The sequence below is a fragment of the Lissotriton vulgaris genome, chromosome 4_1 (genome assembly GCF_964263255.1).
Source record: "Lissotriton vulgaris chromosome 4_1, aLisVul1.2, whole genome shotgun sequence".
In the NCBI taxonomy this organism is placed as follows: Eukaryota; Metazoa; Chordata; class Amphibia; order Caudata; family Salamandridae; genus Lissotriton; species Lissotriton vulgaris.
Genome location: NC_141691.1, coordinates 2068027581 through 2068171759, shown reverse-complemented (window position 1 = coordinate 2068171759; position 144179 = coordinate 2068027581). Strand labels below are relative to the sequence as shown.

At 48.4% G+C, this 144179-nt stretch overlaps 1 pseudogene across 1 annotated transcript; it reads right to left on the bottom strand.

Annotated features, from left to right (window-relative positions):
• Positions 1-50360: 50360 nt before the first annotated feature.
• On the bottom strand, positions 50361-138714 carry LOC147725019 (uncharacterized; annotated as a pseudogene). Its single transcript, XR_015309952.1, has 3 exons — positions 138544-138714; positions 59751-61555; positions 50361-53464 (listed from the first exon to the last, which is right to left on the bottom strand). The product of XR_015309952.1 is annotated as an uncharacterized LOC147725019 (transcript).
• Between the last annotated feature and the right edge of the window lie 5465 nt (positions 138715-144179).

Genomic DNA, 144179 nt, shown 5'->3' with positions numbered 1-144179 from the left:
AACCAGTTCCAGGGGCACACCAGCCCCTGACCTGGGGAAAGTCCGGCATGGGAGAGGGGTGTAACTACCCCCCTTCCTGGTCCCACCCCTAGGGCAGGACCTAGTCGCGTACCCACCCCTTTCTTTAGGATAAAGGCAGGAGCGGGGACCCTTCCAAATTAGATCATCTTTGAATCAAGAACTACTTTCTACGAAAGGAACTCTCGACTTCTTCTCAAGATTTCTCCCTTGTGGCTAAGGAGTAGTCACCCTGCATCCGCAGGCACCATCTAAGAACTCTGCGGTTTGCTGCACGTCCTTCCTCAGGAATCTGACTGCCCAGCCCGACAAGAACCGGCTTCCCTGGCACCTCTGACCTCTACCCACATCATCAGCTCAGCTGAGATCTGTGGGTGCGACGAGACCTTGAGGGACCGGCCATCTTCAAAACCTGCACGATTTCTTAAACCAGCACGACCACCGAGGGATCCTCTGGTGAGTGCTCTGGGGTCCGAGAAACCCCGACCTTGAGCAGCTCCAGCACCAAAGTACAGCCTCCCAGCATCTTCACGATCTGCGTGGGGCCCTTCTGCTTTCCGCTGCTCATCACGTTGTTTGGTTACTAGCCGCTGGCTTGTGGCCTTCTCGACGACGTCCGACAAACAACGCTGCTGGTCTGGTTGCTCCAGACTGGCCTTTGCTCCCTTCTGAGAGAGGAGCACCCCGGACCCTCCTGGTCCACTCAAGACGCCATTTTAGGTCCACCACGTGGCCCTGAATTTGCCAAGGCTTGTTGCCCCAATCCTGGGCCCAGCGACGCCGACAGCATCAACCTTCGTGGGACAGCTCGCACCTCCATCCTGGTCGCTGACAACGCCTCCTGGTCCGTGAGACTGCAGAGCCTAGCGTCGCCCACTCACCTAGTCGAGGTGACGATCATCCGGTGCCCTCCTGGTGCCCTCTGACTACTGGCTAGTATTTACGAACTTGGTCCCCTCTGCTTTCAGGTGTCATCCATCTCTGATCCAGGCTTGGATCTCTACGAACTATCTCCACTGGTCGCCGGCCAGCAACTCCTTCCTTCCGGCTCCTGGTTTGTCAGCGAGGACTCCCGACGTCTGTAAAGACTTGTGCAGCCGCAGCCCCCCGGGCTAGGTAACTTCGGCATTTCGGTGCCCGCATAGCCTCAGTATCTAAGGGTCCCGAGTCCCTATCGCTTCCGACTTACCTTATCGGGTTCACCCGAGACCGCTAACTTTCCGTGCCCTCAGGCACTTGTATAGATTGTGCACTTGAAGTATTTTCCTAAGAGTTTTGTTGTGTGCTTAGTACCCTGGCCTCATAAAGAGTACAGGGCTGTTGTGACTTTAAATAAATACACTGTTTATTTTCATAACACTTGTGTGGTGTCCTTTCACTTGGTGTTCAAGGGGTATGTGATGGTATAACAGCTGGCTTAACACGCCCTCTAGAGTTTAGCCCGAAGACTGCTCGTATCCACGCTACTAGGATAGCTGGTCTAAGGTTGACTTACAACCAATCACCATAAGGGTCGTTTGGACCGATGCATAGTGATCACTAGAATAGTGAGCACTGCATATCGGGCCAACTTCTCACATTGGTGAGCAGCGGTTGGGATTCGAGCTTGCTGTTGTTCTACCATGCGTATCCTAAGAATATCTTGTGAAAGATCGCATAAGTACTCCAGGTACATATAACTTAGCTTAGAATACTCTGAGTTCTACTGAACCAGCTGTTGTAGCTCCTCAAGGCTTAGCACACCTTGGCTACAACTCTTAGCAAGGGATCAGTAGGTAAACATATAGTGTAGGTAGGTGCATCACTTACACCACACTAGAAGCAGCATGTCAGACAAAGGAGGAAACTCTGAGTCTCCCCCTGTGTCAGTCGACCATCCACAGGTCATGTCCAGATATGCTGCACAAGTTAGGTCTCTGTCTAGAGGCTCTAATAGATCCGTTTGAACCAATGGCTCTCGAGGCTCTTCTCAAAGAGGGATGACATCCCCTCAGAGGAGAGTGTACGAAGCTAAAGTGCGGGAAGTCAATCTGAGGATTGAAAGGGAAGAGCTTGCCCTGGCCAAAGAGAGACTAACCTTTGCTAGAGAGCAAGAAATGAGTGGGACAAACCCCACTGGTGGCAGCATTCCCCCAAGGGAAAACGGGAGTTTAGACACTAGGCACATGAGTAAGATAGTGCCCCCCTTTAAGCAAGGGGACGATATCCACAAATGGATTACTACTTTGGAGAGGGCCTGCACTGTACAGTGCGTCCCCCAGAGTCAGTGGGCAGCTATCTTGTGGCTCTCCTTTGAAGGTAAAGGTAGAGATAAGCTCCTCACTACTAGAGTGGAGGATGCTAACAATTACCAGGTCCTGAAGAATACACTGATTAATGGGTTCGGCCTAACCACTGAGCAGTACAGGTTGCTGTTCAGGGATACCCAGAAAACTCAGTCTCAGGACTGGTCTGATTTTGTTGATTGTGCCACTAAGGCTTTGGAGGGCTGGTTGCTGGGCAGTAAGGTTACTAATTACACAGGATTGTATAATTTGATCATGCGAGAACAGATTTTAAACAATTGTCAGAACCAGTTGTTGCATCAGCACCTTGTCGACTCGGATCTGACCTCTCCCCAAGAATTGGGAAAGAAGGCAGACAGATGGGTCAGAACAAGGGTTAAGCAAAACCAGGGCCAGAACCAGGGTGGTCAGAAGAAAGCAGACCAGAAGGGTAAAGATTCTAAGGGTGAACAAAATGACCAGAAGTCTTCGACAGGTCCCCAACAACCCAAAGAGGGTGGGGGTCAGGCTTCCCAGAAAAAGAAGAATCAAGAAGGCCAATCGAAAAGGTGGTGCCAATACTGTAAAAGTAAAACTCACTGGTTTAGTGAGTGCACCAAGAAAGGAGGGCAGACTCCTGCTACTGCAGCCCCTAAGGGACCTGTGCCCCCTAGTACAGCCAGCAGTAGCAGTGCACCTCCCAAGGGATTAGTTGGGTTGACCTTGGGTTCTGAGGGATGTGACAACTTAGTTGGCACACTCACTCAGGCTGTCCTTGTCTGTACGGGGGATATGGATATGTCCCCCGATGTCAGTCCCAATACTTTGGGCAAATACCAACAGACGCCTTTAATAAATGGAAAAATGGCTCAGGCCTATAGGGACACTGTGCCAGTGTCACCATGGTGACGCCTAACTTTGTGGACCCTGGACAGATCATGCCAGGTACAGAATTCCTGGTGACCAATGCCAGCAACGTCACTACCAGTCATAGTATGGCGATTGTTGCTTTCTCCTGGGGAGGGGTAAATGGCCAGAAAAAGGTTGTTGTTAGTTCAGACCTCCCAGTGGATTGTTTGTTGGGCAATGATTTTTGGAGTCATCGCAATGGTCAGAAGTGGAGCACAGGACTCACATGGAGATGTTAGGCTTGCCAACACACGTGCTTGCTGTGACTAGGTCACAGGTCAGAAAATGCCCCACTGAACCGGTGCTGGATCCTGGAACAACGGACCAGACACCTCCCAAGAAGAAGAGCATTCGGGTTAAGGCATCGCCTTCCCCCTTGCCCCAGGTCGAGGATCAGGTCTCAGAGGAGGCTGACCTCCAGGAATTGCGGGAAACTGAACCTAAAGAACTCGAACTTGATCAGGTTGAGTTTCTGGGCTCAGGGGGACCCACACAAGAAGACCTGGGGAAGGACCAGTTAGACTGCCCTTCCCTTGAACCCCTCAGACAGCAGGCTGCTGCTGAGGCTGCTGGGAACGCCACAGGTACCCACAAGGTATACTGGGAGGATGGACTCCTGTACACTGAGGCAAGAGACCCCAAGACTGGCATGACCAGGAGGCTGGTTATCCCCTTGTCTCAGCGTGGTTTCCTTCTTACCTTGGCCCACGAGATTCCCTTAGCAGGACACTTAGGCCAGACAAAGACGTGGGACAGGGTTGTCTCGCACTTTCACTGGCCTCACATGAACGAAGATACCAAGGAGTTTTGTCGCTCCTGTGTCACTTGCCAAGCCAGTGGTAAGTCAGGTGGCACAACAAAGGCCCCCCTTATACCAATGCCTGTGGTGGGGGTGCCCTTTGAAAGAGTGGGGATTGACATTGTCGGTCCAATGGAACCCCAAACAGCATCAGGGCACAAGTTTATATTGGTGGTAGTGGATCATGCCACCAGGTATCCTGAAGCTATTCCCCTTAGGACCACGACAGCACCTGTTGTGGCAAGAGCCCTAGTTGGAGTGTTCTCCAGAGTGGGCTTCCCTAAGGAGGTTGTCTCTGACAGAGGTGCAAACTTCATGTCGAGTTACTTGACTGCTATGTGGAAGGAATGTGGTGTCAACTACAAGTTCACTACACCCTATCACCCACAATGCAATGGGCTTGTTGAAAGGTTCAACAGGACCCTGAAAGGGATGATTCACGGACTACCTGAAAAGCTCCGGCGTAGATGGGACGTCCTGATTCCCTGCCTTTTATCCGCTTATAGAGAAGTCCCACAGAAGGGGGTTGGCTACAGCCCTTTTGAACTTTTGTACGGACATCCTGTAAGAGGACCCCTGTGTTTGGTGAAGGAAGGATGGGAGAGACCACTCAAAAAGCCTGCAACCAGCATAGTGGACTATGTGCTTGGCCTCCTCTCCCGGATGGCTGAGTACATGGAGAAGGCATTTGAAAACCTTAAGGCCAGCCAAGAACTCCAAAAAGCTTGGCATGACCAAAAGGCTGTCCTGACTGTTTATCAGCCTGGACAGAAGGTGTGGGTGTTGGAGCCAGTGGCCCCAGCAGCACTCAAAGACAAATGGTCTGGGCCCTACACCATCCTGGAGAAAAAGGGAGAGGTCACCTACCTGGTGGACCTCGGAACTCCCACGAGCCCCCACCGGGTGCTCCATGTCAACAGGCTCAAGGCATATGTCGACAGGAAGGAAATGAGCTTGCTCATGGCCATAGATGAGGGACAGGAGGAAGAGAGTGACCCTCTCCCAGACCTGCTCACTCAGAATCCTGATGATGGATCAGTAGATGGTGTTGTCTTTTGTGGCAGCCTCTCTGAACATCAACAGAAGGATTGTAAACAGGTTCTTCAATCCTTCCGGCATATGTTCTCTCTAACACCCAGTCAGACCAATTGGTGTACCCATGAGGTTGACACTGGTGACAGCTTGCCCGTCAAGAGTAAAATCTACAGGCAGCCCGATCACGTTAGAGACTGCATCAAAACTGAAGTGCAGAAAATGTTGGAGTTGGGAGTCATTGAACCCTCGGATAGCCCTTATTTATGTATTTATTTATTTATGTGCTTCTATAGCGCCTGACTAGATCCCCGAAAGGATATCTCTGCGCTTATGATGGAACAAGTACATTTGACCCATGCCTGATCATAAACAGAAATAGTAAATCATAAACTGATTAGTTGGAAGAGAAAAGGTGAGTCTTAAGGTTTTTGCGAAAGGATAAATGGTTGGTAATGAGTTTCAGTTGAATGGGAAGGGAGTTCCGAAGGACAGGTCCTGTATGTGCCAAAGCACGACCTCCCTGGCGAGATTTTTTTATTTTTGGGACCTGTAATAGGTGAAGATTACTCGATCGAAGTGATCGGCCTGGTACATAGGGTAGAAAAGCTTTAGTCAAATATTTGGGACCCTTTCCTATCAGACACCTATGAATGGTACACAGAATTTTAAACTTCGTGCGTTGCCGCACTGGTAACCAGTGAAGTTTGGCTAGTAGGGGGCGGGAAGGAGTTCTAGATGGTACATTGAGAACTAACCTCGCCGCCGTATTTTGGACTACTTGTAGTTTGTTTAATTGGCCTTCATTAGTTGACAGAAGAAGGCCATTACAGTAGTCCAATCTACTGATCACTAGTGCCTGGACTAAAGTTTTCCTGTGACCATGGGGTATATAGGGAAACACCCTTTTCAAAAGTCCGATGGCTCTGAAGCAGGTGCCCGCAACTTGGTTGACATGATGTTTAAAAGTCAAGGCTTGATCGAATAGCACCCCCAAGTTTTTGACAGTCTGCTTTGGGACAGGAACTGGTCCTAATTCTGTGGGCCACCACTCCCCAGACCATAATGTTGCTGCCTCTCCGAACAATAAAACCTCTGTTTTGCCCACATTGCATTGTAGGCAATTCTCAGCCATCCAACATGACACAGCCCTCATGCCTTCTGCAAAAGATTTTTGCAGAGCAGGTGAGAAGGTTTTAAAGGGGAACAGCAGCTGGGTGTCATCAGCGTAGGATATCGGGGTAAACCCAAATGGCCTCACTAAGTCAGCCAGGGGGGTCACATACACATTAAATAATGTGGGGCTAAGGCATGAGCCTTGTGGCACACCCCTGGTGAGCTCCCTAGAGATGGATTTATGGGAGCCCAGCCTGACTTCTTGAGAGCGGCAGGAAAGGAAGCTTTCTACCCAAGACAGGGCCGTTCCTCCCAGCCCTACACCCCTCAGACGACCGAGAAGCACTTCATGAGACACCGTATCGAAAGCAGCAGACAGATCCAACAGCACCAGAATCATAGACCCCCCACTATCAAGTGCCAACCTGATGTTATTGGTCACTTCTAGTGGGGCCGATTCGGTGCTGTGGTTTGGCCTGAACCCAGATTGAGAGGGGTCCAGGCCTTCTGCTGCTTCAAGGTGATTCCATAGGTGGGTGTTAACGTGCTTCTCCGTCATCTTACCGATGTAGGGTAGGAGGGAAATGGGCCGAAGGTTGGACAAATCTGTCCAGGGGAGAGCCGCCTTCTTCCTAATAGGGTTTACCACCGCTATCTTCCATTCTCTCGGGACTTGTCCTTTCGTCAGAGAGATGTTCATAAATGACTGGATGGAGGGCCCCAAGATGGAAATTAACGGGGCCACCATTTTTGCAGGAAGGTGATCGCTCGGGGAGCCAGTTTTCATATGGTTGATGAGGAGTGGGAGATCTAAATCACTAACTGGTGGAATGGTAAGAAAGGTGTTTTTAATCTGTGCAGGGAGTGCACACGGAGAGGGGGCCCTGTTACTGCGCCTTGTGAAGCCAAGATTTTATTATAAATCAGATTTATTTTGTCCTCAAAGAACATGGAGATTTTGTCACACAGTGTCTGTGAGGCATCGTCAGGGCTCTCACTAGCTGATGGCTTGACAAAACTTAGCAAGATTTTAAATAATTCCCTCTGACAGTTTCCCGCCTCTTCTAGTTGTAGGGATAAATCATTTTTCCTTGCGAGTTTTATGTTTTTATAATATTTTGACTGAGCTTCTAAAAACATTTTCCTTTCTTGCTCCTTTTTTGATTTCCTCCATGCTTTTTCTAATCTCCTGCATTTCTGTTTTTCCTTCCTAAGATCCAAAGTGTACCACTTCTCTTGTTTAGTAGGAGGGTACTGTTTATGAAGTTTTAATGGGGCAAGAGAATCAATAGCTGATTTAAGAGATTTATTGTATTTTTCCAGTGCCTCTTCAGCTGAGTCTTCTTCGGTGAATTGGGGTTGTTGCCAGTGCTCACTCAGATTCTCAACAGATATTTTGTGCCATTGGCGACGGAAAATAGGAGGCGATGGTGTTCTGGGTAATTGGTTGGTGGGTCCTGCCAAATAGAATTCAATCAAAAAATGATCGGTCCAATGGATTTCTGTAGCAGGAAGGCACCTTATTTTAGTACAGTTAGTGAAAATAGAGTCAAGGGTATGACCAGCTGTGTGAGTTGCCCCGCTGTTTCTTATCTCTAATCCAAGATTGGACAGATCTGCTGTTAATTGTATAGATTCATGATCTTCGGGGTTATCCATATGTATATTAAAATCCCCAAGGAGAATAAAATCCTCCTTAGCTCTGACATGGGGGGCCAGTAGTTCCAGAAGAGATAAAGCAAAATCTGGATTCTGTCCCGGTGGGCGATATGTTAGTGCGCCCTTCCATGAGATATTGCTAGTCAGGTTAATTTTTAAAATCATGATTTCCAGAAGGGGGTAATACTCTGTTCTATCATTACTATTTTAAAGGAGTCTTTAAAAATGATAGCTAATCCTCCTCCAGTTTTGATAGGCCTATCCACATGTATGATTTTATAACCCACTGGGACCCCTAGTGTAATAGCAGTAGTAGTATGGGCTAGTCCCGTAGTTCTAGTGCCGAAACCTCACACCCCGGGTGGTAAGAAAGAGATGAGGTTCTGCGTAGACTACAGGGGTCTCAATGCAGTCACTAAGACTGATGCCCACCCAATACCAAGGGCAGATGAGCTTATAGATAGATTGGCTTCTGCCAACTACTTAAGTACGTTTGACCTGACAGCTGGGTATTGGCAAATCAGGTTAGCTGAGGACGCCAAGCCTAAAACAGCATTTTCTACCCCTGGTGGGCATTATCAATCTGTGGTAATGCCCTTTGGTTTGAAAAATGCACCTGCCACCTTCCAAAGGCTGGTGAATCACGTTCTCACTGGGCTGGATGACTTCTGTGCGGCGTATCTTGACGATATTGCTGTCTTTAGCTCCACCTGGGAGGATCACCTGGTCCACCTGAGGAAAGTGTTAGAGGCTCTGCAAGCAGCAGGTCTCACTATCAAGGCCACCAAGTGCCATATAGGGCAGACACAGGTTGTATACTTGGGCCACCTTGTAGGTGGAGGCCAAGTTCAACCACTGGAGAGCAAGATACAGTCAATCAGGGACTGGGCTCCTCCAACCACCCAGACTCAGGTTCGAGCTTTCTTGGGCCTGACTGGTTACTACCGAAAGTTTGTCAGAAATTATGGATCGATTGTGACTCCACTTAATGAACTGACAAGTAAGAAAATGCCAAAAAAGGTTCAGTGGACAGCGAGCTGTCAAAAAGCATTCGATGACCTAAAACAGGCCATGTGCACGGCACCTATCCTCAAGAGTCCAGACTACTCCAAACCATTCATTGTCCAGATGCTTCTGAGTTGGGTGTGGGAGCTGTTCTATCTCAACTGAATTTTGATAATAATGACCAGCCCATTGCTTTTATAAGCAGACGGCTGACCCCCAGAGAGAAAAATTGGTCAGCTATTAAGAGGGAGGCCTTTGCTGTGGTTTGGGCCCTGAAAAAACTGAGGCCATACTTGTTTGGCACTCATTTCAAGATTCAGACCGACCATAAGCCCCTCTTATGGCTAAATCAGATGAAGGGTGAAAACCCCAAACTGCTTAGGTGGTCCATTTCCCTACAGGGGATGGACTTCACAGTGGAGCATAGACCTGGCACTGATCATGGCAATGCAGATGGGCTCTCCAGGTATTTCCACTTAGAACAAGAAGACTCACCTGGTCAAGGTTAGTTTATTGTCCCAACGTTTGGGGGGGGGGGAGGTCATGTAGGAGAGTAGGGTCTGCAATCCTATGATCACCCAGATTTTTTGCTTTTGTTTCACTGGTTTACGACTTTCTCGGGCTGTGGGCCTGCCAATCAGACCCACAGCCTAGCTGTTCTCTCGCTAAATTGATATGTGTACCTTAGGTGCACTACCCAATTGGAACATGCGCCACCTTGTCAGACCCTGTAAATCAGGGCATCGGTGTACCCAGGGCCTACCAGGGGCTGAAGCATGTATTATGCCACCCCCGGATGGCCATCTAAATCTGACACAACTGGCTGCGCGACAGCTGGGGCAACGTGGCGTACTCGCCCGTTGCTTTAGATATAGTATACCTATATCTAACCCTCAAATGGACACCCGAATTCCTATCAGCCACTCCTATGGCAGGCCTTGACAATCCTGAAGGCAGAGTGCGTGGAATCGTGTGAATTGGGCTCTGGCACGAGCCGAGCCCGGTTGCAGCTTGCGGAACCAAGACCCAATGGCTGTTCCATGATAACGCGTACCATATTGGTAACTTCGGTATCGCGTTATCAAGACATGTCGAGTAAGGTGTCATACGAATCGGGATACTGACCCCTCACCAATGCTGGTGACGGGGTTAGCATTCCACCCTTCTAGAGGGATACGACATGTACGTAACTGTGAACCCCAGTTAAAGTTAACTGAAGCCTCAGCTCCACAAAATGGATGCTGCCACCACAGACACAAGTCTGACCCCCTGCTGCTGGGAGTCCTTCCAGCGAGGAGAGCTCGGACAAAGGGTTTCCTGTCCGGGGCGGTGCTCGCACCATCCCAGACAGGGTTTTGTGTATCCTGGGTAGGCAGGGCTTTACAGGAAGGTGACTGCGGAGTGGTACCCCGGTGCTCACTACGCATCTGCCGGCTAGAACCAGTTCCAGGGGCACACCAGCCCCTGACCTGGGGAAAGTCCGGCATGGGAGAGGGGTGTAACTACCCCCCTTCCTGGTCCCACCCCTAGGGCAGGACCTAGTCGCGTACCCACCCCTTTCTTTAGGATAAAGGCAGGAGCGGGGACCCTTCCAAATTAGATCATCTTTGAATCAAGAACTACTTTCTACGAAAGGAACTCTCGACTTCTTCTCAAGATTTCTCCCTTGTGGCTAAGGAGTAGTCACCCTGCATCCGCAGGCACCATCTAAGAACTCTGCGGTTTGCTGCACGTCCTTCCTCAGGAATCCGACTGCCCAGCTCGACGAGAACCGGCTTCCCTGGCACCTCTGACCTCTACCCACATCGTCAGCTCAGCTGAGATCTGTGGGTGCGACGAGACCTTGAGGGACCGGCCATCTTCAAAACCTGCACGATTTCTTAAACCAGCACGACCACCGAGGGATCCTCTGGTGAGTGCTCTGGGGTCCGAGAAACCCCGACCTTGAGCAGCTCCAGCACCAAAGTACAACCACCCAGCATCTCCACGATCTGCGTGGGGCCCTTCTGCTTTCCGCTGCTCATCACGTTGTTTGGTTACTAGCCGCTGGCTTGTGGCCTTCTCGACGACGTCCGACAAACAACGCTGCTGGTCTGGTTGCTCCAGACTGGCCTTTGCTCCCTTCTGAGAGAGGAGCACCCCGGACCCTCCTGGTCCACTAAAGACGCCATTTTAGGTCCACCACATGGCCCTGAATTTGCCAAGGCTTGTTGCCCCAATCCTGGGCCCAGCGCCGCCGACAGCATCAACCTTCGTGGGACAGCTCGCACCTCCATCCTGGTCGCCGACAACGCCTCCTGGTCCGTGAGACTGCAGAGCCTAGCGTCGCCCACTCACCTAGTCGAGGTGATGATCATCCAGTGCCCTCCTGGTGCCCTCTGACTACTGGCTAGTAGTTAAGAACTTGGTCCCCTCTGCTTTCAGGTGTCTTCCATCTCTGAACCAGGCTTGGATCTCTACGAACTATCTCCACTGGTCGCCGGCCAGCAACTCCTTCCTTCCGGCTCCTGGTTCGTCAGCGAGGACTCCCGACGTCTGTAAAGACTTGTGCAGCCGCAGCCCCCCGGGCTAGGTAACTTCGGCATTTCGGTGCCCGCATAGCCTCAGTATCTAAGGGTCTCGAGTCCCTATCGCTTCCGACTTACCTTATCGGGTTCGCCCGAGACCGCTAACTTTCCGTGCCCTCAGGCACTTGTATAGATTGTGCACTTGAAGTATTTTCCTAAGAGTTTTGTTGTGTGCTTAGTACCCTGGCCTTATAAAGAGTACAGGGCTGTTGTGACTTTAAATAAATGCACTGTTTATTTTCATAACACTTGTGTGGTGTCCTTGGTGTTCAAGGGGTATGTGATGGTATAACAGCTGGCTTAACACGCCCTCTAGAGTTTAGCCCGAAGACTGCTCGTATCCACGCTACTAGGATAGCTGGTCTAAGGTTGACTTACAACCAATCACCATAAGGGTCGTTTGGACCGATGCATAGTGATCACTAGAATAGTGAGCACTGCATATCGGGCCAACTTCTCACACCGTGGATGTCGCTCTAAAATGAACTTGGACCACTGAACAAAACATTGTCTGGTTTCCTAGTACGCTATCTGTTACAAGATGATAATATCATTCTATCCTATCTACATCTATAAACTAGGGATAAACCTTAGACATCATAATGATACAGATACATGGGTATTAGGCATTACATAGAGTATATAAACAGAGCATAGTTTGGGTGACCGTTGCAAAAGACAAATTACAAACAAGATCAGAGATATTCTAAGCACTTGACATCAGCTGAATGGTTAATTGTGCCTCCCTATGACAATATACTAGAGACTTGGATATCATGATCAATGCCACAGTAAACTTAATAATCCATATATGTTATATATATTCATCCCTTTGAGATTTGGTAGTGCTTCAGTTTAAATGTAGACAGATATGGGGGAAATAGACTCTTTGTACACTATTAACATTAATAGTATAACAGGAATCATACATTGCGGTAAATGGATATAGATATGGGGACAATAGACCCTTTATACATAATCAACATGAATAATGTAATAGGAATCACACATTGCGGTAAATCTCCGCAACTCATGTGACGAGTGTGTCGGTATTAACATCTTAGGGAGAAAATTACAAAAAACAATTTGATGGACAGAATGTAGATCAATGTCTTACATTCACCCCAGTACAAGGATCTGGGCCTAAATCCATCGTTTTTTGCACTCCACACCACCCTGGGTTAGATAATGGCTTTATGCAAATCAGCTCTGACCCTGTGCCCCATGGGAACAGTCCAGTCCGAACTACACAGCCATATCTTTCCCAGACCGGAATCAAGCATCCGAGGACCGGACCGGTTTGGAGGTAACACCTCTCATCAGCCCGGCTAGCTTGACTCCAGTGGCATGGAGGCTCTGGGACCCACGTCTGGGCTACCCCAGTACACTCAGGGAGAAAATTACAAAAAACAATTTGATGGACAGAATGTAGATCAATGTCTTACATTCACCCCAGTACAAGGATCTGGGCCTAAATCCATCGTTTTTTGCACACCACACCACCCTGGGTTAGATAATGGCTTTATGCAAATCAGCTCTGACCCTGTGCCCCATGGGAACAGTCCAGTCCGAACTACACAGCCATATCTTTCCCAGACCGGAATCAAGCATCCGAGGACCGGACCGGTTTCGAGGTAACACCTCTCATCAGCCCGGTATTAACATCTTAAGCATAGAGCCCCCATACTCCGTATCTACAGAACTACGAAAACGGGAAAAGAACTACAAATCCCGATAGGGACGTGGATTGCGTGACCTACGTTGTGACGCTCACGTCGATCACGTGATTGAACTTACTTACAATGGCATAAACATGGCGCGGTCTCTGCGTTCGGTGCCCCCCCAGACAGTTCGGACGACTGCCGGGAGACACCGACGGAGAGGTGAGTGAAACTGCAGCGATTTAACGCTTGTGCCTACCTAGACGTGTTAACAAGCTGAGATGCGGCTATTCAAAACCAAACGCTGGCAGACTCCTTCTATTGCCGAGAGGTCATTAATTATATTGCCACGTATGGGCTATTGTGCGCATGAACGTTTTGCTCTTTTGGGATATTGATCGTAGCTGAGAGCCTCATATTTGGTCAAATCCTTGAGTCTACCCAGATGCGCCATAACGCTTGTCTATCCCTGAGTATTCACCAACTAGATATGCTTTGAACAGCGGGGATGGGCGATTGAGTGTGGTTTTCACTCCTCAAGTTAGGCGCCTGATTGCCTCAGCGAGACTACCTGCTTTGACAATTGTGGTTCGATTTAATCTTGATATTGCTGCTAGTGTTGATGCTGGTCATGAACACATATATTTATAAATGCGAATGTGAAAAATGTAAATGACATCTGTTGTGATGCGGTTAGGACTCCTTTTGAGGCACTATACCAACAGAGCTCTTGATGTTATAGGCTAACTCAGTCATTTTTCAGAAGTGAAAGTGTTGGGAACTGCTAATAAACCTCAGAACATAACCCAAGCAGCACTAACATGAAATTGTATATACGGTACCAGTTGCTGCGTGGTGATTGACATCCAAGCCATGATTGTCTTCCTCATATTTTAACTTTTCTGATTTAGAGCGGTGCTCCTTATACCTGAGCCGCAGCCAGGTGGGGTGAAGCGCCTCAACCACCACAATTGGGTGAGTGGTTTGGATTAAACTGAATCCTCAGACTGTGCGATTGCGACGCTAAGAATGAAAGGTTATATTTAAATAAAAAGGACTAAACCTTAGAAATATGGCATAATTTTGTCTTTCTGTTGTTTGTTTTATATGTTGTTCCTGTGGATATCGTCTCCTTGGTATGGTGCGGTAACAGTACGTGGTTGAGCACATAACCTGGACCTTTCAGGTGATATTTTATCAATTCTTTCACAAAAAGCAGTAGTTTATTAACAACGGGTCCTGATGAATGCATGAAACTCTTTTCCAATATATGCAGAAACATGTTGACCACTACTGACCGTGGATATTATTTCAAATCTGCGTTTGCACCTGTCTTTTAGATTTGGAGGACTGGGAGATATTAACAAATTATTTTCTTCTACCCAGCTCATCCAATTTTAATACCCTTCACTATTCACTTTTCACTGCTTTTTTCATTTGCCATATAAACACTGGTAATTCCTATCATACTTCCCTCTAACAACACGTTCTTTCTTTCATTTACAAACGGTCACAGTAACATCTGACCGGCCGTTTTGTTTAGTCTCCTGGGCAAGGAGAACCCAAATGATGCGAAAGAGGGCAGTACAGTGTGGCTCCTGATGGGAATTTTTCCCTATGCCCTTGAGTCTTAACTCGGCTATTATCACACTACGGTCTGTACTGTGTGTTCCCACTTTTGTTATTTGTATGGTATCAAGTTGTTGTCCATGGTGAATGACCCATTTGTTTTTTGACTTCTAGGTACTCTTTGGTGCATTGTGATATACGTTTTTGGGGAGTGTACCTAACTAGTCGTTAAACATGCCCTTGGACCCTTCTCTCAAATTGTTTGGTCTATGAGACTTTATGGGGCCAACTCCTGGGCCAGCCAGGTCGGTGCGCATTTTGCGCACTTCTGATCAGGGCAGAAAAATCAAATGGGCCAAGGTGATCCCGGAGAACTTCTATGCGGAAGTTCTTCCGAAAATTGAGGCACAGGTGGCAGTGTGTTTAGATATACATGCCCAGGATTGTGAAATCATAGGGGCCTTTGAGTCAATATGCGGGCAGGTGTCACAGGATCTTTTGGTCAAACCTAAGAAGGGAGCACCAATTAAGTATCGTTGGTTCGATGCTGCCTGCTCAAATGCACACAGGTCGCTGATGTCTGCCCTGAAGAAAACACCTAGGATTAGGGATGAAATAGTCAGATTGAGGAAAGATTACAAATTAGCTATAAAAACCAGAAAAGACAACATTAAACGGGAAGCATGGGAGAGCCTTCTTTCCGTGGCCGTCCTGAAGGATAGCCGGAAATTCTGGGAAATTGTTAAACAACCACTCTTCTCTGACCAAAACAATGAGGTCATGGACTGCGTCATCCCAGACGATAAATGGCTGGACCACTTTAAAAATGTGTATGGGGACAACGATGATGCAGGCCCCGTAGTACCCTTGTTGACCCTGGACGCTACCCCTATCTTTTTTCATAGCTCAGAGGTGGAGAAAGCTATTTGTGCTACAACCAAGCACAAGGCCCCGGGCCCTGATGGGGTGCCGGCTGATTTTTTCATACATTCCCCCAAGCTATGGGTGGGGGTTTTGGCCAATGTTTTCTCTGCCGCTAATGGCAATCCCACACCCTCCTCTTGGGCCATCTCTAACATCGTCCCCATTGTTAAGAAGGGCCAGCGGGACGACCCTGGGTGCTATGGGCCCATATCCCTTTTGGACTCTACAGTAAAGATCCTAGGTAGAGTCCTTTTGTCTAAACTAAGGGATAATATAGAGAGTTGCGGAGGGCTGGCGGAGATCCAGTATGGGTTCAGACAGAAAAAGGGAACGATCGAGCAGTGCTCTAACTTACACCTGTTGATTGCTAAATATACGGTGGCCAAGGAGGGGTCCTTGTTTTTGGCATTTATGGACCTCTCCTCGGCCTTCAACCTGGTCAACAGGTCTAAGTTATGGCTGACTCTGCTAAGGATGGGGATAGATGAAGCATTGGTCAAATTTATGGCGTCTTTGCACCAAGAGCTTTTTGCTGCGGTGCGGGTAACCAACGAAGGAAGGTGTACATCCATCTTCAAGTCCATGCGGGGGGTTAGGCAGGGCTGTATATTAGCCACCCTGCTTTTTACCATTTACATTAATGGACTGGGTGCTTATCTGGAGGAGGTTGAGGGAGACGTCCCGCGTGCAGGAGCTGTTAAGATCCCTGCGCTCCTGTACGCGGACGACGCCGTGCTGATAGCATGCACTGGCGTCTGCCTTCAACGTTTGCTAAACGCTTTTTGCACATTTATGGACCAGTTAGATCTAAAAATCAATACTAATAAGTCACATACCATGGTCGTGGGTCGACAAAGCAGTAAGAGAAAAACCAACACATTTAAGTGCAAGGGCGAGGCTGTTTCTAGAGTCTCCACTTTTCCCTACCTGGGGGTTATTTTTGATCAAAAGGGATCCTGGGGCCCCCAAGTGAGGGCAAAGAGGTTGGTGGTGACTAGGTCATCGGCAGCCCTTATGGGTTTTGCTGGCAGGTTAGGCGCTAGGCCCATGGAAGCGCTTCTGAAAATCTATAAAAGTAAACCAGTTGCCCTGGCCTCATATGGTTCACCTCTTTGGGGTTATGTAAATTTGGAGCCAATCCAGAAAGCTGAGAACAGATTCATACGGACACTACTGTCTGTTCCTCAGTCTACACCAACTTATTCCATTCATATGGAGGTGGGTTTACACTTCCTCACTGATGGGCTGAACATGGCACCGCTGATCTTCTGGTTGAAGACCTGGCTTAATGAAGATCTGCCACTCAACCATAAGATCATGGCTGATGTTTTGGCCCTAGATCACTTTAAAAGGATTCCATGGCTGGCCTATCTGATGAAGGCATTCGCAGATATAGGACGACCAGAGCTCTTTACCTCCCCCAAAGACATTAAGATCCAGGATATCGATATTGTTAAAAAGCAATTCATGGGGAGTGCAAGAGCACGTCGTGAGGAAAGGGAACTAGCGAAACCAGCGGTGAGGAGACACTATCTACTTGTTAATTCATTTGCTTTAGCACCTTACCTTGGTTTCGTCACTATTCCATTTCACAGGTTCCTTCTAATTAAGTTCAGGTTCAATTTGTTACATTTTTATTTGGGGAATTTTAAAACATGGGAAAAACCTGAACTTGCCCCTCCCTGCAATTGTGATCATTTCTCCACCCAAGACACCATGCACTTTGTTATGTTTTGTGGTTTTTATTTAGAGCCAAGAAAAAAATACCTGGTACCGGAATTGAAGGAGGCTGGTTTCACCCAAGTGAGACCAGCCCTGCTCTACTTACTATTATTGACTAACCCACGTACTACTTTTTGTATGGCTAACTTCTTGGTGGCTGCAACTAGAATTAAAAAACATATTCATTAGAATAATGACCCTTGTAAAAATGTGTAAACTAAGATGTGAGACCCTGGTGTTTTATTAAATGAATTACTTGATTTGCCTGTTGTAAATGATTTGTAAATAATTGCACTGTACATATTTTTTAATGTATGAAACGTTTCTTTATTTCTTTGTATGATTTTTAACTAAATCGAATAAAGATATTTTGACTGACTGGTACTTGTCCTAACAGGGTTGAGAAGTCCTCATCTGAGAATCCAAATGTCTTTAGATCCTCCATGTTTGAAATTTAGTAAGAAATGTTTCTGCAAGCCTGACTGAAACAGATAGGAATAGAAATCAGAGACGGCTTCTAAGCTTGGTAAACAATCAAAAAGACCTGTAGAGATGATTCTTCTGGTATAAAACAATAACTGATGGGCTCTGAACATATATTTATCTTTCTATGCTAGAAGAGAACTGCGGTACTTGTGAATCTATGTGTTTATCCTTGCTAGGTAGTCTCTACTTGCAGAAGTAACTCATCACAAAAGACCTTTAATCTGAACATTACAGTGTAAGAAAGTAACTTAGTGAATTTTTAGAAGAGCTACGTTTTTTCTTACCCCTCTCTTTAGAATCACGCTTGTTGTATTTACTTCCACAGAGCTTATGGGTTCAACCAATAAATTACTCTATGAGTTAATCAACCAAAAACAATCCCACGGTTAAAAATCCACGAACACTCCTAAAGAAGGGAACCCCCTCTGATTATTCAATTATAGGTCTGGGAGAAAAGGGAGACAACCAAACCAAACAACGTATCAAAACCTCCCAGTTGACCTCTATTTCTTTTCTTTTAGGGCTATAGCTGCCCCAAAGGGTTATCAATATACACCCTGGGACATGATTTATACAAAGGTGTTACTTCCAGAGCATTGCAGCAGGCCAGCCGAGAATGACCAGGGTAATAATGATTGACTGATGCAGCTCGGATGGAAAAAAAGGCATAACCTTTTTCATAATCCTCAGGATGTAGAAAGCTTTTCTGACTGTGGGACTGACCTGGGCATCAAAACTCAGAGCATCCTCAAAGAAGACCAGGTTTTTAGCTGTCCTAACAGGAAGTGGACCACAGACCGCCGGCCAGCAAGAGTTTGACCAGATGCAGTTCTGCGAGCCAAACACCAGCATTTCAGTCTTATCTGTATTGATCTTCAGTGAGTTGTCCTTCATCCAGTAAATGCTGGTCATACACTGATTGAACCTCTGAGATATCCATTGCAGGTCATTGGAGATGGAGACGTTAATTTGTGTATCATCAGCATATGATAGCACTTGAAAGCCAGAAAAACGCACCAGATAAGCCAAGGGAGTCACACAGAGATTGAAAAGGATGGGACTTAAAGATGAGCCCTGAGGCACTCCACAAGGAAGACTGAAGGCCTTGGCTTTAAAGACTCCACAGCTGACAATATGGGCCCTATTTAACATAAATAAATGGAAAAGCTGTAAGGCTTTCCCAGTGATTCCCACTTCCCACAGACACTGAACCATACGTGCCGGGGTGACTGTGTCAAATGCCGCCGACAGATTGAGCATTGTCAGAACCGCAGCCCCACCCTGATCTACCTGAGCACGGATGCAGTCGATAGCCGCAATAAGGGCAGACTCAGTACTGTGACCGGAACAAAACTCGTTTTGAGAAGGTTCTAACTTCTCCTGGGAACCAACATATTTCATCAGTTCTTTGTTGATGAATTTCTCCAAGATCTTAGCAGGAGCGGGGAGAAGAGAAATTGGGCAAAGATTCATCAGATCTAGGGGGATCAGCTTTAGGTTTCTAAAGGAGCAGTGTGACAATGGCTTCCTTCCAAATATCCGATAACTACGGGATTGAAGCAGGTCGTTGAATGCTTTGCATAAAAATGTGGCCACTGGATCTGGAGCCAGATTAAGTATAGAGTGTGTACTTGGGTCCGAGGGGGCTCCTGATTTTAAAGAACAGTAGCTCTTTTGTTTGCTGAATCGAGATCTGTGGAACGGTGAATAAAAGGTTCTACCTAGGACCCTGAGCAGCGTCAACAAAAAAGTTTCCTACCCTCCAGAAGGGACAAGAGCGTAAATAATATTGAGGACCTTTTCTTGAAAATAAACTGCAACCTTATCACAGAACTCTTGGAAAGAGTTCCACATCTGTAACCTCTGTGGCTCAGATATCTCCTTTATAACTTTAAACAGCATACTAGAGGAATTTTCAACCTGATCTTTTCTGTGAAGAAGCATGATTTGGCCTGGAAGATTGCCTGTTTATAGTTTCCAAGAGGTATTTTCTGGTTTTCTTTTTCACTGCGACATGGATTGGCAAGCAATTTCCCCTCATGTCTTCGGCATTACCCCCTAAGGGACACGAGTTCTGCCGAGATCCAAGGGGCCGAGGGTTTTATTCTTTTAACAACACAATTTTTATGAGGAGCAGCAATATACAAGGGGCCATTGATCCATTCACAGAAACCCTCTGCTGTAGAGGGGTGTAAACTATCCCTAGCTTTAGATACCCTTGCCAGGGCTGCTTCCAAGTTTTCAGCTGTGAATTTATTCAGGCTCCTACAGCGTAAGTGCCGAGCAGAGGGACCCTTTGCACCCGTAATGGAGCGTGGCAAAAATACTTTGAACCCATTTAACGACTGATCAACCCAACTAAGGGGCTGAATTGCCTCAATAACCAGATTATGGTTAGTGAAAATCCCATCAAGTGTGTGACCAGGTGTGTGTGTAGGAGAGTGAACCAGCTGATCATAACCACGGTTTGCCATAAGATCCAGAAAGAGAGCGGAGTCATTGTCCTGGCTATTATCAAAATGAAAGTTAAAATCCTTTTTAAGATAGTATACTGGGCAGCGGTCACATACGGTTCCAAGGTTTTAATCTAATTTATGGGTACTGCTAGTTGTTATAACCAAGGGGCCTAAAACAAAGTCTGCATTCTCCACCCAAGGAAGCCACTTCTGATTCAGAATGATGACCTTTGTGTTAAAGAATGCCCCTGATATCTTTCAGAGGTTGGTCAACAGGGTGCTGGCTGGGATGGAGGCATTCGGTGTCACCTACCTGGATGACATATCGGTCTTCAGCTCCAGTTGGAAAATCACCTGCTCCACCTACAGGAGGTGCTTCAGACTCTAAGACAGGCAGGCCAGACCATCAAGGCCAGTAAGTGCTAGATAGGGCAGGGATCTATGGGTGGTGTATCTGGGGCACCTGGTGCGCAGGGGAAAGATGCAGCCCATCCAAGACAAGATTGAGACTATACTGGCCTGGGAACCACCTAGGACTCAGGCTGAGGTGCAGGCATCCTTGGTCTCACTGGATACTATAGGTTTATTAAGGGCTTTGGCACAACTGTTGCCCATTAACTGAGCTGACTGCTAGGAAGAAGCCCAAGAAGGTGATCTGGACTGAAGCCCACCACAAAGCCGTTGATACCCTCAAGGAAGCTATGTGTACATCTAGTGTACTCAAGGCCCCTGACTTCTCCAAAGAATTTGTTGTGCAGACAGATGCTTCAGAACAAGGCATATTATGGGCTGTGATCACACAGATAAATGAGGAGGGACTAGACCAACCTGTATCCTTCATAAATAGGTGCTTATGCTCCAGGAGGCAGAGTGCTACTGAGAGAGAAGTCTTTGCTGTGGTCTTTGTACTGAAGAAGCTGAGACCATACCTCTTTGTGCTCGCTTACGAGTTTAGACAGACCACAGGACCCTTAGATGGTTCAGGCAGATGAGGGTTGAGAATCCAAAACTGTTGAGGTGGTCCATCACCCTACAGAGAATGGACTTCGCAGTGGAACACAGCCCTAACTTTGACCACTCTAATGCTAATAGTTGATTCAGGTTCTTCTGCCTTAATAATGAGAACTACCAGGAGGGAGAGTAGCTATCACAGCTTTCAGCTGCGGAGAATGCGTTAGACTGTAGTGTGGCCTAAGGCCTCCTTTGAATGCATATTATGTGAGCATGGCTTATTAGAAGTTTAAACGCAATTTTACCTTTTGCTGCTTTTGCACAAGACACTGCACATAACTGTTTTTGTAAGTTAGGCTTCGTGAAGGTCTACACATGAGAAAAGATTTGTTTTCGACATCTCTAGACTTACATCATGCCCCTAGTCTGCACAGTGAGTGCTGAAGCCATCAAGGTTATCATAAAAGGGTAGATGTCTTTCAACATGATCGAGTAACGCTTTTAGACACAACAATTTGGCAGCTGTGAGCCAACTGAGATTCTGGTGCCTTTATTATTCAACAGTTGTCATGATTTCACACACTTGGAAGAGTTTCCATTTCCAGGGACGCAGAGCTTTTGCTGACCTAGATGTGATTTACTATTACTGAGCGGAAAGGTAATGGGGTTCCCCAAACAAGCCTAAGAGACCTTCTTTAGTTTATAAACATAGTTCCTATATAGGGAGGGTGTTATAACTAGGTGCTATACTACCTGTTTTTACCAGCATTAGAATACGCTTTCTCCTTTTGTGTTTTATGGAATTGTAACAATGCTGACGATATTATTTCTAATCATATGTCTGCTTATGTTGGCTAAGATACTGCACCTGAGATCATGTCATTAAAATAAATATTTTAACCTTACTGTGTCTCTTCGTTACTCTGGTTGTGAACTGGTATGAGAGTATAACGAAAGAGTATTCTCACTTCCCACCATTCCCGAGTTTGTGCTAAGTCGTATGTTCTAGGTTGTCTAATCATTGGTTGCTTTGCTATAGGATCAAGAGCTGATGGGACACTGATGCTAGCTGGTTGCGGTTTTTCTAGGTACTGAGGTGAGTTTCTGGTACACCACAATTCACCGATGTCCTAGGTCTCTGTGCAGAGTTCTGTGTATGAGCAGGATCCTTGCAACACGGCGCCACCAACAAGTGTGGTCTTAATTTGAGATTCTCGAGCAGTGCTTATACCAGCCCACGACCCCCTCACTATTGTTTCCGGATGACAGTGGTGTAGGAATAATTCTACCTATAGTTGCATAGGTCTCTTCAAGCTTGATAATATAAAAAGTTTTTTGTTGAATTACTACCCAGTTGTGCTTTTGTATTGCATGGTACTTATCTTTCACTGTGTCAATATGCCTGCGGTTGATATCCTAGTACACAGCTGTTTGGCTGTGCGCAATCATTTGCAGGATTTGGGAGGCGGAGCTTGCTGGCGCCGATAATGGCTGCCTGAGCGAGGTGCTCTGCATTCCACATCAACTATCCTACTATTATCCTGCAATGGCCCGGGGCCACTAACCTGCAAACCGGGTGCCTACACACACTGGTGACGCCGCTCCTCGATGGAATTATCCGGCTGGAAGGAGACACGGTGTTCGAGGAAAGCAGAGTGATCTCGAGCGGCACGCGCACCAGGCCTCTGATCCCCGGATTGCATTTCGGATACAGGCGGCCCTGGAATGCTACTGAGCCTGTCCGACCCGGCCGGAGACCCTTAAATGTTGATAGCTCACCTGATGTTCCTGCTGCAAGAGGAGGGACACCTGCGGTGCGCGACGCTCAGCCCCGGCTCGCTGTGAGCAGCGTCGGGCTGCTGGAGCGCCCGTTTGGTGGGACGGTGCTGAGGAGCTTTGCTCTGCAGCGGGGGCATGTGGAGGAGGTCAATCTAGTGCAGAGAGACTGGCAGTGAGGCGGATCTGCCCCTGGGTGCTCCCCGGGTATAGCTGCCTCAGTGAATTTTGGTTGCTGTATCTTAGGTGGAGCAGCTCCTAGGGGGGACGCCTCATCTTTATTATCTCCCTCCATCTTGTACATTGGGTTACAACCTGCACAGTGCAGCCTGGGATTGACACCACCTGCTGAGGCCTGCTGATTGCGCTGGCCACGTGGTCCTGCTGCCATATGGGAGTCCCTCCTGCCTCCCCTCCCCTCCCCCTACTGCTGTGGATGCCACCAGCATTCATTTTGGATGTACATGTTAATTTGTTTTTGGATTGGTAACTTCTATCCTTGCTGACTGGGAGCCCCCCCCCCCCTTTTCCTTTTCTTCTTTTGATCTACAGGAGGTGCGCTGCGTTTTTCGTGCCCATCTGTGGTGTGAGTGGTGGGACCTGGAGCTGCAGAGGCGCCTGAACTGGCCAGTTGAGTGCCCTTTCCTCCACTTGGTGTGCCAGACTGCTGGCACGTTGTTACGGAACTGCTCCTTCCGGACCTGGAGGTCCTTCTGTGGAGAGCGGCTATGGGCAGAACTGACAAAATGCAACAGAAGCTGTCTTTTGAGCAACACAAACCTAGAGACCGCTCTCGGACGACCGAAGGCGAAGAGTAGGATTAAGAACGTGAATGTAAGTCACGTGAGGGAGATCTTAAGACCATGCTGACCTCCATGGAAAAGGGGCTGCAGAATTTGTTGACGGTATTGGGTACGAAGATTGACTCACTTTCCTACCACATGCACCAGATGTCTGAAAGGATGGACAAGCAGGCTGAGCGCCTGCACATGGCAGAACGGCGCATTACAGAGGTGGAGGAAGCACAGAGGGATATGGGTGCCGGTCACAAACGTATGGATTGAGCGCTCCAAGTGTTGCTGGATAGGACAGAGGACTTGGAAGCGAGGTCTCGGAGAAGTAACCTGCAAATTCTTGGACTGCCAGGGCTATCGATTGTTGCCCCTTTGGACAACGGGACGCTGCTGGCAACCTACGCTTGTTACACACACTTGGGGTTTTGTGAATGTTGTTTTTTGGCGGGTGGAACTGTTCCTTTGTTGGTTCACTGCATTGCAATGTATGTTTTGATTTATGAGGAACTCGGGGCATGGTTTCGTCAGGTCCTGGTTGAGGGGATCTTGATGTGGGAGGGGGGTTGTTGAGACTCAGACGCTGCTGTAAGAAGGATATTAGACAACCTTATTTGTTGCATAGTATCATTGCATCACACATTACTGAAGTATGGCAACGGTGATTGACCCTAGTACACACGTGGAGGTGGGTGGTCGAGATCTCACAGTGGATCCGCTTAGAGCGCTCACATGGAACGTTCGGGGGTTGAAGGATCATAGAAAGGTCCGCAAAGTCCTCTCGTATTTATCGCGACACCATATTGATGTGACACTCCTACAAGAAACTTATTTCCCGCTTAATTCCCCTATGCTGCGGTGCAGAGGCCTGTTGGGTAACATTCATGCTGCTGGCTTCACCACACATGCCCAAGGGGTAATTACTTGGATTAGCCCTAAGTCTGCTCTCACCATCAGTCCCTTGTTTACTGACACAGATGGTAGATACGTGCTATCTGGATGTTGTGGGAAAGATATGGATTTACTTGTTAATATATATGGCCCAAATTTTGATAACCCAAAATTTTTAACGACCCTAGCGGATAGGGTAGGCCGCTATGGTGAGGGTCACCAACTGTGGGGGGGTGACTTCAATCTAGTTCGGAATCCTGTATCGGACAGGTCAGGGAGGCCGGAGAGGAATATTACTGCTGCTGCCAAAGAGATTGAATGTGTACTGCTTAGATTTGGCTTGATTGACGTATGGCGTTCGAAATTCCTGAACGTGGGTGGCTACACGCACTATTTGGCTTATCACGACTTGTATACCCGAATTGACTATTGGCTCACGGCTAGATTACTTTATGACAGGGTCCATTCTTGTCAGGTACTTCCACGAACACTCTTTGACCACTCGCCGATCTCACTGGATCTGAATGCACCAAGCAGACGCATAACCCCTTTCACTTGGGGGTTTCCTCCATATTCTTTACTGGACTCATTTTTTAGGGAGGACCTAGCTGTGGCTATAGAGACCTTTGAAAAGAATGTGAGCTCTGTGTGTGATTACCAAGTCATCTGGGGGCATTTAAAGTTCATATTAGGGGTAACTATTTCCAAACACTTGGGGGTCCTTTGCTCCATGCGTAAACATCTTACTGACTTGGAGGGGAAAATTAAGATCATTGAACGACGGTTGCAGACGGATGTAGATGACGCGGACGGGGAGGGGCTTGCTAAGTTATTAGGCGATTACAATACGGCTACTGATGATGAGATTAAACATCTGGGCAAGTATGCCACTGCCAGGGTGTATGGCGAGAGCGAGTGGCCTGGGTCAGTTTTAGTGCAACTACTTAGGAAAAGTAGAGAAATGTTGAATACAGTGTGTGTTCGTAAGGGTCTGAGAAAAGGGTTTTTAATTAGGTTTAAGAAAAGGGCGCACAGCTAAGTGATAGCGCAAAAATATTAAGAGATTTCAGGTAAAATGTGAGGTGCAAACAAGGAAGATGGGATGAGCCCTATAACTCCCCAATGTGGTGTCAGCCCAGGCTAACACTACGTATGGTACAAGACTGTCCCTTACGTGACGAAACACGTGTCGGCTGGTTCTCTTGAACATTAAAGACACCTTTTCCAACGACTGTTTCTAAGAATACCAATTATTTGTCTCCAAGTGAAAGGCTTTGTCTAAATTTTCTCGAATGTCTACATTGACACTACTGTGTAACAATTAGATTGTGCATAGGTGTTTGTCTTGTACAGTGTGTGTTCGGTCCATCGAGGGTGAGCTTTTAACTGAAGTCACTGATGTGGCTGATAGATTCCTGCAATATTATTCAGTTATATGCCGCTAGAAACACCGCGACAGACGATGAGAATATTGAGTACTTGTCATATATACGACTCCCATGGCTCAAATAACACATACACTGAATTTCTCATGAGGCCCATTGAGAGGGATGAAATTCTTCTCGCTTTATCTAACATGAGGGCGGATAGTGCTCCGGGATCTGATGGCCTCACGGTCGCATTCTACAGGGCTTTTATAGACTTACTGCTCCCGCAGCTGACCACGCTCTTTGATGATATGTGCGTCACGGGACACATGCCACCGTCTATGTCTGAGGCAGTGATAATTGCACTCCTCAAGCCCAGAAATTCCTCGGAGGATTGTGCATCATATCGCCCTCTGTCCCTGCTCAATGTGGACACGAAGTTATTTGCAAAGATCCTCGCTAACAGGCTGGTCCCTCTGGTTCCAATCTTAGTGGCACCGGAGAAAGCGGGTTTGTCCCTGGCAGAAATTTAACGTACAATCTACGCAAAGTATTTGGTGCCTTGCAACATATCAAGCCTGATACGCCCGCTGTGGCGGTCTTTTTAGGTATAGAGAAGGCATTTGATTCGGTGGAGTGGCCGTTTACGAAGCATGTTTTAACTAGGATGGGTGTGAGCCCAGTCTTTTTACAATTGGGTGGTACACTTAACAGTAATCCTACTGCCCTTATAAAAATAGGTAATATAGTTACGGACTACATTCGTATAACCCGAGGGACGAGGCAGGGCTGCCCATTATCCCCATTGCTTTATGCTTTAGTGGCAGAACCCTTAGCCTGTGCATTGCGAGATTACCATCAAAATCTGACACTCTCCTATACATCAGGCACCCAGAATCTAACTTTTCAGCGGTGCTCCGGGAGGTGGTGCGATTTGGTGGGCTTTCAGGATTGCATGTCAATTGGTCAAAGTCTATTATCTTTCTGCTCACGCCGAATACCCCTTGCTTTGAGCTTGATTACCCTCTGCAATGGACCACAGATGCGGTCAGATATTTGGGAATTAAAATACACACGGATTCTGAAACGGTATTTAAAGAAAATTATGGGAAGACCTTTAGTAAGCTGGAAGACGAAGTTGATAAATTTGCTGCTATCCCTCCTTGGCAGAATATCCATCATGAATTCTTATGTTCTTATTTACTGATAGTCCCATGGTTCTGCCACGGGCCCTTTTTGATCGACTCACCTCACTGAGGTCCGATTAGCTTGGGCAGATAAGCAGCCGCGTGTGAAATGGAAGAATTTAGTACTTCCCTATTCCATGGGGGGGAATTGGCACGCCAGATTATGATTTATTTTACAGGGCTGCACAGTGTTCGCATGCATACTATTGGATGCATGGACTCCCAGATATACCACACCTTCGCATAGAATCGGAGGTGGCAGCTCCGCTTCCACTCCCCGATCTGTTGTTCCAGGATGCAGATCGTAAAACTTGTATATTAGACTCTGTAAATGCCACGATGCATGCCTGGCACCATTTATTACATGCATAGGCTAGCTCGCTATTATATTCTCCATCAGCTTTATTGGACTGGTGTATATGGTTGCCAAACTGCAAAGAGAAAAGGGTTACACAGGCTCTTCAGGCGTTGGGTGTTCGTGTGGCAGGGGAGTTTTTTGATGGCGGAGTTGCTAAAAAGTGGGAGGACTTAGACACTGATAAACCGGAACTTACCATGTTGACGAGATTCCAATTTCACAGAAAACGACACGAACTTTTAGGGGACGACTATTTAGAACCGCCTGAACTGGTAGCCCTGACGCTCATTGTAAAGGCGAAATCCCCGAAGCGCATAGTGGCGCCAATTTATAACTCATCCATGTCATATAGAGCTAATTATTACACCAAAGCACACTTAGAATGGCAAAGGGACTTAAACATGGAAATATAGGATAGTATGTAGTCCTATTGTTGTTCAAGCACAAAGCGGATCACACTTAATGGCCGACACTGCCTGGTACATTTCAAATACCTAAATAGGGTATACTACACACCGGAAAGGTTGCACAGGTACGGTCTACGGGAGAGTCCGACTTGTGATCATTGCAGGGCAGGGCTGGCTGATTTCATCTATTTTGCTTGGATGTGTCCTGGAATCGCAGCCTTCTGGGTATTGGTTTTCAGGGAAGTGGGACTGATCACGAAGCTGACCCTTGATCTGGACCCGGCACTGGCTCTGTTGGGTTACTCCAAGCACATTTCAAAAGGGGTCAGTAGGCTAATAGACATGGGAATGCTGATGACCAAGCGCAGGGTTGCTATTAACTGATTTCGGGGCCCCCTGCCTACGCTCGCACAATGGAAGAACGATGTGACATACTGCTCCATGCAGAGATCTTTAGCGAGCTTCTCACTCCACGCATTAGGTCCAAAAACTTCTGGGAATTGTATAACGCTTACCAGTACACATCTGCTAGCGACACTAATGGTTCACCCTCACACACATAAGGTCAGAATGTACATGTTAGAAGGACACCCTCCCATTTTCCCTTGCATAGACTGCCCTTGTGATTTCTACTCTGTAGACGCTCCTTACACCATGAGGAGTCAACGTCCACTCACCTAAACCTATTACGCCAACTAAAGTGACCTACATGTTGTAAGTCATTCATTGGGTCTTTGTACTTTTACTTTAAGATTCTGATGGTTATATGCTGAATGTGAGAGTAATGCATAATGTGCTTACGCAGTGCGGAGTCTTGTTGTTGTAAATCTTTTTGAAACTCAATAAGATAAATTTGAAAAAAAAATCATTTGCAGGATTTCCAAGTCTCTTTAGAAGGCATGACAGTGGTTTTTGTAGTATCTGCTGACACAGCTTACCCATTTGAGTTGTTTTACTCATGGGTCACGTTTCCACGTTTCCTGCGGTTGATGCTAATACTAGTGTTTTTCACACGTAAACTCCAGCTGTCGTGCCTGCAGATAACGCTCCGTATTGGACACAGGAAGTTCCAATTTCAGTTTGGCAGCATGCCGTTTGGTTTAATGGCACCCTTCCCCACAGTATGACGGCGGTCAGACAAGGACCATTGTCAATTGCAGGCGCTTTTTGGCCTGCTTTAGCTGGTTATGCTCCGTACCCTAATGTGGCGCGGTGTACAGCTGCAGAATTAAGGACCCTTTATGCATCTGCGGTGTCAGTGATAAGGGGTCTGGTTATCTTCTGATAAAGATGATTGCCAGAAAGTTCCAAAACAAAATTGGAGTAAGAATAAAAAACAGGGGAAACAGCTTCACTTACACCTGTCTCTACTGAGCGTACCTATGAGTTGCGCGACCGCACTACTATTAAGTCACCTGATAGATTTCAGGTTCCTGAACAATGTTCTCCTCGCTCTTTGCAGGAGACACCAGTTTCGCCCACCGGTGGAGGAGGCGGCGGCAGAGGTCAAGGTGCCTAACAGAGCTGTGAGCAGCCTCGTAAAGGCTGACGGTAAAGGCAAGAAGGACGACTCACCACGTCAAAGGCCTCAGTTTCAAAAGAAGAAAGTTGCAGCTTTAACAGCGAGATATGCCACAGATAGTGAGAACGCATCTTCGGAATCCGACATGGGCACTGAAGCTACTGGCCAGCGTGGCGGAAATTACCATAGTGCGAGAGACACTGACACTAGAGTGGCTCCCCCGATAGGCTTTTTGAAATTGACCTTTTAATTGAAGGTGACATACAGCGTACTATAAAAGGTTTTTTTGGGGAAAATCTGACTATGACATATGACATTTTACTGGCAGAGGTCGATTGGCCCCCACCTTTTGTCTTTGCCGCTCCTAAGGGGAGGAGGTGATCCTCCCTAGTTTCACGCACTCTGTCCTGAAGGAGCAGGCTCTGCATTTTGCAAAAGATTGGGCTAAGGCGCTTGCGCCGGCTTTGTACCGTACACATTGTGGCTGGGATAAATTCTCACCCAGTCATGAGATTCCCTTACGGTCTATGCCACAGCCTCAACCCCAATACCCCATCTGATGAATAACCCTCTTTTTACTGTGACTAAGCCGGACGGCTCATACCGTGTTAAGCCTTTTGCCAAGACAGCACAAAAGCAAACGCAGGTGGTGAAGCCTGACAAAGAAGATCGCCCCCAAGGTCCTAATCAGACTTGGACCAAAAATAAGAAACAGGGGAAAAAGCAACAGAAACAGGGGTCCTGGTACTCCTCGCCAGTACCTGTGTCTACTGAGTGCACTTAGGAATTGTGCGACCGCGGTACGATTAAGTCTCCTGATCGTTTTCAGGTTCCTGATCAACGTTCTCCTCGCTCTTTGCAGGATTCATCGGACTCACCCACAGGTGGAGGAGACGGCGGCTGGGTGCGAAGCCCCCACAAGACTGACGGTAATGGCAAGCAGGACGACTCTTTACATCTGAGACCCCAGTTTCAGAAGAAGAAAGTTGCTGTTGTAACAGCGAGATATGCCACGGATAGTGAGAACGCAGTTTCAGAATCAGACATGGGCGCTGATGCTGTTGGACAGCGCGGCGGAGATTACCATTATGCGAGAGGCCCTGCGTCCACTACTGAAGATGACAGTGACTGACAAATGTGTAGAAGTTGAGACGGCTGACGCTAGAGCAGCTCCGCCTGAAAGACTATTTGAAATTGTCTTTTTAACTGAAGGTGACATACAAGGTACATAAAAGGAGTATTTTGGGAAAATCTAACTACTACCTATGACATTTTGTTGGCGGAGGTCGACTGGCCCCCACCATTTGTATTAGCAGCTCCGCAAGGGGAGGAGGTAATCCTCCCTGCTTTTGCGCACACAGTGCCGAAGGAGCAGGCCATGCATTTTGCAGAAGATTGGGCTAAAGCGCTTGCGCCTGCTTTGTAACGTACTCATTGTGGTTGGGACAAATTCCACCCAGACAGGAGATACCCTTACGGTCAATGCCACAGCCTCAACCCCAATACCCCACGCGACGTGAAGCAAAGGCTCCCGTGGCTGAGATCCTTGAGCAAATGGAATATCAAGGTGTGATTGAAACATGTGTGTCTTCGATGAATGACCCTCTTTTTACTGTGACCAAACCAGATGGCTCGTACCTTTGGTATTGGATTACTGCAACTTAAATTCTCATTGTCGTACATGTGCAATCCAAAATACTCACAGTTCCGCTCTTGTGGATAGTCTCTTGCGTAAAAGGTTTAAGACCACACTTGACATATCCAACGGGTTTTTTGCCCACAACCTGTCCTCTATTAGTAGTCAATGGACAGCTTTTACCTGTGGTGGTAAACAACACCACTTTTGTCGTTTGGCGATGGGCTATCAGAACAGTCCTGGTGTCTTTGCTGCCGGCATAGTCTCTCTCTTGGAGAAACTAGACCCAGATGCATGTTCGTATGGGGATGACATCGATCTCACGGACGACGAATTATGGCCGCATCTGTGTTGCGGAGACAGCATAATTTGTCACTTTGCGGACTCTGGTTACAAATTTAACTTTGCAAAGTCACACATTGCAGAGTACACAGTGTTGTTCCTGGGCTAAGAGCTCAACAATGAGGGACAAGGATTAGCTCCTCACTTCCTGGAGAAATGCACAGTTGCGCGCTCCCACAACACTGAAAAAACTACAATCATTACTGGGCGTTTTGAATTTCAGGCGTACCTACATTCCTGATTATGTCCAGCGTATCAAGCCACTTTACGCCTTGATACAACCTACTTTCTCCAAATCGTGGTGGCTGCCTGAACATTCAGCCATCTTGCAATCTTTGCAGGCTGATCTTCTAGAATCTAAATTCTTGTTGACTTGTGATAACCACACCAACCTGGCGATAAGAACCGTACAAGGGGCGGTGGGTTTCATGTACCTCACTTTTTTGTAAAATTTTTACGTACCTCACTTTTAACGAGGGTGGCACAGTCCCTATCGCTTACTAATCCCACTTGTACATCGGCTAAGTTGCGGTTTTCTAGTGTGGAAAAAGTTTTGACAGCAGTGCAAATGGCAATTCTTAAGGAGCATGCACTGTCGCAGGGAAAATGCATTTTGGTTGTAACTCCGTATCCTGCCTTGGAGGCACTGACGAAAGGCAGTGTACCAAATTCCAAAGCTTTGCACCTGAGGTGGATACAATGGGCAACATCCTTGATATCCCCGGATGTCCCGTTCATTTTTGATTTCTCCCTGCAGACTCGAGTTCTTGCAGTACTAATTCGTTCATCCTGCTCCTCTGACCATGCACCCACTTGAGGATTTCCGTTGTATCATTTACACCGACGGAAGCGCGCAAGCGGCTATGGGCTCAAAGCACGCATATTCTTTGCCCTGCGCAATTGTGGTAGGTACTATGGTGGGTGGTGAATTAACGTTCGATGTCGTGCATACATAGACATTAGGGGGACTGTACTGCTCAAATGGCAGAGCTTCGTGCTCTGATGCTTGCATTGGAGTACGCAGATCCCAGTGTGACTACTCTTATTGTAAGTGACTCTTACTACTGTGTTCAATCAATCAATGACAATCTACCCTTTTGGACTCAAAATGATTATCGTGACTCCAAGGTACGCACAATAATACATAAAATGATCTGGGTTTGAGTGGCTGAACTTAAAAAACGGCTGCCACTCGTGTTTGTAAATCATACTCTGGGTCACCAGCGTATCAGCATTCACGCTGTTGGCAATTGTCCCGCGGATGAAGCCGCGAAGACAGCAGCTGCACCATATGCGGTAGCAGCAGGTACACAATCCAAAAGTAAGATTAATGATCACATCTTGATAGCTATTGCCGTAACAGAGAAGGGAGGTAATTACCCTAGAGGTTTCCCTTCTAAGTACTCTTATCATTTAAGTCCTGATAAAGTTCCTTATGTGAGAATTAAAGACGTTGGTGACAGGTTAATACCCAACCTGGACCGCAGGCAGACTTTGATTACATCAGCCCACGCTGGGATGGCCTCATCGCATGCCGGCGTGTCAGCTACTGTATCTCTTCTCCAGCAACATTATTGGTGGCGGGGTTTGTACAAATAGACGCATGATTGTATCCTTCAATGTGGCATTTTTCAGCATATTAAACTTTCTACTGCTGCACGCCCGCCCTAAACTCAGTTGTACATCTAATAAATCACTTCTGTGTGTTTATTTAGATCACTGCGGTCCTTTCTCATCTGATAGTGCGTATAAGTACATCTTAGTAGCAGTTAAATTGTGCACACGTTTTGTGTGGTTGTGGCCTCAACGCAGTGCTGATTCCAGAACTGTCCTAAGGGATTTGCGTGTCTTTGTGGGAATTTTTGCTTGTGGTACCTTCCATTCAGACCAGGGTCCAGCGTTTGCCTCTAAGTCATACAAGGATGTCATGAGTTCATTGGGGGTCCAGGTCAAATTTTCGTCTCCATAAAGTCCTGGGGGTAATAGTGTTGGAGACAGAATGAACCGTGACTTAAAGCAATCCTTGACAGCTAAGGTATTAGGTACTGGCCAAGACTGGCTAAACCACCTCAATAGCGCACAACGTGCACTAAATAATCTCCCTAGAAGGTCTCTGGGTGGGCGGACCCCAAACAAAATTCTCTTTGGCATCAAAATGTTGGTTCCGGACCTTGAGGGTCTAGACATGGCGGCGGCTGCCGCATCCTTTGAAGTAGATGAACATTCTCATGTTTTACAGAACCTACAAAAGACCAGAGACAGTCTTGCAAAGGAACATTTGCCATCCACATCTGATGCTGCATTGCAGATTTCAGTAGTCGGCTGGCTAGCCCAAGTTGGTGAACCTGTCCGAGAGAAGATCGAAAACAAGAAAGAATTCGGTCCCTCCTATCAAGCTCCAGTTCCTGTGCTTGGCGTGCAGGGTACAAGAACAGTAATTTTACCTCCTCTTCCTGGATGAAAAGGGAACAGGTACATTTCCATTGACAATGTCAAACTACACAGGGTGGCCGATTCTTCATAGTATGACACCTGCGGTCTCGTGTCCAGCAATGGTGCGACACTCTGTTTCGGCCTCGGATCCTGCCATCGGGCCTGATGTTGCCATTGTAATGAATACAGTTGTGAATCCTTTATTAAATCCAACTGCTGGTGATCCTCTTAATGATACTGAATATACTTACCACCCTAACTTATTTGGAGACCCGTGGGGCTAATTAATCACGTTTTTCATTTGACACTGGCTCGACCCAATCAAAGTCCCCTTCAAAAGTTTCGATTTTTGTTACCTGGTTTAATAAACATTTTTTGATTCCCCCTTGGACTTACATTTGGCTGGTGTTATTTTCAATATTTTTTAAATCGGATTTGTGGTGTATTTGTTTAGTTTGGTGAATGGGCACTACGTTCAAGAAAGAACTACAATTAGACTACTTGATGGAACTTTGGCTCCCCACTCCTCTTCACACATCATGAAGAGGGACCAGACATTTGTGAATATAACTGCTTGACCCGTTTTAGATGGGATGGTGTAAAGTTTCAGATACATGGGCCCACAGAGGTTATTAATGTTCCCGATGTACTCTGTGTTTCTACGGGGGATGTGGTTAAACAAAATATCCGCTCTGATGATTGGGACGTCCAAGCCGTAGAGGCTTTGTTTTCGGATTTGAAATATTATGCTGCTTTTGATGCTGAAGATTTATACCTAGAGTCTGCGAACTATGGTGACTTATTTTGTTACCAACATTTTGGAAATCACTTTCTGCATAAGACAAATACATTTAGAAATGTGGTTAACTACACACAGTGGGAACATTGTCCCGCACCTGTTAAAGGCAGCTCCAAAACTCTTTTGAAAAAGTTTTCTTATTTTACTGGTTTTATTTTAAAGACCTTTATTGTACAATTTTGAAGAGACACAGCATAGAGCCTACAACCCCAAGGGCCTGCCGCGATATGTATAATGTCTTATTATCACTTTCGGAGTAACAGCCCTTCAGCCAACAACCCTGGGGTCCGGCGGCATGGTGAAATATGGTGTACACAGATCAATCAGTTCGTGCTTCGGATAATTTCTAGGTCTATGGGTTTTGTTTTTTAAACTCCAAAACAATTTAAAGTCTTTTGATAATTAACAAACATACACAGTGATCCACTCCACAGCAATCGCATTAGTATGGTATACATAGACAGGCATCTATATTCTAAAGTGTCTTAGACTCCATCATGTGCGTTGTTCTGATAGATGGCGATCTACCGCCCACATCATGGAATAAAGCTTCTATCACGCTTATTCTGAAACCAGGGAAGGCATCCACCGCCTGCGGCTCGTATCGCCCTATCTCAGTTCTTAACGCAGACTACAAGATCTTTGCGTCACTTCTAGCCAAGAGATTGGGGCAGGTTGCCCCCTCAGTCCTTCACTCCAACCAAAAGGGCTTTGTGAAAGGTCGACTGCTTTATGAGCTGATTTACGACCTAATAGGAGCGATTGACATGGCAACTAGCTCATCGCTACCCCTGGCTATTCTTACATTGGACGCAGCCAAGGCCTTCGACAGGGTCAATTGGGTATACTTGTCGGGGTCCTTGGAAAAATTCGGCGTGGGCCAGGCCTTTCGCAGGGCGGTGGAACTACTGTACCATAATCCTTCGGCCTCGGTCTTGGTTAATTGCGGACTGTCGGAACCATTTACTATCACAAGGGGCACTCAGCAGGGATGCCCGCTTTCGCCCCTGCTCTTCGATCTCTATATCGAGCCATTTGCTCAAATAATTCGCGAAGACATTAACATCATACCATTCAGATATAGAGATTGGGAAAAAAAGTATCCTTGTATGCTGATGATCTTATGATCATAACTTCAGAAATCAGCACAGCGTTTCCGACAGTGATAAATCTAGCACAACAATTTGGTAACATCTCTGGCTACGAAGTTAATTAATCTGATCGGCCCTACAAATTTCACTCTGGTGGCTAAAGAATGTAGGAAACTAATGAGTTCTTGGAGACCTATTCCATTAACGCTCCTAGGTCGTTCAAATTTAGTCAAGATGTCTATCTTACCTAGGCTGACCTATATTTTTAACAGCTTACCACATTATTTTGATAAAACACTGATAGCAAAGATGCAGAGTTACATTACCTCATTTGTTTGGAGGAATAAGACTGCAAGAATTTCTTGGAGCAAATTAGGCGCTGTAGGGAGAAGGGTGGTTTGGCCGGTGCGGACCTTCAGATTTATGCTTGGGCCTTTCAGTTGACACACGCCCGAATGTTACTCAAAACTCCACTAGATCAGGGCATTGGATTAATGTTTTCAACACTACTACAGTGTGAAGGTCTAAGTCAGCTGGGTTTTCTATTTAAGTTTGGAGACCCCAAATGTTTTTAAAAAATCAAGCTGAAGGTATTGCAGGGCCTAGCAAGAACTTGGTATAACCTTAGGACCACTACCAAAATAGGCTACCATTCTAATGGATCTCCTATATGGGATCTTCCTGCTCCTCCATGCTGGACTAAAGATGCATTGATAAGCCCACTAAAAGATGCTGGAATTTTAACATGGGGAGACCTGTTCTTTGAAGGGGAAATGCTGTCTTGGGAACATCTAGTAAGTAAGGTAGGGCCCAATCTCTCTAGATTAAAATTCTTACAAATCACAAGCTGGGCACAAGCACAAAGAACAGGCCCCTCGCGTCGTCAACAACGACCTTTAGGAGGAAGTAGTCAACTGGAATCTTGCTAACTTGACAACGCACCAATGTCTAAGGAGGTCTCCCCTTTTACAATCTAATCTTAGAGGAGATTGACAGAGAATTCCATCTTCCAGACCGGGGCTCCTCACTGCCCGCAATAAATGTGAATTAACTTTGGTCAACATCCTGCAACGTTCTCTGGGATATTGTCAAACCTGCATGGCTTCGCAGAAACCATCTCTTTACCCTTCATAGGGCTTACTATTCTCCCCAGAGGTTGTCCAAATTTTCAACAGGTGTACCAGTGACTTGTCCCCGGTGTGGTCAAGTGGCAGCCTCAGATGCGCATATGTTTAATGATTGCCTGCATTTAACATCGTACTGGCAATTAATAGGCAATAAATTAACTTCTTCAATAGGCTCTAATGTGAATATAGATCTCCGCCTAGTAATTTTTGGAGTCATGGACAAAAAGCGAAGTGCTAATAACCTTTTGTTCTACTCAATTCTGTTGGCTCGACGTGAGATCTGCAGGAGGTGGAAAGAGGCCTCCCCTCCGACCTTGCATGACTGGAGCTCTTCCATGCTTCATATATCTAAAATGGATCTTTCCAGGGTTGGAAAACCTGACAAAAGAGCTTTTTGGTTGAAACTTGATTGGTCTCAATAACTAGAGCTGGTTTTTTTTCTTTCTCCCCCAGTTCCAATGATTATGAAGCCATGATGCACTCTCTTCGCTCTTTCACTCTAGCCTTTTCTCTAAGGCGAATTTGTGGTAACAGCAATGGTGGAATCTGGCTAATGGCAATTACCGTCCTGACCGTGCACACGGGTCTGTGATTAACTGGTAACTGACATGGCTGTAGGGTCTTGGTGGTTCCTTATTACGATCGACCCCTACCAGTCTTGCACTGAGACAGCATGTCTATTTCCCATATCACATTTTCCCAGTCCACTGTGTTGATGGGCCAGCCATGGTTGAGATGAGGAACAAAAAAAAAAAAAAAAAAAAAAAAGAACAGTAATTTGACCTCCTTTTCCTGGACGACAGGGGAACAGGTACATTTCCATTGACAATGTCAAACTACACAGGGTGGCCGATTCCTAATAGTATGACACCTGTGGTCTCGTGTCCAGCAATGGTGCGACACTCTGTTTTAGCCTCGGATCCTGCCACTGGGCCTGATGTTGCCATTGTAATGAATACAGTTGTGAATCCTTTATTAAATCCAACTGCTGGTGATCCTCTTAATGATACTGAATATTCGTACCCCGCTAACTTATCTATGACTGATTTCGAGACCCGTGTGGCTAATTAATCACTTTTATCATTTGACACTGGCTCGACCCAATCAAAGTCCCCTTCAAAAGTTTCGATTTTTGTTACCTGGTTTAAAAAAACATTTTTTGATTCCCCCTTGGACTTACATTTGCCTGGTGTTATTTTAAATTTTTTTTAAATCGGATTTGTGGTGTATTTGTTTAGTTTGGTGAATGGACATTACGCTCAAGAAAGAACTAGAATTAGACTACTTGGTGGAACTTTGGCTCCCCACTCCTCTTCACACATCATGAAGAGGGACCAGACATTTGTGAATATAACTGCTTGACCCGTTTTAGATGGGATTGTATGGGATGGTGTAAAGTGTCAGATACATGGGCCCACAGAGGTTTTTAATGTTCCCAATGTTATGTTATGTTATGTACCATCTCTTCTATAACGCACGGCTACCCCAAAGGGTGTCCCGGCGCTTTGGCAAAGAGGCCTGAAACCGAACAAACACCACACGGCAGCTCGCAGTGGTCCGCAAAATCAAGCAGTAAAGAGCCAGGTCTTCAGCTCCCTTCTGAAGGAGAGGAGACTATTGGCTTTCCGAAGGGTAACAGGGAGCTCATTCCAGTGACGAGCCGCCAGATATTGGAAGGACCATCCTCCCATCCGGGCACGTCTAAAAGGCGGAACAGCGACCATGGCCAGTACGGCCGACCGCAGCTTCCTCCTTGGCGCATAGAAAGCCACGCGCTTCCTAATGTAGTTCGGGCCGACAAAGTGAAGGGCCTTGAACGCCAGAGTAAGAATCTTAAATACGATTCTTTTCGAGATGGGCAGCCAGTGCAACTTTTTGAGCAGATCAGAGGCTCTTGCTCTACGTGGAAGGCCAAAGATGGCTCTTGCCGCCGAGTTCTGCACTATTTGCAGCCTGGCAAGCAATTATTTAGGCAATCCCAGATAGAGGGCATTAGCGTAATCGAGCCGTGATCCGATTAACGCCTGAACAATAATTTTTTTGTATTGTAAGGATAACAGCGGGAGAAATTTTCTAAGCATCTTCAGGATGCCGTAGCATTTCCCCGACAGCCCAATAATCTGGGATCTGAAAAAGAGGTCATCATCGCATACCACACCAAGGTTCTTGGCTTGCGTCGACACCTTCTCCGGAGGGAACATGTCCTGGGGCCACCACGATTTCCAGCACGGGTCAGGTGCACACCCAAAGAAAAGCAGCTCAGACTTGTCTGAGTTGCATTTTAGGCTGTTTCGTTGAAACCAAGCTAAGACCGCACTCAGGCAGTCTTTGATTCTGGCGCCATCAAAAGCCTCTCCCTTCCTGCAAGTGAACAGGAGCTGGGTGTCATCAGCGTAGGATATGATCTGGGCACCAAAAGCCTCCGCTACCGCCGCCAGAGAGCCATGTAATTTTTAAAAAGGGTGGGGCTCAGAATAGACCCTTGAGGAACCCCCACCTCTAGCGGCGGCATTTCAGCGGAGAACGGAGGTGCCCAGATCACCTGTCGACGACTCGATAGAAAGGATTTAAACCAATCCAACACCGTCCCACGAAACCCGATCTCCCAGAGTCTTAAAAGGAGACCGTCATGTGGGACGGTGTCGAAGGCCGCAGACAGATTCAGCATGACTAAAATAGCCTTTCCCCCTAGATCGAGAGTTTCCCTGATAGCTTCGGTGACCTCAAGAAGGGCTGTCTCCGTGCTATAATTAGCATGGAAACCAGACTGTGAATCATGGAGGATGTTGTTGCTCTCAAAGAAGTTGGTGATCGAGAGCTGCACATGTTTTTCAACCACCTTCGCTAGAGCAGGAAGCAGGGAGATCAGCCTATAATTAGCATGCACCAGGGGATCTAAAGTAGGCTTTTTTAATAGCGGCAGAATCAGCGCGTATTTCCATGCCGGGGGAACCACTCCCGTAGTCAGGGAGAGATTCAGCAGAGGGTTTAGCAAGATGTTAACAGCTAAGACCACTCGACCCAGACATTTCGCTCTGTGTTTCTATGGGGGACGTGGTTAAACAAAATATCCGCTCTGATGGTTGGGTCTTACCAGCCGTAGAGGCTTTGTTTTCAGATTTGAAATATTATGCTGCTTTTGATGCTAAAGATTTATACTTAAGAGTCTACGAACTATGGTGACTTATTTTGTTACCAACATTTTGGAAATCACTTTCTGCATAAGACAAATACATTTAGAAATGTGGTTAACTACACACAGTGGCAACATTGTCCAGCACCTGTTGAAGGCAGCTCCAAAACTCTTGAAAAAGTTTTCTTATTTTACTGATTTTAATCCATCAAACCCTGATGCATTTTACTTTAAGATGACGGAGAAGTCCTCCTCCAAGGTTAGGCTTACCCACACAAAATTGCTGTATTGAAAGTCCTTTATTGATCAATTGGCTATTGGGGGATATGAACTGTGGAGAGATACAATTGATCTTAAATCTGTTTGGGGTTCTAAAAGTTGGCAAGGCACCGAGGCTTTGCATCATGCATGTCTCATCTCAAACCATATGTTGTTTCTGAATTTGTCTATTTCACAAACACCTGCTTTGGATTGGCTACGTCTAAAAAATGAAATGCCCCTTCATTTCCTGATCTGGGTGAATAACCCCATTGTAATAATTACACCAGTGCTTCTCTTACTGATTTACAGTCCCTGTTGAAGAACACGTCCTTTAACATTTCTGGGTTGGATCCTGAAAGTTGGCTATTGTGGCAAAAAAGTGCAAATTCCTGCCAGTACCGTTTTCTAGGTCTGACCACTGGCTATACAGAGGTTAGAGTAGATCCCCGTTTTGATAGTGGCCCTTCTGTCACTGCCTATTCTGTTGGCAAGCTGTGCCAAAGTTGGCTTAGGCACTCCACTTTAGCGTCAGTGAAATTACATTTATCCAAATTAACTGACACTGTTGACCTGAATGACTTCGTGAAAGGTCTTGCAGCAGGCAGATCTAAAAGATGGATATATGCTGTTTATAACGAGGTTTGGAAACTGTCCCAAATTGAAGCTGCTTCTAGGCTCAGAGCTATTGACCAAGCTAATTTAGAAAAAGTACTTGCTGTTGTAGATAATAGCATGAACACCCTTTCTTCTGTATTTAAACATTAGATAATATGGTTTCTTCTGTTGTTGATATTGTACAAGAAGACGTTGCAGTTCTGTACCATGGACAAAATCAATTGCGTTCTATTATGCAGTTTGCATGGACTCTTCAAACATTGAAATCTGGGATGGTGCCTTTGGATTACATGAACACGACATCGTTATTTTTACCTTTTAATCTGACTGTTAAACAACAGTTCATGTCAATGAAAGATGCCACGTTTTAACTGCTGCATATTGAAAAACTGGAACCGTTACCATTTTCAGTGGCCGAGTCGAATTCGGCAGTTTGGCTCATCCATGGGTTAATAACTCTACCTTTCCCTCAGTTTAAATTTGAGTCATGCATGAAACATTTTGCAATAGGTAGATTTGAACCTTTAGGTGGTGCTTATCTTCATGAAGTCTGGAATCTCCCGTTTACATATAGGTGTTTGAGGGAAGGAAAGGAAGTTTATTTGAAAGGTGAAAACTGCATATCCACACTAGACCACTCATTAGTCTGTAGAAATCTGCAATTGCATGGTCTTGTAATGTACTGGCACCAAATCTTGCGTGTATTTTGAAAGGCAGTCCCACCCCGACTAGTACACCGACTTTCATGTTGCTTGCAAACAGTAGTTATTTGTTATTAAATAATGAAGATTGCTGTGGTATGCTTGCGGGAATTCCGTACATCGTTACTGTTTCCCAACGTGTTGTTTGCTATAAGAAAGTTCTGTTTCCTCCTCCACATGGGAGGCTCGATGTATCCATATGGCTTTCTATTCCAACCTTGAAAGCAGAGTTCAACAAGATGAGTAGAATAAGGGCTCTTTTTTCACAGAAAGTCGCCCTTACATCTGCGCGTGAAACATTCGTCATTCACGTTGCTAACACTCGAACTGAGGTGCATGCCTTGTTAATTACAGACCTAACCCTGTATTTCGGTGCTTTGATTCACACGATTTTTAATGCCTCTTCCACCACGGGTTTGGCACAATTTTTTAAAGTAGTAAGTTCTGGCCTTGTGACCTAATTCCAAACTATATTTGGTGTGATACCGGTGTTTTTTCATTCTACTTTTTCCAGCCTGTTTGGCGTTTTCCCGTTAGTTCTTCCTTTGGGAGCCGGCATACTACTGTTGGTTTTCTTGCTGAAAAATGGTTGCACTTAGTGTGCCCCTCGACAACCAGCCCCAGCTGCTCAAGCTTCATAACCGGATGCTTGAATGCTATGATCGCTACCTCTGGCTACTTTGAGTGTGGCGTATAGTCTATCCTCCCGGTTTTCGTACTTTACATGCATGCAGCATGTTTTCCACTGCCTGGATTGCAGTTTTCAATGGGCCCTGGATTTGTGTCTCTGCAATACGGTGTCTCCTAACCCGGATTATGATCTACTAATGAGTCCCTTAGTTGCTCATGAACTAGACTGTTCTGGTATCAGGATTATGGCCTGCGCAGCGGCTCATAATCCTAGGCATTTGGAATATATGGTCTGCGGCACTTGACTTCTTGGAAAGTAGTTATCTGGAAAAATACCAGAGTTGTCATCTGATGGTACTAGAGGCTCCGGCTGTTGAAGAACATGTGTGTTCCTTTCCATTGCTAAATTGGATGGCTGAAATGTTCATGGATGGTAACAACGACTTCCTATTGAAGGCGGTTCCGACATACTGTACATATACGCTATTGGACTGAAGTGCCATTTTGTTTTCCTACTTCATAGACACGTACTGAAATCGTGCAAAAAAAAAAAGAAATTCTCATTTTTCCACTACTGATTAAATGTTTTTAGCATTCCATTTTTTGAGGTTTTATTCATAACATGGCCATCCATGGATGTTTTTCACTTACTTGGTTACTTTTTAATTCGGATTATTACACCCAGTTATCAAGATTGGCAAAAGTTCTGAACTTGGTTCTGTCTCATTCAAACTTGAACTCTGCATTCTATGAAATTTGCCCCCTTTAATGTACGTTCTCCGATCAAGGGAGAGTGTAGTGTGACCTAAGGCCTCCTTTAAATGCATGTTATGTTAGCATGGCTTATTAGAAGTTTAAACGCCATTTTACCTTTTGCCGCTTTTGCACACAACACTGCACATAACGGTTTTGGTAAGTTAGGCTTCGTGAAGGTCTACACATCAGAAAAGGTTTGTTTTCGACATCTCTAGACTTACATTGTGCCCTAGTATGCCCAGTGAGTGCTGAAGCCGTCAAGATTATCATAACAGGGTAGATGCTGTTCGACATGATCGAGTAAAGCTTTTAGACACAACAATTTGGCAGCTGTGAGCCAACTGAGATTCTGGTGCCTTTATTATTCCACAGTTGCAATGATTTCACACACTTGGAAGATTTTCCGTTTCCAGGGATGCAGAGAGCTTTTGCTGATCCAGATGTGATTTACTCTTACTGAGCTTAAAGGTAATGGCGTCCCCCAAACAAGCCTAAGAGGCCTTCTTTAGTTTATAAACATAGTTCCTATTTTGGGAGGGTGTTATAACTAGGCACTATACTACCTGTTTTCACCAGCATTATAATATGCTTTTTCCTTTTGTGTTTTATGGAATTGTAACAATGTTGACCATATTATTTCTAATCTTATGTCTGCTTATGTTGGCTAAGATACTGCACCTGAGATCACGTCGTTAAAATAAATATTTTAACCTTACTGTTGTGAACTGGTATGAGAGTATAAGGAAAGAGTGTTCTCACTTCCCACCATTCCTGAATTTGCTTCAAGTCGCATGTTCTTGGTTGTCAAATCATTGGTTGCTTTGCTATAGGACGAAGAGCTAATGGGACACTTATGCTCGCTGGCTGGGGTTTTTCTAGGTACGGAGGTAAGTTTCTGGTACACCACAATTCACTGATGTCCTAGGTCTCTGTGCACAGTTCTGTGTATGAGCAGGATCCTTGCAACAAGGCCAGACACCCTTTAGTGTGCTCTTCCACCAAATGTTTTGCCTGCTCCCCTCCAGTTTCCTAAAAATTCATTTTTGTTGGACTTAAGACACTGTGCACTTTATCGCTACTAACCAATGCCCAAGTGCTAACAACTTAAAACATGGTAAAACTGGTTTGCACCAATTGGCACATTTAATTTACTCATACGTCCCTCTTAAAGTGATACTACATGTACCCAGGGCCTATAAATGAAATGCTACTACTGGGCCTGTAGCACTTATTGTGCGACTCACTTACATAACCCTCTAAAACATGTCTCAGTCCTGCCATTGCAGCATGTGTGCAGTTTTAAACTGCAAATTCGCTTGCCCAAATGAGCCTTTTCCCAAGACTAAACCTTCCATTTGAAAACATATCTCACCCTTAAGGCAAGCCCTAAAGATGCAATATGGTAAGGGGCAATGTATTTAAAAAGTGGGACATGTACTCAAAAGTTTTACATGTCCTGGTAGATAAACATTGTAAGATAGTTTTTTCACTAATGCGATACCTATGTTTCCCATAGGATAACGGTCTACCTTATTACATCAAATAGGTGATACCTTTTGTTTAGGAATAGGTAGATATGTCAGGTTTGGTCTATAACAAATCGTAATTCATAGTCCGGAGCGTACCACTTTTAGAAAGTTGGCATTTTCATTTTCTATCCATTTGGTGCCTGCAGCCTGCGTCCTGGGTAACATGACTGTCAACAGAGAGGCATTTTTGTATTTCTCCCAGACAGTGAGACAAAGAGGGTGCTAGAAGGATTGATGTGGCAGAGCTGTTCCCTGGCTGACTTACATTTCAATGGGCTACCTCAAGTACACTCACACAGAACTTGATACCAGCACCAGCTTTTTGTCACCCTAGACCTCTTGGAGCCTGGGCAGGGGAATGGGAGAAATTTCCTGAGCCAGATGTAGAAAGACTTACTAGTCTCTCCCACTTCAAATGCCGGACCCAGGTATACATATTGGACCCTCAGACCCACTATTCAGTTCACTGCCTTGCTGCTTGATCATAGGATGACCAGAGAGACTCCAAGGGCTAGTTGGGTGACCTCCTATTCTGACCTACAGAAACACAACAACCTTGAACCAGCACCTGAACCCTGCCTGGAGTGAGTACTGGCCCTTAAGAGGTCTCCAACCAATCCTGGATCCTTGGAAGTGGTTATAAAGGTGCTGTACTAACCTAACCCTAAAACAAGTGACTTATAACATTTTCCACCAAAAAGTGGCCTGTGAACTAACTGGAGACCGGCACCTACCTGCTTGTCGAAACGTCCAAGGTGCATCATGGGTCGGCCTGATAGTGCGATAGCTTCAGCTCCTTATTTTTTGCAGCAGCAAATCCTGTTCAGCTGGCCCTCTGAGAAGGGGTATCCGGCCTTCTGAAGCCCTGGTCAGCTGCAACCTGCAGCTTTATTAATATAGAGATTTTCGACTAATGAAAAATTGACAAGTCAGAACGTAGAAATCTTCACTGCGACTTTGTCAAGCTGCTCCATTGCGACAATGTGGGGCAGGGCACCTTGGAGTACAACACCTGCCTTACCCCACTGAACTTTGCAGTCTCAGCAACTTTTTCTTTAAATATCTTCTAGATCTGAAGGTAACCCGGGACGGGCCCAATCCAGTCCATGTAGCCGAACCGTGCTCCACCCCCCTGATCTGGTGCGTCTAGACACCAGTTGGGGGCACTTAGTTCTTTTTGGTGCTATTTTCCACTTTAAACGTTGAAAATACATAATTACGGTTCTACTGCTTCAATTTACTTTGGGTCACTTTATTTATTAAATGTTATTCTATTTATTGTGTGGGATTTTTTGTGTAGTGTGTTCACTCTATTACTGTTTGTGTGCTGCATAAATATCCAACACAGTGCCTCTAAGTTAAGCCTGACAGCTTTTCTACCATGCTACCAGAGGTTTAGGCACAGGTAAGTCGGTGGCCTTTTGTGGTTCACCTGACAAGGATTGTGGTTGTTGTTTGAGAAGGGTTAACACCCCACTCACCCCAAAAAACAAATCTTACATGTGGCATTTAGATATCCCACAGTACACAATTCTGCCCACTCCCAACATGGCTGGACCTTTCTGTGTGTTCCATTTTGTGTTGCCTTTACACAGGCTGCTCGATGAACGAAGTGTCTCTGCCCTTTAGGACTGCAACGTGTCGAAAACCCCCTCAATCCTTGTCTTTAAACCAATCTCAGACACCAGCCGGCCTAACTAATCCTTGTCTGGACTACCTAATCCCTGTATCAACTATCTGTTAGCTTTTAGTATTCTTCTCTCGCCTTATCTTATCTTCTGGCCTTCGCTATTCTCTCCCTGTGTTTTCCTATTTCGCAACCTTTCTTTTGAAGCATACAGACATGTCCTGCCATTGCAAACACTGAACCATGGGTATCAGTATTGATTAACTTTGAGGGCTGGATAACACACATGTAAGCAGAGAGCATTCTGGCTGCGCAACACCTTGTTTTCAAACTCTCCTTGTTGGACTTGGCCCTTCTGGCAGGTTCACCCCTAAACTTTTTGCTTTTAATGGTGACCTGGTGATGGTGATTTTAGGGTTCTGCACACTTTCACTGTGTCCCAGTGGAAAGTGAGTGCGCACTCTGAGTGCATGTGGTGAGATAGGCCTGCCCTCCCATAGGAATGCATGGGGAATGTATGTGTCCCTGGTAGTTCCTGATGCGTGGGGTGTACAGGCTCGAGTCTGGTATGTGCGGACTCACGTGATTGAATGCTGCGAGATGATGTATGCGGCGTGTATGTGTCTAGTGTGGAAGTGCCACTTCTAGACATGGCTGTACGTGTGCTGTGAGGGTGCTGGAGTGTGATTGGCTGGAGATGGCTGGCAAGCCTGGCTCCAGGGAGTCTGTGTGAGTCTGCCCCGGTGGTGAATGGAGAGATTAGCATGCTGATGTGAGGGAGGGGCTGCACCTGTGTCCTGAATAGGGCTGGGCTTTCCCCACACATTGCTGGTTCCGCCCCCAGTGGTGCGTCTAATGACCCTAGCCTCCCTAGTGAACAGAAAGGGTGGTTGAGCACATCAAGGGTGCTCCAAAACCAGCTGCGACTGGTTTCTCCCCCACCCTGCACCTCAGACAAAGGAATATTTGTGGATAAAAAGGGTCTGTGTCCCCACACAAACTGTTCTTTTCCTGATCTTACTGAGGGGAGCTGCTGCTGGCGCCAGGAGGAACCACCACTTGGGACTGCCTTCCTGCCTGGAGGGCCCAGTGAGCTGGCCCCTGGCCCAGCCTTGCCCCCCCCCCCCCCCTGCCTTACTGCATTCCTGAAGGACCTGGGGCTGACCTTTGTCCTAGACTTTTGCTTTTGCTCCAAGCACCTGGAAGCGCTTTATTTCTCCCCCTACGTGCCTGGGGGCGCTTTATTGGTATTTCTAGCGCTGAGAGCGCTTTATTGCTTATAGCGCTTGGGAGCGCTGTAATTTCCCCTCTAGCGCCGGAAGCGCTTGGTGTTCCTCAAAGCGCAGGGAGCGCTTTATTTTTTACTAGCGCTTTGGGAGCGCTTTATTTATCTTTACCGCCGGTGCCCACCCGGCATTGCCCATCGAAATTGTCCCCGTTGCCGCCCGGCCGCGACCAGGACTGTTCACATGAGGCACAGGGTCAGGCTGATTTGCATATAGCCATGTCTGAACTGGGGTGGCAGAGTGGGCTCAAGAACGGTGATGGATTAAACCCAGATCTTTTGACTGGGTGTGAGTGTTTGATTGATTCAGATGCTCCGTCCATCACCACCCCTTTTTGTACCGCTTTTGGCTGCCATAAGTGTGGCAGGGTATGCTCAGACGTGAGTCCCTTGCTCACTTTGCCACTGGATTCAAGCAAGCCGGGCTGAAGACGGCTGGAATGCCAGAAACCGGTCCTCGGAAGCTTGTTTCCGGTCCAGGGAAGACATGGCTTGGCAGTTCGGGCGGGACTGTTCCCATGAGGCACAGGGTCAGACTGATTTGTATATAGCCATGTCTGAACTGGGGTGGCAGAGTGGGCTCAAGAACGGTGATGGATTAAACCCAGATTTTTTGACTGGGTGTGAGTGTTTGATTCAGATGCTTCGTCCATCACCACCCCCTTTTGTACCGCAGGAAGTCAGGCAGGCTGGGGGCGGGACTGTGGGACACCCCGTGACATCATTCCCCGGGCCGCGCTCTGATTGGCTGCCGGCCCGGGACAAGAAAGAGGAAGCCGGAAGATGCCGGGAGCCGACCCAGGGATCCGGTGCGTGAAGAGGGAGAGCGGTGCCTGCCTTCTCAGGGCTCCCGGGACCAAGGGTGAGCCCCCGAGCCCAAGAGCCGCCGTAGCACGACCGGGAGCAGAGTGGAGCTCCCCAGCGTGGAGGCTCAGCCCGAGAGAGGAGACGTCCCTGCGCGAGCCACTGGTGAGTGGGGCCCGGTGTGGGTGACAGAGGGGGGCCGTCGGGGTCATTGCCTGTGCCCGCCCCCCCACCCCCCCAGTGTTCTCTCCGTGTGGGCGCAGTGTGATATTGAGCCCAAGAGGCTCTGGGGGCCATTCTGGTTGTTTGAGGGCCACAAGAGGCCCTTGGGGGCATATTGTTATTTTAGAGTCCCCCGAGCGGGACTCCGACGTCTGGCCCACATTGCTTCCGAGCCCACGAGAGGCTCCACCCGCCTACCTGAGTTACGAGCCTGAGAGGCTCCCCAGTGCCCCAATTGTTCTTGAGTCCCTGAGCGGGACTCCAACGACCCAGGGGGCAGTTTGCTCACTTCGAGTCCCCAGTGAAGGGGACTCCAACGGGGGGCATATTCTTAATTGGAGCCAGAGAGGCTCTTAGCGGCATCACATTGTTTTCGAGCCTAAGAGAGGCTCGTGGGGGCAGATTGGTTTCATTTGAGCCCTGAGAGGCTCAGGGGGACATTTTATTTCTACAGAGCCTGCGAGGCTCCCACGTTGGCCCCATCATTTTCCCTAGCTGCCCAGCACTTCGTGGGCAGATGCCACGTTTAGGCCCCTGACATTGGGACACAGGGCGTCCTAGCCCTAGAGAGGCCAGTTGGCCCAGGGACAGTCACAGGTGGTGACTAATGTGATTTTTGCACAGTTGTGTTCTTGATACACCTCTGAATGTTTTTAGGCATCATGTGTTTTCCTTCCCTGCACCTCTGAATGTGTTGTTAATGCTCATGTGCCTTGTTCCTTACACCGCTGAATGTATGTTATGCATCATGTGTTATGTGCTTATACCCCTACTTAGGTGATTTTTTTTCTCCTAGTGCAGGTGGTGCTAGTGAGGTCCTGGTTCCCTGCGTGACATTTTCCTAAGGTGGTTAGGATTGCCTAGGTGGTACTTAACATTTACCAGTAGTAACTGGTTGTGTGCTATTTTGTGCTACAGTGATTTTATATTCTATGTGCTATTTCTAAAATTGTTACTTCTAAAAGTGCTGATTCCTGATAGTGGTCCAGGTGGCCCTGTCTTGTACATATCCCCTGTAAATTCTGCCCGTGCCTGTTGGCACATTGTAAAGTGTGTGTTTTTATCTAATGTGTTTTGGTGAAATACAAAGGCTATTTTTATATATAACCTTGTGTGGAGTTTCCTTTGTGGTGGGCCTTGGGTGTTGTTGCTGGGGGTGCGTGCGCAAACACTTGACTCACATTGCCTCCGAGTTTAGCCTTACTGCTCGTGCTACGTTACCAAGGGGGTGAGCAGGGGATTATCTTGGCATGTAACTCCCTTGCCCTGACGTGGAAGTGGTGGTCTCTGACTGACTTTGGCGCAAGCCCTGGCAAGCCAGGCATCCCATTTCTAACACTTCAGATTGGCTAAAACTTTGTGCATTGGGTGTATGTTTGTACAGATGTATTTTGACAATAAAAGCTTGTGAGCCACGGAGTAAAGTGGCAGTCTCCTGAGAACCTACTTGGTGTACTTCTGGGACAACTGTGCTTAGCTGCAGCTAATAAACTTGGTTTTCTACGCCAACAGAGTATTCTGTGTCTCTGTGCAACAAGGTAGGTGAACTCGAAGATTTCAGGCGTGCCCTGCGCCGCCAGGCCCAAAGGCCCGGTTCTTCAGTGTGGAGGGCTCTAGCCCATCCAATAGGTGTGGTTACCTGGGGGCTACACTCCCCTTGAAAAAACAGTTTGACAGCAGCTTTTCCCCTCTGTGCCCGAGAAACTAGCTTGTCTGTCTAAACAAAAGAGCAAACGCTTCCTAAAGTGACTACCAATTGCCTTTCAAAGGTGGAGCAAACAGAGAAACAAGTTAGTTGGCACTCCAGAACACAACACACTCAACCCTGTCAGGGATAGTGGTAACAGGACACACCCTTTTGCTCTCATTCGTACTGTCAACAATAAGATAAACAAGAGACACAAAGGTAGTTTATAATATTTATTTAAGCTGTCATGCTCTAAGATGCAATATGTGTGCATGGTTAACAAACATACCATCAAAAGGCCTCTCCTGTTATAAGACAGTTTATCCTACCCCCCTCTTTCTACTGAAGCTAAATGATTATATATTATAGATCTTCGGAATTAGTGGCGGACCGCGTATCGTAGTATACATTGGTGGTTGTTCTACATCTCAGCTGACGCAGCACTCTTTCTTCAGGACCTTCCCTCAGTGTGTGTCTTTACAGAACCCCGTCCTCGTGTGTTCAGACTAAATCACAGGAAAATGAATAAAATATGAAAACATGTGCAGGTTCTGTGTGAAAACACAATGTGACACAAAGGCAAGCATGTTATGTAGTAACGTGTGCAAAAGAAAAGTGGCCTACAACGTGCACAGTTAGGCTAACAGGGAAAGCGACAATGGGCCAAGCAAGAAACACACAACAGTGGCTTCATCTTTCAAGCTCGCCTCCGGTGTTCACACCCCCTCTGGCCGTCCTGCCAGAAGATCAAACCTCTTACGCTGGGCAGGTCCTTAGTTCCCCTTCCTGAGAGTTGTATTCACCTCTCCCTAGGAGGGTAGCAGGCTGTCTCGAGGACAGCAGTTGTGTGCAACCTAACTGGAAAGTTTTGGGTAACAAAGTGACAACTTTCTAAAAATTGCCATTTATAAAATAGTTACATTAAACTCAACTTGCGCATTAAGTTAGATTTATTGCAATGAATCTTTTGATACCTAAAAGCTTCAACTTTAGTTGTCCCATTTGAAAGTTAGCAATATTGAGTTGTAAGTGTGTAACTCCATACTAACCAATGGGGCTACAATTCTTAATACAGTGAAAACGACAATGCAGGGTTTTTGCTGTCAGGACATGTAAACTAAATTCAATATCCTTCTCTTTAATATAATGGAACCTGCCTATAAGGCTTGTTAGACCTACCTTAGATGTGAATTACAAATGTTAAAAAGGAAGGTTTTGGCTTTACCACAGGTTAAAATGGCAGTCAAGTTAGCAGTTTTAAAACTGCTCTGCAAGCCTGCATTGGCATGTGTGAGAGAGATGTTACACTTGGTCACACTTGTGGTTACACAATAAGTGTTGCGGTGCATGAGGAACACTTAACTCATGGACCCCGGTACATCGGGTGTCATACATTAGGGACCAATGTATCAGTAAACGTATACCAATTGGAGATAATCCAATTAAACATATAATTTTAAGGGTCAGAGTACATGCACCGAGGCCTGGAATGCAACATTAGAGCAAAAAGTATGGGGAGCCTGCAAAAAGACTCTCTCGCACACTTAACTACATAAATAAGCATTGTTTTTGTTCTTTTACTACAAATAACAGAATAGTATAGCATTTCACCTATTCATAAAATGAAAATAAATCTTTAAAAAAAACAATGATAATAAACAGCATATTGCATGTTACAGATCTTCTAACATGGATTTTAGTCACAGTAAGGAATGTTTGAATCTTGCTTTGTTGTTGCAAATAACGTGTTATTGCACATTTATTTTCACAGTGTGTGTCTACATGTGTGCATATAAATTTATGATACAAGTAGTATTTTAAAAAAGAAAACCAGTTGTCATGGCAAGGGAATCTTAGAAAGGGAGTGAATGGGGTAAAACGGACTTTAAAAAAGCTCTTGATCTGACACCATGGCGAAGATGATCTTTACCTTGAAGCTTTTTCTAGATTCAGAACAATGAAGAGGTTTCTCATCAGTATGGGTTCTCTGACAGGGATTTCTTATCAGTAAAGCTTTCCCCACATTCTGTGCATGGATATGGTTTCTCATCAGTGTGGGTTATTTGATGTCTTATGACAGCTTGCTTCTTAGTGAAGCCTCTCCCACATTCAGAACACCAATGCGGTTTCTCACCAGTATGGATTCACTGATGCTTCGACAGAGTAGCCTTCTCAGTAAAGCTTTTTCCACATTCTTTACACGGATAGGGTTTCTCACCAGTGCGAATTCTCGGATGTATTAACAAATTACTTTTCAGAGTAAAGCTTTTCCCGCATTCTGTGCAATGATACGGTTTCTCACCAGTATGGATTCTCTGATGGTTCAACAGCGTACTCGTTTAACTAAAGCTTTTCCCGCTTTCTGTACACTGACAGGGTTTCTCACCACAGTGGATTCTCTCTGATGTATTAACAAACTGCTATTCAGAGTAAAGCTTTTCCCGCTTTCTGAGCAATGATAGGGTTTCTCACCATTGTGTATTCTCTGATGAATCAACAAATTGCTTTTCACAGTAAAGCTTTTCTTGCCTTCTGTGCAATGATAGGGTTTCTCACCAATAGGGATTCTCTGATGCATTACCAAACTGCTATTCAAAGTAAAGCATTTCCCGCATTCTGTGCAATGATAGGGTTTCTCACCAGTATGGATTTTCTGATGGGTCAACAGAGCCCCCTTATTAGTAAAGCTATTCCCGCATTCAGTACACTGATAGGGTTTCTCACCAGTGTGGATTCTATGATGCATTACCAAACTGCTTTTCTGAGTAAAGCTTTTCCCGCATTCTGTACATTGATAGCGTTTCTCACCAGTGTGGATTCTCTGATGCATTACCAAACTGCTTTTCTGAGTAAAGCTTTTCCCGCATTCTGTACATTGATAGCGTTTCTCACCAGTGTGGATTCTCTGATGCATTACCAAACTGCTTTTCTTGGTAAAGCTTTTCCAGCATTCTGTACACTGATAGGGTGTCTCACCAGTGTGAATTCTCTGATGGTTCAACAGAGCCCCCTTCTTAGTAAAGCTTTTCCAGCATTCTGTACACCGATAGGGTTTCTCACCAGTGTGGATTCTCTGATGTTTTAAATTGTGTGTTCAGAGTAAAGCTTTTCCTGCATTCTGTGCAATGATAGGGTTTCTCACCAGTATGGATTCTCTGATGGTTCAACAGTGTACTCGTGTAACTACACCTTTTCCCGCATTCTGTGCAATGATAGGGTTTCTCACCAGTGTGGATTCTCTGATGCCTCAACAAATTGCTTTTCACAGTAAAGCTTTTCTCGCATTCTGTGCAATGATAGGGTTTCTCACCAATATGGATTCTCTGATGTGTCAACAGAGCCCCCTTCTTAGTAAAACTTCGCGCATGTGAAGAGCAGAGAGAGGCTCCTGTGAGCGCTGGGCCTGCGCCGAGATCAGCACTTAGAGGCTCCCCAAGGACGCCACGCACAGAACTCACGTCCAAGGCTCAACCCCAGCTCGCGCAGGCAGGAACTGATGAGGGCAACCAGAGTCTACTTTAATGTTGACCACGGGTCCCATGGACTTGGGAACACCTTGGGGAGGTCAGAACTTGGTCTTCCAGCATGCACTTCAGCATCCAGCGGCAGGAGGCTGCTGAGCGATTTCCTGCAGACAGTCCAGCTGGTTGAAGAGGCCGACCAGCCGTGAGGGAAACGGCCGCACCGGGGGAGTCCACAGCGCCGTGAGGGGAACGGCAGGCAGGACCACAGCCCCCAGGTGCCCCGGCGGCGCACACCTGACGCCACCAACACCGCGCCCGGAGGCGCTTGAAAACGAAGGAGCGCCGAGCGCTCAGGGGGCAACTTGCATCTTTTTGAACTTGTGCAGAGGCCGACCAGCCGTGAGGGAAACGGCCGCACCGGGGGAGTCCACAGCGCCGTGAGGGGAACGGCAGGCAGGACCACAGCCCCCAGGTGCCCCGGCGGCGCACACCTGACGCCACCAACACCGCGCCCGGAGGCGCTTGAAAACGAAGGAACGCCTCCCGCAGCCGCGGGACGCGCGCGGGACGGGCCGGGCGGAGCCCGGGCAGAGGGCGGGCCGTCTGTGGCCGTCCGGGGCAGGAGGCGGCAGGGCTGGGCCACCCCCCCTTACAACCACCGTACAGATCTTAGTTCGTGGTGCCTCATTGTGGGGCCGGAACACAGTATGTCTACACGCTCCGGTAAGGCCTTGAGGGGTGGCGGTGATAGTACCCCTGGGCGCACTATGTTTGGCTCTATGGACAAGTTCCTCACTAGGGTGGCGGCTGTCATCGACAATGAACTCGCCATATCAGAAAGGCGCCTCTCTCTTGACTTTCCTTCCTCCAAAAGCACATCTCCAGCAACAGTGTTGTCCTCACAAAACTCTACTTCCTTTGCACGCTTGTCTGGGGACCTACCTGGGGATTCTTACATTGCACCAATAGAGGGTGAGGTAGAGGGCGGTACAGACGGGGCAGAGAGCTCGCAGACTGGTAATCACCCCACCAGCCCTTGTGCCGTGCTTAAGGAGCCCTGCACCGAGTCTTCCATGGCATGTTCACCTGGCAACCAGCCCCAACCCTGCCCTGATGCTCTTGCTCTCGACCCACAACCTCCCCTTAAGACTCGTTCTACCCAGGGCCACAACAAAAGGAAGGGGAAAAGGGCAATTAACATTCAAAAGGGCTGTCCTCCTTTGTTTATTAAGCACGCCAGGTGCCCGCCCAAGAGGGGTTTTTCTCCCTTGGGCGCCGTAGGTCCTGTAGCCTCAGGGATTCCCATTACCGCTCCAGTTGTAGCTGACACAGTGCTGCCTTCCTTGCTGGTCCCATCAGCGCCTGACCTAGCCAACGTGGGTCCCCCTTTAGAGTCGATCGAGAAGTTGGTCAGGTCTCTTTTGGTACCACTTACTGACCAAGTTAAGAGGTTGGGGGATAGGCTCGACTGCTTTGAACAGGCAACCAGGGATAATTTCTTTTCCCTCAAAACCCTGTTCAAACTTCAGCCAAAGCCCAGTGAGGATAAGACAGACAGGATAGATAAGAACACTAGGATAGAGGTCCCAGAGACACCCCCTTCAGGAGAGCAGCCGTCGCGGCCACCCAAGCGACCAGTCCCCGGGAATACTGTCTCGGTTGCCCCTCAGGATGGCCCTAGGCAGACAAGGCCGAATGTCTCCACCCATGCTGCCCAAGTGCATGCTATCCCTCCCCCAGTAGTAACAACCCTGGCGCCTACTCAAGGCCTAAGGCAACACCAGAAGGGAGGAGCGGGCCCAACTTCGCAAACTGGGGCCGCTTCCCTTGTTACAACTGGTGGCAAAGCATCGACCCCTAAGGCTATACCCATTCCTGTCCCACCTATAAACTCCCTTCCCCCAGGCTCTCCTCAGAATACCAGACGAAAGTGTCCCCCAGTTAACCTCCCCCCTGAGTGCCACCCGTATGTTGTTATCCTCACCAAAGTCCGCCCTATCGGGAGTACCCAGCAGGAAAACCATCAGGCACTTAAGAATAAAGTCATCCACTGGCTGAGAGCATACAGGCCCTTGCCTTCGGGAGTGGATGGTATAATTCTTGGTGTACGCAGGGTGGGATGGATTGGAAACGGGAAAAAATCTCTCGAAGGGGATTGTGTGGTGATAAACTTCCAAGATGTTAGGGTTGCCCATCTGATATGCTCCCAAGGACAATCCACGGTGGGAACGGGTATCGACGTAGTCGACTTAACATTCTTTTACCCCCGGCCCATTACGATCTCTTCTTCCATTCACCTTGGGCAACCAACCCACATCAGCAGTTTTGGGGGCCAATTTCCTGTGGAGAATACCGTTCACGGCCACTCTCCCCCGGGAGTTTTCCCACAGCGGCCATTTCAGGCTCCACTGATACCGAACTGGGGATCCTGGGGTTGCTGACTCTGGGATGTTTCCGGGGAGGTACCTGTGGCTCCGAGCCCTGCTGTTGAGCCAATACCCTACCCTAAAACAAATAGCCCCTGGCCCTCATCGCAAATCCAGGCTACAGCCGAGTTTGTAGAAGAGCAAGGGGAGATCGGGCACCATTTAACCTGCTGGCTAGCCTCCCTGGTGTGGGTGTTTTGGACACACCGCTCCCTGTTGAAGATTGTCGCATTACGGCTGTGACGGACCCCCCGGTTAGGGTTTTCAGCTGGAATGTGGCGGGCCTCGAGAGGAAGCTAGCAATGCCGGACTGGAACGAGCTTGTGGAGCAATACTCCATTTGCCTGTTCCAGGAAACCTGGAGTCGGGTGCCCCTACACAAGGCGGGATATTCCACCCACTTTCTGCCGGCAGTACATAGTGCAACTGGTAGGGGCCGCCCTTCGGGTGGCCTACTTATCTGGGTGGCTTCAAATCTTAATTGCAGGGTGGTGGAGCGGGACACTAATTGCCCGGATCTCCTTAATATATTGCTGAGAAATTCCCAGGGCCGAGTCATTTTAAATATTTTTAACATCTACGCCAGAGGCACAAAGGGGGGTAGAGAATCCTCAGTAATAGCTTGTCTGGAGGCTCAGCTCCGCTTATCTTCCCACAGGTCCTGTACCTTGTTGGCGGGTGACCTGAACTGCACTTTCGAGCCTCTGGATCTAGAAATCCTAACAGACCAAGAGGAACATGATAGTGGGTGGGGGATTCCGCCCCTCGAGCTTAGTCCTATTAAAAAGTGGACAGAAGTGGCCCTCCAGATCAACTCACTAGCTATGGAGTTCGGTCTCAGGGCTGCTAATGGAAGGACAAGGTCCGACAAAGCAGGGGCCCACACCTATAACAGGCCAGGGCACATGTCACGGATCGACTATTTTCTCCTTGACAGACACCTGTGGAGCATGGTGGAGGACATGGTGATTGTACCATCGGTAGAGAGTGACCACAATCTCCTGTCCCTCACCTTATCCTACAGGTGTCTTAACATCACCGCGAGTAGATTTCCTAGTAACCCCGCCCCGGACCTGTCAGTGGTCACAAACTGCGGACGACGGCTAAAGTGGGCGAAGCTGGCACTTTCAGAGGAGAAAACTTCTGCCATTAGGCAGCTCCTTGCCTCAGCCCTAGTCAATCTCGACCACCAAGACGAAGGGCTGATGGAGGTGGAACCTAGGTTCTGTGTCATAACTAAGGCTATTAGTGACCTCTTTGTAATTCCAGCTAATTCGAGCAGAGGGAAACAAGGTTCACGATCGGGACAGGGCTGGTACAATCAGAAGTGTAGGGAGGCGAAGTCACTTCTTATTGAGGCAGTCAAGTCCAAACTACCGTCCAAGGCTAGGGAGGCAAGAAGATACTATGCACTCTGCCAAAAAAATGCGAGGAGGGAGTGGGAGGAAAATTTCTGGCAGGACCTCCTGGCTGCCAGTCGTGGGAAAGATGCCAAAGGTTTCTGGGACTTGGTGGGCAAAAGGAACCGTCCTGACGACACCCGGAGGACCTGTACCATTAATGCCCAGACCTGGTTCTCTCACTTCCAAAAACTTTACTCTGCTGTTGAAGGCCCATTAAACGATTCTTTTAACCTCCCACCCTTTACCCTAGATCGTGACCTGGAACTTTTTTCTGTTTTGGACGTAACAAAGCAGATTAAAACCCTGGTTCCATTGAAAGCAGCTGGTCCGGATGGCCTACCAGGCGATATCCTCCGCGCTTATCCGGAAGAATGGGGGGTACTAATCACTGCACTCCTGAACGCAATCATTGGGGGAGGCCCTGTGCCAGACTCCTGGAGAGGTGCGGAGGTGGTCCCCATCTATAAAAAGGGCAGTCGGGATTCACCCGGGAACTATAGGCCTATAAGCCTAATAGACTCTAGCCAGAAATTGGCGGGGAAAGCCATTTTGGGGAGGATCTCCCAATGGGTGGACGATAATCATATCCTGTCCGATATGCAAGCCGGGTTCCGTTCAGGTACAGGAACCATCGAACAGGTCTTCAGGCTCTTGCTAGTATACTGGAAGGTGGTGGTGCTGGGCAAAGGCAGTCTTTATTTGGCCTTTATTGACCTCAAGACTGCCTTTGACCTGGTACCTAGGGAGGAACTCTGGAGGGTCCTTTATGGTTTAGGGATGCCCCCGTACATATTAAACCTCCTTATTAACCTGCACACCAACACCTATGCTCAGGTCAGATGGGGGTTGAATGGGGAAAAGACCGACAAGATCAGGGTCGAGAGGGGAGTAAGGCAGGGTTGCGTTCTGGCCCCTACCTTATTCTCCCTCTACATTAACGGGGTGGTAGATCACCTATTGGACGAACCAGCAGACGCTCCCACCCTGGGAGGTGTAAAAATCCCAACCCTGCTGTTCGCCGACGACACCCTCCTCATCTCTAAAACCCCCCAAGGTCTCCAGACACTGCTGAACCGCTTTCAGGACTTTTGTACCACTAAGGGCCTTGTTATCAATGTAGATAAGACTAAGTACCTAGTTATACATCCACCTCGCAAACTTGGCCGCCCTCCCATCCTGAACTCTATACCCCTAGAAAGAGTGGCAGAATTTGATTATCTGGGAATCAGACTGAACGATGTGATGAGCTGGACCGCCCACATTGACAAAATGACATTGGCCCACAAAAGGGTGGGTGGCGCCATTCTTAAGGAGTTTAACAACTCTTCAAAACATTGTGTTGCCCCTCTACTTGAGATATACAAAGCACGTGCGGTCCCTGCGTCACTCTATGGAGCGGAACTGTGGGGTTTGGGTAAAGTCGACTCACTGAGCAAGGCTGAAAATAAATTCATCAAGGATCTCCTTGCCATTCCATCGAGTAGCCCGACCATCCCAGTGCTCATGGACACTGGCTGCAAAGCCATAAGGGACCAGGCTCGGCTTCGACCCCTTTTGCTTTGGGCACGTCTGTGGAGGGTCCCGGAGCTAAAATCCTATGCCAATGGTCTGGCAGAGGTGATGCATTCTGACAGTTGGCGTAGCATTAAATGGCTGAAGGATATAAAACAACTTTTAGGGGACCTAGGCCTGGACTCATGCTGGCATAGCCACTCCGCTCCTCCGAAGGAGACCTTAAAAAAACTTTTCTGGGAGTGGGTCTGTACGAAGCGCTTGAGAAGCCAGCAGCATTGCAAAACCACCGCAGCTTTTCTGCTGTTAAAAGACGATGTCATGTATGAGCCGTACATGGACATTATATCAGTGGCTATGGATAGGTCCCTGTACATTAAATTTCGGTTAGGAACCCTACCCTTGGCCGACTTCTGCTCGAGGTGGAATAAATCCCAGTCTACAGCAGGCTACTGTGCTCTTTGTCAAGACAAGCCAGAGACGGTGCCACATTTTCTTTTTGAATGCCCGGACTACGGTCGCCCCAGATCACGTTGGCTCGGTCCCATCTGTAGAGAACTGGGTACTCGTCAGCACTCCGTTGCACTCCGGATCCTCTTAACTAACACAGCCCCTCCCATTGTTTGTGCTGTCGCTAAGTTTTTAAAATGGGCTTGGTTGATTAGAATTAGAAGACTGTCCATATCAATTTAATTCTCTTTTTATCTAATTTATGCTGACCTAATGTGTTTTATCTTTTTACTAAATGTACAGTCTTACTTTTTTCGACATGCTGTTTTTATCTTTTGTACTGCTTTTATGATATGTGCATATCGAAATAAAGCATCAATCAGTAAAACTTTTCCCGCATTCTGTACACTGATAGGGTTTCTCACCAGTGTGGATTCTCTGATGCATTACCAAACTGCTTTTCAGAGTAAAGCTTTTCCCGCATTCTGTACACGGATAGGGTTTCTCACCAGTGTGGATTCTCTGATGCATTACCAAACTGCTTTTCAGAGTAAAGCTTTTCTCGCATTCTGTGCAATGATAGGGTTTCTCACCAGTGTGAATTCTCTGATGGTTCAACAGAGTCCCCTTCTCAGTAAAGCTTTTCCCGCATTCAGGACACTGATAGGGTTTCTCACCAGTGTGGATTCTCTGATGATTCAACAAATTGCCTTTCTGAGTAAAGCTCTTCCTGCATTCTGTACACTGATTGGGTTTCTCACCAGTGTGGATTCTCTGATGATTCAACAAATCGCCTTTCTGAGTAAAGCTTTTCTCGCATTCTGTACATTGATAGGGTTTCTCACCAGTGTGCATTCTCTGATGATTCAACAAACTGCTTTTCACAGTAAAGCTTTTATCGCATTCTGTACACTGATAGGGTTTATCACCAGTGTGGATTTGCTGCTGTATTAACAATTTGCTTTTCATAGTAAAGCTTTTCCCGCTTCAGTGCAATTATAGGGTTTCTCACTAGTATGGATTCTCTGATGATCGAAGAGTGTGATCTTCCGAGTGAATCTTTTTTCACATTCTGTGCAGTGGAAGTGTTTCTCTCCAGTATGGACTCTCTGGCGTTTCAACAAACTACGTCTTAATGAAGCTTTTCCCACATTCTGTATACTGATATGGTTTATCGGCGGAATGGATTGTCTGATGCATCAGCAGTTTGCCGGTCTCACTGAAGCATTTCCTACATTCTGTACAGTGATAGGGCTTCTGACCAGTATGGGTACTTTGATGAATGTACTATATGCTATTCCAAGTGAAGATTTTCTCACATTCAGTACACTGATAGGGTTCCTCGCCAGTTTACAATATGTTATGCTTCTTCAGTGTGCCCTTTTTAATTAATCTTTTTGCACTTTCGGTACAGCCGCATGGTTTCTAACCAGTATGGGCTATATGGTAACAGTGATTTCTTCTAAGCGAAGTGTTTCTAACATTCATTACAGTTATAGGGTTTCTCACCAGCATGGATTATCTGTTGTTTCACCAGTGTGCCTTTCTCAGTGAAGCTTTTCCCACGTTCCGTACAATTATAGCGCTCATCCCCTTTATGGACTATCTAGTCTCTCAACAGCTTCTTTGGTTCAGCGGAGCTTTGAACACAATCCGTATACTGGTACGACCTATCTTTAGAATGAACTATTTGATGCCTGTGAAGAGAAGTGCCCTCACTGCAGGTTTATCCACATTCCATATACAGCTAGATTTTCTCCCCTGTAAGCGTTAGCTGATATTTCAACAGAAATGTTCTGGGGGTCACGCGTTTTTCACACTCCTTACACTGGTATGACCCATCCTCTGGATATTCAGATTAACTGCTCCAATTTCGCTTTAGAATTACAATTGTGGGAGTCCTGAGTGAACCGAAGGTTTTCACGTTCTGTATACTCAAAGAGATGATCTCTGTGTGCTACTTTTTAAACTGTTCTTAAAGATGAGCTCTGCATGAGCTTTTTCCACACACTACGCCTGTGTTTCTCCTCTGAACGTATATCGTAGGGTGTGTATCCAGGTCCAACCTCCGGATGAGGGTTTTTCTCAGACTCTACACACTGATACGGTTGATCATCTGGTGATGCTGCGAAGGGATTCTCTGATGGTTGGGGTGCGGCAGGTCTATTCATCAGGTTCTTTGATTCTGTGAATGAGAAACAAATCTCTGTGAGGGTGGGAAGGAAATCAGGTATCTGCTTTCATCAAAGGGACCAAAAAAGACAGAGAAACTGGATGAAGAAGTAGGTATCATGAAGGGGAAAGACAGAGAAGGAGGGAGGAGAAAGCAACAGGGTCTGCACTCAAGATATCTAGGTTTAATGACACAGTTAGAGGATAAATGTAAAGTACACATTTCTGAATGAAACTGGTGAGCTAGTCGATCCAGTTGGTGCCTCTGCCAAGCAGATCAGTACTGATCAGACTGTTCAGTTTTGAAAACATGTGTGCCCCTTAACATGACACTTATCTGGTTGCTAGCCAAGCTACAGCACTAGTACACCCAAGATAGACAAGTAACTTCTAGGACTAGTTTTGTGTGTGTGTGTGTGTGTGTGTGTGTGAACGGTCCCTCCACTGACTCCGACTCCAAATACCAGATCCCTGGAAGCACCACTGGAACCGCCCTAGAATCTTATTAGCTTTGTGAAGTAAAAATTCATAATGCAAGTAATATTGGATTACTTCTCTGAGCGAATCAGCAGTATTTCAAGTCTAAGGAGCTGTTTCATAACATTGCAGACCTACAATGTCCTAACACAAGTTTTTTTACTCTCATAAAGCAGCAATGTGAGGGTGCGTCATGCCATTTCAAAAGTCCATACAGAGATTTTGCAGTAGAATCTTTCTCTTCTTGTACTCATTGACTCTAACTGGGTAAGGAAACACAAATCAACCAACAGACAACTGGTCTCTGGAGGAATATATTCTATATTAAGTAACCCACTACTAGTAAAAGACACTGCAGCGAATCATAATTCACACAAGCATACATGGGAGTACAAAGCCAAGAATTATTTATGATCTCAAAACAGACAGCCCTACCTCGCAGAGAACATGTGGGATCCAAAACAACCAAGGTCTGGTACTGTGAGGAAGGGTAGACAACATCCTTCTATCGCCAGAAACGAATCCAGGACCATGAGATCCTCCCCAGCCTTGAAAAGTAAGTTATACCCCACAAGAGGCCCACTCACACCAACCAGCAATCTTTTCCTGAAGGTGTTCCCTACCATAACACCATGTTGGTCCAAGGGAATAGGGATGGGTTAAGAGGTGTGATAAAGGTTCAGGGGTATATGGGAGGGTGATACTCACCTCTGCCAGGGACCATTGAGCATGGTCACTATAGAACTGACTGCTGGGCAAAGAGTTACCTTCCCAAGACAGAGCACGAATGGGAGTGCCTGACCACCTCCCTCCTGCCTGGTCAAATTTTATTTAGAGAGGGGATTTTTGAGACACAAAATAGATACCTGGTCCTGAACACACAAAAAACTGCCCCAGACTAACCCCAGATAACCTTTCATTTATACATTTTCTACACAACCATTTTGCCACAAAGTCCCCTCACTCTTTATGCAAACCTTCTTAAAATACCAATAATTCTTTCCCAGCTCTCTATGCATTCCACAGGGAAACACAATGTGCCCAGTAATCAGCCCTGGTAGACGTGCAGAGCACAGCGAGGATGACCTCTGCCACAACTGCAAATCAAGAGTGCTCACATATCCCTGCTCAGTCTCAAACAACAAATGTTTTTCCAGGTGGTATTTCTTTAACCCACATCAGTCCTAGTCTTAAGTTGAGGCGCTTTATGATTCAATACAATTTAAAGTGAACACTAGATGTGCAAGTGATTTCAAAAGTAACTTCCAGTGTGAGGTGATTAGAAAAAAAACACTGAATGCATATAGTGATTGCATAGGTACATTACAGGATTAATACAATGTATGCACTTGTCTGTCAAACTAACACTTTTGTATATGTGAGACGTTCTGCAATGACTAACCGCATTCACAATCAGAGTCCTCGCCCCATTCTCAGTTATGCCTCATCTTTCTCTTCAGTAATATCCAGCCACAATTCCCCATGGAGTTGGTGCCCCATCTATCAGGGATGTCTCTTCTCTCCCATGACTTATGGAAATACGCCAAAGTCATCCCTCTTTTGAAAACTTACCGCACGTGATGCTGTTTGGCCAGGAAACTATCAACCAATTTCTCTCCTAGCATTTCCATTGTTCAGTGCTCCTCTGATGCTGCAGAGAGCTCAGAGGAGCTCTGGGGCTGCAGGGAGCTCAGAGGAACACTGATGCTGGGGGAGATCAGATGAGCACTGAGGGGAGCTCAGAGGCCGAGGGTGCAGGGAGATCAGAGGACCACTGCAGCTGCAATGAGGTTAGATGAGCATTGAGGCTGCAGAGAGGTCAAGAGTGATTCCAAGAGGTCGTTTTCCTTGAGCAGCGCATTCGCGCTGCGCTATGCTCGACCTAACAAAAAAAATGGTGGTGGGGGGGGCTAACCACTTTATATAGAATGCAAGTGACATCATGGCACAGAATATCAGTGTGTGACATCGTAAGTGGCATCACAGGAAGGAGCATTACAACCCATAACCTCACAGGAAGTGACTTCACAGGAAGTGACATCAGAGCTTAAGACCTAACACATGTGTTTAGCAGGTATATATGGAGTACATTTGAGCAAATTACCTGATTTAACTAATGAGAATTTGCCTCGGGTTGTGCCAAATAACTTACACAACCCAATGCAAAATATGGGCCTTAATTTCTACATTTATTTTTCAAAATCTATACCACAGACAAATTGACACAAGGAGAAACTTGGCAAATAATCTGTTCTGCTTAATTGGTTGCAAAGTCTAAATTATAAAATGTTATGGGGTTAGGGGCGCCTGTTGCAGAGAGCTTTATGTGCCCATAAATCTCAGGAAACAATAATTATGGTAAGATCATTTTAGAGGTTTACATATTTGCTGGAGAGATTTGTGATTTACATAGTCACAGTTTAGAATCAAAGTTAATGTGTCTACTGCAAAATCACATCATGTTACATGCAGGAGGCAGATTTTTACTATTTGTAGAAGACTGGGGCTTGCTGGGTCAGCCAGTGGATAGACTGTCCGGGGGAGACTCTTACTTTAACCCTCGCTGGAGCAGGCCTTGTTCAGCCATGTAGTAATCGGGGCTCCAGATCTTTCCTCCTATGGCTTTTTTCCTTCGCCGTTTCAAATTATATAGAGGAGTTTCTATGTTACAGATGTCTAATATCCGAGCCCTCCAACTACTAAATGTGGGAGGGTTGACGCTTAGCCATTGCAAGGTGATACAGAGTGGAGCAATAGCCATCGTAAAAAATCAAAAAACTGTCTCTGCCATCATCACCTCGCTTGTAATGGTACTTTCTAAAAACCCAAGATCATTAGGGCAGGATTAGTAGAAACCAATGCACCTTGATATCCATGTTTTCATTTAGATTCTTTTATGGTCATTTTAAGAAAGTATACAACCAAAGTGCATTTGTCAAAACAATTCATCACCCCCCCCCTCAGCCCACGCGCCACACAAACAATGAAATTTCAACGTAGTACATTAAAAAAATGTTTAAACCATGATGTCTTACATTCAAATATAAAACACACTAGTTTTAAATATAAATTTATACAATCGTGGCAGCATTCCTTTAGTAAACAAAGACAAACAAGATGAGCTCATAAATGGCAAGTGCAAAGTGCAAATATGCTTTTTTATCCTGAATTGCCCCAAGGGTACCATTCGTACTTATGTTTTCTCTCTTTTTACAGGGATTGTATATGTCCAATCCCTTTTTCCTGCCTCGGTTTCCTTTCTTAGTGTAAATCGCTCTTTCCAGATTGTGAATCGATAACAATCAAGCCAGCCATTGGTGAGAAGAAGGGGGGTTAGCATCCAACCATGTCGAGGCACTACAAAGCCTAAGGTTGGTCATAGCAAAACAAATTAAGGCACCCCCTCCTTTCTTCTAAAGGAGTCCTCTGCCCTAATAATGTCACTGAGGACAGCTGAACGCACCGGACAAGGTCATTGAGGAGGAAATTAAGAAACTGGTGTCGGAATTTAATGAGGAGGCAGATAGGGAGGTCCAGCACATGGGGAAATATGCGACAGCTCGCACATATGGTGAGGGAGAGAGGCCTAGCTCGCTATTGGCTAGACTGTTCAAGGGCGACAGGGGGAAGCCGCTGGTCACTGTGTTGAGAAACGATGATAGGCACGAGCTAAGTGATGTGACAGATTTAGCAGGGAGGTTTTGAGCCTTCTACACTGACCTATACTCTGCCAAGTGTGGCGACCTTGCTGATGCGGCAGGAGACTACCTAGACCATATAGATCTGCCGATGCTCACAAACACGCACCGAGAATTTTTTGCGCTTCCGATTGAGAAGGATGAGATACTGGAAGCGTTCGGTAGCATGAGATCCGGAAGTGCCCCGGGCATAAACGGCCTAACCGTGGGGTTTTACAAGACCTTCCAGGAGCTGCTTATTCCTTATCTGGCCACTTTATTTGATGGTATATGCATAGATGGTGCTATGCTGCCCTCCTTGAGGGAAGCCCTCATTGTCACTATACTCAAACCGGGCAAACCGGCAGACAGCTGCGGCTCATACAGGCCGCTGTCTCTCTTGAATGTTGATGCCAAAATATATGCGAAGATACTGGCCACACGCTTGGCGCTCCTAGCGCCAACGTTGGTGGCGCCGGAGCAGGCGGGAATTATGCCCAGCAAAAACTTAACATACAACATTCGCACTGTGCTAGGCACTATTCAACATATCCGACCGGAATCATGCAATAGCGGTCTTCCTCGATATGGAGAAGGCCTTCGATTCTGTGGAATGGCCCTTTATGGCGCTGGTGTTGAGGAGACTGGGACTCAGTGAACCATTTCTGCAGATGATAGGGGCGCTATACCACAAACCGGTGGCTAGAGTTAGAGTAGGGGACCTAGTGACTGACCCCTTCCTGATTGGCAGAGGTACGCGTCAGGGATGCCCCTTGTCCCCACTGCTATACGCACTGGTGGCTGAACCCCTTACATGTGTCCTGCGCGAATATCATGGTCACGAGGGTGTTAGCTTTCCGAATTACAAGATTGTGGTCTCAGCATATGCTGACGACACACTATTGTATGTCCGAGACCCTGGACGGAATCTGCCATCTATATTAAGAGAGGTGGTCAGATTTGGGGCGCTGTCGGGTCTCAAGGTCAACTGGGACAAATTGGTTGCGTTCCCACTCACTCCGACTACTGAGCGCTTTGATATGGAGTACCTGGGAATCAGGATTCACGCCGACTCAGAAATACTACTCAGAGAGAATTACGGTGTAGTGTTTCCAAACTCGAAGACGATGTGGAAGCCTGGAACAAACTCCCACTTACTCTTATGGGGCGTATCGCCATAATGAAAATGGTCGTATTACCTAGATTCCTGTTCCTGTTTAGCGCCATACCTATGGTGCTGTCGAAGGTCTTCTTCCTAACCCTGACACAATTGATGATCAAATTGGCGTGGGCCGGCAAACAGCCTAGGGGCGCTGGACGCTCCTAACTCTGCCATACCAGATGGGGGGACTGAATGCCCCTGATCTGGAACTGTACTATAGAGTGGAGCAGGCAGCACACCTGCATACGTGGATACACGGGGATCCACTCATACCACATGTACGAATGGAACGTCTCTTTGCGGAACCATTGTCGCCATCCAGTGGATCGCAGAACGGGACTCCTTGACTCAATCACTGCTACGAACCATGCATGGCAATCACTGCTGCAGATGCGAGGTGGCGTTCTACTGTATTCCCTCATAATGAACTTAGACTGGGCGCATTGGCTTCCACCGCTGAGAGAGAAAGGGGTTGTGAGAATTCTACACCAATTGGGCGTAAAGGCAATGGGTGACCGGTTTGCTAATGACACAGCTAAGACCTGGGAGCAGTTAGTGGCAGACAAAGAGACCACCTCGATGTTGGCTAGATTCCAATTTCATAGACTCAGAAGTTCCCTACTGGAATTGCTGGGTCCAGACCTAGCTGAACCGCCTGAGGTCCCGGAACTCACTTATGTAATTAAAACAGAATCTCCACGGAAGCTAATAACGAACCTGTACAAGATAGCGATGACAGGTAGGGAACAGCAACTGATGAAAGCGAGAATAGCCTGGCAAAGAGACTTACAGATCACTATAGATGATGCGATGTGGAGCTACTGTTGCGCGAGCACCAAGCAAATCTCACTTAACGGAAAACACAGGCTTATACACTTCAAGTTCTTGCAGAGAGTGTACTACACGCCAGAGAGGCTGCATAGATATGGGCTGCGAGCTAGCGCAGAATGTGAAAGGTGCCGCGAGCAGATGGCGGACTTCATGCACATGGCATGAAGTCCGCCATCTGCCCCGGGATACAAAGATTTTGGGTTGACATTTTTGAAGCTATTAACGACATACTGGGACTGACGCTCACATCTGACCCAGCGCTGACGCTGCTTGGCTACTCCAAAAAAATTGCCTGTGGCGCACAGACGACTGGTGGACATAGGAATGTTAATGGCCAGACGAGTTATCGCACACTGCTGGATGAGGGGCCCTCTACCCACAAAAAAACGATGGGAGCACGACATGGTGTATTCGTGTACTCAGTCTGAACACTATAGTGAATTATTACCACCCACCAGTAGACCGAAGAACTTCTGGAGCCTTTACAACACGCACCTGTAACCTAGCGCGCTAGGACATGCGAGAGAGGGCGAAGGGGAGGCAGGTGAAACTGACCGGACGAATGCCACCACTGCACAAGTGGAACACGCCATAACCTAATAGGGACATAGGAACATCACTAGATAGAGTGGTGCAGAGTATGAGATTAAGCATAACGGGGAAGTACCCCCCCCCCACACTTAACCCATAGGACTACCGCAAGAGGGGAACGGTGGATATACTCTCCGCATTATTAAGGGAACACTTCACTTACCATAGATAGGACATCAGACTGATGAGCGTGCCAGGGTCATGGGACACTTAGAGGAGGACACCTGGGGATTAGAGGTAAGCACAGGGAGTTGGGGATAGAAGGAGGGGGGAGTTTAAAATTTATTTTAGTTAACTATAGGATTGGTTTAGACACTGTTTGAAGTAGCACCACAGAAATTGCATTCTGACTATTGGAAGATTGGGCGTGGAGCGCCGCCAGACCCCCGGGTTGTCGGCCTAAAGGCTGTGTACAAAAGTGACAGGAATAATTCAAAGATGCTAACCCGCCGCAGCCAGCCCCAGGGTTGTAGGCTAGGCGATATGTACTGGTCCTGATCTGATTGTATTATAACCTTTAATAAAAAAGATTTAAAAAAAAATAATAATAATGTCACTGAGGGGTTTCAGGTTAAATTCAGGGACAAAGTAGCTCGAAAACAGCCACACATTTCCTCCAGCAATGGTGAAAGAACACAGATGGCAAACATATGCACTAAGTCTTCTCCGTATTCAGAGCAAAGGGGTCACCAATTGCTTTTGCCTTCCCTCCATTTGGCAATTTTATTTGGAGTATGATATAAAAATAAACAGGTTTGAAAAAAACTGGGCCTAAAGATTCATGTAAAGTAAATCAGATTGTGTGTTTTGATCCTATTTTCACTTATCATTTCCAAGATTATTTGCCCAGATCATCTGCCATCTGGCTATTGAGGATATTTTAAATAGTCCCTATTTGAGGAGGGTTCCTGTAGATCAATTCCTCCATGAGTTCACTTTTACAAAAACCGGAGGGCCCTCCCCCTGTTAAAAAGTCCTAATATGTAAATATTTAATAAACTCTCTGTGGCTAAGGCTAAAATTACTTCTTAAATTACTAAATGATATAGGGCTAGATGTAGGTAATTCTAATTTACCGACTCATAAATACCGAATGTTACCGATTCGGTATTTATGAATCGGTAAATTAGAAGGAGGCAGATGTAGGTAAATTTTAATTTAAAATTACTGAATCTGTAAGATTCGGTATTTACTGATTCAGTAAATACCGAATCTGTGTTGCCCATTGATTCCTATGGGTCTTGAAGCCCATAGCAATCAATCGGAAATACCGATTCGGTATTTACCGAATAGGTAAATACCGAATTCTGCAAGGGTGCAGGGGGTGTCACTTTGACACCCTCTAGCACCCCAAGTACAGGCTTGTGTGACATGTGGCACACATACATGCCCTAAGGGCATGTCTGTGTGTCACATGGCACAGGTGTGCATGCACAGATGTGCATGCACACCTAAATTCGGTATTTTACCACACAATAGGATTGTGTGCTAAAATACCGACTCTTAAGGGCCTGTGGCACTCTTTGGAGTGCCACCTACATCTTATTTACAGAATCGGTAAATTTACCGATTCGGTATTTTACCGATTCTGTATACTTACCGAATCAGTAAATATACCGATTCTGTAAATAAGATGCCCCCTTACATGCCAAATCCAAAATACCGGTCGGTAACGGCCGAATTCGGCCGTTACCGACCGGTATTAGGGCTCCTACATCTGCCCCATAATTCCAACAGGGAAGAAGAAGATTCCGAGTTTATTTATCCCAGTCTTGATCCAAGTTGCCAAATAACGGTTGCTAAAAATCTTAGGTAGATTCTCATTATTTCTCGTTGGGGTATAAAAACTCAATCTACCAATACCTAAGAGTTTACGAACAGAGGTAAAAACCTTCTGAACTGCCATATGAGTCTTGAATCTCACCCTTTTGTAAAACCCTAGCTCAAGCTTCCGCCCAGACAGCCCCAAGCTTCGGGTCCAGTTAAGAGTACTGTAATGAGGCCTGAGCCTAGTTTGTGTTCCCTGTTATGTTAGCATGAGCTTATTAGAAGTTTAAACACAATTTTACCTTTATACCGCTTTTTGCACACAAGACTACATATAATTGTTGTAAGTTAGGCTGCATGAAATGCTTTACATGAGAAAAGCTTCAACATCCCTAGACTTACATCGTGACCCTAGTCTGCACAGCGAGTGCTGAAGCCGTCAAGGTTATCATAACATAGTAACTATTGTTCGTACTGATCAGCTAACGGTCTTAGACACAACAAATTGCAGCTGCAGGCCCGCCGAGATCTTGGCGTCTTTATTATTACACTGCAGCCATGATTTCACACACTTGGAAGATTTTCTGTTCCCAGTGATTGTGGAGAGCCTTTGCTGATCCTGATGTGATTCACTCTGGCTGAGCTGAGAGGTAATGGGTCTCCCAAACAAGACTAAGAGACCTTCTTTAGTTTATAAAACATAGTTCCTAGCTATGGAGGGTAATTTACTAGGCGCTACAGTATCTATTTTCACCATCATTGTAATGTGATTTCTCCTTTTGTGTTTTCTGGAATTGTAACAATGCTGATCACATTATTTCTAATAACATGTCTTCTTATGTTAGCACAGATACTGCATCTAAGGGCACGTCCTTAAAATAAACATTTTAACCTTTCCATGTCTCCTTTTTAGGTCTCGCTACGAATGCAGCGGAGCGCTTCGCTAGCGAAGACTCTATTGCTGTGGCTTTGGTGCTGGAAGGGAGACAATAGGTGGCACACGCGGACAGGAGATGTGCACATCTCCTGTCCCCGGAGGCTGCCAGCGCGCGCATCCAGTTTCCCTCTCCTCGCTGGGGAGAGCTGTTCGCATTGCATTGGAAGCCCTGTGAAAACACAGACATGTCTCCTGGAGACAACCAGGAGGCAAGTTTATAGGCCTGGTTAATGTGAGGTGAGGCAGTGTGATGGACGGCTCGTGTGGTCTGGAACACCGTGGCAAAGTCGAATCCGCCTGGCACAAAGAGAAGGCTGAAACTGCCAGGGTATTGTTAGAGCTGAGCTCGCCTTTGCATCAGAGAGCCTCCTTTTCAGAGTGCTGGTGACGTTCTCAGCAAGATAAAGGTCCTGACGAGTAACCCTTTCATCACCGTGCAGCTGCAGTTATGCTCCCACCAATGCTGCAAGCATAACCCCTTAAGTGCTGCTGACGGCCAATGGTCGTCAGCAGCGCTACCTCCCCAGTGCTGCGCACGACCATTGAACGTCCATTCAGCACTAGTTCTAATGGACAGCGCAGCACTGGGGAGGAATGTGTAATAGCAGCTATGAGGATAAAGGTTAACCTCAAGAGTAAAGACCTTCCTGGGGGGGAAGAGCAGCAGTTTTAAAAAAAGATGTTTTTTTAACAACTGGGTGTCTTAGGCTTCAATGATTTTCCCACCCACCCTGTCCCCTGGTGAATTTGGATAGGTTTATAGCCAGGAGGAAAGTTGAGAACAAATTAAAATGGGGAAGTTTAACCATGCCCCGTGTGATCTTCGAACTGGGTCGGTTTTAGCTTTGATGTGGGTAGGGGGCTGGCTGGAGAGTTACCTCACCTGAAGGCGGTCTGGTTCCTTAGCCCTACCCGGAGTTGGTCGCATATGAGTATTTTCTGTACAAATTCATATATTGCACTGAAGGATATGTGTACTATTTACATTTGTGCATAACTGTTTCTGATCCCTTTAATTTATTTAAGTGTTCCTGAGTTGGCAAGTGATTTCATGTTGTGTACAACCTTCGTCTGAGATTTTTATGTGACTGATGACGTTTGTTGTATCACTCAATTTGCTTCCTATAAAACGTTAATTTTGTGTCAACTGCAGTGTCTTTACTCACTAATATCTTTGGATTTTAGCATTTAAAATAGAAATAATAAAAAGCTACGGCCTCTTGAAGATCAAAAGTTGCTGTCTTTAATTTCGGTTTGCCCGGTGCAGGAGTGCGCAAGGCTGGCTTCGACTCCTGTTAGCAGTTACGTGCAATTTAATTTCTCCTCTGTTTGATCAGGTACTGCAGAGTTCCCAGGGGGTCGAGTTGCTCATTCAGTTCAGGTTTTTGGTTTCCATTCTGGGCCTATCGCCATATTTATCCCATTATAACATCATGACTACAAATCCCAGAAAACATAACAAAAACAAGCATTGGCAGCGCCAGTAGGTTTCGCTTTTGAGACCTATTGGCTCTGCCAATGCCCCATCACGTTACACAACCTTAGGGTACCACACCATACCCCATCTTGTCTTGTCCACCACTCTCTACTATCACAAGGCCTCAAAGAGCAGGGCTATTCCACAAGATACATAGACCCATAGACTAGCAGGCTTTGGAGGGAGAGTACTGTACTCCAAGGGAATCAGACATTACAGACTCATTTAGCCTTTGTGACGGTTGCTTATTCATCCTGGACCGCTTTTGTCATCTCTTTTCTAAGATGGTGTGTCTTTCTTCCAGCGCTGTATATACTCCCGCCTTTTTAAAGCATACATTTCTAATGGATACTGCTATCTCAATAGCAACAGCAGAGCGTTAGTGTCATGTCTATTTTCTGGTCCCCTGACACTTTCTGTCCTACTCCTCCCGACTGTCTGCCTACTAACTCTTGTCACCTTGTGTCTCTTCCTTGTCTATTTCACCTGTCTCATAACCTGTGTCTGTGCTGACTCATCTTCCTGTATCTTCAACACCTATCTCTCTCTCTCTCTAAAGTAGGTCTCCCGATTACATCTCTTCATGTGTATCATCTGACACTCTGTATTGTCCTGTTACACTATTTCGCTGGTCAAGTTTCCGCTCTTGCTAACCTGTCACTCTTTTGCCTCATTTGTATCTCTCTCTTGTTCATGTGCTCTCTCACACACAATTAGTGTTTCCTTTGTTACTTCCCTCCGTATCACACACACATTGTTTTGTCTTTGTTGTCCTCTCAGTATCTTAAGGTCACATATCCACTGTTCATCTTTCCCCTTTCTCTGACTGCTCTTTTTCTTACCTGTCTCTTTTCAATCTCTCTCTTTCACCCCCTTTCTCTCTTTTCTCCTTACTTTCTCATTTGTGTTTTTTACTCACCCACCTTTTCATTGCCTGCTTGTCTTTTTCTCTCTCCCTCTCCTCTTCCTAGGACCCTATTGCATATAGGGCTCACTTTCCCTATTTGCGCGATGGCACACCTTCAAACAGGTGCACAGGGCGCAAAAGGGAAAGTGCACCCTATGAGGTTGAATGCACCGCCCTTAGGGTAACTGCAAACTCTTGCTTTCCTGGGGGCTTTAAAGCCGCTTCATGTTTCACAGTGGAGGCGGCAGCCGCCTGCACCTTCAGGCAGCACCCGCCTGCACCTTAAAGACAGGAGAGAGATCCCCTTGCAGATGGGTGCAGTGAATGGCTGTACCTGTCTGCTGGGGATGTCTGGAGGGTCCATAGGACCCCCTTGACTTTGCTGCCATCAGGTGGTGCACTGACAGTATGCCACCTTGTTGTGGCACACTGTCAGTGCGCCTCCTAACTGCTTCATTACCTCTGGGCCCACATCCATTATACTGTGCAGGTGCAGAGTTAAAGAGATTTCCGCATTTGCATAGGGCCAGGCCCCCATGCAAATGAGGGCACAACCTCTTGAGATAGTACTGGTGCATCATATGCACAAGTGCTATCTGGATTACAAAAGATGTGGCACAAGCATCTGCAGGCCTTCTGTAATACCAAGGGCCAATGGGGGCACACAAAGTGGGTGCATATGTCCTTTGCGCCCCCGGGGTAGTTCTGTAATACGGGCCCTGGTCTCACACGTTTCTCTCCAATCTCTCTTGATCACCTTTCCTCATCATTGTCTTTATGACCTCACACTTTCATATCTATCTCACAGCTGCACTTTGCTCACCATGCAGACACTTCCTAACACTCTCTCTCTCCTCCCTCCCACTCGTGACTCTTTGTAGCATCCTCTCTCTCTTGTGGTACTTCCCCCTCTATTTTTGCCTGTTCTGTCACCTCCCTCACATGTTCAGTTACAGAGTGAGACACAGGGACCTCCACATAGCAAAATCATAATTTTGAAAAAGTGTAGCTTTGTTTGTTTCTGATCATCGCCTAGCATATCCCACAGGTCAGGTGGCAGAAGTTGTTATTAGGTCTCGGGCTGGGCGTGGCAGGGCAGAGCCCTGCTCCGCCTCTCCGAGAGATCTTTTAAATACAAGATTTCTAAGAGGGACTCTAAGCCCCGCCCCTCCATTCCACTGGGTAGCGTATGTGTTCATAGTAAACGCTGGCTTCCCACTGCCCCTCTGGACAGGATAGCCTGTTTTCTGGATGTCGTAAAGACGTTTCTCATCTTCTTGGGGATGTGTTATGGGAAGGTTCAGGGAGAGTTCAGCAAGCTTTTGCACATACCCATCATGCGTGTCTTCTCTTTCCCTCCCTCCACCCCACCCCACCCCACTCTTTCTGCTGTTCCTCTCCCTCCATCCAATGCTGTGTGGGGAGGAACGGCAACAGCTTGTTTGCTGAAGTGTGCAGAGACTGAAAGCAGAGGCAGCCCTCCCCTTTTCTCCAGCCCTTCTCGTAACCTTTATTTTATTTATTCATTTATGCGTTTTTATATAGCGCGGACTTACCCGAAGGTGTCAGAGCGCTTCACAAAAGGAACAGTAATGATACATGAGGAGAAGATTACAAGTGAACAAAGTACAACAGCAAACATTAAGTTACCTGAGGCAAAAGTGACAATTGTGAGCAAACAAAATACAAGAGGTAGCAAACGGTACAATTATAGGAGGAAAAAGTGACATCTGTGCAGGTTACAAAGGTATACAAAGTACACGTAGCAGTATAACGCTGCAATAAATGGTAGACACTCAAACTTTTGCTTTTAATCACCCCTCCTTTCTCCCCCTGCCCTGTTTTCATTAGTTGCATGTGCTTGGACACTTAAAACTCGGTGTTACTTATGCGGCTCTGCTTGCACTCCCTTTTCCTTTCTCTGCATACTTTGTGCTCTTTAGGCATCATCCCATGGCTTTTTATTAACTCAATTTGTAAGTATTGAGGCTTTCTTGATGCTTGCATCCCCCCTTTTAAGGTCTTGACTATTCTATTGAATAGGCGAGATTATAGTAAGCAGTTAGAAAAGTCTACCTAGCCTGCGGATCGCGTACAATTCGTGTGAGGCAGGCGTATGAGCCAGGCGCGTGGACATCAAACACCATCGGCCTCGGCATCAGACTTCAAAGGAAGCTGCTCCCACACCACCATTGGTCTGAGCCTCGGCATCAGACTTTAAAGGAATCCGCTCCCGAGCCTCTCCCCCGCCCCCATCAGACATCAAAGAAATGTCAAGTCAAGTCAAGTCATAAAATTTATATAGCGCACTACATACCCAGAGGGTTTCAAGGCGCTTGGGGAGGGGAGGGGGATTATTTGTCAAATATCCACGTTTTAAGTTGTTTTCTGAACGCTAGGTGATTCTGGGTGAGGCGAAGGTAAGCGGGGAGTGAGTTCCATGTTTTGGCAGCCAGGTATGAGAAGGATCTGCCTCCCATGGTGGTTTTGTTGATGCGAGGGACAGTGGCGAATGCTTGGCTGGAAGATCGAAGTTGGCGGGAGGGGGTGTAGAAGGACAGTCGAGAGTTGAGGCAATCTGGTCCGATGTCGTAGAGTGATTTGTGTGCGTGGGTAAGCAGTCGGAAAGTAATCCTCTTATTGACGGGTAGCCAGTGGAGGTCTTTAAGGTGACCAGAGATGTGTTCGTTGCGTGGGATGTCTAATATGAGCCTGGCTGAGGCGTTTTGTATTCGTTGTAGTTTCTTCTGTAGTGTGGCGGTGGTACCTGCGTAGAGGGTGTTTCCGTAGTCCAGTCGGCTCGTGACCAGAGCATGGGTGACTGTTTTCCTTGTTTCGGTGGGGATCCAGCGAAATGTTTTTCTGAGCATGCGAAGGATGTTGAAGCAGGATGAGGATACGGCGCTGACTTGTCTGTTCATTGAAAGTGAAGAGTCCAGGATGACGCCAAGGTTCCGTGCGTGGTCTGTCGGGATGGGTGCTTTTCCGAGGGCTTCCGGCCACCAGGAGTCGTCCCATGCAGAGGGGGATTTACCTAAGATGAGGACTTCTGTTTTGTCTGAGTTCAGTTTCAGACGGCTTTGTTTCATCCATTCGGCGACTTCTTTCATTCCTTCGTGTAGGTTAGTTTTGGCGGTGCTGGGGTCCTTGGTGAGAGAAAGGATCAGTTGAGTGTCATCCGCGTAAGAGATGATGTTGAGGTTGTGTTGGCGGGCGATGGTCGCGAGGGGGCTCATGTATACGTTGAAGAGGGTGGGGCTGAGTGAGGATCCTTGTGGTACGCCGCAGATGATTTCAGAGGCCTCGGACTTGAATGGTGGGAGGCGGACTCTCTGGGTTCTTCCGGAGAGGAACGAGGTGATCCATTCCAGTGCCTTTCCTTGGATTCCGATGTTTCTGAGGCGCTGTAAAAGGGTGCTGTGGCAGACTGTGTCGAAGGCTGCGGAGAGGTCGAGGAGGATGAGGGCGACTGTGTCTCCATTGTCCAGTAGAGTTCGAATGTCGTCTGTTGCTGCGATGAGGGCGGTCTCAGTGCTGTGCTTTGCTCGGAAGCCAGATTGTGAGGAGTCGAGGGATTTGTTGGCCTCAAGGAAGGCGGCGAGCTGGTTGTTGACAGCTTTCTCGATGACTTTGGCCGGGAATGGAAGAAGCGAGATGGGGCGGTAGTTTTTGAGTTCGGTGGGGTCTGCTGTAGGTTTTTTCAGAAGGGCGGTGAGTTCAGCGTGTTTCCAGTCTTCTGGGAAGGTAGCGGAGTTGAAGGAGCAGTTGATGACGTCTCGGAGGTGCGGAGCTATGACGGAGTCTGCTTTGTTGAAGATGTGGTGAGGGCATGGGTCTGTGGGGGATCCAGAGTGGATGGAATTTATCAGGCGGATGGTGTCCTCAGTGGTGATTGGGTTCCAGGCGTTGAGGGTGTTAACGGGGGGAAGATAGTCAGCTGATGGTAGGGTGGGTTGGCTTCCGGGTTGGTTGTCAAAGCTGTTGTGGATGTCAGCAATCTTGTTGTGGAAAAAGAGGCTAGGGAGTCGCAGAGAGTTTGAGAGGGGGTGATGTCGTTGGAGTTGGCCGAGGGGTTGGAAAATTCCTTGACGATGTTGAAAAGTTCCTTGCTGTTGTGGGCGTTGTTGTCGAGTCGATCCTTGAATGCTGTTTTTTTGGCTTTTCGGCATTTCTGCCCCCTGCCGCAGAAATGCCGAGAGCTTTTTTTTTTTTTGCATCCATTTCGCGGGGAAGCAGTGTTTTGTTCGGCTTTCTCTGCACCTTTCTCGGTTTTTTTTCTGGACGAAAGTGAAAGCCTACGTGCTTGTTTACAGTAGCCTTGCTCCTCAAATGCTGTTGCTGTGTTGCCATCTCTCTAGGGACACAGCTTGAAAACACTCGACTTGCTAGCTGCAATGCTTCATCCGCTATGCTTTGCCTCTAGACACATTGATCCCTCGCAGACTGTGCTGCCCCTGCCCCTCATGATTCTGAAACTTATCCACGCAGTCTCTATTCTCTGTCTTATGATGTCTGCCCTGCCACCATTTACTTCGGACCCTCACATCTCCTCACCCTCACACACACTCACACCCTCTCAGCCTCACACACCCTCACTCCCCTTCCCCCCTCACCCTCACAACCCTCACCCTCACAACCCTCCCCCTCACAACACTCTCACCCTCACATCCCCACACCCTCACACCCCCTCACCATCACACCTCCTCACCATCACACCTCCTCACCCTCACACCATCACAACTCACCCCATACCTCCTCACCCTCACACCCCCTCCCCTCACACACCCTCATCCTCACACCCCCTCACTCACTCTCTCACCCACCCTCCCCTCACACACCCTCACCCACCCTCTCACCCACCCTCACCCTCACCCTCACACCCCCTCACCTTCACACCACCTCACACCCCACACACCCTCACACCTCCTCACACACCCTCACCCTCACACCCCCACACCCTCACACACACCTTCACATCCCTTACCCCCTCACCCTTACCCTCACACACCCTCTCCCGCCTCACCCTAACACACCATTTCACCCTCACACACCCTCTCACCCCATCATACCCCCACACACCCTCTCATCCTCACACCCCCACACACCCTCACACCCCCACACACCCTCGGACCCCCTCACACTCACACCCTGACACAACCCCTCACACTCACACACACCTCCACTCACCCTCACTCACACCCCCTCACCCTCACACACCCCTTCACACCCCACAACCCCTCACCCTCACATCCCCTCCTGCCCCCTCACCCTTACCCTCTCACACCCCCTCACACTCACACCCCATCACCCTCACACCCCCACACCCTCTCACCCTCACACACCCTCTCACCCTCACACCCCCTCCCACCCTCAGACACCCTCCCACCCCACACACCCTCCCACCCTCACACACCCTCTCACCCTCAAATCCCCTCACACATCCTCACATGCCCTCACCCTCTCACCCTCACTTACCCTCTCACCCTCACTTACCCTCACACCCCCTCACTCACCCTCACCCTCACACCCCCTCACCCTCACAACCCCTCACACCCCCTCACACTCACACACCCTCACACTTACCCTCACACACCCACACCCCTTACACCCTCACCCTCACACACCCTCTCACCCACCCTCACACACCCTCTCACCCTCACACCCTGTCACCCTCAACCCGGTCACCCTCACACACCCTCACCCTCACACACCCTCACTCGCCCTCACACCACCTCACCCTCTCACCCTCACTCACCATATTGTTATTTGTAATATCAATACATGTAAGTCACGTAAATACAACACATATTGCATTACAAATGCTATAGGAGTCACATTTGCGAAAGTTATAACAATTGGCATTGTAAATGACAAAGCTATTAATTTCCTTATTTTCAAAAACTAAACATGAATAAAAAATATGTCATTTACAATACCAATAGCTCAAACTTTCCTAATGCGAGACCTATTGCATTGCAAATGCTTGTTACTCCTGTTGTGGACTGGTATGAGAGAATAACAAAATAGTGTTCTTGCTTCCCAACATTCCTGAATATAATCTAAGTCGCATGTTCTGGGTTGTCTAATCATTGTTTCCTTTGCTATAGGACGAAGAGCTAATGTGACACTGATGCTTTCTAGGTACTAAGGTGAGTTATTTGGTACACCACAATTCACTGAGGTCCTGTGTCTCTGTGCACAGTTCTGTGTAGGAGCAGAATCCTTGCGACATGGCACACCTAACGTTGTGGTCTCATTGTGAGACCCTTGAGTAGTGCTTATATCAGTCCACTACCCCCTCACTATTGCTTCCGGTTGACAGTGGTAACAGATAAACCTACCTATTGTTAAATATGTCTTTTCAAGATTGATAATTTATAAACGGTTTCTATTGAATTACTACCCAGTTGTGCTATATTACATTGCATTGTTCTTTTTGCTTTCTGTGGCATTATGGCCGTTGATATCACGCAGCCCAGTTGTTTGGCTGTACGCAATCATTTGCAGGGTTTCAACGTTGCCTTGGAAGGCACGGCAGTGGTTTTTGTTGTGAGTGCAGACACAGCACACCTGTTTGAGCTTTTCTACTCGTGGGTTACGTTTCCGGCAATTAATGCAGATACTAATGCGTTTTATACATAATTATAAATATATTTAACTCAGACACGCGTGGCAAGCACAAAACTCCGACATTGCGGATCTCCCTGAATATACCCCATTAGAAGGCCGTTAACTACAGGAAGAGATAACAGAGAAAGAAATCTCCTGGACTTATAAAACCTTATTAAGTAATATGCCTGATACTCTTTTAACACTTTGAGGAAAATGGGAGGGCCTAGTAGGCCCATTGGAGGACATAGACTGGGAGACAGCCCTAATGCACACCAGAGAGGTGGCGATCAAGCTCCGTTAAGGCTGGTACAGTTTAAAATTTTGCACAGGGTGTATTACGATAGGGCAAAATTACATGCAATGGGCAGAGCGCAGATGCCGGATTGCTTGTGGTGCAAAATAGAACGCAGATCTTTCATCCACACTCTATGGAAGTGCCAACCAATAAAGAGATACAGGACACAGATAGTGCAAGATTTGAATAACATACTACACACAAAAATCCCGATGGACCCTAAATATATTCTGCTATGCATCCACACGGACGTTGACATCCCTAGATACCAGCTTCTGCTGAGTAACTTAGGCCTTGTAGTGGCGAAGCGTGATATAGCTAGGTACTGGGGGAGATCAGAACTTCCCACCACGAAAGAGTGGCGGACCGGCATGGATATGTATATGTGTGCAGAAAAAACGGTATATGAAGCAAGGGTGTGCCCGATAAAGTTTCAGAAAGTTTGGCAGCTATGGCTGAGCTATTACAACCTAGAGATAGAGGAGGGGGACATAGATGTACTAGATTGCATATAAAAAGGAGCGTAGGCGAAGGGCCCATTACTCTAGATCCACACCCAGTTGAGGGACCCAAGTGATACCTAACACAAGAGGTAGAAGATATTACAGGGTCCGTGAAGAAGGAGCATAATGGCGCAAACTCTGTATCCTTGCTAATTGTAAATTTAACTTCTTTTAATCCATGAACAATAATCGAGATGTACCTGCTGAGCATTTTGTTGTTCTATCAAAATAATAAAAACATATTTCTTCAAAAAACGATGTCAATCCACACCCTCTCACAGGGAGTCCCAACCACTGCCCGTGATATCGAGTAAGCATTGGTCTTGCCCCCTTCCTTACCACTGGCCTGACAGGTTACACAGGAGCTGCAGAACTCCTTTACTCCCTCAAGCATATGGGGCCAGTAGAAATGGTTCAGCACCTGGTACTATGTCTTAGTCTGTCCCAAATGTCCTGCAAAGGGGATATCATGTCCCATGGCCAGGATGAACTCTTTGTACTTCTGGGGCACCATCAACCTTCGGGTGGCCCCTTCCTTGAGGTTTCTGACCTCAGTATAAAGCAGCCCATCTTCCCAGTAGATTTGGTGAAATCCCACTCCTCTTGCTTAGAGGCAATCCGCCTCAAGCGTTCAAGGTTGGGACAGTCTTTCTGTCCATGACAACTCTCCTCTCTGGAAGGTCCACAGGCTCCAGTCACTTCTGGCAAGTATGACAGATCTGGCAGGGATGGAATCCCTTCCTCAGAGGTCAGATCCTCCCCAACAGGGTTAGATTCCTCCTGCGCCTATGGAGTTCCCTGGGCTAGCTCACCAGAACCAGTACCCTAATCCTGGAATGCTTGGCCCATTGTTCCACGGTCTAAGGATCCCAGATTTCCCTTCTGGATAGTCTGTGACCTAGTCACAGCACATACAATATTCTCATATAGAGCCCTCTCTCTACCTCTGACCACTCAGATGCTTTGAGATCATTGCACAGTAAACACTGGATTAGGAGTAAAGAAGACACAGCTAGCTTCATAGGGCCTGTCACACCTCCCCATTGCAAATCCACCACAGCTATAGAGTGGAGTTTGCTAGTGCTGTCTGCATTGGTCACCTGGTGAAACTCGCCAGGTCGCAACCTCTCAGAGGCACCAGCTTCTCCACGACCATAGTCGCACTAGCCCCTTTGTCTCTTAGAGCCTCAACCTCAGTCTCATTAACTTTAGGCATCTGCCTGTACTTATCCATGTTTGGAGGAAAGGCAGCCAGGTTACAATATTCACCCCACCCAGGGACACTAAGGTTGCCTCTGCCATTTCCCTGCCCCTCTCTGGGGTACTATCCACCCCCATACCGGGGGACGACCCACTAGTGGGGGGCTTTTGTGCAGCCAGCCCCTCCCTTTTTATGCCCTGGTTGATTACATTAAAAGCACTTACCCACCTTTAAGGGATCAAATAACCTACCATTCTTTCCCCCGATACCCTCCCCCTTGAATTTGGGTTTGCTCGGGCCCCCTTACTTGTTCAAGTTTTTGTGGGTCATTGGAGGACTCCTTTAGTTTTTGACCTTTTTTACCCTGAGTAGTGACCCGTCCTCCTTTCTTCTGGTCACACCGAGGTGCTGTTTGAAAACCCAGGTTCTACCCACTCATAAGCTTTTTCCCCCAGCTCTCTATGTGTCTGTCATAGAGTCCACTAGGTACTGGTGTATTGTCTCTTCAGCGCAAGGAGTCCAAATGTGTACTCTCAACAACAAAGTATACAATCCCTCATATATGTTCACATTGTTACCAACAATCAAGCCTTCTAGTGCTTTCACTGAAATGTCTGAAAAGTTCACCAAGGACCGTGTGCTCACTTTCTGGGTGTCTCTGAAGTTCACCCTGTACTGCTCTGGAGTCAGACCAAACTCCTTGACTAAGCACAGCCTCATGTGAGTAGAATTTTGCCTTTTCCCCCTGCAGGTTGAGGAGCCTATCTCTCCCAACTACTGGAATAAGTTCCAACAAGATTGAAGCCTGATACATGGGGTGGTCCCCTACATCTCAAGGGCACTCTCAAATGCAGTCAGCCATTTGTCAATGTCATCCCCCTCTGTGTAACTGGGCACAAGACCCTTGGGAAGCTTGTGGTCAAAGCCACCACTCCTGGACATTTCAGTCTCTTCATCATTTTCACTGCCACCATTTCTTCGTGATTTCTTCTCCTACCACTGCTCCCTAGCTAAATCATATTTCTTCTATTCTACGGCTAGCTTCCTTTCTCTTAAAGACATCAGGGGTCCCTGTCTGGGGGACCCAGACGTCCTCCCACCAATTGGGTGCTAGAAGCAATGGAGGAATTATCATTGATCTCACCTAGATGAGTCACTGCCAAGATCAGCAGGGTCTCTACAAACTCTGGCTTTCTAATCCTATCAGTAGCAGGCAGCCCCCTCTCCTTATACTGAACCCTAAGGTGAACCACTGGGAGTTTGATAAGTTTAACCAGGTCTAGCTCCATGGTTCCCTAGTTTTGGGTCACAACACAAGCAACCAGATTTCGAAAAGGTTTGGAAAAATCTAAATTTTAAATCGGGTTAGTCCAAATTCAAAAAGATCAAAACTCAAATGTTTTGTTCTAAGGCAATATAGAGGATTTTTTAAATCAAAATTCACTACATTGAAAGGTGTACCTTTAAACAGAAGTCCTCATCCACACTGCTGATCACCAAGGGTTAGATGTAGGTAATTGAAATTTACCGAATCTAAAATACCAAATTTTACTAATTCGGTATTTTAGAATCGGTAAATGCAATGTAGGTAAATATTCAGTAAGTATTACCGAATCGGTATTTACCGATTCAGTAATTGCCAGTAATTCCTATGGGCCTGGGGGCCCATTGGAATGAATGGCAAATACCGAATCGGTAAACACCGATTCGGTAAAATGGGGAAAACATTCAAGGGTGCCAGGGTGTCACTTTGACACCCTGTTGCACCGCTGAATCGTGCTTGTGTGCAGATGTGGCACACATTATGCCCTAAGGGCATGTATGTCTGCCAGATGGCACAGTTGAAAATGCACAGATTTGCATTTTCTAAGCTATTCTATATTTACCGAATTTGCAATTTAGGCCACCTACATCTCAGTAGCCTAATACCGGTCGGTAACGGACGAAATTCGGTAATTTCGTCTGTTACCGACCGGTATTGGGCGACCTACATCTGGCCCCAAATGTTGATAAATGTTGATAAATGGGCTATTGCTAGTGGGAACCAGAGATACAAATTTTTAAAGAATAAACACTTTATAGCTCATAGAAACACAATGTCACTTTGGGACATCTGGTCGTGTTTGACTGGTCCAAACTCTGTCCTCTTTTAAAAGCAAAGATGGGCAATGGTATGTTATCTCCACTTGTGTTCAATATCGACCAATGTCTTCGAATGATCTTTTGGGCCTGGTTGGATCTGATATTGAAAGTATTCACAAATGTGATACGGCTGGACTTTTCTTTTGGTGGAGTTATTTCTAAGAGCGCCTCTCGATGATTGTTAGACGCCCTCTTCTTTGACTGGCAAATGATTTTCTCAGGGTATCCCTTTTCGCACAGTTGTTCTTCCAAATTCTTTGCATGTCAATTGAATGCCTCTTTATTGGAACAATTTCTAAGGACCCTGAGAAATTGACCAAAAGGTAGATTATTCCTCAGAGCCCTGGGTGGCAACTTTCGTAGTTCAGGAGAGCATTCCTGGCCATAGGTTTGCGATAAAGTTCTGATTCTAGACCATTTGGAGTGACTAAGATCTTAAGGTCAAGAAATGCCAGTTCAGGGAAGAGGAGCTACGACAGCAATCAAGATGGTCGCATAGCTTCCCGGCTCCGCTGACCCCCGTCTCTCGCTCGAAGATCCTGTTGTATACCCTGGTTTCTCGCCCCATACCCGGGTGCATGAACTACTCTGCGAACTGATGGCGCAATCCCGAGGATTTTCCGACATGGTGGAGTGGAGTTATGTCGAGGTTTAATTTGAGGCCTAGCCCAGTCTGGAAGTCTGGTCTCAAGTTTTGGTCTAGCCGGGTCCTAGTTGAACAACAGCGGACTGGGGAGAGCGGCAGGGTCCGGTCCACGGAACTTCCGACATCTTTATGATTGATTTGCTGCCGAATTGCTGCCTGGAACTGTACCGGAGGTGCGGAGACGAGTGATGCCCGAGGTGGTGTGTGTGGGGGTCCGAGACCCGGGGGCCTGGCGTTCGTAGCGCCGGTGTCGTTGGATCAGAGACTTGGTGCGCACTAACGCCTACTGACGATCGGTCCCTCGTGGTTCATTCCTGCTCCGCCTAATCTTACCCCGGGGAAGGCGCCTCTCCGTGGGGGTCAATATGCTTGATGCTATGCGAAACCCGGCAGAGCGGGTCCATTGCGGCCCGTCATTGCGGTCAGTGATGGCGGCCCTTGAGGCACTTCAGGCAACTATGAAGACCCAGGCCTGGAATCTGATGTTGGCGGTGGACAGACTTAGAGGATCGGGACCGGACTCTATCTTGCTGCCCGAGACCCGGTGGCCTGTTCCTTTCCCTATTGCTACCCCAGCGATGCCATTTGACCCGGTGCTTGGAGCTTTCTATGCCCCTACAGAAGTGGAACGGTTCGAACATGTGGAGATTGGCGATGCACCTACAAAGTCAGAATCTTTGGAACTGCAATTGGCGGAACATTTCACTGCTTTTCCCGATTTGGAGACGTTTGCTCGTAATAGTGATCTGTGTGGGACTGTGTCGCACCCCCTTCCCAGCTGGTCCATCAAGATGGCGGATGGGATAGTGCCTGGTCTTATAGTCCGGAAGGGGCATCGTTGGACTCGAGCGTCTACTTTGGGACTTGCCATCCTTTCTTCGACTAATAGACTATGTCTCGACAACTTCTGTTTGACCTTTGACAATTTTACGGTGGGGCGCTCTTTATCGGAGGAGATCAGCAAATTTGATCGACGGGGTCAAGGCTAAGACTGTTGTTTGAGGTTTCACAATATTGATTTATCGGTAACGGGATTGCTTTATTTGGTTTACCGGAGTCCGGGGCGGGATTTCTGGTTTCCTCTGATGTACTGTTTTATTGTGGTCTGCTTGATTGTGTTAACATTGCGGGGGATTCTTCGTTAAAGGCGGGGGGGAGAGTCCGGGAATGCGTATGACACAGCCCTCCTCCATATCCCCTTTTTGGGCAGGGTTTTAGTCCCTTCTTTCTTTCCCTTTTCTTTTTTTCCCTTTGTTCTTCTATATTTCGGGTTCATTTACGGGGCGACAGGCACGCTGCTAGGGGGGTAGGCCGTGGTCATCTGCAGGGGTGCAGGGTGGGGGGTTGGAGGGGGGGGAATTTTGTTTTTACTATTTGTTTCTATGGCCTTTTTTCTTCTTATCTTTCTTCGCCTTTTCTTTTGTTTCTTCTTTTTCGGGTCAGCGTAGTGGGTCTATTCCATCGTCAATTGTCGACTTTTTATCTGTGCCTATACTTCAGTACCATCGGGCGGGCGCTCTACTGGTGCGAAATTAATTGTATGCTTGTTGATCCTGAATCGTATGCCTCAGAGCGACTGTTTTGAATGATATCGACCTAACTGTGGACTTCCTACTGTTTTGCCCGCCCTTTATGCACCTTTGTGATATTGTAAGGCACCTGACCCTTCTATCTTATATTATAAAATGGAACATTTATTATCCTGCTATTCGTATAGTATGCTATGCTGCCAGTTTTAATTGAAGTCGTGCTGTATTCGCCTCCCGGAAGGCCGAGTCTGGTTCTAATTGCTTGATTGAAATGATATTGATTAGCGGCCAGCCCTGGTGGTTGTAGGCCCATACTTGTAACTGGTTGAAGTATCAATAAAGGTTTTCAAAAAAAAAAAAATGCCAGTTCAGTCCTACTGTACTCTACAGTAAATTTCACGTATGGGTTGCGTGTATTTAACCATTGGTGGAACAACAGCAATTCTCCTTCAGTCCCTCGCCATACTACCAAAATATTGTCTATATATCGCTTCCAAATTTTAAGAGATAATAGATATGGATTGGTGGATGTCAAAACCAGTACAGGGCCATCAACCATGTGGCATGTGCTCAGTATGTCCACAAACACACAAATCAACAACTGTGGATATAGGTACCACTAGGCCCTGGGAACAACGCAGTTTCACGAATTGTAATAGTGAGAATTTAATTTATCTAATTGTCTGCCCATGCGAGAAACGATATGTGGGCATGACAACAAGAAAAATGAAAACAAGAATACTTGAACATAAGAGCACGGTGCGCTGTCGGAAGCAAGCAACCAGGTTAACATCACATTTCCTTGAGGTCGGACACGGTCCAAATGATTTCTACTGGACTGTTCTTGAAAAACCCGCAATACCAGAAATCTGTCCGGACGTTGGCAAATTTCTATTTAAAAAGGAGCAGAAGTGGGTCTACAAACTCAACAGTGATAAAGAGGGACTCAATGAACCAATACCGTGGATGTCCCTCTGAGTGTCTAGACCCAATAAGTCTATATACTCGGGTAGATTCCAAGAGAATAGCCTGATATGTTGAAGGCACTAGAGTAAAGTCATGATTTAAGTTAGATGCACAGATTGCATCATATGAAAACACTACCTTGATAATTCTTCCTTCAAATATTCTCTAATTAATACACTGGACTTTGTTTTATAGTCTTTTTAAAAAAAACTAAGAACGACTTTCTCTACTGGATTTAACTGCAGTGACCACATAAAAAAGCCCGATGACTAACTGTACCCCCCCCAAAGAATACTTTAACCATCGCTATATAGTAGAGCTTTTACATCGGGTGTTTAAACCTAGTGGTGCAATATGTTGGTTTGGGTTTTTCTACATCACTCCTTAAAAAATGTACTTACAAAATGTACTGGATTTTGTTTAACAAATCGTTCTACAATATTTAACAGCGAGGCTTGTTATTGGGTCCAACTACAATTATTACGTTGTGATGTCCGGCGATAGATTATATCTGAGAAACTCCTACGGGTTATCACACAATTGGCGGTCATAACATTAAGTCGGGCCGTTCACAATGGACGAACGCTGTTCATTGTAATTATAGATCTTTAACATCGAGAACAATCAACTAGCTGTACACATCGGCCGGCACACTAAACTACAACTCCCAGCATGCTTACGAGTCAGGTGACCTCAATCACGTGCTCGGGACCATTTCCGTTTGCCTTTGAAAATGGAGTCTGCCTACGATTCGGTGCCTCCCCAGACAGCACAGACGACTGTGCGGAGACACCGACGGATAGGTACGTAACCCTATAGAAGGTCGACCTAACGAGAAAGGGGCGCTGTTGTAGTTATGCCCTGACAACTAGGGTTTGTTTGATTTTGGCTGGCGTGACGTGGCCGGCTCAATACGGTACAGAACTAGAGCCGGCCCATTGAGATGCAACGGGTTCGTAGTGGCCAGAGTTGTTGGTCGAGCGCATTGTTTTCCTCTTCTGTCTGAGCGCGGCCGACAAAACGAAAACTTGTGCCTTTACTTTGAATACACAGCATTTATCACCCTTTCATTCCCGGTACTAGCACAATACTATTTTACATATATTTATATATATGGCAGAGACTATGCTTAGACAGTGAGATATGGCGACCTTCCCGATTTCACCGTCTGTTAGATGGTGGCAGAATGTCTAATCCAGTTTGCCAAAATCAGTTAAATTGTCAGCAATAAGAGTATCTTTCTTTGCTCGTGTGGATCATGACAGGCGACATGACATCTACAAATGACGAGTAGTTTATTGTCATTTTGGGCGCCTGTGGTTTAGCGTTAAATCTATCGTAATTATGAGATCAATGAATTGTCTTTTTGTGTCTAATTCTAAACTTAGAGCGATGCTCCTACTAACCTGAGCTGCAGCCAGGTGGGGTGAAGTGCTATCACCACTACAAATGGGTGAGTGGCATAAAGAAACTAATACACACCATGTATTTGATTATGATACACAGTGGTGTTTATGATAATACACTGTTAGAAGGGGCGGTCTCGGGGACGGACAGAATTTGTACCTGACCACCCTGCGACCCACCTCTCCTAGGAAATGCAGCCGAGTGGAGACCCTCTTGGGCAGGGTCTCGTATCTAGGATTGTAAGCGCTGAGGTAGCACCACTCAACAAAGAGACACCACACCGTAGATTCTGACAACGTATTCTTTATCTAGAAATATCTGGATCTTTATGATCCGCAAGATTCGTATGTACAAGTAGAGCAAGGGCTCATAGAGTCTCGGTAGGGGTAGGGGTAGCGGGACAGTCTTAAGATAGGGGTCAATGAAGGTGCGTATGCGGTGCACAGCTCTCAATCCTCGAGCCGGGGGATACAGTAGGATCTTTGGGGTCCAGCCGGACCAGAATAGTCTCTGAGCCGCGACCAAGTCTGCAGGGCTTGAGCAAGGATGTCGGAGGACTTACGGTCTTCAAGGAGCCGCGATTCGATCAGCAGGGCTCAGAGTTCTCAAGGTTGCGAGGGGAGCCTCGACCACGTCAGCAGGGCTCAGATGATGCAGGCAGAAGTCCGTCTCTACCAGGGGGAGCCGCGACGATGTCTGCAGGGCTCAGGTGATGCAGGCAGAAGTCCGTCTCTGCCAGGTGGAGCCACGACGATGTCTGCAGGACTCAGGTGATTCAGGGCAGAAGTCCGTCTCTGCCAGGTGGAGCCGCAACGATGTCTGCAGGGCTCACCAAGGTTCCAGTTGTTTCTTCGATGACGTTCGTTCAGCCGCGACCACGTCAGCAGGGCTCTCTTAGTTCCAGGATTCAATCTGCCTGATAGTCCCAGAGCACCCCTTGTGATAGGTCGACTCCTCTTTGATGTCCGGAGTCCTCGCAGGCAGGGGTCTTAGCCCTGGGGGTCGCTTGTTGGGATTTCCTGCCACGCGGCCCTTTGATCTTGTCAAGTCGGGGTCTGGAGGGATCCCAGACACACAGCAGGCGTGGAGCCTGCCCTCAGGGAGGCCGGAGGGCAATCGAAACCCATCTCTCGAGAGGAGGCCAGAGGTGTGATAGAAACTACTCCTCCCTCTCTGGCTCACAGGGAGCTCTCCACCCCCCAGCTGAGCATGGCGCGATTAGGCCTGGGTCGCGCTGGGGCCGAGGCGGCCATCTTAGATGCAGGGCATGGTCACCGGAGGCCGCGTGGCCAATGGAGTTTGGAAGGGTGTCCGGTGTCGGGAAGATGGAGGGAAGGACGGAGGCAACTCAGGGTTCTGTGTGGGGTCATGTGTGGAGGGGGGTCAGGTAGACCGTGCTAATCAGGGGCCTGGTGGGGTATACGGGTCAGGGTTGGGTCGCTACGGGTCAGGGAGGACCACACCACGAGGCCGGGTCTAACACGCGTTCCCCCCAGCTGAAGGTCGGAGAGAACTACCCATCCTCTTGGGGGTTCTCTTCGCTGAGGCGGAAGAATCTGGAGAGGCCGTCAGCGTTGGCGTGGTCAGTACCAGGACGATGTTCTACTGTGAAGTCCATCCCCTGGAGGGAGATTGACCATCGCAGCAGTTTGGGGTTCTCTCCTGTCACCTGCATGAGCCAACGTAAGGGTCGGTGATCTGTCTGGACTCTGAAGTGCGTTCCGAAGAGGTAGGGCCGCAGTTTCTTTAGGGCCCAGACTACGGCGAACGCCTCGCGTTCGATGGTGCTCCATCTTTGCTCTCAGGGCAGTAACCTTTGGCTGATGAAGGCTACGGGCTGATCCAGGCCTTTCTCATTGAGCTGGGATAGGACTTCTCCAATGCCATGCTCTGAAGCATCGGTTTGCACCACAAACTCTTTGGAGTAGTCGGGGGCTTGGAGCACGGGGGCAGTACACATAGCTGTTTTCAGGGCGTCGAAAGCCTCCTGGCAGGCGGGGTCCACTGCACCTTCTTGGGCTGCTTTTTGGACGTTAGTTCTGTGAGGGGACCTACGAGGCTGCAGTAACTTCTGATGAACCGCCGGTAGTAACCGGTGAGGCCCAGAAAGGCTCGGACCTCCGTTTGGGTGGTGGGTGGTTCCCAGGCCAAGATGGCGTCGATCTTAGGCTGGAGAGGGGCAACCTGCCCGCTTCCGACCTGGTGCCCCAGGTAGATCACCGATCCCTGCCCAATCGGGCACTTGCTGGCTTTCACTGTGAGGCCTGCCTGGCGCAGGGCCATCAGCACCCTCCGGAAGTGCTGGAGGTGCTCACTCCATTCGGAACTGAATACCGCGATATCGTCCAGATATGCGGCGCTGAACTCTTCCAGCCCGGCCAGGACTCGATTTATCAGTCTCTGAAAGGTGGCCGGGGCATTTTTCATTCCGAAGGGCATCACTCGGAAGTGATAGTGCCCTACCGGTGTGGAGAAGGCGGACCGCTCCTTGGCTCCTTCTTTGAGCGCAATTTGCCAGTATCCGCAGGTCAAATCGAAGGTGCTGAGGAAATGAGCGGACCCGAGACGGTCAATGAGCTCATCTGCGCGGGGACTAGGGTCAGCATCGGCTCGGGTGACTGCATTGAGCCCCCGGTAGTCCACCCAGAACCTTAGTTCGGGGACGACACCAGGGGCAGCCACTTTCGGGACCAGTACCACCGGGCTGGCCCAGGGACTGTCTGAGGGTTTGATCACCCCTAGAGCTAACATCTTCGAGACCTCGGCCTGGATGCAGGTCCGGACTTGGTCGGGGACACGGTAGGCTCGGTGTTGCACTGGCGGGCTGTCTCCGGTGTCCACGTCGTGGACACACCAGTCTGTGACTTTGGGGACAAGAGAGAACAGGTCTGAGAACTGCCCCAAGAGCTGGCGACAGTCCTCGCGTTGCTGGGGTGTGAGGGAGGATGAGAGGTTCACTCCCTCCACGGAGCCATCCTTCTCTTTGGCACACAGGAGGTCAGGGAGAGGCTCCATTATCTCTTCTGCCCCGTCGTCTATGGCCAGGAGTAAGCTCAACTCCGTCCGCACGAAGTGAGGCTTGAGGCGGTTCACGTGAAGGACCCGGAGGGGGTTCCGAGAGGACTGGACGCCCACCAAGTACGTAACCTGACTCTTCTGCTCTACTACTTTGAAGTGGTGGGTAATAATGGGGTAAACCCTTACCTCATCGACCTGGGTCAGTACAAAGTTATAAAAAAAGGGTGGTCGATTACAAAACAATTAGACATTCCATTACTCAAATATAAAGGTACACACTCAAAGTAAGTATCATTTAGACTGAATTTAATTCAGCTTTCCGCAATGATTTCTTATAGTCTCACATATATTATATTTCATATTCATACAATACATGGTAAATTACGTACAGTTCTTCAATTAGTGCTCGGTGATTGTCAGAGAAGAAAGGAAATTTGAAGGAGGGTAGGGTGTGTTTGGAAAAGAATAAGGGACAAAGAAAAGGAATTGTGTCCTATAAACAATTCTGTCTTATTCACAGAGCATTTCCAGTCCTGTTACAGATCACAGTTGTTCCCTAGAAACACACTATACACGGGAGCTAAGCTTAGCAAATTTTCATAGGGCGTGTATGTGTTGATGATGTTGTCGACGTTTCGACCCCCAGGGTAAGGGCGGGTGGAGCCTCAGTTTGGGGTCTTCCTCAGAACAATTAAAAACAGTGACATTGAGCACATGTGCAGGCGTTCGTGTGATGTCCCTTCTGAATTAGGACTCGCGCCTGTAGAGTTGTTTAAGTTCTCCAGTCTTTAAAGAGCATTAGTCACTCACAGGCGTCACAGATGACGAGGTATCAAAACTGGGACAGTGTATCCGTGGGTGTGGCAAGCATCCTCCATCTGTGTTACTGCTAACAGAGTGTTCACAGTGAACACTCTGTTAGCAGTAACACAGATGGTGTAACTTATCTACACCTTGGAATTAATCGTCCGGTGGATGGAGGATGCTTGCCACACCCACGGATACACTGTCCCAGTTTTGATACCTCGTCATCTGTGACGCCTGTGAGTGACTAATGCTCTTTAAAGACTGGAGAACTTAAACAACTCTACAGGCGCGAGTCCTAATTCAGAAGGGACATCACACGAACGCCTGCACATGTGCTCAATGTCACTGTTTTTAATTGTCCTGAGGAAGACCCCAAACTGAGGCTCCACCCGCCCTTACCCTGGGGGTCGAAACGTCGACAACATCATCAACACATACACGCCCTATGAAAATTTGCTAAGCTTAGCTCCCGTGTATAGTGTGTTTCTAGGGAACAACTGTGATCTGTAACAGGACTGGAAATGCTCTGTGAATAAGACAGAATTGTTTATAGGACACAATTCCTTTTCTTTGTCCCTTATTCTTTTCCAAACACACCCTACCCTCCTTCAAATTTCCTTTCTTCTCTGACAATCACCGAGCACTAATTGAAGAACTGTACGTAATTTACCATGTATTGTATGAATATGAAATATAATATATGTGAGACTATAAGAAATCATTGCGGAAAGCTGAATTAAATTCAGTCTAAATGATACTTACTTTGAGTGTGTACCTTTATATTTGAGTAATGGAATGTCTAATTGTTTTGTAATCGACCACCCTTTTTTTATAACCTACTACTTTGAAGGGCCCTGTCCATTTGTCTTGGAGGGAGCAAGGTTTCACGGGGGCCATCACCCAGACCTGCTGGCTCGGCTGGAACTCGACCAGAGTGGCATTCTGGTCGTACCAGCGCTTCATTTCTTCCTGGCTCGCCTCGAGGTTGGCCTCGGCCAGCTCTCGGAACTTCCGAGTCTGGTTTCGGAGAGTCAAAATGTATCGGAACACATCCTGGGGAGGGTTTCGGGGTGCCGTCTCCCATCCCTCTTTGACCAAGCTAAGGGGACCTCTGACGGGGTGCCCATTCAGTAATTCAAACGGGCTGAACCCCAAGGATTTCTGGGGGACTTCCCGGTAGGCGAACAGGAGGCAGGGGAGAAGGACGTCCCACTTACGTCGAAGGGGCTCTTCTAGACCCAGGATCATCCCCTTCAAAGTCAGGTTGAACCGCTCTACTAGGCCATTGCCTTGGGGATGGTACGGAGTAGTGAATTTGTATGACACGCCACATTGTTGCCACAGGGACGTCATGTATTTCGAGATGAAATTCGTGCCTCGGTCGCTCACGACCTCTCGGGGGAAACCTACCCGGGAGAAGATCCCCATTATTGCCCGGCCCACCACGGGGGCCGTGACGGTGCGGAGGGGTATGGCCTCAGGGTACCGTGTGGGATGGTCCACCAGGACGATAAAGCGGTGACCATGGGCGGTCTTGGGGTCCAGGGGCCCCACAATGTCGATTTCGACCCGTTCAAAGGGTGTACTGACGACAGGGAAGGGTTGGAGGGAAGCCTTGCGCTTTCCTTCACTTTTACCACTGGCCTGGCACGTGGGACAGGACTTGCAGTGGGCCTCTACGTGGGCTCGCATCTTCGGCCAATAAAAGTGCGTTACTAAGCGTTGGTAGGTTTTGTCTTGGCCCAAGTGGCCCGCCAGGGGTACATCATGGGCCAAGCCCAGGAGGAAGTCTCGAAAGCGTAGGGGTACCACCAGCACCCGGGCGGACCCTAGCTCTGCAGACTTCTGTTCGCTGTTCAGGAGGTCATTCTCCCAATACATTAAGTGGGTTCCAGACTGGTCGCCCACGGCTTGGGCTTCGGCCTGCTGCCGGGCCCGACCAGAGAAGGACAGGTTGCTTGTGCTTGGCAGAACTCCTCTCGGGAGGGGCCCCCCTCGTGGTGCCACTGGGCCAACTCGGGCAGATCACCTAACTCCATGATCTGTGCAGGGGCGGGATGGACGGGTCCGTCGTCGGTGACGGGCTCTCCTCCTGGGGAGAGATTGTCGGTTTCAGCTTGGTTGTCTTTGTCTCCGTCAACGGGGGTGTGGCTGGGGGGTTCGTCCTCAACTCCCCCGAGGGGGGGTAGTCGGGCCGCCATAGATCGGGTGGTGGCGCACACCCACTCGGGGAGAACCATCATCCCGAGGTGGGTCTTGCGCTCTATTTGTCTCCATGGGGAACTTTCCAGGCCGTTTCCCAGGAGACAGTCCACAGGTTGTGCGGTTCGGACAGCCACCGGCAAATTGCCGTTCACTTCTCCCCATTCGAACGCTACCAAGGCCACCTTACACAAGCTCTCGGTGTTGTCGGAAGCTATTACAGGGCAAAAGACATTGGGGACGATTTGGTCCTCTGTGACTACGTGACTGAGGACACCAGTGATGCTCGCCCCGGTGTCACGCAGGGCCTCCACTCGGTGGCCTTTAACTGTTATGAGCTGGCGGTACTTCTGGGTGTTTGCAGGTAGGGGGGCTCCAGGAATTATGTCTCGATCTCCTAGAGAAACTAGGGCCATAGCCGCAGGTTCCCACTCCTCGGTATCCTCAAACTCCTCCCCTAGGGCTACATTGGCCATCTGTCGGGCTGGGGGAGCTGTCGTGGTGGGTCTCTGGGCCATGGGGCATTGTGGGTCACTGGCGTAATGCCCGAGCTGTTGACAGCGGAAACAGGTGATATTCACTCGGGGCCCTTGTCTACCCGGGGGACCTGTACTGACTGGTGGAGGGGCTGGGAAGCCCGGGGGCTGGTTTCTCGGGGGGCTACGCTGGGGACCTGATGGTAACTCCCTCTGTCTCCCTTGGTTCCCCCTCTCTGACAGGGAGGTCCCTGATTGTATCGGTGGTAGATTCCTACGGGGCCCCGGGGGACCCAGGTGTTTACCCAGCGATCTGCTTCGACGGCCAGCTTCCTCGGATCTGCGAGCTTGCTGTCGAGCAGATGCTGGCATAGTTCCACAAAACAGTTTGTGGACAAGTGTTCCCATGCAATAAGGTCGGTGAGTTCTTCGAAGGTGATCACTTTGCTGCCCTTGATCCACCCTTCCAATGCTCGGCTGTAAAAATTTACATATTCCACCCAGGTGGTGCCAGGGATTTTCTTACAGTCTCGGAACCGCTGGCGATACATCTCAGGAGTGAGGCCGTACCTCGTGAGGAGGGCCTCCTTCATGTGGCTGTAGGAGGTTTGCATGGAGGCCGGTAGGTCGAGGAGGGTGTCTCGCCCCTCGCTCAGGAATCGATCCAATCGATTCAATTTTGTACTGGGGGTGATACATTGACAATTGTCTAACGATATGGACTGGGACAATAGAGAAGTTACGTGAATTTTTTGGACACTTGAATAACAATGAGTCTAATATTAGATTCACCTTCCAGTAAAGTCACAATAGAGTTATATTTCTGGATGTGGAACTCTTTATACAAGACAGAAAAATTCAAAGTATAATATACCACAAAACAACCGCATGCAATACGGTTTTACATGCATTAAGTGTACACCCCAAACACCAAATTAGGGCTATTTCATATGGTGAGCTAGTACAAGTCATACAAAATTGAGTCAGAGTGTATTCAAGATATGAAATCTAGGATTGAAAGGAGGGGATATGACAAAGGCACCTTACTGAGAGCTATGAACAAGATTACCAAGGTTAATAGACGGGATACTCTCAATGAAATAAAGAGAATCGAGCAAATTGACATGGTTCGTCTTGTCACAGACTACAGTAAAATGTTCAATGTATTTCACTAGCACACACTTAATGCGGACAAGACACTTGAAGAATTTACATCATCAAGGCCTGATATGACTTACCGTAGAGGCAGATGCCTCAAAAACCTATTAAGCCCAAGTTACCCAATGACAGCACGAAGGAACACCGGTTGACATTACATACACTAGGCTTTTACAAATGTGGCCATTGTGCAATGTGCAAATGGCCCATGATAAAAAGAAACAATGTGAGGGCCCCACCAACAAGATTTACACAATAGAATCCAACATAAACTGTAACACCAAAATTGTGGTGTACCCTATAAAATGCAAATGTAAACAGAAATATATAGGGAGTACCATCAGAACCCTAAACCTGGTTGTGAAGAGTTGAAACGGGACTCAACACAGACCATGACCTGCAATATTTTCTGGGGGATTGAGAAATATAGAAGAACACAATACCAACTGTCTTCTGATAAGCCACAGGGTTACAATAAATATGTACAAATGTTGGTTTGTGTCGATATGCATGGAATAAAAAACATGTGGTTTATATATACCTGTTAAATACGAGACACAGCTGCATTTCTTATTTTAGTCCTTGATAATTTGAAGTGAGACTATCATTAAGATTTAATATGTAATGACATTTGGAAATTGTTGTCATTAATGAGCAATATATGGTTATATTATTTTGTGCTGTATATATCCATCACATAAAGTTGTATATTAAATTTATAGAATGTATGTTAGAATAATATATATGTGTATATGAAGATCAAAAGTTGGGTACTAATCAGGACTTCCCTTGTGCTGCCTCCAATACCATGTAATTATATGGGGCGGACATGGAAACCATGGGAGGGATAAATATATGATAAATCATGTATATGATTTTGATATCCTTGACGGACAATTAATTACAGTACTAACCAATCTGGATGGTTATGCGATCCCAGCACGAAATATGTAGAAGTTTGTACAGTATGCTTATTACTGAGCGAGTCACGTAGCGCTGATGGAAAGGAAGTTTCACTGTATTAGCTCAGCACTTTAAAAACAGTGTTTTGTAACGTAATGCCATACTCAGCCTCAATGTACTGAACTGTGAGTTCTTACATGTACCACAGGTGTACTGCAGTTAAGGGTGTTATAGGTTTCATGGCACACTGCACTCTGATATGTCACATATACAACAAGTGCACTGCAGTCAGATGTTATAGGTACCACTGTGCAGAGATGCTCTGCTTTTATAAATGTCACAAGCATCAACTACCTGTAATAATGTGATTGTCGCCCAAATTTTCATTAATGAGACCCCACTTCTGCTGTCCAACAATCACAGGCATTCTTGGGCAACCTTACACTACGTATGAGCGTGGCTGGGAAGATGTACCCAACTGTTTGTGTGGTCACTGCCTCTAAGTGATGATTCACCAGTATGGCTGTCCTTCAGACACTCCCAGTCCGGTCTGAATCAACACTTCCATTGTGCTGCTGGTGGTACATTGGTCTGTTGAACGGGCTTCATGCCCATCGGTCGATGCCACACTAAATGAAAAATTGTTGAAAATAGAACGACTAGAAAAGAAACTAATCAGGTCACGTCTCCATGAGCACGTATTAACAAAATACCTCACGGCTAACATCATTCCCAAAGGCTTGCAGGTCAGGAACAAGCCTGCTATTTTCATTGATGTTCCCAAGTTTAAAGAGGGTTTCAGTTTTGTGGCCAACAACTGCTCCAGGCACTGGATGGTGCTCGGGGTCAAAACTGCAATAGAATACGTTAAGAAACTCACACAAGAAATAGCTGACCTGAAGAAAGAAATCGCTGACCTGAAGAAAGAAATCTTGGAGGACAGTGCCCTCACCAATGTGAAGGAGGCACTGGAGCGGGCAGAAAAGGCTTTGACGGAGTTCAACACTATAACCCTGAACAGTAAGCTTGACAAACTTGCCAAATTTTGAATTACGATAAAAAATACACATACCCCTATTTGGCTGACAAATATTACCAGCAGGATCATCAGGGATTTTTTACAAACAGAGGCAGACAAGGACCAAGGCGCTTCAACACCTTCTCTGACTCCTCCGTTGGCAGTGGCTCGGATTTCGATTTGGATAGACCGTCAACAAGTAGACAAGGCAACCAAGCACCCCAACAGCAAAAATTTTTAGATCAGGGCTACCGCTAATCCAATCGGGGTGGAGGCTCGGATCAAGGTTGGAACCGCCCGAGAGGATGGAACAGAGGAAGAGGAGCACAGAGAGGCAACACATGTGAGATGTTCTTCCCGTGGGAAAGACATGGGGAGATTTCCACACGGAGACAAACCTATCGATGGTAACAGAAGCTGCAGTAATTGTTGATCAAACCGACTTGACATCCACCATATCAAATGCAACGGATCGGGAGATTAGCACGACAGGCATAGCGGGTGCAGTAGGGTCTTCAGAACATCAAAGCAAGTCCCCAAACCCGATCATTAACCTTTCAGACCACATGATGACAACGGCAGAAAGAGAGATACTGAGTAATGGTCTGTCCTTTGTCCCCACAAGCAGACCGGATTCCTTCACTACAACACTTGAACTGCAGAAGTTTTTCCGCAAAGTAAGACTGAAATATTACTTTGGCACTAATACCTACGAACCTAAACTTACGGCAACACCATGCAAGCCGCCATCTACTTTCACGCCAGGGGCTTGCTGTATGAGCAAACGCATATTGGCATTTGAACAGGTCGTCATGCAAGAAGTGATGGGCTCACTTGAAGAGAGACTGTACATCAGGCACGTCGTCACCAGGGAAGAAAAACTTGCACTCAAGGAACTGCGTGAAAACAGCTCCATTGTCGTCAAGGCTGCCGACAAAGGTGGGGCAGTGGTGGTACAAAACACTACAGAATACATTGAAGAGATTGAGCAACAACTCAAAGTACAAGAGAGTTACCGCACAACACCAAGGGATCCCACGATGGACATCAGGGATCTCAATGAAGCACTTACAGAAGAGGGTGTACGAGAAGGCTTCTTGAGCATACCGAAGAAGGAGTTCCTGAATTACAAGGAACCCAGAATACCTACTATATACACCCTACAGAAAGTGCACAAGCGCTTGGTGAAACCATCCGGTAGACCCATCATCTCTGGGTGCGGCTTGATATTGGAACCAGCCAACCAATTTATCGATCACCTTTTACAACCCTGGGTCCCAGAAACCAAGTCATATGTGCGTGACTCTTTGCACATTATACAACTGCTAGAGGACCTGCCTTTCGATACCACTACACAATTTCTGGTAACACTGGATGTTTCATCACTTTACACCTCTATACCCCAGGCCAAGGAGATAGATGTTGTGCGTGCCACACTGGACAGCGGTCCAGCACCACAATGGATACCCCCGAGTTTCTTGGTCAATCTGCTTGAAATCGCCATGTAAAAGGATTACTTTGTATTCAAAAAAAAATTCTACTTCCAATGCAAAGGACAGGGCTCGACAAATCATACAAAATGCTCTAGACCTGCAGGTCTAGTAAACTACAAAATCTCCTCGACCTAACTTAAATGAACTTGACCTCAAACTCTGAAAACTGAGCAAATGTGACAAGTTAACAAGATTTAAAAGCATTTTTATTGCTCATTTACGTTGTGAGCAATACAGATGCCTTTAAATCTTGCTATCTTGTCACATTTCCTCTGCTTTCAGAGGCAGAGGTCAAGTGTCAAGTTTGTATTCCTACTCGCCAGAAAGGGCGAGTAGGACCTAAAAATAGCTCGTCCTTAATCAATCTCACTCGCAAATGCGAGCGGTCGAGTGAATTTGTCGAGCCCTGAAGGAGTTGCCATGGGTGCAACTTATGCACCTAGCCTGGCAAATATTTACATGGACAGCTATTAAGAAGAACACATGTACTCACACCATAACCCATTCATCAACTGCATTGCAGTCTGGAAAAGATACATAGATGATGTGGTCATAATCTGGTCTAGCACGGAGTACCAGCTACAATAATTTTTTTAATAGTTAAATGAACGAAGCAGTGACATCCAATTCACAATGAACTACAACTGCCTAATCATAGACTTTTTAGACATAACTTTCAAAGTGGAAAATGGCTTACTCTATTGTGACCTTAACAGAAAACCTACTGAAAGGAACACGCTGCTGAAGTACCAGTCACATCACCCTCGCAACCAACGAGACAATTTGCCCTATGGACAATATCTTAGAATGAGGAGAAATTGCACAAGAAGGGAGGACTTCTTCAGAGAAACGGACGTCCTTACAAAGCGACTACGGGAACGTGGTTACCCATTGGGGCTCTTGAAACGTGCCAAGAAAAGGGCTTGGTATTGACCCAGAGAACAACTACTAATACATAAGGAAAAGAAAAGTGGCACTGACAATATAGTGTGCGTTACCACATTCCACTCAAAAAGCAATAACATAAAAAAGATGATTGTGACTAAGTACTGGAACCTGGTCACATCAAAACTGAACACTGAAGAGAACCCTTATTTGCATTTAAGAGAGGAAGGAATGTAAAAGACAGCGGAGTTAAGGTCTACCTGGAACCTCCAAAACTACCAGACCTATGGGGTCAACTTCGACTTCCGCCCATACTGGGACATTTCAAGTGTGACACATGTAAAGCCTGCCCCTCATGCATGGAAGGTAAAATACTTATGCATAACAACAAAACATACAAATTGCCCTCCTTGACGAACTGCAACAGTGCAAATGTCATATACATCATTCTTTGTCCCAGAAATGCAACATACATTGGTCAGACCACCCAGAAGGTCAAAACAAGACTTTTGCAGCACATGGGGGACAGTGTTCAGTCCCCCATAAACTGCAATTCCTTTCAGGGATACTTCCTGGAGAAAGTAAGAACCATTATCCAGGACATAAAAAGTGGGATGTCCAACGGGATGGCCACACCTATAGGCCCTCGTAAATCAACCGACTGTTCTATCACACTGTTTCCAGAGATTGACACCCTGAGTCTGCAGCAGTTGATGGATAGAATCAAGTCTGGATCTCCAGCGGATCCTTGCCCACCTAAAGTCTTTCAGGCAGCCCGTCCCCTATTGGAGGAGCATGTCATCTCCCTCCTAAATAGGTCTTTGAAAACAGAAAACTACCAGCAGAACTCAAGGAAGCGCGTGTCAGACCGCTGCTAAAAAAAACAGGTGCAGACCCCGCGATATTAAAAAATTACAGGCCGATCTCTCAGTTACCATTCCTCTCTAAAGTACTGGAACAACATGTACTAAAATCCCTGTCCGCGTACTTGGAGTCCTATTCCTTACTTCACGAACGACAAGCAGGGTTCCGAGCACATCACAGCACTGAGTTGATGATGCTCTCGTGCTGGATGAACTGAGAGGCCTGGCTGACGGTAAAAAACCGAGCGCCCTGATTCTGTTAGATCTTTCAGCGGCGTTCGATACCGTCAGCCATGCGTTGTTGCTGGAAAGACTGAGTGACTTTGGCATCAAAGGCTTGGCCTTTAGTTGGTTGCAGTCATTTCTGTCAGGAAGGACACAAAGAATACAACTTGGAGAAGAAGCCTCCGCAGTGGGAAAGTTAGAATGTGGGGTGCCTCAGGGCTCGGCCCTTTCCCCACTGCTGTTTAACTTATACCTGCAGCCGCTGATTGCCTCCCTGGTGAGTATGGGCTGCACAGTATACAATTATGCGGATGACACGCAGCTGCTGCTGAGTGTCGACAATACAAGCGCCGCTCAACTCCACACTCAGAATATCTTGAGATACACGGTCCAGTGGATGACAGGAAACCTCCTAAAAATCAACCCAGATAAGACTGAGATCCTGGTGATTCCATCCGCCACCTCACCATGGTGTGATCTCTACTGGCCCGCAGAGCTAGGCCCGGCCCCAAAACCCAGCCTGAACGTGAAGAGCCTGGGGATCAAATTGGATTGTGACCTCTCTATGGTTAACCAAATTTCCTCAGTGGTGGGCAGCTGCACTAATATTATCCGACAGCTACGGAAATTAGTACCCATTATTTCCCAATCTATGCTACGTTCCATTGTCGTAGCCACCGTGATCTCAAGAATAGATTACGGAAACGCCCTCTACCTTGGCCTACCAAAAACTCTGACAAATAGGTTACAGGTGGTGATGAATGACGCTGCTCGTCTCATTTTCAGATTGCCAAGACGAACTAAAGCATCCCCCCTGTTACAGAGTCTCGATTGGCTCCCTATCAAGGAACGAGTGGAATTTAAAAGCCTGTGTATAGCCCACAAAGCCATTTACGGTATGGCACCCGCATACATTAAAGATCGTCTGGCAGTGTACAGCCCAAAGAGAGTTCTCAGATCTTCAGACTCTCAACTATTGGTCTGCCCTCGCTACAAACTTGCCACCAAGGGCGGAAGAGCCTTTTCGGTGCTGGTGCCTCAGCTATGGAACACACTACCTGAGCCACTGCGCAGGGAAGAGAACCTCCTACGCTTTAGAAAGGGGTTGAAAACGCTGCTGTTTAGGAGGTCCTTGTGAGCCACTCAGACTAGTGGATGCATTTCTGTATTGTTAAAGTTGTTGTTTACCATCGATTCCCGAGCGCTTAGAGGCCTGCAGGTGATTGAGCGCGCTACAAATCAAAAATAACAATAACAATAACAATGAGTAAGATCAGATGTAGAGTACAGGGAGCGTCACTTGTAGAACATTTCCTTACCCTGAACCACACACCAGAGAGTATGAGATGGAGGGTGGTGGAAAAGATCAACGTCAACCCAAGGGGTGTCTCCATTGCAGTGGCTTTGACCCGTAAGGAGTGTAAATGGATACACATCTTAAACTCAGTGGCCAATGGGTTGAATGAACAGGAAGAGATAGCCAAGCAAATGGGTCTGCTGTAGGAACGATTGACTATCACACACACTTTAGACTTATCTCAAAACATGGCTACCAACACCTGCCATAATGTTTTTTAGAGTATTTCATGCACTAAGACACATCTGCGGTTGCCATTGAAATGTTTGCACGGAAATTATGTTTGTATCTTCTGTGCATACAAATTATGACTGTACCAATCGTTACATATTTTCTGAGACCAACAATTTAGGCTGTTCTTCACCACACCAACTCGAATGCAATATGGTTATATCATTTGTGAAGTAGATACCCTCGTTGTATGTATACCCAATAATGTATCTATACGCACAAGGACGATCTAGTTCTGTTTAATAATGTGCACTCAAGCAATTCCTTTTAATAATGAGCACTCATACAATACTGTTACTGTATTCATAATATGTGCTAACTATTGTGTGCTCGAGAGCTTACCTTTCAGATTGCATTAAAAGCATCCTCAACTTACGTTTGTTCTACCCGACAGAACCACTTTTGTTTAACTGTAACTTACCCAGGTTCTGAGGGACACAGGGTTACCCCTTTATTCTTAATTTTCCTTAAGAACGAGTCGGCAATCTTTGGGCGGGTGGGCCAGCCTGCTTGATCTCTGGGGCTACTCCTTGCTGTAGTAATAGGCTGCGTGTGCAACAGCGTACTGCCTCAGTGCACCTTGTCGTCTTTGGGGGACTTTTATATGGCTTCAAAATTATTCATGTGTAAAAAGGCTATTGCTTTCTCGTTTTGATCTCATTCAGTTCAAAACGATGTTGCATTAAACAAAGAGCAGGAACTGTAAAGGAACTCCGTAACTGGGCTATGCACGAATCAGCTTTTATTCTCGTAAAAAATACGAATAGACGAAAATAAGTGTGCTAGTGTCACCAGGTAACTCTAAAACCCTGGCGTGTAAACAGCCTTTCTAAAAACATAGCCTGCATATCTCTTCAGAAGCTTACCATGTAAATAAATGCAGATAAGCAAAGCACTGCGCTGACAAAAAAGCCAGTAGGTTTGCTTCACCTTCAAAATGGGAAACAGATTGGCTTTGACAAGCTTGTTTATACTTTTTTGCTATACATGGGACTACATTTCCACTATGGTGTCATTTTGATTGTACCAGAAAATTCAGTCTAGCCTTTCCTGGGATAATGGTGAGCCACTGAACTGTTGTTTCAGGTTAATAAACATGTACACCTGCAGATTTCTTTTATTTTTAATACTCCACTACCAAAAGTTAAGATAAAATTAAGGAAATGCCAGGGTAAAGCAGCTGCTGGTATATGGAATATTGCTTTATCCTCACTGGCTGAGCCCAGCACAGTTATCTCCCATACAGCATAGCCGACAGTTTATGACTGTCAGAAATCTGTTTTAACCCCATCCATGCGTCAACGTCACAGTGGTCGTGTGCGGAAGACCGCCGGGGGCCATCCAAACCGCGCCTGTGTTCTTTTTTTTAGCACCGCAGCGGAATGTCTGCCGCGGCGAAGAGGTTAAATTACCCCCGCCGGTTTTGAGAAAAAAACTACAAACGTAAAGGAGGTGACAGACACACACACCTGGTCACAGCCCAGACCTCAGCCAGTCACCGGTTAGCTATTCTGATTCTTTCAGCACTAAAGTCACAAGGACACTGACAATGCATACGATACTGTCCAGTTTTGAACATGCTGTGTATAAGAAGCTCTTCATTAAGGCATCTCATTTAGGGGAGGGGGGTGCTAATTCTACAAGATAATCCGCTGGTGGTATGATTTTCACCACAGGTTGTCAGATTTTTCTCAGACTGTCCCTGTTGCCAAGTGTGATGTCAAGATGCCAGCTGCTCTCCACTACCTCTACACCACCTTGTGCTAGGCCACTGTGCATGACAACTCTTAGCAGAATGAAATGCAATTTCAAAGGCTCCCAGTTTCATCCTGAGTATACACTGGTTCATTGGACATACGTTATTGTACCTGGAATCTGAAATCCCTATGTATTCTCTATCTTAGTCTAAGAGTTTCAACGTATCAGCCCTGCCAAGTGCTAGACATCGGTTAGTCTAATACTTTTTTCTTTGGTTTAACTGCAAGTCTTACAGTTTGCCACCCAAATTGCCTGATGGTTGGTGCTTGGCAGGACTTGAAGAAACCGATGCACCAGGTTTCACTAAGCTTATTAACTGACAGCAATAGAGGAGAGCTGTCTCGGGCTGCAAAAACCTTCTAGATTCGCACCTAAGACAACAGATTGCAACAATCCTGCTAACTGGCACCAGTACAACAGTGCTATCCCTCAGGTTATAGAGGGATTACCAAAGTGTTTTTATACAGCAGAACTGTCTCCCAGTTTACAGAACTCTTTTAGGCTGACACCTTATGCAGCAAAGCCCTTCCTCATACTTGCAAGCCTCTTACGATATGGCGTGGTATGTAAATGTCCTTTTCTTAGTATGTTTTTGTAGTGCTGTACGGAGGGCTGAAGGGCTCGCTTCTAAGCACCTGCTGGAGGTCTGTCAGAATGGAGTGTAACAAACAAGATGCAGATTCCCAGCTTTTGAATCCATTCTCAATCCGTTTAGGTGGCTGCATGTCCAGCTGTCACTCTGTGGGCGTAGGTAACACTTAAATCCAGGAAGGGAGGGGAGGTTTGGAGAGGGCAGGGTAATCTCCAGAAGCTAGTACCGCTGAAGTCCAAATAACTGACATGTTAAAGGCCACATAAACATGTGAGAAGACAAAAACTTGCAGAGTTTTGAAAAATGATTGTGAAAAAGGGAAACAAATGGTGCAAAATAGTCATAATGTACTATTAAAGCTTCTAGCTTTGAGCAAGACCACTGACTCATTGTCCCATCCTCGTAGCTCCACCATTAAGTGAGGCCTCTACTGAGTCCCTACACTACCGTAATGTTGGTGTTCGAGGCCCTCCGCCACCCGCAGGTTATACCTGTGCCTCATCCCTTGGTGTTCAGGGGATCTCGGACTCCTTTCTCTCGCTCCGCGCCTGCCCCTTTCTGCTCCGTTTTCACCCTTTAGCTTTTCACCCTTTCACTCTGTATAGCACTCTTCTTCAGCTTTCTGCTCCGTTTCACCCTTTATTCTTCTCACCCTTTTACTCTTTATATATTTTTCTTTTCTCACCCTTTTACTCTTTACAATTTTCCTCTTTCTTATTGGTTGCTTTCCATCGTTTTTCCCGCCGCTGCTGCCCCCGCGGCCCCTCCCCGCAGCGCCACCAGCCAGAGCCAGTTTCTCCTCCCCGCTCCCGCCTCCCAGCTGTCCAGCCCTTCCTGACCCCTACTTGATGGCGGCCGTACGCAGCGGGCGGCCGCTGGCATGTCAAAGGTAAGCCTATCTGTGCCCGTCTGCGACCCGACCGCGACCAGTGTCAGGAACCCTGGACCTCCGCAAGGCCAACGCTACAACCCAGCGGCACTCCATGCACTCAATCCAGGCAGTAACAACACCTGCAAGCTAGCATCACCGGCCGACAGCCATGGACCCTTCAGCTGTCATCGCTGCCAACACACCTGCAGCACTGCCAGGAACATGGACCCAGCACAACGCGCCAGTAAGAACACAACCAAACTGAAGACCCTGCAATGCATCCTCCTCAACATCTGATCACTCCACAAACACGACAACCAAATCTGGGACCTCCTCGCCAGCACCACCCGGGCATAGCATTCCTGACCGTAACCTGGACCAACACCACCTCGGGACCGGAAATCGCCATTGCCATTCCCCAAGGAAACAAGATTTCCCGCCGTCGTCCACAAACCCAACCTCCGCCTGAACACACTCCCCGACGAGCCCACAGACCTGATGGAACACCTACACTTCAAGACACAGGCCAGCCCTACCACTACCCTCAGAGGAATTCTCATCTACCAACCCCCGGACCCCACGGACCTTTCACCAACTCCATTACAGACATCGTCTCCCCGCATCCACCAACCACACCCTGCTGGGAGACATCAACTTCCACCTCGACAACCAACTAGACCCAAACACCACATCCCTCCTGGACAACCTCCACAACATTGGACTCCACCAGATCGTGACCGAACCCACACACTCAGCAGGACACACCCTCGACCCCCTCTTCACAACAGGAAACTCCATCACTTTTAGCCACACCACCGAATTCCTGTGGACAGACCACTGATGCATCCACTTCACCTTCAGAACACCCACCAGCCACAAACACCAGCACCTGCTCCCAAGAAGAAACTGGACCAAGATCACAGACGACCAACTCACCTCCTCACTCGGCAATTCTACCTCAACCACCGCAGAAGACTACTACCCCAACTCCGTAGCCTGAACTCTGCACAGATGAATCTCCGACAGCGTCAACACCATAGCCCCCCTCAAGAAGAATAACAAGACACACGCCAAGAAAGCCATATGGTTCACCACCGAACTTCGAGAGACCAGGCGCAAATGTCGATGCCTTGAAAAGGCCTGGAGGAACTCCAAATCCAAAGAAGCCCACAACAACTTCAGAGCCGCCACCAACCCCAACCACCAACTCATCAGAAATTCGAGGAAAAAAGCGATTGAAGACAGAATCTCAACACATGCACAAAACAGCAAGGAACTCTTCAGTATCATCAAGGAGTTCGCCCAACCCACCAGGGAGTCTACTGACATTCCTCCTTCACAAGACCTCTGCAACAAACTCAGCACCTTCTTCCACCACAAAATCAAGAACATTTACGATAACTTCGACGAAGACAACCAACACACTGAACCCTCACCAGCCACCCCAGACACCCTGAATCCAACGATTGACAGCTTGACAGCCTTCGTCACAGTCTCCCACAGCACCCTAACACGCAGACTCCACGACGCAGGGATCCGGGACAAGGCCCTCGACTGGATCCACTCTTTCCTCTCAGTCAGAACGCAGCGGGTCAGACTCCCTCCGTTCCTCCCGGACACTACACCAACCACATGAGGAGTCCCCCAGGGGTCCTCTCTCAGCCCAACGCTCTTCAAAGTATACATGGCTCCACTCGCTCCCATCATCAGAACCCATGGACTCAACATTGTTTCATACACAGGCGACACCCAACTCATCCTCTCCCTATCTAACAAACCCAACGCAGCCAAACACAACTTTCAACAAGCATTTACAATGCAATGGTCTCGGTATTCTTAAAGTTAGAGCTATTGGCATCACTCATGACATTATTTTATGTAAAACATAAATAAATGCCATTGTCATTTACAATGCCAATAGCAGGGCAGGAGAGCAGGCACAACGAACGAGGGGGCAGGAGAGCAAGCACAACCAACTAGGGGGGGGGACATGAGAGCAAGCACCACCAGCGAGGTGGGGGGCAGAAGAGCAAGCACAACCAGCGAGGGGGGGCAGGAGAGCAAGCACAACAAGCGAGGAAGGGCAGGAGAGCAAGCACAACCAGCGAGGGGGGGCAGGAGAGCAAGCATAACCAGCGAGGGCAGGGCATGAGAGCAAGCACAACCAGCGAGGGGGGGCAGGAGAGCAAGCATAACCAGCGAGGGCAGGGCATGAGAGCAAGCACAACAAGCGAGTAGGGGGCAGGAGGGCAAGCACAACCAGCGGGGGGCAGGAGAGCAAGCACAACAAGCGAGGGGGGCATGAGGGCAAGCACAACCAGCGAGGGGGGGCAGAAGAGCAAGCACAACCAGCGAGGGGGGGGGGGAAGAGCAAGCACAACCAACGAGGGGGGGCAGGAGAGCAAGCACAACAAGCGAGCGGGGGCAGGAGAGCAAGCACAACCAGCGAGAGAGGGGTCAGGAGAGCAAGCACAACCAACGAGGGGGGGTAGGAGAGCAAGCACAACCAACGAGGGGGGGGCAGGAGAGCAAGCGCAACCAGCGAGGGGGGTTGCAGGAGAGCAAGCACAACAAGCGAGGGGGGGCAGGAGAGCAAGCACAACAAGCGAGGGGGGGCAGGAGAGCAAGCACAACAAGCGAGGGGGGCAGGAGAGCAAGCACAACAAGCGAGGGGGGGCAGGAGAGCAAGCACAACAAGCGAGGGGGGGCAGGAGAGCAAGCACAACCAGCGAGAGGGGGTCAGGAGAGCAAGCACAACCAACGAGGGAGGGCAGGAGAGCAAGCACAACCAACGAGGGGGGGGGCAGGAGAGCAAGCACAACAAGCTAGGGGGGCAGGAGAGCAAGCACAACCAGCGAGGGGGGGCAGGAGAGCAAGCACAACCAGGGAGGGGGGGCAGGAGAGCAAGCACAACCAGGGAGGGGGGCAGGAGAGCAAGCACAACCAACGAGGGGGGGGGGGGGCAGGAGAGCAAGCGCAACCAGCGAGGGGGGTTGCAGGAGAGCAAGCACAACAAGCAAGGGGGGGCAGGAGAGCAAGCACAACAAGCGTGGGGGGGCAGGAGAGCAAGCACAAGCTACAAGGGGGGGGGAGGAGAGCAAGCACAAGCAACAAGGGGGGGGCAGGAGAGCAAGCACAACCAACGAGGGGGGGGCAAGAACACGGGCACAATCAGGGAAGATAGGCAAGAAAAGCAAGCACTCACCGGAGGACTCGGCAGCTTCTCGACTTCTTCCGGCGGCGGGAAGAGCCGCCATTTTCGCAATGCGTCTGCTCACGCTGCCTGCACGCCCAAGTCGACCCTCTGATTGGTTAATAAGGAGCACCAATCAGAGAGCTGACTTGGGCGTGCAGGCAGCGTGATGAGGGGCTGCTCTCTCCCGATGACGTCAGGGAGAAAAAGAACAGCCAAAACACATCCCTCTATCCCAAAAAGACGGGGCTTGAACGGAGTGACGCCCCTCTCCTCCAATGGCTGGCCTCCGTTTAGGAAGTCAGCCAATGGAGAAGAGGGGCGGGTTCAAGCCCCACTCTAGGGAAAACATTAAATCTCGGCTGCGCGACACTGCTGTGCAGTGTATGCTAGGCCGAGACCTAACAACTAAAAGGGACGCTTGACAGACCCTGCCAAAGAAGAACAAACGAGGCAAGGGTTGTAAACAGTCAATCAGCCCACACCCATCTCCTTCCGGTACTCCGCAAGGACTCGAGAATACATCAACTGCAATCAGTGTCAATTTCTGATAGCACCATTCCTTCAGAAGTTCTTGAATCATGTCAAGATGACTTATTTCAGCTGTGTCAATTTTTGCCTGAAGTCTAACACATAGTCAATCAGAACGCCTGTCTTTTTATCCAGATGACATTGACAGATGTCACAGGCTGCAAACAAGGTGTCCATACAGAAGCTCTAACGAGCTAAACCCCAGACCCTTTTGTGCAGTTTCCAATATGCAAAAATTAGGTAAGCCAGGAGGATGTGCAATTTCCTCCTTATGAGCAGTTTAAAGGACCCATCACAATTTTTTTATTTAAATCTGTTTTTATTTCAAAGGGAAAAGCAACTTATCACCTACAACTCTTTGCAGGGCCGGCCACATAGCTTAGGGTAGGCATAGAAAGTGCAGGTGTTGGTTATTAATGCAGACGTTACACAGCAAGTCGCCTACCAACCATGGAGGGCCGGCCGCGTATGACAAGAGGAACTGCGTAGGAATTCAATGTGAAGAAGCCTCTAAGCAAAAAGATCGAGAAGACCCAAATTCAACATAGCTAGAAAAGAAAAGCGATAAACTTGAAGAGAGAGAGAGAGAAGTGAGATAGTTCGCAGGGAAGTGTGTAAGGACCCATCATACTTTTGAGAATGTTGTTAAACATCTCAACCTGCCCGTTGGCCTGGAGGTGGTAAGATGCAGAAAACATGTCAGCTACACAAGCCTCTTTTCACATAACCTTTAGGTAATGCAGTTCAATCCATATTCAGAAACCACTCTTCTAGGGCATCAAAACCCTTGAAAATATGCATAACGAAGCCTTGGCAAACACTGGGTGAATTCTGCTTGCCAATGGAATTACTTCCAGGAACCTTATTTCATGGTCCCGCAGAGTAAACTTACTCCAAACTTTATCTACTGGGAGAATTGAGGTGCCCAACTATAACGCCCCCTACATCCTCTAAAGGTAGCCGTAACACCTGCAGAGATATATGGGGTGGTTTTGTGTGTCTTGTAGACTTTCAATGTATCTGGCAGGGCTGACTCCCTATCCGTAGAGCTAGGTAGCTCAGATGGCAATACAGGGACATTTGCCCTGCCTAGACTGGCACATTAATGGCTCTGGGTGGCAACAAACTCTGGGGAATCTCCTCAAGTCTGCTCACATGGTGGCCTGTGCTCTTGTGATCACAGCCTCATCTGGACCTCAAGCTCCAAGGTCATTCCCCTGTAATCAATCCATGCTGAGGTCTTTCTGTTAGCCCAAATGGGATCTCACTGGTGTCTCCACCTATCTTTAACGGGAAACATCCATTACAACGCAGTCATTACAACGCACTGCTGTTACAACGCAACTGCCTTTACATCGCATGCTATTACAATGCATGCTATAACAACGCATGCCATTACAACGCATTATAAAGTTAGTAATGGAGATTTGAAAGTTTTAGGGTGGTTAAGGGTTTTGGGGTGGATGGGAATAGTAATTATTATCCCTTCACTATCCAACACTTTCCCTACTGTTGCATTCACCAGAGTGGGAATAGTAATTTTTACCCCTACACTAATCAACACTTACGCTACTGTTGTAATGGTAGTTTTAAAAAATGTGCTGTAATGGCATGCGTTATAAAATCATGCGATGTAATGGTTGTTGCGATGTAAAAACTGTGTTGTAAAAGCAAGCGTTGTAATTGTTTGCGTTGTAACGTCATGCGTCTTTAGGTTTAAAGTATTTTATTGAAGCAGGGTAAAGAAGGAAACAACAAGGACATGAAAAAGAAAAACCACAGGTGCACCACAATCAATGCGTACGGTACATCAGATACATCAAAGCATTTCTGTCTCCTCAATGGGCACCATCCAGCATGGAAATACAGCTTGCGCGCCTTTGGTTAAAGACAAAAAGGAAAAAAGGGGGGGGGGGGAAGGGCAGAGGGAAGGGGGGGAGGGGAAAAAGGAAATAGGGGGGGAGAAAGGGTGGGGAAACAACCCTGCTCCATATCCTACCCAACCAACAAACCCCCCCAACTACAGCACCCAAACCCACCCCCTGCACTGTGCCAATGACCATCTGCTCTCCCCTCGTAGCGACCCTCCGGTGGACTCCGCTACTAGACGCCGACTCCAACCAATCAAACAGGCGGATCCGGCGGCGGTGTCAGCCATAACAGCCTGAGATACCTCGGGCAGGTGATCTCCCTGAACTCAGAACACAACAGACCATGGAAAGGCGCCCACAGCTCCTCAGAAGCATCTACATCCCCCACTGCCACTAAGGACATTTTCTCCATGCCAAGAACATGCCACAATCTATGCAGCCAGCCGACAACGGAGGGAAGTGTGGTGGAGCGCCAGTGTATGAGAATGTTTTGCACCGCTGACCCCAGAGCTATCGCAATCTGTCTACCCCTTCTAGACCTGAGGGGGTACATCAACCCATTCGGCAATCCCAATAGGACATAGGCAGGGAACCGTGGCAGCTCTATCTCGAAACATTTGTCAACCTCGCTAAGGACCTCCTCCCAGTAAGAAGCCAAAAGGGGACAATCCCACAAAATATGTGTAAGCGTGCCAATTTGGCCACAGTTACGCCAGCACGTCCCTGGTATTGACCTATCCATCTCATGTAATTTCTCAGGAGTGCGATACCAATAGGTCGAAATTTTGGTGAAGGTCTCCGTGAGCCCCGTGTGATAGGCAGAGTGGCGTGAGCGGTAGGAGATGTGGTCCCATTCTGTATGACTCAACACTCGTCCGAGCTCCCGGTCCCAGCGCTCCCGACCCGGGTTGTGAATGTGAAAGGGGGGGGGCTGCAGCATCTTGTACAAGTCGGAGATAAGCTTAGCGTCCGATGTGCGAGTGACTAACCAGCGCTCGTACACCGTGATCTCCCGGTCAGCCCTTTCGCGCACGTGGGACTGTAGCGCCCAGTGGCGCGCCTGCATATACCGCATGCGCTCCGTCTCAGGGAGGCCATAAACCCGCCGCAAGTCCTGGAAGGGGATGACACCCTCTGGGCCATACAGGTGATACAAAGTGCAACAGCGGGCCGCCCGCCAGCAGTCGTAAGCACCAGGTTCAGTTCCCGGACCAAAGTCCGGATTGCCAATTAGCGGCGTGAAGGGAGAGGGAAAGGTAGTAAGTTCATGCCTAGTGGCCACTGAGTCCCACACCCGGAGTGGGACACGCGTCACAAAAGAGGCGTAAAGGTTAGGGGGTCGATGGGCCCGTCTCAAGAATGGCACCTCCTGTAGCGTTCTGCCTGCTACCGCCTGGTCCTGAAACAGCAGGGTTTGTCTGACTCCCACCGGCTCCACTCCACCAGATAGCGAAGTTGGGCGGCCTGGAAATATTTCCGTAAGTCTGGTATCCCTAGCCCTCCAGATTCAGGCGCCAGCGTAGCAATGTTCCCTTTAATCCGCGGTCTACGGCCCTGCCACACAAAACGCGCAATGGCCGACTGAGTCTCTGCGAGCCACCCCGCGGGGGGTTGCAGCGGCAGCGCCCTGAACAAGTACAGCACCTGGGGTAGAAGGGTCATCTTCTCTGCGGCCACCCTACCCAGCAGCGACAACGTGCCCTTATCCCACCGAGCCAGTTCCTCCCTAATTTTCGTGCTCAAAGCCGCATAATTGGCCGTGACCATCGCCTCTGTAGTTCCGCCCTGGTGGTGCCAGTTAGCGAAATATCGAGGGCAGCAGATTTCCCGAGGTTCACCCGAAAGCCCGCCACCGCGGCGAAAAGGTCCAATTCCGCGATACAAGCCGGCAGCGACCTCCGTGGGTCATCGAGCGTCAAAATGACGTCGTCCGCATAGAGGCTAATCGCGTGGTGAAATTCTCCCATCTTGACCCCGATAATATCGGGGTTCTGTCGAACCCTTTGAGCAAACGGCTCCATATAAAGAGCAAAAAGCAAAGGGGACAGCGGACATCCCTGTCGTGTTCCCCGTTCTATAGGAAAGGGTCGGGAGCTGCCTCCGTTCACTCGGACCACCGCGGACGGAAACCGGTAGCAGTTAAAAATCAGGTGCTGGAACTTCTCGCCTACCCCGAACTTGCCCAGGACCTTCTCTAGGTAGGGCCAGTGCACTCTGTCAAAAGCCTTCTCCGCGTCGATGGAAAGGAGCATTCTTTCCCCGGGGATCCTGGAGGCCTTCTCAAGAATATGAGTCACCCTCTTCGTGTTGTCCACCGTCTGCCTGCCAGGCACGAAGCCGGCTTGATCCGAGTCGACCATGCCCGGAAGATGAAGTGCCAAACGTGCCGCCAGTATGCTAGTGAACACTTTCAGGTCCACGTTCAGTAGCAAGATAGGACGGTAGGATCCACAGGCAGTCCGGTCCTTGCCCGGTTTCGGGATCACGGAGACCGTGGCCTGGAGAAATTCGGGGGGGATGGCGCCCGGCTCCGAGAACGTGTTGAAGAGGCATGTCAACAGAGGCGCCAGCTCCTGACAGAAGGTCTTATAACAAAGAGGGATGAAGCCATCCGGTCCCGGGGCCTTACCCGGTTTAAGCAGGGAGATCGCCGTGACCACCTCCTCGATACGGATCTCCCGCTCCAGATACTGGGCCTGATCCGGCGTCAACGACGGGAGCGGCACCGACTCCAGATAGTCCGCCTCCGCCCGGGCGGAGGGGACCTCGCCAGTGTAGAGGTCAGCGTAAAAACTACGGAAAACGTCCGCAATTTGCTCGTCTTCCGTGACTGAACCTCCGGCAGGGGTAACCAGCTCCTTCACCCGGTGCTGTTGGTGTTGCACCCTAAGCTTGTTGGCCAAGAGCCGTCCGCACCTGTCGCCACCGGTGTAATACTTGTGCTTCAGACGAAGCATCGCGTACTCAGCCCGGTCCATGTCGAGGGCAGACAAGAGTTTCCTGGCGGCTTTCAGTTGTCTCCAGACCCCGGGGGCTCCCGTCCTAAGATGGACCTGCTCCAGCTCCCGCACCTGTCGGGTAAGCTCATCCCTCTTGAGCTGGCGATCCTTGTTCTCCGCCGAGGAGATAGCGATAAATTCGCCCCGGAGCACAGCCTTCAGGGCGGCCCATTGCGTCGCGCGGGAGGTGTTGTCATTATCGTTTACGCGCTGGAAGTCCGCAATGGCCGCGCGAATCTGCTGCACCGTCGACCGTCTGTGCAATAGGGTGTCCCGGAGTCGCCAGACCCCTCTTGGTCGAGCCACCGGGGGTAAATTAAAGGTACCCTCCACCGGCGCATGGTCGGAAAGAGAGAGGACCCCCATATCGGCATTCGAGGCCAGAGCGAGCATCGGGCCAGTCACAAGTAGATGGTCCAGTCGCGCGTAGGACTTGTGTGCGTGTGAGAAATAGGAGTACGCGCGGGTCGCAGGGTGGAGGCGGCGCCACATGTCATGCAAGTCCAGCTCCTCAAGTCGGGTGCGAACCGAGCCCGAAAGCTCTCCCAACTGGTGGCGCCGTTGCACAGACCTGTCCAGAGCCGCGTCGAAGACTAGATTCAGATCTCCCCCCAACACTATGTGCCTATCAGAGGTGGACGCCACGTCCTCCAATGCCTTGTGCAAAAATTGATCTTGATGGTCGTTGGGACCGTAGATAGAGCCCACAGTCATCACCAGACCCCCCACCTTAATCCTGTATGCCAATAGCCTCCCTTTCTGTTCCGCTACCTTTTGTAAGATCTCCCCCCTGAACCCCTTGGAGAACAGAAGTGCCACCCCTGCCGTTTTAGAAGCGCTGGAGGAAAAAAGCTGCGTAGGGAACTTGGGGGTACGCACTCTGGGACAATCTTTGGCCAGCAGATGGGTCTCCTGTAGCAGGCAGATGTCAGCTTGGGAGTTCTCTAACAGAGACAACACTGCCCGCCTTTTAACCGGGTTATTCAGCCCTTTCACATTCAGAGTGACAACCTTAAGGGCCATCAAGGAGGGGAACCCTTAAAACGCACATGAAGGTGGGCAAGGCCCAGCAGGCGAACATAGAGGCCACCTCACGAAGCCTCAGCGCACAGCAAACGCAGACATCCTTACGGCACAGTGCAGTCCCCAAACCCCAAAACCCCCCAACTAAGTGGACCCCCCCTTTTCCCTGGAACTTCACACACCCAAACCCATACTGCTCCAAACTCCCAGCCCCCCTGCAAACCCCCAAACTCAAAACACTCCCCTGCAATTCCCATTTCCCATCCCCGCTTCTCAAGTCTTTCAAAGAAGCCATTGTCCCAGTCCGGTCCTTATCGGACAAGGCCGTAGAAAGTCAGTCTAGTGGACGTCCAGCCACAACCACCTGCACTCGCCATCCCGCCCCTCCCCACCCCCAGAACCCCCGCACCTGCAATAAGGAAAAGCTAGTGTAGACTCCCCCCGGAGTAAGTTCAGGCCTTCAAGGCCACTTCGCCAACCGCTGTTGCTCTGGAGGCCTCCTGAATGGCGGCAGACATGTCCGCCCGAATCGTGGGCGAGTCAGGCCGCTCCGGTGGCGGGGAGCGCCTCTCCCCAGCCTGCTGCCAACCATCTCGAGTGCTTCGTCGGCGGCGCGGCGCCGGAGTGTCCGCATCCGATGCCGTGATGCCCAATACTGCGCACACATCCTGGAGGGAACGGAGCTGGTGCAATATTCCGTTCCATCTGAAAATCAGGCGGAAGGGGTGCCCCCAAGAGTACTGCGTTCCCTGCTCCCGGAGAAAGTCCGTAGCGATTTTAAAGGATTTTCTCTTCTGCAGCGTGACCGTAGACAAATCCTGATAGAGGGCCAGGGGTGATCTCTGAAGCGGAAAGGCTGCTGCCGCCGCGCCTCACGGAGGATCCGCTCCTTCAGGGGGAAGTCCGGTAGGAAGGCCAGAATGTCCGGGGGGGGGCGCCGTAGCTCTGCGAGGGCGGCCCACCCGGTGCGCCCTGTCGATGAGGACTCGAAAATCCTCTGACTCCCCCAAAATTGCACGGAAGAGGGCCTCTAGGTAGGCGGTCACGTCTTCACCCTCTTCGCCGGACGGGACGCCCGGACCCTGATGTTGTTCCGCCTGGACCGGTTTTCGAGGTCCTCGGCGTGGGCCTGCAGCTCAATCTGTTGCTCCCGCAGCCGCAGGACCTCCTGCTGCAGGTGGGTGATCTCTTCGTCCCTGGAATGACCAGCTTCCTCCACGGTGTTGACTCGCTCCCCCAGGGAGTCCACCTCTCTCCGTACCTCGCGGACCTCCCCGGCCACCTCCTGCTTCAAAGTCTGAAAATCCTCCCTTAAGGAGCTAAACAGCGACTCCAGGAACGATCGTGTCAACAGGGGGCTCCCCGCCTTCAGCGCCTCTAGAAGGGGCCGGGGAGTTCGGGGCGGCCTGGCTCCCTCCGCTGCGTAGGGCACCGCGTCCCAACATGTCCGGCAAAGTCCGGTCGCCTCACCTCTGACCCCTGGCATTCGACATCCTGGCGGCGTGGGAGCCACCGATGGCCGTCGCTCGGCGAAGAGGCCACTAGGGTCAGGACTGCTATTCGCCAGCCAGGAAGCACCGCCACACAGAGGCCCGACCAAGGCCGGGCGGGCGGTCCGTGGTTCCCAAAATGGCCGCCCGTTACAGTCAATGGGCCAACGCCCAGGGAATGAGGCCTACCCCCGCCGTGAGTCCAGTAGCGATAAACACAGCCGGAGGGCAGGCTCGCGGGGCAAAGGCAGCCGGGGTCGGCACGTCTGAATGAAGAAATGCTCCGGAGGCGCGACACCACTCCGCCACGACCACGGTTGGGCCGGAGCGGCCGCACGAGGCGAACGTTCTCAAGCCCCGGACTTGCGTAGTAGCCGGAGGCCGGCTCCGCTTCCGTCGCCCTCCTCCGTTCCTCCTCGGCACCTACTCGATCACCGCGGTGCAGGCCCTCCGGCAGGCCACTCACAGTCGGCAGAGCCCACCGTCGAGACCCCAAGCCTGAAGGTCTCGCGGCTTCTGGGCCGCACACAAGCCGACCAGCGGGCTCCGCCCCAGGCTATCTCGGTCAGAATCGCACCTCTGGCGGGGCACCCAGGGCTCAACGAGTGCTCCAAACCACCACGGGGGTCACCAGGCTCAGTCACCGCTCGATCCGGGGGGGAATCAGCGGCTGCGAGCGGTGCAGGGTTTCAGGGGTCCGGGAGCTCTTGGCAAGTGCGACCTCTCAGCCCGCCATCCTGGCCGCGCCCCCGTCATGCGTCTTTAGATCTAGTGAGCAGCTGGGTACTTAAAACCATTCTCTGTCACAGTGACCCCATGGTTGTATAATCCAGGTAAAACCTTGGACAGATCTACAGTGCGAGAATCAACAATAGTCTCACTATTACCATTATAGCGCATCCCAGTCAACTTGGTGCTGTTTGCCCAGATGAGTCTTAGGTAATCTGGGCTGCTGGGATGTATTTTTAGCCTGGATTCCTCTTCTGCCTGCCCATCCATCCATCCATCCATCCATCCACGGATCCTGAAACTACTTCCAAAGGACCACTCTGGCAATTCTGATCCAAACTGAAAAGTAAAATAAATAACCGTAGTATTGATGTATTGTATGGGCCATAACAATTCAAGTGACCTTTGGGCACACGGTTGCAACAAATTTCCCAAAGTGAGGTGTAGCATGTCTCTCTGCAACCTCCCTCATTCACTGACTTGCAACCCTTGTGGAATGAACCATTCCACTATGGTTTCCTTGCCTGCCCCTATGCCTGGGGATTCATTGGACTATTCTCCAAAGCTTTGACCGCCTGTGAAGGGCTCCTGCAACAGAGGCCTCTACTATCCTGCCCTTCCGACGCCCTGGTTTGCTTCCCACTTGTCAGCAAGCGCTGCACGTTCCCCTGGTTTACTGGTCTGTGGTCATAATGTTACACCTCTCCAGTGAAAACTCACAGACCTTGCTCAATTAGACGCAGATTAAACACATCCAGGGGTTATCCGTGTGTCCCCTTGAAAGCTCTATAATTGCCAATGATAAACAGATCCCACATCACATTGGGCCTTTTCTCTGCCTTCTGGAAAGTTTGACATATGTCAATCTGAACTTCCTAACAGTGATACTTAGTTATGTGGCTGTCAGTCAAATCGATACAAGTTTCATCACCCGTTCGTGGTGGTCTGCTCAGTGCATGCCTCGTCAGCATCACTCGTCTGCTGAGGGTCACATGCAGATTCAAACCCAGTCAGCCAAGAATGACATCCGCCCCTGCAGTGTAGTTTGAACCAAGTATTTCAAGACCATAGGATGTGACAGGAACTTTCCTGGGACATGCTACTCCCCTAGATGCTTCAACGTCCTCATCCAGCGCTGGGAAGCTTTATGTCCCATCCCCTCCCCTCCCCTCCTCTCCTCTCCTCTCTACTCTTCTTCTTCTTCTGTGTCATTTGCTGCTCCCTGGCTCGCTCGGATGCCAGAAGTCTGTTTTCTTCTCAGCAGAATTTCCTTTTCTGAAATGCTCTGTCCTTTTAGCCTTCTGCAGCTCCAGCGACAGTCTTCTAAGCGCTATCGCAGTATAATAAATATGTATGGGTGGCTCAAGAGATATGGGGTGCTTACAGTTGAAGCAGGGGGTGCGGGAAATAGAACAAGAGGACAATGTAGGGCGAGATTCAGGTGTAGGTACTAACATGAGCATCCATGTTTGCCGCTCCAGCTCAGCCATTAACTCCCTCTTACACACAGCAGTGTACTTGCCCTGGCCGCCTGCAGCTGCTCTCAGCTCCTGTGGAGTCATGGCCTCCCACTCAGCTTCACTAAAGCACGGGTTCTCTTCCCTGCTACTGCACACTTAAGAAGAAGAAACGCAAACTCACTGCTTGCAAACAGGTTCAGGCTCATCTCCGCAGCAGGCAAGCGCTGCCATGGCCCCTTCAAATCCAGAGGCAGAACACTACGGCAAATGCATTAAACAAGCATGAGGAGAAGCCAGTATGATTAAAAGTAAACACTTGGCAGCACGTGAGCTCTAATATGTGCAGCCAAGCGTAAAAGGAAAACCGGGTTGAAAGTAAACAGAGCGTGTGAGCTCTAATGCATGAAATAATTTAAGATAAGAAAAGCCGTCTGAACCCAAGCGCGAGACTGTTTTAAAAAGTAATTGATACCTGTTGTGAAACACATTGTAAGGGAGTTGCATTTTGAAAGTAAATAATGCCTACATTAACCCTGGAGCTAAGCTAATTATTAAATAAACAATCTTTGCCGAGTATGTGCGAGGAGGAGCACCTTAACAGAAAATAAACGTGTGACAGTACCGACTCAAGTTAAAATAAAGAAATAAACGCAAGTGCGAGTGAACACTAAAGAACAAATAAAGCCTGTGAACCAAAGTGCAGGAGAGAGAGCTTCAGCGCGTGCAGCCAAGCGCGAAGCCAGCAATTGAAAGTAAACATTACCAGCACATGTGCCTCAGCGCGTGTAACTGAATAAAAGCAGAGTGAGCTCTTAATTGAAAGTGTCCAATGGATTTCTTTACAGTTCGAAGAGATCGCCGGGGCGCCGATCAGGGAGATCTCGGACTGGGGCAGGCTCCGACTGAGGGAGTGAGAGGCACCGTGAGAGGGGTGACGAGGTATCCAGCGGCAGGCTCCGACTGAGGGAGGGGGAGGCACAGTGAGAGGGGTGACGCGGTATCCATATGCCTGTTGTCTGCTAACACTGCCTGCACGCACCAGTCAGCCCTCTGATTGGTTCATAAGGAAGACCAATGGTAGTGTCTTTGGAGAGTTGTAAACCTATCAGAGAGCCGACTTGAGCGTGCAGGCAGTGTGATGGGGGCATGTGTTGGATCTATGACGTCAGGGAGAGAAAGAACACAAAAAACACACCTCTCAGTCCCAAAAAGACGGGGTTTGAACAGAGTGAGGCTCCTCTCCTCCAATGGCTGGCCTCCGTTTACGAGGCCAGCCAATGGAGAAGAGGGGCGGGTTCAAGCCCCACTGTAGGAAAACATTAAATCTCGGGCTCTGCCCACACTGCTTACGCAGTGTGACGCTAGGCCCGAGACCTAAAAAGGCATGGAAGCTGTTGCCAAATGGATGAAAAGCAGCTGCCTCATTGGGAAACAGAAACACCGGGCACAGTGTATTTAAACTGAGGTTGGCATGCAAACTCTAGACTAGCTTGATGTACATATAGTCAAGACATAAGTACTACTCTACATGACATATAAAGTTTATTTTCTTTTGAATATTCTTATATCTTTTTCACATAGAATTTTTTTTTTTTAAATATATGAACAATAATAAATAAATTAACAATCTCAATAATATTTTACGAACCACATGTATGTTCTTCCTTGGACAGTAGATACATTTCAAATGATTTCATGACTTATTGTTTCAAAAAACACAATTGTCTGAATTTCAGTTTATTATCATACACATCATTTTTCCTTATTTTTGATTTACTACTCTAATTGAAAAAAGTGTGCCAAGAAGTTCAGGAATCAGCTGCTGACAACTCAACATCGACAAAACAGAAATACTAGTCATGGGCCCATACCCCAACGCCTGGAAAAACACCTGGTGGCCCCCCACCCTCGGAAGCCCACCCACCCTGACTGACCATGCACGCAACCTTGGAATCATCCTGGACTCCAAGCTCAAAATGGACCACCAGATCAACTTCGTCTCGTCCTCCTGCTTCCACATCCTCCTACACAAGACCTTCAAATGAATCTCCCTCGAACACAGAAAGACCGTCACTCGCGCTCTCGTCACCAGCAGACTTGACTACAGCAATGCACTCTACGCCTGAACAAACAAAACAAAAACCTCACCCGCAAGCTACAAAACATGCAGAACGGCGCTGCAAGACTGGTACTCAACCTGTCAAGACACTGCCACATCTCCCAGCACCTGCGCACACTCCAGTGGCTCCCCGTCGAGACTAGAATCACCTTCAAGATCCTCACCCAAGCACCAGACCAGCATACCTGAACAGCAAACTCAAATTCCACGCACAACAAAGGACCCTACAATCAGCCCAGGTCTCCTACGCCATAGTCCCCCTTGTCAGACAGACCAGATCGGGAGGCCGCTTCCCCGCGGCCAGAGCCTGGAACGCCCTACCGCTCTATTTCAGACAGACAACATCACTCCCCATCTTCACGAGAAACCTCAAAACTTGGCTCTTCGACAGACTCCCTCTTTGATGGACTGGAACCTGCACCTCCCCTCCTCCCCAGCGCCTTGAGACCCATACGGGTGAGTAGTGGTGCTTAACAAACATGTGATTGATTGATTGATTAGCACAGGAAAAGGGCCACTGGACAAAACCATTTCAATCTGGGAACAAAGCAGAACATAACAAAAATAAAACAAAGTAAGATTAATAAATTGAATGTCGACTTTCCCGCACTTCATCAAATTAAGAAAAACAATGGCTTTTTTTTTCACCCGCATTTCCTTGATGCTGATGGCTCATGGCTGAATCTAGCAGGCTTGCTCTTGCACACAACAGGTCACTGTCAGGCCATTACTACATTCTGACTGGCACCCTGACCTCAGGCAGCTGCGAACGCGCACTGACTGCAGGAATTAATGTAATAATTAAAGACACACACTTGGAGACTGTACTGCACCCCTGGATCTCTCTGACCTCTCAGCTTCACTGGCAGACAGGCCCAGGCCGCCAAGCACCGCCATGCAGTTACCGCTTGCTGCCCGCCTCCTGAGGGAGACATCTCGGCCAGGCCTATCCAGTCCAGTGACAATCCTGGCCACTGCTGCTGCACTGCTTACTCTAGTCTACCTCACTGCGCCTTGCTGGGCCATAGCTGCAAACTCCGGGAACAGTCCACTTAATCAGAGTTTCAACGCCATACACCAGGGTGTGAAAGTGGCTCAAAGAAACATTATAAAATGCCTTTGGGGGCGTGGCCAAGATGGCGGTGTGAGCAGACGTGCCTCGCCGAGCTCCCGCCGCTGGCCGCCGTTCTAACGCATTTTACCGCATCCCTCCTGGCCCCGGGTGGTTCCCCGGGGTGCCCGGATCAGACGCTGGTGCAGCGGTGACCCGGAGGGATGGTACCGCATATCGGCGGTGCCTGGGTGCTGCCGGGTCTGCGCGGACTTGAAGCGGCCCGCTGGGGCCTGTGGAGGTCGGAGCGGCGAGAGTGAGGCCGCGGTGGGTGGAGCTACGCAGCCGACGCTTCGACATCCTCGGCGGGCAGTGGCGGCCGGTCCGACCCGCGCGGCTGTGCGCGAGGCCTCCTGCGGCTCCTCGGCGGGGGCTTCTGCTGACCTGCTGCCTTTCCCTGCGTTGACGGCGGAACGGCTGGGATTGCTGGGCCGCGGCCGGGGCTGCCGGTGAGTGACGGCAGGGAGAGGGGCAGAGGCACCTGCGACTGGTAAGGAGGTCTGAGGTGAGGAGCGGTGGGTGACCGGGCGACCCCCCCGCGGTGCAACGGATAGCGGCTGTGGAGTGGTGGCGGCGTGGGGTATCCAGCGACAGCGCCGAAAGCCCTAGCTCAGTGCAACGCGCCTGGAGCTGTCCTCGATCCCGGCAGTGGTCGGCTGTCTCTGAGGGCCGCCATTTTGTGGAGCGTGTGGCCGCGGCACGCAGGACGATCTGGCTGGGCCCAGCCCTTTGCTCTCCCCCTCGGGCCGCCTAGAGTGACGGACCACCCCCGCTGCTCTATTCCTGCCACAGAGTACCAAACTGGGAGGGGTGTGGAGTCCCATACACACCCCGGCCCCCGGTGAGTGACGGTGCGAAACGGGGCCCCCCTAATGCACAGCAGACAGCAGCAGAACAGTAGGGGCAGTGTGGGGGACCCCACGACGGAGCTGTGACCTTTGCAGCCTACTGCGTGCCTAGAGCTCTCTCTGACCTAGGCCCTGGTCAGCTGCTTCGTGGCCTCCTGGGCTCTGCCGCCATTTTGTGAAGCACGTAGCCGCAGCCTGCCCAACTGAACTAGCCTGGCCCTGCCCTTTGCTCTCCCACGCGGGCTGTACAGACTGGTGGTGTCCCTGCGGCCTAGTACCCGACGCCAAACGCCATTTTGGGAAGGGGGTGAGGACCCGTATACACTCCAGTTGGTCCGTTGGCCCGACGGGGGGAAGCCACCAAGTGGAACCGGCACCGGTGCCCCTAGGAGTAAGAGCAAGTGGAGCGAGAGGACCACACGACAGACCGCTGGGGCTGGACTCTTCATCCCTGCCATAGCGGACCTGGATATATCGGCCGCGACGTACTGACGCCCTGGTTTGCCCTGCCCCGTCCTGTTCAGTTGGCGGGCCTGGGGGGCATGGCTGCTGGAAGAGTACGCAAAGACAGGACCATTAAAGACTTGCTCGCCCCTACCACAATGGGGAAGAAAACCGACCCCCACATCGCTGGACAACAGGCGACGTCCGCCAAGACGGCGGCGGGCTCGCCGGGCACGAGCCCCCGGAGCACGGATTAACCTGTCACTAGGTCCTGCTTGGAGTCCCTGTTTAGCGGCCTGAGGGAGGATCTCCAACTCCTTAAGACGGAGCTGAAGGGTGAGATTCGGGAACTGCGCCGGGACACTGATGCCATTGGAGAGAGGGTGGCGGACCTCGAGACGAAGAGCGATGGTCGGGATGTCGAGATGGAAGCGCTTCAGCAAGAAATCATCCGCATCCATGACCAACAGGTTGACTTGCAATCACATGTTGAGGAGCTGGAGAACCGTTCCCGACGGCATAATATCCGGATTCGAGGGGTGAAGCTCACCCCGGACACCGCAGACCTCTTCCAGTTCACGCAAGGTCTCTTGAACCACATTCTGGGCAGGCCGGCAGACTCAGTTATGCATCTGGACAGAGCGCATCGGACGGGCCGCCCAGAGCTTCCAGTGCCCTGCCAGCAGACATCTTGGTGTGCGTACAGGACTTTCGCACCAAAGAGGAGGTCCTCAATAAAGCACGGCGGACGGGACCCATCACCTATGGCGATCACTCACTGACGCTCTTTCAGGACCCAGCCGCCATCACCCTGGAGAAACGCAGGTCATTTAGGCCAGTCACTACTGAGCTGAGGCGCCTTGGTATCACATACAGCTGGGGGCACCCATTCCGCCTGGTGTTTAAATGGGACAACAAAGTGCACCAGCTGCGGTCCCTCAAAGACGCATGCCGGCTGCTGGGCATTGAGGAACCCGAGTCGGAGGAGGGCTCGCACCCTGGGAATGGCCCGGAGAGCGGCTCCACCAACCGATGGCGGCAGCAGAAACGACGGCGCAGGCCGCGTCGCCCACCCCCGGAGGAGATCCAAGAGGGTCAGAGAGCAGCGGTTGAAACAGCGGCGCTGGAGTTGGCGGCAACGGATAACGGCTGACGAACGGGCCTCAGGGGCCCTGGGCCCTTAGGACTTGGCATGGACTGCATCGGTGGTCAGCCGCGGGAGGGAACTCGATGGAGCCGGACTCATTCCCCTGCTTTTTCCACTCATCTGTGAGAGATGATGGACAGTAATATACTTTCCTGGCACTTTGCCTTGTGGTTCTCAGTTTGGGGGTGTTGGGGGGGAGGAGGGGAGAGGGGAGAGGGGTGGAGGGAGCATGGGGGTTTGAAAGGGGGTAGGGTAAGGGTAGTTCATTGTTGTGGGTTGGCAAGGGAGGGGTTCCAGGTCCAGGGGGTACTGAAGAGACAGGATGTTGGGTATTCTGGGTTGCAGGTGGCAGGACTCAGCCGGATAAGGCTCAGCATGATGTGGGAGCCCGGTCGGTACGGGGTTGTGTGCACTGAAGGTCAACATGAGAGCTCAGAGCGGGAGGTACGGATGATGACTTATGGCTTCCACTGAAGTGCGCATCCTCTCGCTGAACGTGCGTGGTCTCAACAACCCTATCAAACGGAGGGTGGTATTGTCTTGCCTCGAGCACGCACAGGCAGACATCTGTCTCCTCCAAGAGACGCACTTATTACAGAAAGATTGCATGAGAATGAGGGCGCACAACTTTCCACACCAGTTCTTTTCGTCCGCACCACACAAGAAAGCTGGGGTTGCAATATTAGTTGCGAGAAAGTTCCGAGGGCGGGTTCTGAGACAGGGAGCAGAGATAAAGGGGAGACTCCTATCCTACCACTTCTCTTTGGGGGGGATCAGAATTCACGGTCTGTTCGGTCTATGCCCTTAACGAGGGACAAGAAAAATTATTTCATGACGCGATTGGCGTGCTGGCAGCTTCTGCAGACAGGCATGTCCTTATGGGGGGTGATCTTAACCTGGTGTTCGACACCACTTTAGATAGGTCAGCGCAGCGCTCTACACAGGCGGGATCTCTGTCCGAGGGGGGGGCTGGCGAGACTAAGGGAGCTGGGTATGGTGGATCTCTGGCGCAGCTTCCATCCCGGTGCCAGAGCCTACTCATACTTCTCGAGCGCGCATCGCACTTAAGCCAGGCTGGATTACTTCTTGGCCTCTACCTCCTTACAAGCACTGACATCCACTGTAGAGATAGGAGTAGCGTCCCTTTCTGACCATGCTCCCCTGCTGGCGACTTTCCTTCTCCCTCCAGTGCAGCGCCCTTCCCGGTGCTGGCGCCTTAGGGACACACTGCTGCACCGCAAGGAGGTCCCGGAAAAATAATAGGCGCGATCCAAGATTACCTGCTACATAACAACGCTGCGGACACCTCCCCGACAACACACTGGGCGGCGTTAAAAGCAGTCCTTAGGGGTGAATTTATAGCCTTATCTGCAGCGGAGAACAGGGCGCGGGCGGAGAAAAGGGATGAGCTGACGCAGAAAGTCAGGGAGCTGGAAGGCATGCACCAAAGGACTTGCGCTCCGAGGATCTGGAGGCAGCTGACCCTAGTTCGGAAACAATTGAGCGCGTTGGACCAGGACAGGGCGGAATTCGCGGCACTGAGAGTGCGCCATATGTACTACACGGGGGGGACAGATGCGGGCGCCTATTGGGGCGGGCACTCAGGGAGAAGCGCCAGCGTCAAGAGGTAAAGGAAATGAGAACTCCCGGAGGAAGCCTGGCTACAGAGGATAGGGAGATCGCAACCGCCTTCAGCGATTTTTACACTTCGCTGTACTCAGGGGCTATGTTGGGTCAGGCAGCGGGCGACGTCTTTCTAGACTCTGCCCAGCTCCCAGCGCTCACTACGGATCAGGCAGGAGCCTTGGAGGGTGACATCAGACCCGAGGAGGTCATATCGGCCATCTCCAGGCTCAAGTTGGGGAAAGCCCCAGGGCCGGACGGCTTCACGGCCCTCTTTTATAAGAAAATTTGTGCGCAGGTGGTGCCACTGCTTACCACTCTGTTCAATCATCTCTCAGAACCAGGAGCGATCACGGAGGACTTGCTAGACGCTAACATTTCCGTGATTTCTAAACCGGGGAAAGACCATTCGAGATGCGAAGCATATCGGCCCATCTCGCTTCTCAATATAGACTTGAAACTATACACGAGTATCCTTGCCGCGAGACTCGGCCCGCTGATGCGGAGACTAATTGACCCAGACCAGACAGGGTTTATTTCGGAATGTCAAACCATTGACAACACTAAAAGGGCGTTACACCTCATAGAAAAGGCCACGCGCACAGAGGGGGAATATATGCTATTGTCCATCGACGCGGAGAAGGCCTTCGACCGCGTCCATTGGCCGTACCTGGAGCAGGTCCTGACACGCGCCGGACTGGGTGACCGTTTCCGCGCCTGGGTGCTCAACTGCTACTCAAGGCCCTCGGCGACGGTACGGGTCAATGGGTGCTCCTCGCCCCGCTTCCCCATAGAACGTGGCACACGGTAAGGGTGTCCACTCTCCCCCTTGTTATTTGCCCTATATATGGAGCCCCTGGCACAGGCGGTAAGGCTTGCCCCAGGGACTAGTGGACTCAAGATGGGGGCCTTTGAACATACTATCAGCTTATATGCGGACGATGTCCTGCTGTCCCTCTCCTCCCCCCGTGTGTCGCTTCTGGCCTGTGTGGCGATACTGGATGCCTTCGCGGAGGTGGCTGGTTTTAAAGTTAACCTCAGCAAATCCGTAGCACTTGACCTTTCCTTGGAAGCGTCCACAAGGGCGCACTTGCAGGGCCTTTTCCCCTTCCCATGGGCATCCGAGGCTGTTCCTTATTTGGGTATTCAGCTGGCACCTACTCTGCAAGGCACGGTCCGCCTTAACTATGCGAAACTTAGGCAAACGATTCGGTCGGAGCTAGGCAGGTGGAAACACCTTCCGTTGTCATGGCTCGGCAAGGTGGCAGCGATCAAAATGACGATTCTACCGCAAATCTTGTATTTATTCAGAGCTGTCCCTATGAGACCACCGGAGGGATGGATTCGTCAAACCCAAGCTGAACTGGCCCAATTCATATGGAATGGACGGCGCCCGCGCATGAAACTGCGCCTGGCAATGTTGCCTCCTGAACACGGAGGATTGGGCCTCCCGGGCCTGTTACTATACTACCAGGCGGCGCAGTTAAGAACGCTCGTGGAGTGGAGTAAGTGGGAGTCGGAGAAGCACTGGCTCTTCCAAGACCAGGCAGTGGCGGGTCGCACTCTACAGGAGGTCCCTTTCCTGCGGCAGCAGCATCGACCCTCGAATCTCTATGCTTCCTTCATCACGAGAGCGCCTCTGGAGGTGTGGGATCAGGAGAGCATACCGCACGAGCTAACGTCATTCCCATCCCCACTGACGCCTCTGGTGTCCAACCCGGACTTTGGTCCTGGCATGGACGTGGTGGCATTTGCGAAATGGGGCCAAGCGGGTTGTAAGGTGTTGTCCCACATATACGCTAAGGAGGGGGCCATCCCCTTTGATGCCTTTCGTCTGGAATTTGGCTTGCCTGAGGAGGAACGTCTTCGTTACTTCCAGGTGCGACATTGGGCACTCCATCCCACCACTAGAGCCAGGGCTGACAGTAAGCTCAGCGAATATGAGTACTGGCTTCTCTCGAGAAAATCTGACCGCAACTTAATATCGGACCTTTATTGCATGCTGTTGGGTAGGTACACACATATTCACAATGCAGGGAGAGCAAGGTGGGAGAAGGACCTAGGACGCACGCTGAGTAATAAGGAGTGGGAGGGCATTTGTTATAGGGCCCGTCATTCTGCTCACCACATGGGCTTAACAGACACCCTCACTAAAATTGCCACATACTGGTATTATACCCCTGAAAAGCTACACGAGATGGACCACACACGAGACAGGCTCTGCTGGCGGGGGTGTGGGGAGAGGGGTACACTAGTACACCTGTTGTGGGACTGTTCTCACCTGCAGGATTATTGGAAACAGGTGCTGGATAAGGTAGACCTGCACTTAGACACTACCATCCAGAGGTTCCCCGCATATGTGTTGCTGGGTTCTCTCAATCCCATCACCTACCCGCTGCGCTCCCACAGAGGAAGGCTGATAGCTATAGCCTTGGGGTCGGCGACGCAGAATATTCTCACTTATTGGCGCACTACGCATGTCCCCACTGTTCAGGGCTGGTTGCACCGTCTCTGGCACGTTTTGGGGATGGAGAAATTGTCACTAATTGCCAAAGGGGAGGGAGATAAATACCCAGAATTATGGCGACCCTTCTTAACGCTTCTAGCTTCTGAATTCAGAGAAGTGATACTTCTCACTTACTTACGCCTGCTGCGGCTGTCACAGCCTGATGCCGAAAAACCTGAGGCTTGAGCGATCACTCCTAAGTGGTAGAAAGTTGGACCTGGAACTGGGGTGGGGGGTTGGTAGGCTGGGGGGTGGCGGGAATGGGGACATTCAGTTTGGTTATTGTTCTTTTTCTCTTTTCTGGACGCTGCTAAGTAGCCTTGACGCAGACCCGGTCACAGGGGCAGTTACCTTGATGTGGCATTCCGCTACTCCAAGCCACCGTCAATGGTACTTGAGAGACCTTCTACTGGCACTTGGACTAACTACCGGGGTCTGCAACACGCGACTGTCTATGCAATTTACCCTCCCTTTTTACTGTTTAGACCTGTTATTAAAAGCTGCATTAACGTTGGCTGGGCTGAATGTTGACGCCGCGCCAGCTTGTAAAGCATATTGGTATGTCAAATTGAATGTGCAGCACAATAAACAAAATTTACACATAAAATGCCTTTGACGGTCAATGGTCGTGTTGCAGCGGGGCTGGTCTCTTCAGAAGCTTGCCATGTCAATACATGCCAATAGCCTTGTGCTAGCACATATTTCATATAACAAAGAGCGACCTTCAGGTTACCTGCAAAGCGTGTGTCCTGCCTCACAGCTGCCACTGTGCGTGCTGCTGCTCGCTCCTGAGGCAACACCACATTGGAGTGAACTTTTGGAAAAAGGTGGGACATAAACCCGCCATTTGCAAGCTCCAATGTTTACAGGACATACACAAAAGCCAATTCAAAAGCGTGGGAGGAGTCAGACCCCATTAGTACATACAACAGATCGCCGCAGTGCAAGCGCTGTAAGCTTAACCTAAAAATCACGCCCTCCTGTTCTAGCATGGTGAATCTCGGGAAACCTTCCTTGCCTGAAGCCTGTTTGCGGAGCCATGGTAGGTAGAAACTGATTCTGGCGCCCAAGAAACCGGCTCCTCTGTGATGAGGTGCTTTATGAACTAAAACCAGCATTTAAACAGGATCCTCTTCATCACTGGGAGCTAGTGAAGGGCACATGAGTTAGGTTGAGGCGAATGTAGGGTGTCCGTAATCTGGACCACCTGGAGTCTATTTATCCAGGCAGTCAGGCAGTCCCAGATACAAAGCATTCATATAGTTATAGTCTAATCTCGATGTGATAAGTACCTGGACGTAAGATTTTCTGGCAAAAAATTCAGAAATGTCTTCAGAAAGCAGAGCAGATCAAGGCAAGAGCCTACCACAGAATTAGTTTGTGGTTGAAAACAAAGACAGTTGCCAAATTTGACACTGAGATATTGGACTAATCCTCCAGTCCTCAAGACCTAGATAAGACTCCTCCCATGATGCTCTGAGCTTACACTTATAGAACATTGAGAATCACTGCCTCCTCCCCACCCAGACCTCACCTTAATGCTAGTACAGGTCCAGTTTAAGCAAGTGCAGCTCCTATATTGTACAGTACAGCTCCTACATACACATATTAGTGACCACAGGAACTGAATCTAGTCAGGAAACACCACATTGTAATAACAAAAGCTTTGGGAAGTGCTGTCTATTAACACCCCAACAAATCAAAGAATGAGAGCTTCTATGTGGTTATCACAGCGTCTCCTGGGCCCAGAGTCAGCAGTGGCACACCGTGGCAGATGCTTACATTTGGTGGAAGCCTTTCTACGAGTGTGCCATCTTAAAGTATAGAGACAACAAATACTGGCACACAAGGACAGTTCAGTCTTTGAATCTGGGATTTGTACTGCTCAGTCTGTGGTGGTGATAGCAGATTCCTTGAAGAATAAATCACATCATACCACCTGGACAATCAGGACTATTTCTAAGACGTATGGCAAGAAAACGTCACTGTTTAGTGTTCTCTAAGGGTGGGCGGAATTTGCGTAGTCGCGCTATGCAAAGTTCCGCAAAATGGTAAAAAATCTCCACGAACACGCAGAAATTCCGCAAACACGCAGAACTGCCTGTTCGCGATCGCTGTTTGAGTGCTTGGGGAGAAACATCTCGCGAACACGCATTTTGAGAACGCGAACAAGCAAAAAATTCTGCGAAGCTGCGGAACGCAGAATTTTGGACAATTTTGCGTTCTCCGCGGCATGCGAAATTCCGCAAACTCCGCGAGCGGAACGGAATATACCGCCCAGGCCTCGTGTTCTCTCCCCATGGCAAGAGAATGCCAAAACCATCATGTATAGCTACAGTCTACATCTCTGGAACCAGTTACACTGCTATGCCACCTCTTTGTGCCTAGACTATACTCAGGTAAAGGACAAGTGCCAGCTCAATTTCGGAAAAGGAGCTACAAGGCAGAGAATGCTGATGAACAGGGACTTAATCTATAAAGCGGCCAGGATTTGTGAGGTGGTTGGCTTAAGTCAAATGGAGTAAGTCACATTTTCCTTGACATCTTTCCATAAGTCACCCCTAAGTGATATGACACAACATACTGCCCCTAAACCTGAATGCAGGGGTAGAAGGGTATCTGTTGGAGTGCAGGGCATCTACTTGAGAGCTCAGTTTGTGGCTAATGGGCTGGAAAAGACTCATTTACAGAGCTTGAGACAGTTTGTAAATAAAGATTGTGGGACACAGGTGACAGCACGCAAGACCCTTTCACACTCCCAGCCGAAACTAGAGCAGACATTGGAAAAAACTGGCCTGGGATTTCTTTGAGACAAGTGAAGACTCCGTGGAGCCAGCAGGTGCTGCTCGGTCCGCTACTTGAGGTTTGGGAGATGGCATTGATGAACTATTATCAGCTGATGGTACTTGTGTATGGAAAAGGCCCCAAGAGATGAGGCGCCTCAGCAAGAGGCTGAAGGAGAAGCCCAGATGACATTTTGAAATGGATTGTAACCTAGAGCTCCCTTTCTTTGCTCCCCTCCTTCTGGCCTCTCCTGCCCCCACTTTATCAAAAACCAAAAGATACAGCCATTGGCGCGAGATGTCTGGTGGCAAATGACACCAAGGGGATAATGGAAAAAAACAATCACAGTTCGGTCACAGCAGAGAACACAATCGCACTCTGGCCTGAGTAAGTCAGTGAAATATCCATAAGGAACATTATTTCACGATGATGATGAGAGAACTTGTAGAGAGAGTGAATGTAAGGTGTCTTGCCACTGTAAGTAACTACGGTCAGAGAGCCCCTATTCATTTCTAAATAGCCAGGTTTGTAAGGATTTCCTGATGGGTAATAAAGCAGCGGCAGATTTCAGATTTAAAGGGAAGACTTTCATTTTAAGGCAGTGCAGATAACAAAGCTCCTGCCTCCCAAAGAGGAACTTTTGAAGGAGGGAACAATCAAGTTTCTGAATGACCTAGACCGTACCGTACTACTAAGAAAATACTATTTGAAGCTTTCTTTCAAATAGTCATGGCCTAGTCCACGGAGAATTTTAAATGCAATGCAATGGGTCTTGAAGTTAATTCACTGCTTAATGGGGATCTAATGTAACCTACCTATAGCCTGGGATGCGGATTGCAATCTAGGTATGTTCAGAAGCATCCGCGCTGCAGTATTTTGCATGTTTGAAGTTTGTTCAAGGATCTCTTTAACAACTTTTGATAAAGGCCTCTGCTGTAATGTTGTCTAGATAGGTCTAGGGCAATGACAACTGTCTTCGGTAAGTCAAAGGGAATGTAGTGAGCAATTTTCTTTATTGTCTTAAGAGTATATAAAGAAGAAAAATTGACGGGATAAACTTGATCTTTAACGGTTAGTTTCTCATCAACTATATCATATTGGTTTTTTACCTTCCTACGGGTCAGTGGTGACTGCAGAGGCAAACTTTGGGGCTGCAAAAAACAACAGTGAGTGAATGCGACGAGGCCATGCCATGCCAGCTTGTTGAGAATGGACCATGTACCAAGAAGTGCAGCTCCACATTGAGTAATAGCTGGCAATGCAATAACAACTCAGCACGTCATAACTAGCAGCAGTTGGTCCAGTGGACCAGTAAACAGAGCCCTGTAAAAATGAAGAGATTATCAGGGTGGAAGTACACTGCCTGGCTGGGTAGAGAGTAGGGAAATACCAAACAGCGAAGAAAAGATAGAGTGAGATTTAGAGTATGGTTAACAAGTGCCATGAGCAAGCCCAAACACACCAGGACATGGAGCTGGAAAAGAGTCACAACATTAAGTACAGATGATTAATCAGACCCTCCAGGATTTCGCCATTTCGCGCGAAATCTGCACTATTGTAAAAATGCAGCGATTTTTACAAAAGTGCCCGCGAAATCGGCACTTTTGTAGAAATCGCGGCATTTTTATAAAAGCCGCTAGATCCTGGGGGGTCTGTTCTGTAAAGACTGTGCTGGAAGTAACAGTGCGCGCGCGGCTCCTGCCTCCTCCAGCCGCAGCGCGTCTTTGAAGCGGAGAGCGTGCCCTCTGGCTTCATTTAAGGTTCTGGATTACAGCCGAGGTGATCACGAGGATGAGGCGGCGGGGGCGAGTCTTTTGAAGGGCCAGGGACGTGGTGTAATCGAGCCCGATGACTGTCAGGCGATGGGGGAGCACGTCACGAGTCCGGGGAACTGATTTATGTAGCATGGAAAGTATGCGGTGTAACCAAGCATCTTCTGTGGAAGAATCAATTCGCTTTTTGTTATTTTAATACACATTAATTTTGTATGGTTGAAAGTTTAACCTCATCAGTACAGTGGTGCTGGAATGCGTGCTGCCACCAGCGGTAAGTGCATTAAAACAAGCACTGGCAGATACTTTAGGTTTCAAGTATGTGATTAAAAATACGCTGTTTTTGTTGTACCCAGATAATGCCCTGACACTTAGCACATTTGCCATCCTTTCTGGTTTTAGGGTTAATTAGTTTAAATCATGTTTGTTCCCCTTCATTTGGATGTTCCTAATGCACATATTTCCCCCCGAATAAGATACAGGTGGATTGGCAGCCTAGCACGTCTTATTACCTTGCAGTATCTGTTTATCACAACAAAACTGACCTCTTTGATGGAAACATTTCACGCGTGGTGACGTCCCTGCGTCTCAGATGTCCTTCTAGTGTACGCTGCTTCTCTCTGTGATGGGACACGTGGCACTCCTGAAATTGGTAGTCCTTCCAAGGCTTTTGTATTATTTCACTAACCTTCCCTTCTATATCCCTGCAGTGTTTTCCTGATCTTTTACTAGCCAGGCAAACTCTGCGAGTCTTTTGGATTGGATTGAAAAGAGTTGTGGAGGGATAGAAGAGGGGAGGGTTTCTTTGGAGATTATAGCAGTAGGAGGAGGTTTGGGATGAGTAAAGGGGAGATGGAGGGGGAAGAGTCAGAGGGAAGGCTATAGAAAGGCTTGTTTGCCAAACGCCTTACGCCTGCTTCAAGCAGGCGCAGGGTTTTGACGCAGCATGGGCCCAAAAGTGACTGAGTGAAATCATGTAGATTTCACTCAGCCACTTTTAGGAGGCGTTTCTGCGCAGGAACGCCTCCTTCTGGCGCAGGGCTTTACCATGTGACGCATCTCCCAGATGCGTCACGTTGTAAGTACCCTGCACCATGGCGCATCTTTTGCGCTGCCACTGCGTCACAAAAGTGATGCAACGGTGGTGTAAAAGGGGCGCAAGGGGCTTGTAAATCTGCCCCAAAGTGTCTACATTGTAATTAAACCAAATATATATAGCTTCATGTTGTTAATTAACTGAAAAAACAAAGATATCTGTATTTGTTGTAGTAAAAATGGCCAAATAAAATGCCGCAAAATTGCCGCTAAATTTCCATATTTGTGCCGCTAAATTTCCATTTTTGTGCCGCTAAATTTGCTAATCCATGCCGCTATATCCTGGGGGTCTGATTAATAACAACCCAGTACCAACTAATGCACCATCCAAGGAGACCCTAGGAGGCAAGCCGTTCAAGCACAAACTCTATAGGACAGAGGAGATAACAACCAAACTAAACCAAAAGTACCCAAGGAACAAATTAACTCTGCAGTGGTAGACATGTCACTGCTTAGTGAAAACCAACATACTGGCAGATAGGGTCAAGGGGAATCAGGAGAAACTATTGACTTTAAAAACCTGCCTGCAAAAACAAGTAATTGTACTGACAGAGAATGGAAATATATCTGGGATACAGAGCAGAAGACATGGGAGGCTGTCCCCATCATAACATAAGGGTTACTGGTCTACCAAAGAACATAAAAGAAATAAATATTGTCAAGCATTTGAAAGAATAGCTGAAACAAGACAGTGGCACAAGGTCTCTCTGGGCCATAGGTATTGGGAATAGCAAACAGAGTTCCAGCGTTAAAGCACCCTCTTGGATCTTCCCCACGACTGATGTAGCTGCGCATATTCAACTACTATGACAAATATTCAGCTGCAACGTGCCAGGAGGTCGGAACATTTCATGGGTGAAAATTGCTAAATGAGGCTCTTTCCCGATTATATGGAAGTACTGGAACAGCCCGGGGGCTCGTTTATGTATATGAAAAGGCACTGAAGAGAGGCTGGTATGAAATATATGGGAGTTCTTCTTATGCACCATTGAGAAATTAAGGGTGAAAAAACGTACTTTTCGCGAAACAGCAAGATGTGAATCAACAAAGAGTAGGTGTGGAATTGACATAGCCACCACCACAAAAAGGAGTCTAGCACCAGAGTGAAACAAACCAACACTTCCCAAAACATTTTTTTTAAACACAAAATCCCCAGAACAAGAGGAAGGGTACAGCTGTTCACAGAGGAAGCAATAAGGAATTCATTGGAGAGGCGATCATTCAAACTTACGGCAGGCTCAGAGTTTACTGAGAGAGTCCGGCTTTTATAGCACGAGGTCAAAGAATTAAAAGGAAATGCTAGTGCTCAACCATCAGATGTCAGATAACTTGATCTAGAACCTAATATAGAGGCACTTGCCATCTATAATAAGGACCAGGAGATTAACATCTCCTTACCTTAAATTCTGCAAGAAGCTGAAGACATGGCTTTTCAAGTAGTCCCATTAGGCCCTAGGTTTGGATATAATCACACCAGTTCAGCAGCACCAGGATATCCTCCCGGGTGATAGTGCACTCTACAAATCTGCATAACATCAACATAAAATGTGCAGTACTCAAATTTCTACCAATGTGTCGCCACACGCATGCATCCAGTTCTGCCCCAAGACATACAACCACCCTCTGTCCGTGACTGTAGAAGGCATTACGTACCCCTGTATCTCTGGGGCTCACTAGACTGCAAAACAGAGACGGCAGAGACAACTACAGAGATGTGTTTTGGCTGTCTAGGTAGGGGTTGTCACAGGGAGAGCCTTAAGTGGGATGAACAAAATAGGGTGTGGACAATGCAATTAAGGGTGTGACTTAAACATGCAAACTAAATTCTCATTCACCTGTGAGCACTGTATTTTCTATTACGTTAGCAAAATTAATATTATGACAACAATGTTCCTCCTGCACACACATCTGTACAGAATCACAACTGCAACTGGAACACAGGACCACTGCTCTGTGTATTCTGGTAGGATCAAGAATAGGATGAACATGTATTCTGAACACATTTTTTGACACACTGACGGGCACTGTGAAAAACCATCACTGCTTTCAGCCCATAGACCCAGAATCCACCTTCTCCGGCTAGGCCACAGGAAATCAACGTTTTGAGCAGGAGTTTGCACCCCATGCCACTCTCAGGCTTCCAAAGGCCCACCAGCCAGGCAAGCCCAAGCCACGTCACGGCTCAGAACTTATCTAAGCTGACACAATACACAGAAGAGGGTGAGAGACAAAGCACTTCGTCATTTGCTCCCATGACAGTGCAATAGCAGGGTGTTCTACCTCATGTTACCCTCCTGCCCTCACCCCTTTATGTAAATCAAATATTGTTCTTAGACAGAGGCGCAGCCTAGTCCGTAAGATTTGAGGGGATTGATAAGTGAGATTAACTTTGTCCAACAACCACGCTGGCATAAAATGTTAAATACATTATATGATAAGCAGGGCGCAAGAGAGAGGCTTAAAGGCTAGTGGAAAGAAAGGGAAAGGAATGCAGGTTGGTAGGTGTATTAAGAGAGACAAAACTCAATATTTTGCAAAATACCCAACATTGTTGACGACTTTCAAAACAGAGAACTGGTGTGCATGTAAAATTCCTGGTGAAATCCGATAGACACCTTAGCATACATAACTGAAAGCACCTGTACCCAGCAATTTATCAGAAAATATATTTATTAGGGAGGTGCAACACCCCAATGAATATTTGCCCCTGTTCTTAGATACCAGACTCCCTGCTCTCTCTTTCTCTGTCTAGGATTTTCTGCCAGGCAACCTTCGCTTTCAATACTAGCAGTGGTTTTCATTTCAAGGTAAAAGACAAAGGAGTAAAAGGAGACACGCACCACTCTCAACTAAGGTAGGGGCATGGCACAGCTTTGGTAATCATGGTTGTGATTGCTCTTAGTGCAGCTCGTCTCACCTGCGAGTCTTGCGTTGTTGTGTATTCGACGTGTTTGTTTACTTTCCTTATGACGCTTTGTGCAACTGAATCCTGCTACTGCCCGAAAGTTGTCTGGGCAAATGGTCAGCGCAAGAACCAGATCAGCTGATCCTGTGAAAGGGGGCAGGAAGTGTGAAAGGGGGCAGGAAGTGCAAAAGGGGGCAGGAAGTGCAAAAGGGGGCAGGAAGTTCAAGGAGGGGGCAGCGGCCCATTTGTCATTGCAGTAAATCCAGGATAATGTCATTTCGGCTCTGAGGAGCTCCGCTGCTCGGGGCAGCCGTCAGCCTTCCAGTTACATGTGATATGAGGCCATCCCCGGCACAGAATGACTCACCATGGGATTGGCACCGCTCCGTGCGTGCCCAGGCTGCCACCACCGCTCCGGTCGAGACTCGGAGGATTGGCACCGCTCCGTGCGTGCCCGATCCTCCCCCCACTCTTGTCCGTACTTCCTCCGACACTCAGAGGATCGGCCCCGCTCCTGTCCTTCCTCCCAAACTGACACTGCCACTGGTGCTGCTGCCGCGCGCAGCCTCACTGTTCATACACTTCCGGGTAGCAGGCTGAGCACAGCTCCTTACTGTTTCCGGGTCCGACTCCAAGGCGGAAGCAGGGACGAGTGTTCGGTTTGGCAGATGGCGCGTGCCGCATGGGCTCTGCCTGCTGCAGCCCGGAAGTGTATGAGGAGTGCGGCTGCGCGTGGCAGCGGCAGCACCAGTGCCTGCCAGGCCATTTCACAGCCAGTTTGAGAGGAAGGGCAGGGGCGGTGGGAGCAGCCCAGGCACGCAAGGGTCCGACAGCTGCGACAGTGCCCAGGTCAGCCTTCTTAAATGTCACACAATGGACAATTTCCAGCATGGCCGCAAATGTCAACAAGCAAACGGCCGCCATGGGGATAATGTTTCGAAAGTGAAAGGAAGCCCGCCATGGAGCCTACTTGAGAGACCCAATAAAGGAAATAGCAATGCAATAGGCCTCGTGTTTACGCAAGTTTGAACAATTGGCATTGTAAATGACAATGCCTTTTATTTATTTTTGGGGGTTTTAAAACATAAATAAAAGGCATTTTGTCATTTACGATGCCAACAGCTGAAACTCTCGCAAATGCAAGAGCTATTGCATTCCAAATGCCTTGACCCTCCTGCAGTAAGAGAAACTCACGAATGAAAATAGTGCTAAGAGAATAAATATGACATACAGTGCAATTTTCTCTGTATCTCTTCCTTGTGTGACTTTACAACTTGTACATTTGCAATTTTTTTCTGTTTGTATCTTTTATGTAACTCATGTAATCCTAAATCCTTATGTATTCGCAATTTGTTCTTTTGTAAAGCGTTCTGACACCTTCGGGTAATGTTCACGCTATATAAAATCGTATTAAATTAAAAAAAACAGTAAAAGGGCCAGTCCTCATGTGAGCGTGCCGCGGGGGTCGCACCTCACAGGCCGCTGCAAGTGGGGAGGGGGAGGAAACAAAAAAAAATGCAGACAACAGGAGGAAGGGCATGTTTAATAAGGAGAGTGGGAGGGGGGTGGGAGAGAAGGGGACGCGTACAGCGGGGGTGTGGCGGGAGCCTGGTGAACATGGACAACGGGAGGGTGGTTACCTCATGGGTCACTGCAAGTGGGAAGGGGGCGAGAACAAAGGAAATCAAAAAATATTTCCAATGCCATAGGCCTCTCCTTTAAATGAGTGATCTATGGCATTGCAAACAAAGTTGAGCCCTTAAACACCAGTGGTAGATATCATTATCTACCATACGTACTATCCAGTAACCATTTACTGCCACAAGACCTGGTCTAGTGGGTGATAGCTGTGTAACTAGGATAATTGAAATCTGATCTCCGTTTTATCACTTCATCTAGGTATGCTGATAACAAACACTGTATTCTAAAGCTGAGAGGGGCCCTCATGTCCTTGCAATTTTCTTGAGCATGGTAGTAAATAAATGATAAATAGTCCCTTGCTATTCGAATCACTGCTATCCTAGCAATGTGGTCTATTGGAGTGGTTGTAAACTTAAAACCAAGGGGAGCAGTTTTTAATCCCGGCCTCCCATTAGGTCAAATTGTGTGCTCCTAGGAAAGCACTTTTTGAACTTTTTTTGCAAGATTGGGAGTATTTAGAATCCATGCAAAATCTGTGGTTTAAAATCAATCAATCATTTGTAAAGCGCACTACATACCCACGAGGGTCTCAAGGTGCTGGGGGGGGGCGCTACTGATCGAACAGCCAGGACTTGAGTATCCTCCTGAAGGTCAGCAGGTCTTGGGTCTGTCGTAGGCTCAGTGGGAGGGTGTTCCATGTCTTGGCGGCGAGGTGGGAGAAGGATCTCCCACCGGTGTTTTTTCTTCGGATCCGTGGGACGGTGACGAGTGAGAGGTCAGCAGAGCGTAGCTGGCGGTTGGGGATGTAGAAGGAGAGTCATCTGTTGAGGTAGGCTGGGCCGGCCTTGTGGAGTGCCTTGTGTGCGTGTGTGAGGAGCTTGAAGGATATCCTCTTGTTAACGGGGAGCCAGTGCAGGTTTCTCAGGTGGGGGGTGATGTGGCCGTGGCGTGGTACATCGAGGATCAGTCTTTCTGCAGGGGCATCCCTGAACTTTTTGCCTTCCTCCAATATTCTCTCTGACCTTTTTTTGTTGGTTTAATAACTCTGGGCACTTTACCACTGCTGACCAGTGCTAACGTGCATATGCTCTCTCTTTGTACAAATGTGTATATTGATTGACTTCCATTATTGGCTTATTTGGTTTACTGTCAGACCCCAGTAAAGTGCACCAGGAGTGCCCAGGGCTTGTAAATCCAAATGCTGCTAGTGGGCCTGCAGAACTGGTTGTGCCACCCACAGAAGCAGCCTTGTAAAATGTGTCTAAGGTCTGCCATTGCAGAACCTGCGTACAGTCTGGTACTGTCATGCTGACTGGGCAAGTACACCCACTTGACAGTCCCTACACTTTACCGTAACTTCATATTAGTCACCCCTATGGTAGGCCCAAGGGCAGGGTGCATTGTAAGTATAAGGTAGGACAAGCCCTGATGTTTGTGGCATGTCCTAATAGTGCATTACAGCCATTTTCGTTTTTCACTATTGCAAGGCTACCTGTTCTCATAGGCCAGAATGGGCTGCTGGAATTATTACACTCTATAATCCTAGCAGACTCAGGGAACATGGTAGAAATTCGAGTTTGGTATGCCTGAACTCATAATAATAATACATATCTTTTAGAAAAGTTTATTTTAATGTTCTGTGTTTGCAAATACCACTTTTAGAAAGTTGGTATTTGCTTGCCTAACCATTTCAGTCCACCTCTGCTCTGATGTATATCTGCTGTCTGGTTTCTGTGAGTGACAGGGCTGGGGAATTCCAGGAGACAGTCTGGGCAGCCAGGTGGTGAATAGAAAGATTACACCAGCATGGGTGGGAAGAGTACACCTAGACTCTGAATTGGGCTGTGCTCTGCCACCACAATGCTGGCTCCACCTCCTGTGGAGCGTCTGATGTCTCTGCCCTGCGCACTGAAAAGATAAGCCAGAGTCACCACAACAAAGTGCTCAAGAACTGGACTGAACAAGGCAAAGGCCCCCTGGCCTGAAAGAACAAAAGAAATGCAGAATAAGTATAGGTGCCCTGCTCCTAAGAAATCAGATCCTGCTTGAACCACGAAGAACCTCTGCCTGACTAGAAGGACCTGAAAAAGCTGAAGGAGGAATACTGTCCCTGACCTGGGGGATTGGCCTGCAGTGGGTGCCTTGCTGAGAAAGGAGAGGAAAGACTTAAAGAGACTTTGCAGGACTTGTGCTTCGACCTAATCTCAAAGGGCTTGTGGGTGAACTTGCCCCCTGAACAGAGTCCCAGGATTATTAGACTCTCTCCTGCCTTCCCTGACGAGTTGCTGGACTTTTGCTCAATCTTCTGTGCCGCTGGAGCCGTGATCCCAAGTGCGCCTCACCCAGTCTGTTGTGCAGCCTGTGCCTGGCCACCTCGCCACGGGTGACTCTGCTCTGAGATGAGCCGTGTTCACCCCGTCCCGCTTGGGCCGCCTGCACCCTGCCGCCTCCTCCTCTTCGAGCTGCACTGCTCGCTTCGCCTCTCTCACCACTAGAAGTCAGACCGGAGCACAGCGTGAGGTGAAGTATGGCCCGTACGCACGAAGCACACCGGCCGCCTCGCACCACGCTCCTTATCTCTGGGAATGCGCCGCACCAAGGAGCCAGCCCGTACGCTCTGTACTGGCTGCCTCGTGCCGCACGGCCCGCATCTCCCCCCAGCAGCCCGAACGGAAAGTACGGCTCGTACGCCGCATCACAAGTGAACTCACCGCGCTCCACACCGTCCGCCTTGGTCAACGAAGCTCATAGTGTTGATGAAGCCAACGAGCCGGAGCTCGCACTGCCCCAGGCCGACAACACCGCTTGCATCGCCTTCGCTTTCCCCGCACTGTGCATGATGAACTCTGCAACTTAGGTACTGTGTACGATTCGAACACCATCCCCGTACGCACCAGACAGAAGCGTCCGCTGCGCACGTTTGAATCTCGGTGTTCATTTTACATTGCCGAACGCACCAGACTCAAAAAGTACGCTTTTGACAAGAACTCTTCATTTATAATATTGTGGTCATTATATTTCGTTATTGTGGTCTTTTGCTAAATCCTATATAAAAGTACTTTATTTTTAATAGAAGACCTGTGTGGTATCCATTTGTGGTGTGTCCATTTATTACTGTATGTGGTCATAAAAGCTTAACCCATAACGCTCTGAAGTTTAGCCTTGTCTGCTCACGCCACGCTGCCAAGAGGGTGAGCAGGGGTTATTTTTAAGAGTAAGTCCCTTGCCCTGACTAGAGGAGAGGGTCCCTGCTTGTCACAAGTCCTTACCTGTGCCAACCAGAGACCCCCAATTCTAACAGATGCGTTTGTAGTCATTTGATGAGCTTGGTCGGGGCTCCCGCATAGAGGGCGTTTCCATAGTCAAGTCTGCTGCTGACGAGGGCCTGGGTGTCTGTCTTTCTTGTATCTGTCAGGATCCATCTGTAGATCTTGCCGAGCATGCGTACGGTGTTGAAGCAGGAGGAGGAGGAGACAGCGTTTACTTGCTTAGTCATTGAGAGCGTTGAGTCAAGGATGATTCCCAGGTTGCGTGGGTGTCGAGGCTGCCCCCAGTGCCATCGGCCACCAGGAGTAGTCCCAGGCTGAAGTGTTGGAGCTGAGGATGAGGACCTCCGTCTTGTCCGAGTTCAGCTTCAGACGGCTGGTCTTCATCCAGTCCGCGACGGCCTTCATTCCTTCGTGGAGTTTGGCTTTGGCAGTGATGGGGTCCTTGGTGAGGGAGAGGATCAGCTGAGTGTCGGCGGCATAGGAGATTATGTTGAGGTCGTGCTGTCGGGCTACGTGTCCGAGCGGGCCATGTAAATGTTGAACAGCGTCAGGCTGAGGGAGGATCCCTGGGGTACGCCGCAGATGATCTCGGAGGCTTTGGAATGGAATGGGGGAGGCGGATGCTCTGGGTTCTGCCGGAGAGGAAGGAGGTGGTCCAATCCAGAGCCTTGTCTCTGATCCCTGTGGCGTGGGGATGTGCGCGTAGTATGCGGTGGCAGACGGTGTCCAAGGGGCAGAGAGGTCTAAGAGAATGAGTGCTGCGGTCTCGCCGTTGTCCAGCAGGGTCCTGATGTCGTCGGTGGCAGCAATGAGGGCAGCCTTGCTGCTGTGGTTGCTGCAGAACCCTGACTGGGAAGGGTCCAAGATTCTGTTTTCTTCAAGGTATCGGGTTAGCTGTCTGTTGACGGTTTTCTCGATGACCTTGGCCCGGGAAGGGGAGCAGAGAGATGAGCCGGAAGTGCTTGAGGTCGCTTGGGTCTGTATTAGGTTTTTTGAGTTGGGCATTGATCTCGGCATGTTTCCAGATCTCTGGGAAGGTCGCGGTCTCGAGGGAGAGATTGATGACGTTGCACAGGTGGGATGGAGCTGCTTG